Source organism: Heteronotia binoei, chromosome 1, assembly GCF_032191835.1.
Source record: "Heteronotia binoei isolate CCM8104 ecotype False Entrance Well chromosome 1, APGP_CSIRO_Hbin_v1, whole genome shotgun sequence".
NCBI classification, from domain to species: Eukaryota; Metazoa; Chordata; class Lepidosauria; order Squamata; family Gekkonidae; genus Heteronotia; species Heteronotia binoei.
This window is the reverse complement of record NC_083223.1, coordinates 175,288,568-175,432,746: the sequence shown is the minus strand read 5'-3', so window position 1 is coordinate 175,432,746 and position 144,179 is coordinate 175,288,568. Positions and strand designations below refer to the sequence as shown.

At 41.6% G+C, this 144,179-nt stretch overlaps 3 protein-coding genes across 4 annotated transcripts; 2 read left to right on the top strand and 1 right to left on the bottom strand.

Moving 5' to 3' along the window:
* The first annotated feature begins 3,353 nt into the window (after window positions 1-3,353).
* Window positions 3,354-32,758, top strand: ZNF318 (zinc finger protein 318). The gene is made up of 10 exons (XM_060244384.1): window positions 3,354-3,734; window positions 6,636-6,823; window positions 11,394-12,000; window positions 14,857-16,257; window positions 17,829-17,928; window positions 18,227-18,510; window positions 20,526-20,729; window positions 21,929-22,028; window positions 22,667-22,785; window positions 26,787-32,758. The coding sequence occupies exons 1-10, from the start codon at window positions 3,366-3,368 to the stop codon at window positions 31,818-31,820; spliced, it is 8,406 nt and encodes a 2,801-aa protein (XP_060100367.1). The 5' UTR covers window positions 3,354-3,365; the 3' UTR covers window positions 31,821-32,758.
* An 11,671-nt stretch (window positions 32,759-44,429) lies between these two features.
* Window positions 44,430-58,303, top strand: FAM98A (family with sequence similarity 98 member A). The gene is made up of 9 exons (XM_060244380.1): window positions 44,430-44,794; window positions 45,149-45,239; window positions 47,689-47,837; window positions 49,009-49,143; window positions 49,703-49,887; window positions 50,629-50,709; window positions 52,545-52,661; window positions 54,428-54,595; window positions 56,518-58,303. Exons 2-9 carry the CDS (start codon window positions 45,187-45,189, stop codon window positions 57,301-57,303), a joined length of 1,674 nt encoding a protein of 557 aa, XP_060100363.1. The 5' UTR covers window positions 44,430-44,794; window positions 45,149-45,186; the 3' UTR covers window positions 57,304-58,303.
* A 4,569-nt stretch (window positions 58,304-62,872) lies between these two features.
* Window positions 62,873-138,490, bottom strand: RASGRP3 (RAS guanyl releasing protein 3). Of its 2 annotated transcripts, XM_060244376.1 has the most exons (17): window positions 138,224-138,490; window positions 109,438-109,624; window positions 98,137-98,236; window positions 97,770-97,832; window positions 94,067-94,198; window positions 92,057-92,204; window positions 89,845-90,018; window positions 87,417-87,533; window positions 86,633-86,908; window positions 81,781-81,858; window positions 80,086-80,202; window positions 77,058-77,173; window positions 71,621-71,768; window positions 70,618-70,654; window positions 69,566-69,691; window positions 66,580-66,941; window positions 62,873-63,072 (listed from the first exon to the last, which is right to left on the bottom strand). In XM_060244376.1, the coding sequence occupies exons 2-17, from the start codon at window positions 109,508-109,510 to the stop codon at window positions 63,064-63,066; spliced, it is 2,076 nt and encodes a 691-aa protein (XP_060100359.1). In that variant the 5' UTR covers window positions 109,511-109,624; window positions 138,224-138,490; the 3' UTR covers window positions 62,873-63,063. The 2 variants fall into 2 exon arrangements, with proteins under 2 accessions (XP_060100359.1, XP_060100352.1); XM_060244369.1 differs by lacking the exons at window positions 80,086-80,202; window positions 98,137-98,236; window positions 109,438-109,624; window positions 138,224-138,490 and having other exon boundaries at window positions 97,770-97,837.
* Window positions 138,491-144,179: the final 5,689 nt, after the last annotated feature.

Here is a 144,179-nt window from a genome sequence, read left to right as displayed (position 1 = left end):
CCAAGTGTGTCCAGCTTTCCATTGTGTGAAGCACTATGCCTTGTACATCAGAGCTGGATGCATCCTCTGGCTGAGCTGTCCTCAACCTCTTGTTTTTCCAAAGCACCCATACCCATCTCCAGTTAGCTCATCTTACTAGTTTATACAGTATATATCAGTATGATGTTCAGAGACCAATAGGAAGTAGACAAGTTGTTTACCTGTTACAGAGACAGCCTTCCTGATCGTGGCACTAAAACTCTGGAACTCTCTCCCCAGAGACACTCATCTGTCCCCTACTGTTATCTTCTGCCAGTTGGTAAATATTTCTTTGTATCATCTGGCATTCCCTCAGCAATCCTTCCTCCTGCCCCATGTTTTAATATTTAATGCATATTTCAGGGTTTTTTTCATGATATACTTTTGTCTGGTTGTAAAGATGCGTTTTGCGTTTTTATATATATATATATACACACACACATCTTTACAACCAGACAAAAGTATATCATGAAAAATTTATATATATAAAAATTAGCTGCGTTAGTGGCCCTGATGAGAGCAGAGAGAGGAACTGTGGCTCACTGGCAGAGCATCTGCTTGATAGGCAGATAGTCCTAGGTTCAATCCCCAACATCTCCAGTTAAAAGGATCAGGTAGAAGATTCTGTGAAAGACTGCCTGAGATCCTGAAGAGCTGCTGCCAGTCTAAGTAGACAATACTGACTTTGATGGACCAAGGGTCTGCTTCAGTATAACGTAGCTTCATGTGTTCAAAGTAAATTTTGTTAATTGACAACAACAAGCCGCCATAGAGCATGATGCCGATTTAAAATTTTCCTGGAGAATTTGTATTCCCATACTATCATAAAAAACATTTAGATCATCAACAAGCTTCAGTGAACGGGGACGTCTTTTTTGAGATTTCATGGAGCACCCTTTGCTGGAAGAGTGACTATTGAAGCAGGACTTTTAAAGTTGGCAGCCTGCACATCGAGTTTTCATAAATTGTTTTGTATTTTGCACTTTATTACATAGTAATTTGTCACTATAACGATTGAGTTGTATACATTGTTGTAGCCTCCAGGTGGGGCCTGGAGATCTCCTGATTTTACAACATCTCCGGCTGGCAGAGATCAGTTTCCTTGGAGAACATGGCTCTTTTGAAGGGTGGACTCTATGACACTGTATCATGCTGAGGCCCCTCCCTAAGCCCCAACATCTCCTGGATTCACCCCCGAAAGCCTCCTGGTGTTTTCCAACACAGACCTGGCAACCCTAGAACAGGATGTAACTAATGTTGATACCTATTAAAATACTTTTAAAATGTAATGAACTGAAAAAGCAATCTCTATCCAAATCAGTATTTGGCATTGTTGCATTTTTGGTAGCCTTAGATAAGCATTTGTATGAAAATATGGTAATGAAATATTTCAGTTCTACCCCAAAGCAAGTGAATGGCGGCGGGCCGGGGGGCAGCCGGGGGGAGGCGAGCGGGGAGCCGGCACTATGAGGCAAGCAGAAGCAGGGGATGGGCTCTGGGGAGGCGAAAGGTGGTGGGGTGGGGGGCGGATCAATATAATTTGGACTCTTACAACGCTGCCACAAGGCAGACCAAATTCTAATGAATTGGAAATTGGCTGTGAGGCTTTTGCGAATTTTTTTGCGGATAAGATCGTGTCGCTCTGCCGTGACCTCCCTGCCATATTAGAGACAGTTTGCGAACCCAAGGCACCGTGCCTGTCTTCGGATCGTGTTCTGGATGGTTTCAGTGCTCTCAGCCTGGAGGAAGTTGACAGGATCCTCTTATCTGCACGCCCAACAACTTGCAATCTGGACCCATGCCCCTCCTGGCTTACTAAAACCTGCCAGAGGGAGCTTAGATATCCTGTGCGGGGTATCATAAATAGATCCCTGACGGAAGGGCACTTTCCAACACCGCTTAAAGAGGCGGTGGTCCGTCCCCTCTTGAAAAAAACAACGTTAGACCCAGCCGAATTGGCACACTACTGGCTGGTCTCGAATTTGCCCTTTTTGGGCAAACTTATCAAGAGGGCAGTGGCGATGCAGCTACAGAGTTTCCTGGAGGATGCTTCCGTCCTTGATCCCCATCAGTCCGGCTTTCGCCCAAGCCACGGGACGGAGACGGTGCTGGTTGCCCTGGTAGATGACCTTCAACGGCAACTGGATCGAGGCGGCTCGGTGGTGCTGATGTTGTTGGACCTATTGGCAGCGTTCGATACGGTCGACCATCGGTTACTGACCTGCCGCCTCGCCGACGCGGGGATTCAGGGGTTGGCCTTACAATGGCTTTCCTCTTTCCTTGAGGGTCGGGGACAAAGGGTGGCGATTGGGGGTGAACTGTCCCGGAGACACACGCTTGACTGCAGAGTGCTTCAAGGGGCAGTGCTCTCCCCGATGTTATTTAACATCTATATGCGCCCCCTTGCCCAGATTGCCCGAAGGTATGGGTTGGGTTGTCATCAGTACGCTGATGACACCCAGCTCTATCTGCTTATGGACGGCTGGCCTGCCTGCACCCCAGAAAGTTTGGACCGGGCGTTACAGGCCGTGGCTAGGTGGCTCAGGCTGAGTGGGCTAAAGCTAAATCCGGCGAAGACAGAGGTCCTTTGCTTGGGCCGTTGTGGCCCGGGAGGCGAAATCCCCCTGCCAGTTTGTGATGGTGCGCCGCTGTGAACTCCGGGTTGGGAAATACCTTGAGATTTTTGGAGGTGGAGCCTGAGAAGGGCAGGGTTTGGGGAGACTTCAACGGGTATAATACAATAGAATCCACCTTCCGTAGCAGCCATTTTCTCCTGGTGAACGGATATAGTGCCCGGAGATCAGCTGTAATAGAGAGAGATCCAGCCATTGGCGACCCTAATATTACAACAGTGTGCCATCTGTTCACTATGGTCACGGACAGAAGCGAGTACAAGCATCCGCGACTCTAAATCCTGTGAAACAATTTTACAGCCAATCATGTGAGACTTTGGACTGGAAGGACACTACAGACGAGTTTCACTCCCACCTGCGGCACAACTACGCGCACTTAAATCGCCCTCTCAGTGGCTCAAAAAAGCTAAAGGTAGTCCTCTGTGCAAGCATCAGTCGTTTCCGACTCTGGGGTGACGTTGCTTTCACGGCAGATTTTTTACGGGGTGGTTTGCCATTGCTTTCCCCAGTCAGTGCTCAACTGACTATAAATTCCACTGTCCCGTTTACAACTCCTCTGTTTGTTTTTTTTTTAAGCAAGCGCATGCCTGGCTCGTGCTCCTTTTCAGCCCCACCTCTTCCCGGCCACGTGACTCACGGTCCGCCTCCGCCATCTTGTTGGTTTGGCGGTCTCTCCTTCGCCGAGCCTCCTACTGGTGTTTGCGTCGCGCGCGCATGCGTACATACAGCTGTGTTGGGGCGGTCGGTGCTGGGGAGGGATTGAATGCGGCCTCCGGCGCTACGGTAGCCATGTACCGCTCTAGCAGCGGCCGTTCGAGCCTGTCGTCCTCTAGCCGGTCCAAAGAAAGCAGCAGCTCGGGCTCTCGCAGTTCCCGCTCCGGCACCTCCACGTCAGGCTCGACTCGAGGCCGCAGCCCGCGCCGCTCGCGCTCGCCCTCTCCCCGGGGCCGCCGCCACCGCTCGCCCTCCAGCAGCCGCTCGTCTCGCCGCTCGCCGTCTCCGCGCCGCAGTCGGGTGCGCTCTCCGTCCGGGGGCAGCCGGAGCCGCCGCGGATCCGAGCAGCGGGACGGCAGCTTGAGCCGGGTAACGACCTCCGAAGACTCGGCCTTAGTTTCCCTTTCTTTCCTCCGCCTGGCGGTCTGCGAAACGACCGCCTTCTTTCTGGAACGGAGTTTCCGCTGCCCGTTCAGAAGACATCTCCCCCAGCCACTACATGTGTCTGCTGGTTTTGGGAGCCCAAAGCTTCTGGCGGTGTAAACACAGCCTTGGCACTGTAACGCCCCACTCCTACGCTGCTCACCCTTTTGGCCAGTGGTCAGGGAGGCAAGAGAATGCAAACGCCATGGTTACGTGACCTGCGTTTGTGGAGGTGATCCTTCAAAGAGATGCACTTGGTCTAGAGGTGGTACAGCCTGAAGAACAGCATGGAATATTCAACCGTATATGTAGTATGAACGTCAGGAAATCGTATGAACCGGAAACCTTATACTAGCTCTTAGCCGTCGGTAGGAAGATATCTGTCACTGTTGTAATAGCTTTCGTGGCTAGGAATGAGGTCACCTGTATGGAAAGATTTACAGATACTTAAATATTGATACCCCAAACAAATGTTAACGGTACCTGCAAGGCGACAGTGGCCTATCAGCTGAAAACAGTTGAAAATAGAGCCACAAATAAAGTACTTCAGCTGCTCAGCCCCTGAGGCAGGGATGCCTGTGTCCATGAAACTTGTAGCATTCAATCTGGGTTGAAGGTACACATTTGTTTAGCTGTGTACCTGTGGCAGTTAATATGTTATAAACTGCTAGAACTTTGGTTAGGTGGCACTGGTTGTGCCTGTCCAATGTTTTCCACTGTTGCTACCTGCACTCTGAAATTGTAGCTGATGTTTAACTGTTTACAAGGACCTCAGTATTTGGAAGCAGGAAACCAAATTTTTCATTTGTGGGTTTTTTTTTTTGTTCTAAAGCAGTAAAACCCACTCCATGGCTGCAAAACAAATGAACAAAAAACACGCATAATATTTGAGACTAAAGGTTTTTAGCACCTTTCCTCATATATTTATGCATAATTTTTGCAGTTTCTTAAAGCATTGGCACTTATGCACCTACTTGCTACTGTGATTGCAAGATCCAAATTTATATTTTAGAAGATGCAGTTTGCAGAAATGTGTCTATTATACAGATGCACGGCATTTGGAACACAGGAAGCCACTCTCAAGTAAATTGATGTTGGTACACAGTTGTGAATTTCTCTTTAAATCTTAAAAAATTCAGAACTCAGTAGTTTCTGAATCCCACTTAGGCCATCAGTGTTCTTGAGTGTTCAGTTCTGGGATTTCCAATTCTTATTGAATTAAAATAATAAGATAATAAAATAAAGTTTATTTGACCAGAAATTCTGCATCATGGTGCTTTTTCAGTTAGAAGTTCTTTGAAGCAATACCATCATTCTTTGCCAGGTCCAGAATAATAAGAACAAAGTTTCAATCTGGTCCAATATCCTGTTTCCCCCAGTGGCCAGACAAAATGCCAACTGGATGCCCAGAAGTTGGCCAGAAAAGCAATAGGAGTTCCCTGCTGTTATGCCCCAGCAATGGATTTTTAATAGCATGTTGCCCCTGTTTGCATGTTCCTCTGATCCCATGTTCAGCTTTTCTTTATTTCACTGGTTAGAGTATTGGACTAGCATCTAGGAGATCCAGGTTCAGATACCCACTCCACTGGAAGCTTGCTGAGTGCCCTTGTGCCATTCACTCTCTCTCAGCCTAACATGCCTTGTGAGGCTAAAATGTAGGAGGGGAAAATGATGATGTAAGCAGCTTTGGGTCACCACTGGGTATCAAAGCAGTATATAAATATATAAATGTTTAACAGTGGCTTGTAATTTTGATAGATCTGTCTCTTATGTATTTTCTAATGTCTTCTTACAGCCATCACTGACAATCATACATCTTGTGATGATGAATTCCACAATGATGCACTTCTTGAAATATGTTTTTGATCTCTCCTGCCCCTGCTACCAGTTTCATTCTGCATTCTTAGTTATCAGCATGACTTAATAATAAACCTTCTCTCTTAGTTGTGTCTCTTTGGAAATCAGGATTTTTGTTCCAAAGGGCAAAATTTTAAACTTATATTTGTGTTGGCTGCATTCAGACATGATGGGGGCATGCGTATAGCTTCTAGTGCTATCATACTCACTTTCCTTCTCCCCTTGTGCACTTAATAGCCCAAGGAAGTTGTTTGAGAACACTGAATCAAACTAGTTCTTTGGAATATGTGCATTCAGGCACCTGAGAAAGCTGGAGTTTTTCTCTCAGAGGTTAGGATTCTAAACTCTGTTTTAATCTTAGTTTGTGCTGAACAAACAGACCCAGTTGTGCACTAGAGTCTGCATTTGGCCTTCATAGTGAATTGAATGGAAAGCATTCTAAACCAGGAAATCATTTGCACTCCACTTGTAAAGGGAGAGGTGTGTGAATAAGCACAAAAGTAATCTGCATCCTATGTATGCTAGTGGTAGTGGCAAACCTGACTTCTTCACTGCTTGCCCATGACTCCAGATCCATTTATGAAGAAGTTAAATAACACCAGTCTTTACACAGATCCTTGGAAAAAAGCACTGCATGCTTCCTTTCTGAGAGGTTTCTATATCTTGTTTTCTTATTTTTTAACCCATTACTATGCTTATTCTGGACAAGCAGAATTGGGGGGATTTTATTCTTTTAACTAGTACCCCTACGGTTATACTGCTTGTGTATGTCCATTCTAGAAGTGTTCAGTACAGATCATGAATGCCAGATAAGTATTTTATATTTCAATGAAATCTGTAGAGCAAGCCTGTAGTACTGTTGGGTCACTTTGAGTTAGATTTATCATATACATATACAACAAATGTAATTTATTTGACAGTTATGCAGAGACTCTGAATATTCCTGAAAGAATATTTTGTAAGATGGAATTACTTTTTTTCTTGTTACAGAGACGCTCTCCAGGCCGGCAATCTCGTTCTCCAGGTCAACACTCTCCAAGTCGACACTCTGAATCATCAGTAGAACAGAGTTTGCGGATCACCGTTGGCAATGACCACTATGGCATTGACACCCCAGAGCAAAGGAGACTGTCTGATAGACTAGGCTCACCAGTTGATAGCCTAAGTGATGTGGAAAGGTAGGGTTCTCTAGCAGTCTGTCATTCAGAATTACTTCTTGGTCCTCATCTAGTGGTGGTAGTAGAAACTGCTGTTAAGATTGCAGCCAACTTATGGCAACCCCATAGAGTTTTCAAGGCAAGAGATGTTGAGAGGTGGTTTGCCATTGCTTGCTTCTGCACAGCAACCCTGGACTTCCTCAGTGGTCTCCCATCCAAGTATTAACCAAGGCTGACCCTGTTTAGCTTCTGAGATAGAAAACTGGTTTAGCCTGGGCCATCCAGGTTATATAAATAACCATAGGTTTTGCTATTGGAATGGAAATGTTAGAGGACTGGACTTTATTGGACTTGGGCTACATTTCTGGAATATAGACTCCAGATTTTTAACTGTCTTTCATTTCAGGTTCAAACTGATATCCCCAGATAGATATCAAGTATATATTTTATTTTAAGAAACTAAAATTCTAGGTTGAAAAGGATGATAATACAAGTACAGTACTAAAAAAGGTGGAAGGCTTTTTTACTGTAGAGAGAGATTAGATCAAAGGTGTCAAACTCGTTTGTTACAATGGCTGGATCTGACATAAATGTCTGTTTGTATCTAACTTAGTAGATGATAATAATAATAATTTTTAATTTATATCCCGCCCTCCCCGCCGAAGCAGGCGCAATATAATATATTCTTATATTAAAAGACATCTGTTCAGTCTTTATTATTGCTGGTTTTGCTTCAGTTGGAATATTATCTCTGAAGTGCCCTATCTGTGGCACGTTTTGCACAACTGTCCATTTTGAACTAACTTTTGATTTATAACAAGCTTAATTTAACCTATATCTTAGAAGTAAACCCAGAAAATACTTTGCAAAACAGGATTAAAATCCAAAGTGCAAAGCAAACTTCAAATAACCCAGAAGGTAGCAGATTTTAATAAGCTCCAAAGGCTCCCTTTTGTAGCCAATGAGGTCTTATTAGAATCTGAACTACATTTAAAAAATAATTCATTGGGTTGGAGTAATAAATTTGAATAATAAATGTAAAAGTTATGTTGCGCTTCTCAGTACCAGACTGGGTAAGTCATGCAGAAGTGTGTGTTCAAAAGATATATTGCCAGCAGAATTCTCTGGATGTTTCAATCAGTTGTGAAGAGTAGTTTCTTTTTTCGAGCTTGTCTGCATAATCAGTTTTCATATAAACAGCTAATACAAAATGTTTTATTTTTATTTTTGGATCAGAGAAAATATAGTTTAGAGTCAGCTAACTTGGTGTTATGTGTAAGCCCTTGTACAAGGTTGACAAGTGGCAAAAATAAACTATCTGAGATTCCAGGGAGTGTGGCTAAGCATTTCACTGAGAAGGCACTGTTAGAAACCAACCTAGACATCTTGTCTGTCTTTTGTGTCCTCAATGAATCACAGGAGAAGGAACTATTCATGTATGACTGTTATGTGCATAATTACAATATACGTCTGGAAGTTGCTCTTGCTCCTTACTGGGGTATGCAAAGTGGGAAATAAGATGACAGTAAGCAGAGTATTCCTTGAGCTAGTACCAGTGATAGGACAGCTGTTGAAGATATTGTTGAAAAATACATTTGACCAATGGTATGAATATATGCACATTTAAGAATCCCTTGTGTACAAATGCTAGTGTGAGTTGGATGAAAAATTCAGTTATGCATTCCGTAGCTGAATCCATTTTTAATTTTTTTGATATTGTAGTTTTGTGTGTGAGAGTGAGTGTGCATCTGGAAGTCATGGTGACCTCTAGTGACTGACCTTTATGGGGAGTGGGGCTTGAAGGATATTCAGAGAGATGGCTGAATAAAGCCTTGGTTTTCCAAGGAGGTCTCCCATCCAAGTACTTGCTAGAGTCGGACTTCTTAGCTTCTGAGCTTTGATGTGATCAGGCTTTCCTGGGCTGTCCAGGTCATGGCCCTTTTAAAATTTTTAACTACAGTACCGCTGTGTTGAATTCTCCCTCTCATTTTATCTTCAGTGGATGCTGATCTCTAAAGTAAGTAGTGAGAGTGGATGTGAAACCGATACCACTCATTTTGAAAGAATATTCTCAGTGCTTGTTTGAAACAAGGATAGGAAACATCTTTTTTCAAATTTCCTGTTGACCAAAGTTTACCAGCTCTTTAGTGCTTAGATGTATACACAGTTACAGTAAATCAATTTAAGATTTAAATTTAATTTTAGATAATTCAGACATCGTGTTTTTGTGATCTCTTTTTATGGGTGCTTGTTTACAGATCTGCTTAGATGGAAGCCAATTTCTGTTTGTTGGAATGTAAATGTGCATGAAAAACTTACATTTAAGAGAAAGCTGAGTAATATGAACTTGGTAGCATTACTGTATGCTTTCTCCTTGAATTCCCCAGTGGTTCACTTTCACAACAAGGACTGTGGTTACCTGCATTCAGTACAGCTTCAGCTTCTTATCTCACTACATTTCTCAGTTCTCACTTATACTCAGAAATCAAACTTTGTTGGTCTTAAAGGTGCTACCAGACTCAAACTTAGTGCTCACATCTGTTGTTAACTCCTTTATTACCTGAATGCCAATTTGCTGCTTTTGTATGTCTTACCTAATGTGTTATTCTAGTCTTAGATATATTTAATGCTCAAATTACATATACATCTTGACTCTGATTAGCTCTTCCTGGCAACTAACCCCCACATCTATATATAATAACGGTATATGAAGAAATCTGTTTCAGTGAATCCGAAGAGGTGTGCATTTACACATGCTAAGTCACTTATACCCAGAATTGAACTTTATTTGTCCTTAAGGTGCCACTGGACTCAAACTTAATTCTTACATCTGTTTGTTAACTCTTGTATTTGTATTCTAATCTACTGGCATTTACAGATCTTACCAACTGCCTTAATTCAGCTCCACTTAACTGTCTTTTGCTGATACTTTCATTTTTTTTTGCTTGGAACTGCAAAATGAGAAGTTAGAATATGTTCAAAGGAGACAGGAAACACTGCAACAATACTAGGTTAAATTTAAGGGCAGAGTAGATATACCTCTACAGGCTTGTTTTAAAAGTTGTTGCTTTGAGGCTAATTACAATACTGTTGTAAAAGGATTGTAATATACAAAATTTCTAATTGATAACCTGATCTTGAGATGCCTTTTCAGCTGTAGCAGTACAAAGTGTGGTACAAGCTGCTATAGGTAGTTGAACCAAAGACCTTTGTTAATACAGTGGAGATATCCATGCAGTTGAATGCCACTTACTATTACCTTCTTTCCCTCACAGCATCTTATGACTGAAAAAAAGATGCAAGTGCCAAATTTTGAGATTCCCAGTGGCTGTGTAGGCTCCTCTTGAAAAATAGTTATGTTCAGCCTTTTTGCATCATCTACAGGCCTCTTTCCAAATGCTGCCCTCAAAGCTGTTTTTGGTAATCAGGGGACCCTCAGGAACAAACTGGAGCTCAATTATCCATTATCCACAAAAATCACAAGAGTGTGCGATACTGATCTTTTAAGCACATTATAAAAGTAATTGGAAGAAGTTTGAATCAAAATAAGACTGGGGGTGCATTTATAATGCCAATATGTAGGTGCAGTGTGATAATGTAAAAATTACATTTTCACAATTATATGATCCTATCCTTATAAAAAGCTTTTCTAGTTTCAAATGGTTAATACTACTTAGTAAAAATTTGATATTGTGGTGCAATTTTAGAATTTTGGATGATGGAACTCTACTGACTATTAAGTGCTTCTGCAGGCCAGCGTGCCCTTCATGCTACAAGAATCTACTCTTGGATTTGGCAGCTCAGCCTTGTTCACAAAAGTGTCTTGTGCTCACAAATGTTTTTGAGGATGGGAGGGTGGATTATTGCTTAGTATGCTTTAATCAAATAGAATATCCTTCTGCATGTAATCTGATCAAATTCAGTATCTTACATTTTGATAAATGGAGTACTGGTTGCAGAGCTTGAGGGGTATGTTCCCTGTGTTATCTGGGTCTGTCAATTCCAAATACTTTATCTGCCTGTTTGAAGTTCCTAGCGGTCTCCAAATATTGAATATTATTCTCTAAGGCAAGATTAAATGTCTTACGGTTGGGGGAACTAGCAGGCAGGTTCTCAGGAATCCCTTTCTCTGAGCAGCTTTGTGATTGTAAATCTGGGGATTTAGATAACCTCTGGCACTTCTTGTAAAAATATACTTTGGGCTGTGTAAATGGATTACAATTTATATCCAAAAATGGGCTTTTGCTGCAAAACAATAGGTTGTAGCCAAATTACTATCAGACACTGATCCAAATCTTATTCTTGCAGTTGTAAAATTTCTGTATATGCATTTAATGGTATTACCTTTTAATGTGATACTTTGTATTCTGATTATTTGCACTGTATATATTTATGTATTTTGTTGGTTTGCTTATAACCTATTGGTTTACAAGCATTAGTAAATGACATTGATTATTTAGTATGGAAGATCTCCAGAACTAGGCATGCTGGGTTTAAAGCAAGAATTGTAACTGCGTTTAGTCAGCAGGTTGTTCTATGGTAGCCTTAGCTCCACGTTTCTGACTTTGTTTTAACCTGTCTCTCTCATCAGGGATGACCTGGCTGAAGGTCCAATATTTAGCAGAGGCCTTTCACATCCTCAGAGCCTAGAGCAATACTCCTCTCATGAGGACAGTCCTCCTAGTCCTTACAGTATGAGACACGACGAGGACTATCGCAGTAGGGAAGTTTTTCTTCACCAGTCAGAGTATAGCATGAACTATGACCATCTACAGGATATATCGAGAGAACCCGATAGGGATGGTGAATTACTTAGGAAGTCCTTATATCAATCAGAGGAGAGAGGAAGAGAGTCAAAGCGCCTTCGATATGACAGAGAGGACAGACTGCTTGCTGTGAATGTGGAGCATCAAAGTTTCTTGCCGGGAACACGAAATTACCGTAAAAGAAGTCTCAGTAGAAGCCCAAGCCCAGTATATGAAGACTTCAGGGAGCTTGAAAGTGCTAGGAGAAAAAGAGAAGAGGAGGAGCTGAGCAGAAATTCCAGTCAAGATCTTCCTGGCAGTGGCTATGTGATCCCTGGCTTGACTAACCCTGTGCAGTCCTCTGAACCTCGTTACCTTTATAGACCTGATGAAGCACCAGCAATGCCAAAAAAATCAATCCTAAAGAAACGAGTGGATGATTCCTCTGTGCAGGTTTGACCCACCTTCTCTCCCCTTCATGTTAAACTGTCAGTCACATTTTGCTGTTTCTTATATAATCTTTAGTAGTAGTAATCAATTACTCTGCTTTTTTGTACTTTATGATGGAACAAGTACCTTCAAACTACTATTTCATCCAGACTTCCCTTTGTTGTGTAACTGGCTTAGTGTGAGTCTTTGTCTAATTAGCATGTTGGTTCACACTTGGAGTTTACTTGGGAGCAAAAAGAATCTAATTTTTCCTGATGGACCCATGTGTAGTTCAGCTTATGCAACATGCTGCTTCAAGCATGCTAATTCTCGCATGTTAAGGTGTTAGGAAAGCATAGCACATTACTGAATATGAATGGTAGACTTTTGTGTTTTTAAAGTTGATAAAAAGTAGGAGATACTTTCTGTAGGATGACCAGTGTTTATGTTGGAGTTGGATCTCTGGATTTAATGTGTGGTTCAAATAAAAATGAAAACTTTGGCTTGCTGGTATATGAATGAGGCTGGGGAGGGGGCAGTCCTCTAGCTCATGTGCTTTTCCTTCCTTCTGTATGTGGTTTGATAGCTAGACTTACTTTCATGTAAGTCAAACCATTGTTTCTCATTATATTCAAATCTCAGACTGTTGTTCTTGCTCATCCCTATAAACCAGAGCTGCTTCCACACTTAAAATTTTCCCTAGGTAGAACATGGCATGCCCCCACCTTTGGGGGAGCTTCCACAAGAGGTGCTCTTTCTGTGTGCTCTTGGGATTTCCCCCCTAAGCTGGAACAAGGAAAGACATGTAAATGCAATCCCTATGCACCACTATCCTGCTCACTGCTGCTTCCACAGTGGGGAACCTTTTTCCATCCATGTGTGGAAACAGCTCACATTTCCAAACTGTAGTTTAATTCCAATTTATAGAGGAAACTGCAAGCCATAGCAAGCTTGCAGTTCAGATGTATTGGCTGTCATAAAACACTCTCTCAGTCTCTTTCTTCCCTTGCTGTGTGCTGGCTGAAAGTGAATAAGAGGGTTGGGTTTCTAGCTTCTCCAAGCTAAGCGTAGGAACCTAACCCTTTGGTACTCTGCCACCAATCAGAATCCACTCCCCCCCCCCTTCCTTTCCCCTAGTGCTCTGGTCTGCTAGAATTTTGTTACATCAGTGAGATGTAAAGCCAGCTAGTTCATACCAAAAGATCTTTAAGTTGAAGGGATCTTTAAAGATAAATCCTACCAGGTGAAGCACAGATAAATGAGGAATAATCAGAAGATATATTGCAGACCAGTAGATAGTAACGACAAGTGAATGACTAGCTAAATTTAACTTGAAGAGTGAGATCTCATAATTCTTCTCCTAGGAATGGCTGCAGGAATAGACTTCAGTATTTGAATGAAGATTGAATTCCTTGATGCATTGTGTCAGATGAGGCTGACAATTTTATCCCTTTTTCTTCAGTCTGGGAGTGCCTTTTTGGAACCAGTAATACTTTGAAATCGATTTCCCACTAGCCTTATGCCGCTCTCATGCTCCTCTTCTCTGTGGGGCTTCCGTCGGATTTCACACTATCTGCCCCGGGGCTGCAACTAGCTTTGCCTTTTTCACGCAGCAAGCAGAAACTGGTTTTTAGAGGATCTTGTTTGCTGTGCAAAAAACGTGAAGTGAGTTGCAGCCCTGGGGCAGATAGTGTGAAATCCAACAGAAGTCCCGCAGAGAAGAGGAGAGTGAGAGCAGCATAAGGCTAGTGGGAAATCGGTCTGAGGGACAGGCTAAAGGCTTTACCCTAAGCCTGCTTTGGTCACTCACCCCCGATATTTGGATAATTGATTTTAGTGCTCCAAGATGGGAAATTACAATCAATCCATCTTGGCTCCTTGAACAATGTTATCAAATAGAGAGATCTCAGCCCCAGACTTCCTTCAGTTTCTAGTTTATCTGTTAGTGTATGCTTCTCTCTATTTTTCCCGGGCATAACTTAAAGCTTTTTATTGCCCAGCTCATACATGTTTTTCGCAAGTGTATTTCCTTGTCTCATTAGAATGATAAATTGTCTCACCTTATGGAGCAGGAGGAGGAAGTGTGTCTGCCAAAGCAGGTCCTGCCTCAGTCATATAGCTGCAAACCATACATGTTGAACTGCACAGAAATGGATACAATTTCTGCTAAGCCCATTAGCTGGTATCTGTAATTTTCTTTATGCTGTTAGACCTGTGCAGAATGTTTCCTTCTGAACTTTTTAGCGCAAAAATTGTGTATCCATGTATCAGGAGGAAGTGTTTGTCCCCCCCCCCCCCGCTTTAAAAAAATTTGTTGCTTGGATCCAGTGCAGCACTTTGATGGGCAGAAGGTTTTTATGCATGGAGCTTGACTTTCTCACTTCCACAGCTGCTTGAAGATCCCCTGCAGCTGCTTCTGCCCCAGGAAGAACAATTCAGGGAGCATTTTAGGTAGGAGCAGGGGAGGTAAAAAATGCGTCTGCTCACATGGATTCTTAAGCCTTCCCTCTAGCTCCTAGTATCTTTTTTGCAATTTTCATTGCTGCTGATTCAGTTTCTTTGCTGCCATTTACTCTTTTTACCCACATTGCATCATCTCATATAGTCATGTATCTTAGAATGTATGTATCGTGGCACGATGTCACTGAGAGTTGACAGCTGTCATTTTGCTTTTCCTCTTAAAGAGAGAGAGGAAGAGGGGAGGCATGGATGTTGCCAAGGTAACTAACAATTTCCCTTCCACTTCTTCCTGGTTCCTGCAAATTTTCTAAAATACTGGCTGCAATCCCTAAGTATTGCCTTTTATTGAGTATTGTATTGAATGTTTGTTAGCCTCTATATGTAATGTAGAAAGAAATGACTCTCTCTCTCTCTTTTTAGCCTGAAGTGTTTTCTAGCAGATCTGGCTCTGTCAAAGAACTCCCTCTTCATTCACATCCTCCTCCTTTGCCCCAGCGTAGCAACACTACTCCTTTTTCAGCTGAAGTGGAAAATTTCCTCAAACGTTTCAACAAAAATGCGGTTGCAGAGTCTGCAAACAAGGACTCTCAAGCCAGTGTACATGACTGGAGACCGTTTTCTGGCCTACAGCAAACTGCTTTCCCCTCTGAACAGAATTTTGGGAGTTTTTTGAGACAAAAGGACTATCAGGAGTCTGCAGCAGGGTCTGCAGATCGGCAAAGTGACTTCCTGCTTCCTCATGAAAGAGCCAGCCAGGATGGGAGTGGCTTTTCACGCATTCTGGGAATGATGGCAGATTCTACTAGTGCTCAAGAGAAGAGAAGACGCAGCTTTCCTGATATTGAGGATGAAGAGAAATTTCTTTATGGTGATGATGAGGATGACTCTAAAATCAACTCACCTTCTACTGAAAACCTAACATTGAGTGGGAAAGAACCTGTAAGCCAGAAACCAAGTTCCTCATCTTCTCCTACTCAGTCTGTAAAACCAGACACTTCGGAAGAGTCCAGACCAGAGTATGAGAAGATCCATGATTTGCTCAAAACTATTGGTCTTGACATTGGGGTTGCTGAAATTGGCAAGCTGGCTGCCCGAACACAGGAACGACTCCATGGGAAAAAAACATCACGTTCTCCTGATTGTCGTTCAGCAGTTTCCCATAAACCAGACTCTAGGGAGATGCGCCGCAGTCGAAGCAATACTCGTTCTCCAGAATCAAACCAGAAGTGCTCTTTGTCACCCTCTGGTTCTTTTTCTTCATCTAAAGAGCAGTCCTCTGTTTCAGAATTGGAGCACTCTAAATGCAAAACACAAGGGCACAATAATTCTTCTGGCACGCCAGAGCGATCTGTTCCCCCAGTATCTCTAATTCCATCTGCACCACCTCTTCCTAATTTACCACCTACTCCCAACCCCATGTCTCAGTATTCGGTATCACGCTTTTCTCCATTCACCCAAAACTATCCAACTCCCACAATGGCCCCTCCTGGCTATGATGCTTATGGACACTATATGGCATATGCAGCATCTGGCTGGCCCATGTATGCTCCTTCTCAGCAGTCTGATCCTGCAATTTCAGATGTACATGGGCTTGTCTCACTAACAGTGCCCCCAAATCCTACGCGGCCAAACCTCAGAGTTATTGAGACAGTTTCCACTGGCAAGGGGACTCCCGAAATCAAGAGAGATGAGTCTGTGCTTGTGCAAATCCCCACCACTCCTACTTACTCCAGATTACTCCCTCATCTATCTCAGTCTTCTCTCAGAGGTCCTATAGAAAGAATGTCTGATGAAAAAAATCGGGCTTCTCAGAAGCAAAAGGTGGGTTGCTTTTATTTGGATTAATATGTACTGGAAATACTAAATATAGTAACGTAATCTGAAGGGATAGGAGTGCTGAATATCTGTGTGTATTTTTCAATTTAAATCACTTCCTCGTTTCTGAGAAATCAGCTTTTTTGCTTGCATCAGTGTTATTGCTGGTGAGTTGTAGATAGCTGATCTGTCTCCTTATATGTATATATTTTTAAGTACCTGTTGCACATCATTTCCTCAGCTCACATTAATACACACCACGAGTTGAGAAACTCATTTATGGTTTAGGATTATGTACCTTGATGCAGAATTCCACTGTTAATACAGGCATTCATAATTTTGTATGTTCATCTGTATTTAGCATTAGACAATGGCTTGGATTGAAGTCCCTCTTTGGTTAGGTCACACCTTATGTTTGGGAGGGGGGTGCATTTTCACCAGTCCCTTCTTTCCACTGAAGGGTGCTTCACTGCACTGTATTTTGTTCTAAAAGTTCCCTCACTTATTGGATTATTGGATTCTCACTTAGTAGAAAATGTAAGGGGTGGAGGGAAGATACATGAGCAGAGCTGATCCTTTGGATCCAACCTCTAGTTTTGGGGAATGTGATGCATCTCTTATGACCACTATTCACTCTAAGCTAAGTTAGCGTGAGCTAGCTCACAGATTTTCAACCTCTACCTCACACATTTTTGCCTTAGCTCAGGAAAAATGGCCCCAGAGCACAATAATTTATGTAGTAGCTCACAGCTTTAACACCAGTAGCTCACAAAGTAGAATTTTTGCTCACAAGACTCTGCAGCTTAGATGGAACATTACTTATGACTAAGGTTGTTTTGCTCTTTTTGGAGTAATGTGAAATACATGTATGAACAGATTTTAAAGGACATGATATTGAAACATTGTAGAAAGTGGGTGTTTTTTTTATCAAGCAGCATTTAGGCACGGAATGAAACAGGTCACAGTCTTGTAAAATACACTAAGTTAGTGAAGCTTAGTTTGAGAGGCATATGTTTCATTTCCTTCATATATTCTGTTGCATTCTTTCAGGAAATGAAGAGAAACATTTGATGCATAAAGTGGTAAAATTCTAGATTCACTAGGAAAATCAGGAATTGAGTCCAGACTAAAGAATGCTTAAAATTATTTTCTTATGTTACAGTAAATTCTAGCCAGAATTCAGTACAGAATTGTGGTTCCTTAAGTTAAATCCATTGATTTCAGTGGTCTTAGGTATGTTTAATTCTGTAATGGATCATGGCTTGCCTCTGAATAGATGCCTTTTTTTCCTTTTAATTATAAAATATCCCAGGATTCTATATAGTTTGTAAAGATTCAGAGGAAGATCATTTTACATTGAAAGACTTTTTATACTTCTATTTTAATTGAAAAATCAACACAGATACAGCACAGAAGAAATGAGTTATTATCTTGGATCTGAAATTACAGCAGATAAGAGTCCAAGCAATGATTGTTGGGGTGACTGGGAGAAGACATCTTGGGAATTGCAACAGTGGCCTTTATGGAGTAGCATTAGCTGTGGCCAGTGAAATCTTTTTCTTCACACCCTTTTTTAGGTAATAGAAGAAAGAGAGAAACTGAAGGTTGAACAGGAAGCACGACAGAAGAAACTGCACTATCTGAGGACTGAGTTGGATAGACTCTCTAAACAACAAGGTACTGTCTTTTTTCATTGTTTCCTTTTTTTACCTAGGATATTCTCTAGTGGAGATACTAGGTATTGCATAATCTGTTTGAAGGAGTGGGATTATTTTTACACCCTTTCTGTCCTGAACATTCCAGGATAGTATTCTAAACAGTGACTTAATAAGTATAGTTCCTACACAAACATACTACCAGTTCTGTAATCAGTAATACACACACAGGTTCTGGTATTTGGCAGCAGCAAAAATTTATTTGTAATAATTAACATGATTTTCTTGTGATTCCTATTCTGCCATGTTGCTTGGCTCAGGAGAGATGTTACGGAAGAAACGTAGGGAGAAGGATGGTCATAAAGATCCCCTGCTAGTGGAAGTAAATCGACTACAGGAGAACATTGCAAAGGAGATCACACAGCTGCAGATAGTGACTGAAGCAGCAGAGAAGAAACAGTCTGAGCTTGACAAGGTTGCTCAGATACTTGGGATTAACATTTTTGAGAAATCCCGGAAACCATCTGCAGAAAATAAAGATTCCACAGAGAAAAACAAGTCAGAGAATACAAGAAGTCAGGAGAAAACGTCCAGCTCAAACAAGGTAAAATTCTAGGTATTAGTATTAACAGATGTTCTTGCTGTAGAATAAAGGTTCTTTTTGTTAGCATAATAAACCTGTACATTTCTGTCAGCTGTGCTTTATATGCACAGATCATTGTGTGAGCACTTTGTTCTTTAAAGGAGTTCACCATGTTTTAAGGGATAACTGATCTATGAACAGTTTATCTGAAATCTATGGTACCATTTCAGAGCAAGTCTATAGATTAGATGTCATGTAGTTTCTAAGGGACTATGAGTGACTCACTTAGAATTTTGCACGGAGTTTGTGTTTTTTGTGCGTGTCTTTTTTGTGGTTCAGTTTTGGAAATGTCTTATGTGAGATGAGTAGTAGAAGTTACTGAAAACTGGATGCCTGTAATATAAGCTTTGGAATTTTTGTTCCTCATTCCAAAGAAAGTACATAATATATAAATATGTGTTATCAATGAAGTGTAGAATGTGATACATTCCACTGTTGCTGTTTTGTTTGTCTTCTGTATCTCATACAATATTATGGTATCCTTTTCACTTGGAAATCTCTACTTGAAGAATGCAGGTGCTCAATTTTCTTATGCACCTGCAAAAATCTGCGAGTCTAGGATTATTTGACTTTTCAGTAAATAGAAAAAAAATAAAGAGAAGGAGTTGTGGCATTTTCTGGTTTGATTGGAAGATTTTGGTGTAGAGTGAGACAAACTTCATGTCCTTTGTTACTGATTTCTAGTGTCTATGCTGTTTACAGTGCTGTGCTATCTACAGACTATAGAAAAAAGTGCAGCAATGATCTGTATTGCCGAAAAGTAAGGAGCTAAGAGAGCAGCAATTTGCTCACATGTTGTCATATAAATGGTCTGTTATGGTTACTGTTAGCTAGTACTTTCTTGAAGTGAGAGATTATGAAAAAAACTGGAGGTATGAGTTAATATTACCTAGAGAACTTTTACCCTAAATCATGGTTTCTTAAACCATTGCAAATTTAGGAAGACAGCTAAGCTGGCAGAATTCAGTCGTTTCGTTATGGGTCCAGAAAACAAAACAAAAGCAGAGGAAGGATGGCTTTGTCATAGCATTCTTTACAGTTCTCAAAGAAGGAATTTCATAGGGATGTACACTTACAATGTAAATATAGAGGGTTTTTTTACCTGCCTGAGCACTGTTGCCACAAAACTGTCCACTGTATATCAACTGGTATATGTGGTATTTGCATCAAGTGTCCATTGACCCAGTCAAATCTTTACCATGGCTTGGAAGAGGCTAATGAGCACTGAATGATTTGTATGACTGTAAGGAAGCCCACCTTCAACTGTGAAAACGCTTCTAAGGGGATGTGTTCTATTGCAGGTTACTTACTTGCACTGTTTACTTACATTTGTACAGAACAATATAACACAGTCTTGTTTCTCATATATAACACAGTCTTGTTTCTCATATATTCAAAATGTAAAGTTCTAGTACATTTAGCAGTAATTCTAGTAATTCAGGATTTGGTACTTGATTTTTCAGCTACATGTTTTGTTCTGGTCCAATTTGGACCATAGCATACTTCACTTTTGTCAGGACAAATACCATTCTGTGCCATTTACATAATCATTAAACAGTGGATTCTTTTGAATACATCTTTTTATCATATTCTCTGAGGATTTTTCACATTATTGCAAAGTGATGGGAATTCTTTACATATTCCTAGTGCAATGGTTGAAGTTATCTGTGGATACACTTACACATACACATATACACTCTTGCTTTCATGTTCTCCAAGGGATGTACATTCCATGCATTACTTGCCTATCCACCATCTAGCCAACGTACCTGAGCCTGAATGGAAGCTCTTTCCTGCTGTTTGAACAACATCTGAATCGGCAGTGCTAGCTCACTGAAATGGAATTATCCTGGGCATTGACAAGCAGGTGATATATAGTTATATATATATATTTGGTGTGGTCTCTCCTAGAGGCTGGTTCTGAGGCACTGATTGTCATTCTGTGTCTTAGAAGTGTTTCCTTTTGTTCAATTTAGGATTCAAAAGCAACTAATGACAAGCCCAGGGGTAGGAGTCCCAAGCCAACAGAATCATGTTCACAGCCATCCAAACTGCAGTTCCAGTTGGGCAGTATCTATGACTATTATGACACAGGAAACCATTGGTGCAAGGATTGCAATACCATCTGTGGGACCATGTTTGATTTCTTCACACACATGCATAATAAGAAGCATAGGCAGGTATGTGTCCAGCTGTCAATTTCCCATTAAGCAGTTTTTATTTACTGTTTAAAGATGTAAACTTTACTTAGAGAAACCAAGGAGTACTGTGCTAATTCAGTTTTAATGCACAGAGATGTTAAGTTTGCACTGTTGATTATCCAATGAACTTGTTTATTAAAACATTTATATCCAGCATTTCCTCATGGTTGGAGACCACTTGTAATAATAAAAACCTATCCCCAGCTAAAATAGAATTAGAGATTTGTAATAGATTTTTAAACCCAGTTTGACATCCCTTTTAAACCATTGCTTTTGAACATTTTGGACATATTTCTTACTTTTCCAGAAATATGGTATAGTGTTATTCAGAACACAGAATAAGTGGAATAGTTTATGCAGGGCTTTTTTTTTTAGCAGGAATACACAGGAACGCAGCACCTGCTGGCTTGGTGTCAGGGGGTGTGGCCTAATATGCAAATAAGTTCCCACTGGGCCTTTTCTACAAAAGCCCTGTGTGAAACAATGGTGACACCAGGGTGTGTGGCCTAATATGCAAATGAGTTCATGCTGGGCTTTTTCTATGTATCCGGGAACTTTGGATTTTTTTGCTTCTGATCTTATAGTATGATCCATAACTATTTTTCAATTACAACTTCAATTTTGTATGGTGCTGTGAGAGGCAGTGTGCTGTCTGCTTTGTACATTCAGTGGCAGAGACATGTTGCAGCAAAAACAAAGCTTAATCTTTTGTCACTATATTATTGAGCAATATTAGTTTTTCACAAGGTAACATAACATAGGAGTCTGCTGGATCAGATCAGTGGTCCATCTAGTAAAGTGTTCTGTTTCACACTGTGGCCAACTAGTTATTCTGGAGGACCAACAAAAGGACATAGAGGCTGAGGCTGTTCCCTGCTGTTTGCCTCCTAGCACTGGTATTCAGAAGTTTGTTGCCTCTGGATGTGGAAGCTCCTTTCAGTCACTATGGCTAGTAGCCAATGATGGGGGGGGGCAGGTTCCAATTTTGCTTGATAAGTTGTTAGCTTTCTAAAAATATTCCTGTTGGAATATTTTGCAGTTAGAATAGAAATAAAATTATTGTTTATATCCTTGCTGTGTTTTGGTTTCCTGTGTTCTGAGCTGCTCAGGAACATCAGAAGGAAAACTTACCTCTTTTTAATGAACTAGTCTGTATATTTCCGTTACTCTTCAAATAGACCCTGGATCCATACAACAGACCATGGGCTTCAAAGACTCAAAGTGAAACAAAGCAGGACCCCATGAAACGCATTGACAAAATACCTCTTCCTGCAAAAGGTATGTTGTTGTCGTGTTCTTTCCTTTGATTGTTCAGAGCATACTTCACAAAAGTGATCAGCGGTGATACTAAGTGATACCAAATTGTAGGTAGGGAATCATCTCATTTCTACGGAGGGTTTAAACAATCATTTTGCTTCTGTACTCCTGCTGCTGAATTGGGTAGGGATTGAAAAGCAATAATCACTCATATTTGAACTGTGCGGTGTTGTAATAACACTGGCAGGAAACTAAAGTAGGCCTTAATATTGCAAACTATAATTAACAATAGTAAATTTCAGTCTCAAGATTCTCAAATGGAATACACAGCTAAATAGTTCTGTTTCTGTGGAATTATTTAGAACCTATGAGCTGCCAAACCCTTTGTATTGATTCAAAATTACCATGAGTGAAACTATTTAAATAATTGGATTTTCATGCTCACTACTACTGCAGTCTAATGAGCCCCCTGAAATTTCACAAACAGTGTGGTGAGCAGAATGGAGATCTGCAGTGAGAAACAGGAAATTGGCAAAAATCTCCCTCCATCAACAGAAGTGTCATTGTGCTTACAGAAGTACTGCTCCACTGTTGCAAGAACATTTTTGTACCCTTTATCTCTTTTTGTAGTGATCAGTTACCTTTTGGGTGTATTTCAGGTTCTGAATTTCTGATCCCAGTTACTGGCTATTACTGCCAGCTCTGCCATGAATTTTTTGGTGACCAGATATCTGCAGAACAACACGTGAAAAGTCATCCACATAATGAGAAATATAAGGTCAGTATCCAGGCTATGAGTTGTCATGCTTAATAGGTGTACCATAATCTTTTAAAACTTATTTTAAAATTAGTACTGAAATATTTTAATTATATATAACTGTGTTAATGTTGCTAACATCAGCTGTTTTATCATATTGGGATGTTCTCAGTTTGCATTATATTAGAGATGTGATGGTCTGGGGAAAACAAACTTTTTTTCTTTTAAGACTTTATTGGATTGAAAAGTTAGGAAATGTTGGGGAGCACTGAAAAAAAACTCGTTTGAAACATTTTCTCTTTTGGCATGAGTGCAGTGTTCTTTAAAAACAAGATTTTACTTGCACAAGACATATAGTATGAACATTTTAAACTGAGTAAACTACAGCATTAAAGAATGGGGATGTCGATGTATACAGACAACATATAAGACGCTTAGATCTTTTTGGATTTGCATGCTTTGTATGTCTACAGCAGGAGTCTCCCATATGGTGTCTGTGGGTGCCATGGCACTTGCCAACACCCTTTCTGGTGTCCACCAAGCATTTTTAGAAAGAGGGTGGGCCAGGTAGGGTTTTTGTCCAACAGGACTACTGATTGGCTGTTGGAGATCTGATTGGCTGTGGAGATTTTTTAAAAATTGCTTCAGCAGCTGCCACAGCACAAGGATCTTCACATTGTAACTGGAAGTATATATGCAGTTTTAAAAAATAATATGTGCATTTTAAAAGGCATCCTGTTAAATAGAACTTTTGCCTGGAATACATAACCTTCACTCTCTGAGATTTTGTGGTTGGCTTTGCCTCTTGTGGCAGCCAATTTGTGGTTGCACCCACCACCTGGTATTAGAATTACAAAAGTGACTGCAGGTCAAAAAGATTGGGGACCCCTGTCTACAGTATATACTTCCGCACTTAGAAGGTGTTGCCATCTTCATGAGAGGTGGATACAGGGCTTTTTCTCCTTGTGCATTTTTATTTATTAAAACATTTTTTTCCACATTTGTTTCTGTTTATTAAAATATTTGTATACTGTCTTTTCCCATGATTTAAGGCAACCTACAGTAGAAAAAGAACTTACCTTCCTCTAATGTCCTTTACAACTAAGATATATATGCTTTGGTAGCAGTGGGGTACAGCAGTTTGCAACTGTCTCTGTATTACAGTCTTTCTTGTAGAAAACTAATGCTGCAAGCCTAAGCATGCTTACTGGAGACTAGGTTCCATTGAACAATGGGATTGATTTCTGAGTATACAGTCTTAGGATTGCAGTGCATACTATATATATTATAAATCACACAAATATACCAAATAGCATAATGATATATGCTAGTTATAAATTATGCGTTTTATGACATTAAAGCAGTGAAATAAGTTTAGGTTTGATAAGAAAGTATTAGCCATATTTCAGTTTTCCCCAACATTTCTATTTAACCCTCCTAAGGTTAAAAAAAACCCCAGCTATACTATTTTGGTATAGAGGTCAAAGTGACTCCACATTACAGCAAAAAGCAGTGGAAACATAATAGCTCTCTCAGCCATGGCATTAGCTACTAAGAAAAAAAATCAGGCTTCACGAATAACTTTCTTCAGAAGTGCAGGACAAAGGAGAGATCAATTTGGAATTGGGGTCAAAAATACTCCTCATTGAAAACATCAAAAGCTACAAAAACGTAAATGAGGTCACATTGACCCCACCATTTTTAAAGCAGAAGATACAGTTGGGCATCTATAAAACTGTTTATTTTAAAGAAAGCAATCATTGTAACCCTATACACACACAAACAAATATGTAATGTTGAGAAGGTGACTCGGAGATTTGGGAAATTTGAAGATGGAGCAGTTCAGTGCACAGGTGACTATGGGTCATCTAGACTAACTTCCGGCTATAAAGTGAGATGATCAAATCAGAGGTTTGGAAAATTTGATGGACAAAGGGAAACCAGTCAGCTCAGTGGACAGGTGGCTGGGGTCATCTAGAGCAGGGGTCCCCAACCTCTGGGCCATGGACCAGTACCGGTCCATGGCCTGTTAGCAACTGAGCCCTGAGTTGAATAATTATTTCATTATATATTGTAATAATGGAAATAAGGTACACAATTGTATCATAGCAAAACCATCCCCCCCACTGGCCTGTGAAACTGTCTTCCACAAAACCAGTCCCTGGTGCCAAAAAGGTTGGGGATCACTGATCTAGAGTACTTACCCGTCCCTAGATATGTAAAGTTGAGAAGATCACTCTGAGGTTTGTAAAATCTGAAGGGCAAAAGGCAAGCAATTAGCTCAGAAAACAGGTGGCTAGGAGGACACAGTGAAGTGATTAGCTCAGAAAACCAGGGGGTCATCTAGAGTTCCAGGCTTCATGGCTCCTTCAAGTCTGGAAAATGTGAGGTTCAGAGGATGCCTTCAAACATGTCTTGACTTGTCTTGCAATGTGGTATGGAATGACCCCATTTCCAAATGTGCAGTGTGGTTCAATTTGAACTTCTTCATCAGGCTGTGGGCATGAGAAAAGCTTTGACAGAGCACAAACAGAGGGCTTTTACCTCTTCCTACTATATACTCAACAATTCAGGTTGCAAAGACTGCTTTCCTTTGGGGGTCATTGCAGCCCCCAATTCCAAAAGTGTTCTAAAGTTAAAAAAAGCTCTGTAGATATAAATTATGAGAAAAGATTTTGTTTTCTGTGTTTGCTCCACCTTTCTATAAAATGCTAATCGGTGTTGGTCCATCTCTTTAAACATGGATACAGAGCTAAAATCATTTTTTCAATATTTTGGGGTCAATATTACGATTATGCATAGTGCTTTCATTTCCAAGCCAAGTCTGTTGGGGCCAGATTGACCACATTTTCCCTTTTGATGAAACTCAAAATTAAAAAAAGAAAGGTAGTGGTGTTAACCAGTTTTGGGGCCATACTCCTGAAACCCCAAACAATTTACCAGGCAGAGACTTCTTGCTCAAAAGTCCAAAAAGGTTTATTTGTAAAAAACACATTGCAATTGTGAGAGAGAGAAGCTTTCCGGCTGGGAGGCAGTCTCTCTGCCGCTTTAGCCTAAGCTGCTGTTTTTTAAAGCATTCCCGACGCAACCCCCCCCCCTCTCTCTTTCCCTGTGACCAGAGAGAGGTCATCGGCGCAGAGTTTACAATCTAAAAACTGCCCCCGTCCGCAAAGCAGCACCCCCTTCCCTTATATGGAAACACCATACACAGACACGTACTACTGCATCACCTCATCTCTCCTAGTGAGTCAAATTCCACACTAATTGGCTAACTCTAAAGTTTCTCTTCCCACAAATTGGTGGGGCCCCCTCACAACCTGCTTAGCAATAGATACGCATGCTCAAAGGCATCCTAAAACGTCCCATTTCAGCAAACCCTCCCCCTTCCCTGCATTTTGCACTTTTCACCTTAATGGTTTCCAAGGCAACTCCACTCCCCATCCTTGGCTTAAAAAACCCCCCTATGTGCACAGAAAAGCAATATACAAGCAATTCCAATACTTCAACAATTATGAGTAACATACACAGCGGTTTTGCATTTGAGGCTTTCTTCTGAGTGAGCCAGACTTTGGCCTTAATTATTTTCAACAGTGGGGAAGGGAGAGAGGGACTTCAGGGCACAGCACTTCAATAAGGAGAAGGCATAACAGGTGGTTGGTGCCTGTAGAAAGCTTTAAATGGATAAACCATTTTTTCCCCATGACTAGGGGGTCAAAAATACCCTGATTCCTTAGGAGGGTTAATAAATCTACAAAAATGTATTTTCCCCGTATCATCAATTTTTTTGGAACTTTTACATCTTTAAGTGAAGTGAAATATGATCTGAAATACGGGTTTTATGCAAGAGTTTTAATGATTTCTTGGCATTGATATGCTGAATACTAAGCATCTGTGAAAATCCTCCCTATTTCTTGACAGGCAGAAATAATTGGGGGTGGGAAGAAACAGCCATTCCTGTTCCACTAATAATAGTTCCCTATTAAGTAATGGTGCTGAGATTTTTCTTCCTCTTCTTCTCTCAGAAATATGTGGATGAGAATCCGCTCTATGAAGAAAGGAGAAACCTGGACCGTCAAGCAGGATTGTCTGTGATTCAAGAAACAGAACGTAGACTGAAACGGAAACAGTGTGAAAAACAGAAAGAGGATAGAGATGAAAAGAATGCAAAAGTGGCAAGAAAAGAGGAATCAAACCCTACCAAAGAATTAGGAGAAGAAAGTGATGAAAATGAGATTAATAAAAGGAAAGAAGATTCCGATAGCCAGAAATTTGGAATAAAGCTTAAATTGAAGAAGGATAACAAAGAGGTTGAGAAAAAGGAAGGGAAGAAAGAGGAATCCCAAAAGGACTCAAGACAGTCATCTTTTGGAAAGTTTAGCTGGAGGAAAGCTGAAAAAGAGGATAAAAATCCAGGCAAAGATGTAGCTTCCCCTAAAGAGGAATGTACTGAGGAAGGCAAAGATAAAGAAAGCAAGTCTCAATCTGGAAAATCAAATGCAAAGCCTATTGCAATTAAGTTGTCTGGGAAAACTGTTATACCGCACACTAGCCCATGGACACCAGTTGTTTCAACTTCATCACAAGCAAAAATTCGGCCAAATTTACCAGTTCCTGTAATGGTTCTCAGGAAGTCTGCAACTGCAACAGTCAGCAAGCCAGCACCATTAAACACATTCTTATCTATAAAATCCTCAGGTGCCACTACCAAGCCACTCCCTGTTGTAAAAGAGGGTAATCCAGAACTTGTTCTCCCTCCAGATATTATTTCAAAGGCATTTGGAGGAGAAGTAGTCATTTTAAAGGGCTCCCAGGATAATGTAAAATTACCAGAACAGGCAGAGACTCAGGTACAGGAGGCTGAAAGTGTGACAAAAGCTGTGGAACAGGCAAAGGCTTCAGAACATGTAAAGGCAAGTATGGAAAAGGTACAGGAGCAGGCAATGCTGGTGGCAAAGGCACAAGCAAAAGCACGAGAACTTGCAATAATGGCAAAAGAACAAGAGGTTGCAAGACTGCCAAAAATGCCAGAACAACCTCATGTTTTTGAACGACCGCATCGTCGTCCTCCTCTACTCCCACTGCCACCACGACCACCACTATCAATGTTACCACCTCGGCCATCACCACTGCTATTTCCACCTCCACCTCTGCTGCCACCAAAACAGACACCACTCATTCTGGCAGATGACATGGCTCCAGGTGTATCTGAGGATGATAAAAACATACTGGCAATGCCTATGTGCCCACGACCCTTACCTCCACCAACTGTTTTTAAAGACCATGCTAAAAAAATGGAGAAAAAGAATACATGCCTGGCTGCAGGTAATGCTAAAGATCTTTATGACATTTTTTACAACAACAGTGGAAGAAGTCCAGCTGATAAGCCTGTGAGTTCTGTAGTTTCAGATAAAGGAAAATTAAATCCTGTGGAGAAAGAGAGAAGTACAAACTTAGTGGCAGATTCTAAACCAGACATCCATTCTTCCATACAAGAAACTCTGCAGAAGGTAGATAGTTCTTCAGATGTTAACAAAATCTCTGTATCTGAGGGAACCCCAGAAACTGAAGTAGTGAAAGCAGAGGAAGTTTGGGCAGCTTCTGAAGAAAATTTTGAAATTGCAACTAGTGTTGAAAGCGAATCACAGAAAATCTCTTCGCTAGATTTACAAAATACATCAAAACATAGGGAAAAAGTACAATCTAATGATCTTCAATCAAGTGCTTCTGTTTCCCTTCAGAATGAGCTAGGAATGGGAACCACTGCTTCATCAGAATTCAGTAACAGATCATCAGAGGCTGGGAGAGCAGAATCAACAGTACAGATACTGAATAGAAGTGTTCTTCCTTTTGAAGAAGTTAGCAAGAAACCTAAAGAGACTGAATCTGCAGAGGTAGCCATGCAGTTGTCAACTCTTCCTTTGCAAGTTGTTAGCAATAAACTAACACAGTTTGAAATTTCAGAATTCACCTTGTCATTGCCAAAAAGCACTCCTCCTCTGGAAGAAGTTAACAAGAATCTATCAGAGTTTCAGACAGCAGTGTTTATTTCACCTGATAATAAATTAACCTCATCATCATCAGAAGATAAAACTCTTCCTTTGCAAGATGTTAGCAAAACCCCCATAGAGCTTGAGACTACAGTGTTCGCCATGGGTTTTCCAGAAAGCAGTATGCCTCCTGTTCAGGAAGAAGTTAGCAGGAATTCATCAGAACTTCAGACAGCAGTGGTTACGTCTTCTGATAACAAAGCAGCCACACCACCATCAGAAGATAAAGCTTGTTCTTCACAGGATGTTAGCAAGAAACCTGTAGAACTTGAGACTGTGGAGTTCATCATGGAGTTGCCTCTTCTGGAAGAAGTTAGCAGGAATCCATCAGAACTTCAGAAAGTGGTGTCTGAATCTTCAGATAATGAATTAGCCACATTTTCAGAAGATAAAGCTCTTTCTATGCAAGATGTTAGCAAGAAACCAGTAGAACCTGAGACTCCAGAGTTCACCGTGGTGTTGCCAACAAGTGGTACTCCTTTTCTGGAGGAAATTAACAGTTCATCAGGGCTTCAGACAGCAGTGCTTATGTCTTCTGATAATGAAGCAGCCATACCCTTGTCAGAAAATAAAGCTCTTACTTTGCAAGATGTTAGGAAGAAACCTGTAGAGCTTGAGATGCCAGAGTTCACTGTGGTGTTGCCAACAAGCAGTACTCCTCTTCTCGAAGAAATTAACAATTCATCAGGCCTTCAGACAGCAGTGTTTATGTTTTCTGATAATGAAGCAGCCATACCCTTGTCAGAAGATAAAGCTTTTCTTTTGCAAGATGTGGACAAGAAATCTACAGAGTCTGAGACTGCAGCGATAGCTACGATGTCAGAAAGAAAGGTTTCTCCATTTGAAGTAATTAGCAAGACTGCCTTAGAGCTTCAGACATCAGAGTTTAAATTTTCTGACAGTAAGGCATTAGTTGTACAATTGTCAGGAGACAGTGTTCCTCCTTTAGACCATGTTAGCAAGAAGCCATCAGAATTTGAAAAAATAGAACTAGCCATGCAGTTGCCAGAAAGTAATTGTGCTCCTTTAGAAGAAGAAAGCAATGATACATTACAGCTTGAGATAGTTGCACTTAAAACTCTTGATAATAAAGAGTTGGCTACACCTTTCCCAGAAAACGAGGGTGACTGTAGTAGGGAAACTCTGGCAATGATAGATGTTGACATGACAGGTGGTGAGGACAGTAATCAGAAACCACAAGATCAGCAGAAAATGGAGGTTCACTGTGAGATTGAAAACAGTTTGGAGATGGAAACAGATGTGTCTGTTTTAGTAAAGAGAGATGTAGAGAAGAAACATGTAGACTTAACTGGATGCCAGTCTAAAATTAATCAGGGAGATCCAGAGTCTCAGTTATTTGAAATGCAGGTTGAAACCCACAAGGGGAAAAGGCCTGTTCCGACAGAAAAGAAACAAATAAATGATAGTTCTGAATTGACAGTTTCTCCTTGGGTTTCAAACATATGTGCTCAGAGTCAGCTGGCTTGGGAGCCAACAGACACATCTGAAGTAAATGAAGAAAATTCTCAAGTAGCAGTGACTGGTCAGGATAATTCTAAAGAATCATCAGTGGCTTTTAAACTTGAAAATGGGGGATTTGACAGGCTTGAGTCGGCATTCATTGAAGAAAGTCCTCAAGTTTTGGTGGCCCAGAATGTGGATCTAGAATGGAAAACTTTAAATAAAAGTGAATCAGATGCTTTCTGTACTAACAGTAAGGAAGGGGGGTTGTTGACTAACTCCCAACAAAAACCTGGTAAGGACTTTGATGTAGTCCATGTCCCTGAATCAAGAGAGATGCCAGTTGAGTGCCTGGTTAATGTAACAACAAGTAGCATAGGAGAGGAACATGAAATTAGCCAGCAGTCACTGAGTTATGAAACCAAGGATCTCCAAGTACAGGGAACTGAAGATCTGGAAAGCATCTCTTCTTCAAATGATGTAGAACTTGGTTCTGGTGTAGAATTTATATTTGTAAAAGATGGTACACAAGGGCCTTCTAAATCTACTATGGAATTAGGTGGGGAGAAAGGTTCCATAGAAAAAGAGAGCTTCAGCAGGATTCCGCCAGTGACTGTCCAAGAGTCATTAGATGTTCTCCCAACAGAAATCATTGTTGGGCATCTGGGAGAGGAAGCCCTTTCTTTCACAGGCATGAATTCAGAGGTCCTAAATACTTCAGCGGCTGGTGACTTTGACTTGCACACAACTTACTCAGAACTTAGTTTTGATCAATCGGAAACCCTTACTCTGAATTTAAATGTGGAACATGAGAGAGATTCTTCAAAATCTAATGAAATAAAGTCTACTGATCCTTCCAGACTGAAACCGCATCTAGAATTAGAAACCATTGATTTTAGCTTAGGAGAGATTAATGTGGACCGTGATCACCTGGATATCCTGCCCTCTGAAATTCTAACTGAGGATTCCATAGAGAGCCCCAAATTAGAAACTATTGCACCAATTTCTTTAGAGTCTAGCAGAACTATTGAGTTAGGCATGAACCAGCCAGGGGTTGAATCAGAAGTGATTGATTTTGCTGCACTAACCGCTGGTGATCAAGATGATAAAATTCGTTCCTTGGTTTCTGATGTAGCTGACCCACACATGGTATCTTCTACACCAAATGATGGCATTGCAGAAACGGGCCTGCCACTCCTCAAAATGCAGTGCATGCTGCCAGTTTCTGAAGCCCTGCTGAAAACAGATAGTAAAAGCAGCACTTCTGATATGCTGTCACCGAGTTGTGATGGCAAAAGTTTACAGAGCCAAACAGCTCAGTACACGGAACCCTGTCTTCCAGATCCAAAGGAAACATTTCTAGAAGTGGGGGGCTTAGGTGACGGTGAATTGTATGTTGTCAAGAATGAGATGCTGACACTTTCAAAGGGGTTAACAAGGATGGAGGAGGTAGAAAGTAATGATAGCATGTATGGGGTTAACAGTAAGTTGTCTTCAGCAGTAACCAAAAGCCCTGAAGAGGATCTGGTAAGTTCAGGCAAAATTTAATTCCAGTGCTTGAGCAGCTGTTCTTGAAGTTTTGTAAATACTGTTTTAACATGTTGGACATTCTGCACCTCGCAGTAGATATTAGCTAAAGCTTAAACTTTTTTTGCCTCAAGTAAGTAGATTGCATACTGTATTGCATTGTATAAAATATTTTCTTATCAATCTGTTACCATTTAGTTACTATTTCTTGCCACTAAAATTGAATTTTACATTTATAATGTCTATTTGGGCTCTGGTTCATTTGGAGTTTGTTTACTTTGTTTTTTGCTGTTTTGTTTGCACTTTTCTTTGACTTTTAATGGTCTCTGATTTACACAGCTTCTATAAGTAACATTCCAGTGCAACACTGACAAGCGCAAGGACAACACTTGAGGGAAGTGGAGACTCTTGCTGGTACATTAAGCTGAAACTTTGAAATGTTACGCATGCTTTGTTGCACCAAATGTATGAAGAGATTGTTCTGCATTTTTCCATGTCTTTTGACCTGTAATTACATTGTTGAATTGTTCTCTGTAATCAAGACTGTAATGCTATATTGTATAAAATCTTCTGTGGATGCCATCTCACTGAACAAAGGAGGGGGAAAAAAGCTGTCGTCTTTTGGAGAAGAAAACTATTTGGTAAGGTTGTGACCTAACACCTGGACTCTGAATATTGAGGTCACTTACATGATTTGAAATCACATTTGCTTTCATTGTATTGTATACAGTAACTGTTTGTGTTAAATCATTTAGCAGTGCCCAACCCAGAAGAAATAGAAGAACTGAACTTTGGATTCACTTCATGTACATGCCTGAATCATCCCCTGAGCCACAAAATACTGTTGTGTGAAGGTTTCCACATACAGCTTCTCAAGAGAAATGTAGTAAATGTTTGCTTGGATATATGAAAAGGGTTTTTATCTGTAAATCTAAAATAAACCTATGATGATCAAAGCCCTTTAATTTTTTCCTGTGTTTTTCAAATTCGACTCTTCTGTAATCAGTTTTCTAATCCTAAAGGTGAAGATAGAAAACTCAGACCAGTGATAAGTTGTCCTTCAGTTAACTTCCTATACTATGAGTCTGTCACACCTCCATTTCTAAATTCTTCCAGCTGCCCTCGGTTATGCAACTTTATGAGAAAATAGTGGAAATATATGGCTTAGAATTGTAGGATTTATGTCCCTTTCTGTAAAACAACCCTTGGCAATTTTTAAGACTTTTGGCTCCTTTTCTGTTGAGTTTCAAGTACCTAAAGTTCTTAAAGGTGGTTAAAGACTGTGGGTAAGGGAAATGCATTGAGGGTGTAGATATGGGGGAAGAACTTTGTCTGCTTAAAATGAAATATATCTGTCAACTGAGCACATACTTTCATGCATCTGAAGAACTGAGCTCTAATGCTGAATATGGTAGGATAAATCTGTTAGTCTAAATTGCCACAAATTTGTTTAAATTAGAAGTGTCACAGTTGACTCCACTGAACATATATTTTGGTGACAGATGCAAATCATGCCTATCACAATCCAATTGATGCAACTACCGGCTTTAGTGACAGTAGCCACCCAACCAATTACAGTGTAGCATAAAGGCAGAGGTGTGACGAATTTTTTTGACTATAGGACATCCAGGGTTTGTTTGCCGCCATCCAGTAAGTTTTGTTGATACAGATCTATATTCGTACTTGTTAGAAGCTAATGGGATTACACTTGGCAGACAGCATCATAAAACATGTACCCACATTAATCACAGGATACTACTCTGTACAGTGGCACAAACCACTTTGCTTGCAGCTGCATATATCTAGGCTTGCAGTTTTTATTAAAGAACTAGATTTAGTAAATGCCCCTTTTCATCAGTACTCAGAACAAAATTTAGAAGGTGCAGTAAAATTATTCTGCTTTTATCCTGTTTCAAGGTCGAGTATATGGTCTCTTCTTGCTCCCCCATTTTACCTTAGAGTATCCTGAAGAGGTAAATTAGGGTGAAATTTAGTGAGCTTCATGACTGGCTGGGAGGATTGAATTCTGGTTTTCCCAGCATAATTTTGGCATTATATCCATTTTACCACATTACTTCTTTCAGAATTGATTTGTATTTTATTCCCCCACTTAGCTTTTCTCACAAATATAGGCTACGTGACCTACTTCAAACATGAGCATCCTTTGAAAAGAGTAAAGCAATAAACCCATTACTTCTATTTTTACCAGTGTTAGCAATACATCCAAGGCATTTGAAGTGTTTTGTTTGAAGGTGAAGGAAAGTGAACTGAATTCAGATTGAACAAAGTAGGAGTCAAGTAGCACCTTTAAGACCAACAAAGTTTTATTCAGAATGTAAGCTTTCATGTGCTCTAAGCACGCTTCATCAGACAAGGAATCAGGTATAGTGAATCAGGTACAGTGAGCAGAACTACATATAGCTGGTAGGCAGTGATTGGTCTTTATGAGAATCTAGAAGAAAAGATACTGTACATAATTGCATTTGTATTTTTTGTATGCATTTATATATTTGTAATTAGAAGTATGGGTGTAACTGAATAATTGAAATGATAAATCCGGAGGTATGTAATTTGTATTAAGTGTCCTTGGGAGTTCGTTCTGAAAGAAAATGGTTTATTAGTAACTGCAAGAACAAAACAAGTGGGTATTGATGCCTGTTTTAAGTATTATTTTGCAGAAGATTCAGAGTCTAGCTAATTTGCTGCTGTATTTGTGTCGATGACTGGGGAAGGCAATGGCAAACCACCCTGTAAAAAAGTCTGCCATGAAAACTTTGTGAAAGCAACGTCACCCTAGAGTTGAAAACGACTGGTGCTTGCACAGGGGACTACCTTTACCTTTTTATTTGCTTCATAATATAGGCTTTGAGGTTCTTTTAGCCCTTTTGATCTAGTGTACTGCTATATGGTTTGAAGCTGATATCTACGTGTGCAGTTCAAGATGTCATTAATCTAAAAATCATACTGTGGGAATTTGACTACAAGTTAACATTGGTTCATATGATCTTGTTTTGCCCATGGTGTGATCTATCTACAGTAAAATGGCTGAATCCAATCCTGAGGAATTTAGTGTCTGTTGATAGAACTAAGATTGAACCATTTCCAAAAAGCATCAGGATCTGAAGTTTACTTTAGGCATGGCAGAATTCTTAAGTGGTGATTATGTAGAAGGAAAATATGAACATATTATGATGGCATTAAGAAAATTCATAGGGTTAATCTCAAATTTAGAAATAAAGTAGAATTGAAAATATAGACACACATAGAATAAAAATTAGCATGTCCTGACTTGAGACCTTAGATCAAATGAGTTGACCACTAAAGAAAAGGATTTTGAAATTCTTTAACTGGCAAATGCCACCATCATGTATTCTGGTTAGATAAATACTGAGTTGCCATCTCCAGAGAATACTGCAACAAACAGCTGAAGTTATTTTCTTATAGGGAGTGAAGTTAATATCAATAGTTTATACCTTTTGTAATAGGCCATAGCTAATCAGAACCTTCTTAAGCAGGGCTCTGCTTTGCTTGTTTTTCTTGGATTGTTTTTAACATTGTAGGTATTGAATGGAAGACCTTTTATGTCTTTGACATTAACAACACTTCTCTCAGTAATGCAGCTGTTCTGTGTACTCTATCACCCAAATAAAGTTCAATAGGCTGAATTGAAAGAGAATACATTGTAAGGTAGTAGATAGGTGTTGTACAGTTAAACTATCCTTTCTGGTTGTAAAATGGTATTTCATTTCACATTTTTATACCTAGCTAAAAATTTAAACAATGTAAGCAAAGTGATTTTTGTTTTTTCAGAAAAGGTTATTCTGGAGACTTCAACTCTCTAGCTCCTAAATATATTCTTCTGTTGTCATGTTCTCATAAGTCTGCTTTACTGCCAAAACCATAATGAACAAATACATCCAAGAAGAATTTTCCTGAAATACTCTAAAGGAAAAAAAAGTCTTTACTGAAAGAATTTAAATTCATGTTTCAGTTTTCAGAATAATTGTATGCTCTGCTATGTTTGGTTGCTAACTGGAAACTTGCTGTGTGGCTCTAGCTGTCATGCTAGATCTGGGCATAGCATAGTCTCCCCCTATTGAGTTGGATCACCAAAGTCATAGTGAAGTGTACAAATGCAGCTATGTGGGTTAAACAATTAGTGTTCATTCCACATATTGGTATTTAAAGGCTTATATTCAGTTTCACTCTTTTGGTACTAATATTTCTTCTCATCTGGAAAGGACCCATTGATGCTTGCTTGATACTCAGTTTTTAAAGGCAGCAGTTGAAAATTACATAGGTCAAGCAACAGGTTACAAAAATACCAAAACAGTAACACAAAGCTGGTGTGAGAAACCAGTAACTACAGTTCATAACCAGAAGTATTGTGGTGAGACACTCCTGAGGGTACACAGGGTGATGGTATGTGTATCTACGCTGAACAAGCAGAACCTTAAATAGCAGTAGCCTAACATGTTCAAAGGCATTTATTATATAAATGTTAATAAAATTTCAGTTTATGAACTTTTGAGTGTCATAACAGTGGAATTCAATGCAGAGTTACTCCAGTGCAAGTCTGCTAAAGTTAATGGATTGAGAAGTTAACTCTGCATAGGATACCAGTTTGTGTTGGCTTGCTTGCCTCTTCCCCTTCTCCATTCTGGAGAACATTCACCCTGTACTGGCATCTCTGGCAAGGTGGCTGCAAAAGGCAGAGCCACTCAGCAAACTAGTTTGTGAATTTAGGCATCACAACAGGGCAGAATTTGTGCAAACTAGTTAGCGAACTATCTCCAAATGCTAGTTTGAATTGCTGGTTTAGGGCCAGCTAGCAAATTCCAATTTATTCAGGCAACATAACTGTGTTAGTTGATTATGATTGCTTAATGGAAGTACATTTTCCATTTTTCTTAAATATTCCTACAAATAAAAAACAACAGGTTTTTTTTAAAGCTGAAAATGCAGAGAAAGGGCCAAGCAAATACCCCCCCCCCCAAAAAAAAACCCTTCTGCATTGCTATCTGTGAAGAGAATGAATTTGTGACAGTATTTTTTTTGATGTAACAGGTAAGTATTTAAATGTGTGTGACTCCTAGAAACTGTTTTCACACATAAAATCCAATTAATTTGTTAAATATTACTGTGCATTTCAGGTCGCTATATTTTATCCTGTTTCTGCCTGGCATGTAGAAATTAAGAAAAACGTTTCTTGCTACTATATTCCCATGCCTGGAAAAACAACCTACCAATGTTTGTCTCAGCAAAGTAGCCAGCCCGAAAGAAATGGGCATCCCTGTATGCCTCCTAGGCTTCATTCTGTCCGGCCGACTGCCATGTTACATTAACTCCTGGTGTGATGTTTAAAAGCAGAAACAGTAAGTTGTATATTATGACCAGCCGGTATTTGTACAACTGACACACATGGGCAATTGCTTTAGACCAGCCCTTCAAAGGGGATACCTATCGAAAGTTTCTAGCATAGCTAGGAAATAAAGCAAATGTGCCAAGGGGAAGAAAGAAGGTGACTAACATGCAAATTATGTCACTAATACTGTTGTGGTGCTCACTTACTTTACAATCTTAGGCCTACTCATTCCTAGTTTGTTTCCACTACAGCAATTCTGATGCTACCTGGGGCTACTTCAGTGGATGGAGCTTTGTTTTATCAAGGTGGGTACTGATTGGCATGACCTTGGCTTTGGTTTTAAGCAAAGTTACACTCTTCGAAGCCCACTGATTTTGATGGGATTAGGTAGGTGTAACTGCTTACAGCAACACTGATGATGATGTTAAATAGAACTGATAAAGGTAATCCTGAAATTATTTTTCCATAGTGATATATGTTGTATATTATCTGTGTATTTGCATGCTGCTTTAGTCCCTTCATAGAAATGTGAATGAGTTGTCTTATGCACAAACCCCCCCATTAAAATTATCACACAGTTATTCTGGTGTCTTGGCGGTCTGTTAAGAAAATTTGTATTTCCTAGTGTTTAGCTTCAAATTGGCTTGGAATTCTGTTTGATGTTACTCAGTTTTTAAGCATGTGAAATTCAGGAATACAGAAGAGGAATGGGAAAAGAAAAAATGGAAAGAGAAAAGGGAGGTAAAAGAAGAAACCTACAGGTAGAGTAAATAAAATAGAACATTTTGATGGCTGCAGACTTTCGGAGAATGACAACAGAGGGCTTTATTATTTTAGACTCCATGTCATGGTCATTGTTTCCTCAGTGCTGTAAAAGAAATTGACCAAACAGAACTTTTCTCATTTTGGTGTCTATGAGTATGGTGGGTAGCCCAGTGTGATGGGTACATGTAAAAAAAGAAAGTATATTGGTGGATCTTTTCCCCAAAAATTAGAATTTGAAGCCAAGGGCCCAGAATTTTTCTGGGTTTTCTCTGTTCTGAGAATCCTTCAACTGATAGGAAGCTAAATGAAAGTATTCTTACTATATGCCTCAACTACATGGATTTCAAAAGTGGGGTTTACATCATCTTACAGTAAGCATGTAAATTTAGTGAGAGTACCTATGATAAATCTCCAAAAGATCCTGGTTGAGATATACACTTCCCTTTCCACTCATGCTAGTTACTTCTCTTGCAGAAGACGGCAAGGGCCATTTTTTAAATTATTCCTTCTTCTTACTGCAGCCTCCTCCTTTGAGACCCATAGTGTTCCAGGGACATTAAGTGTTCTATAGCAGGGGTGGCCAACAGAGAGCCAGTTTGGTGTAGTGGTTAAGTGTGCAGACTCTTATCTAGGAGAACCGGGTTTGATTCCCCACTCTTCCACTTGCACCTGCTAGCATGGCCTTGGGTCAGTCATAGCTCTGGCAGAGGTTGTCCTTGAAAGGGCAGCTGCTGTGAGAGCCCTCTCCAGCCCCACCCACCTTACAGGGTGTCTGTTGTGGGGGAGGAAGGTAAAGGAGATTGTGAGCCGCTCTGAGACTCTTCTGAGTGGAGGGCGGGATATAAATCCAATATCTTCTCTCCAGATGTTTTTTTGCCTACAACTCCCATCAGCCCCAGCCATTGGCCATGCTGGCTGGGGCTGATGGGAGTTGTAGGCAAAAAACATCTGGAAAGCTACCATTGGCCACCCCTGTTCTATAGAGGCACAATTTTGTGCATCAAAGAAGTTTGCTGTGGACAGGGAGAACATTCTAGTTTTAAGCTGTGCATCATGTACTCCTGCATAGGATCCCAGCCATTGTAATGTATAAATAAGCCGTTAATTTGTGGAGGCTCTGAAATGAATGACGAATGTTTTTTTAAATATAGTTCTATTTAAATCAGTTTGAATATTTGATTTTCTTGTGCTTTCAGTGAATGCAGCCCATTAAAAACATAAGAGCATACAGCTCACATCCAAGGGGCTATTTATTAGGGTTTGATCCCAAATGTATAAATAAAGAGCAGAGTTTGGGAAAGGGAGGGACCTTGGGGTATAATGCTGTAGAGCCTACCCATCATTTTTTCAGGGGAATTGAACTTTGTATTTTATTTAATCTAATTTATATCCCGCCCTCCCCTGGTGCGCTCTGGGCGGCTAACAACAACAGATTAAACCACATAAAAATTAAAACAGATTACACAATAAAATCAACCAGTACAATTTACAATGATTAAAACCAAGATGTGCGTTCTTAGTCACTCTGAATGTTCTCGCTTCAGTTTTGATGATTCAGTGGAATTATTGGTGGTGGTGGGGGGGTAATAGCTATCTCCCTTCAGCCTCTAAAGGCGAGTTTAAATAATTCAGTTTTACAGGCCCTGTGGAACTATGGCAGGTCCCACAGGGCTCTGATGTTTTCAGGGAGGGCATTCCACAAAGGGGCTATTACTGAAAACATTCTGGCTCTGGTGATGGACAGTCGAGCCTCTTTCGGTCCGGGGATCTTAAGGAGGTTTTGGGACCCCGAATGAAGTGCTCTCTGGAGCACATATGGAGAGAGGCGGTCCCGAAGGTAGGCATGTCCCAGGCTATAAAGGGCTTTTGTAGTTTGGAGATCAGTTGTTCTGTAAGATCTGCACACACCTGAGACCGGCAACCCTATTTTGATAGCTGATAATTGTGCCATGAGCTATTAACGCCACTGTATTATCAGTTGTTTCCCCCCCAAAGTAAGTCTCTAGACTTTTTCATGTAGAGAGAAAAGGGGAAAGGGTCCAGGCAGTTTTTGCCTAGATAGCATGGAAAGTAATGGGGAAGGGAAGCTGTAAGACGGCTAGAGTAATGATCTTCCTGTGGTCAAGTACTATAGACACACAATTATGGCAAAAACAGCACAGATAATCATAATATGGATGCAGTTTAATATGGGTACCCCATCTAGAATAAGCGGTTCTGTGTTTGACATATCTTGCCCTCTCTATGCAGCGTGGTTTCCTTTCTTGTCCCTACCTGTTATCAAACTAGGGTTGCCAATCCCCAGGTGGGGGCAGGGGATCCCCTGGTTTGGAGGTCCCCCCCCACTTCAGGGTCATCAGAAAGCTGGGGGGAGGAAGGAAATGTCTGCTGGACACTCAATTATTTCCTTTGGAGCTGTGGTTATCTGGGACTCAAGAGGGGGGCTGTTTTTTGAGGTAGAGGCACCACATTTTCAGCATAGCATCCAATGCCTCTCCCCAAAACACCAAGTTTCAAGAAGATTGAACCAGGGGGTCCAATTCTATGAGCCCTAAAAGAAGGTGCCCCTATCCATTATTTCCAATGGAGGGAAGGCATTTAAAAGGTGTGTGTCCCTTTAAATGTGATGGCCAGAACTCCCTTTGGAGTTCAATTATGCTTGTCACAACCTTGCTCCTGGCTCCACCCTAAAAGCCCCAGATATTTCTTGAATTGGACTTGGCAACCCTATATCAAACATCAGCCCAGGACAAAATTGAAATTTATTTATTTCATTTCATTTAAACCTTGTCTTTCTCTCCAGTGATAACCCAAAGCTACTTATGTCATTCTCATCCCCTTTATCCTCACAATAACCCTTTAAGGTAGATTAGAAGGCCAACCAGCAACCTTCCATGGTAGAATGGGAATTCAAAACTGGTTCCTCCAGTTCCTAGTCTGACACTATTATAATCACTACACCACACTGAGTTCAGTGAGTACAAAATAATATTCACAATTAAAAAGTTAGTCCAATACTTTAAAGTTTAGTAAAAATAAGTAGGTTTTTAGGTGCTTCCTGAGATGAAAAGGAATGTGAAGTGAAAAATAGTGCTGACCCTTTAAAAAGTTATTTGCTGCCTTTGTGCAGAGTGGCAGAGCTTTTTATTTGGGGAAGGGACAAGCAGGTTGGCATAAATGAATTTAGAAAACAGCAGTGAAATGATGGTATGGAGAGATGGTGGGTTAAAAAGAGTATGGATTACAATGGTTTAAGACCAATACTCCTAAGCTGTGGAGTCTTTTGAGCAAAAATTCTACTTTGTGAGCTACTGCATAAATTAGTTTGCTCCATCCTTCCTGAGCTAGGACAAAAATGTGTGAGCTGGAGGCTAAAACACTGAGCTAGCTCACAGCAATTCAGCTTAGAGGAAACACAAGACCCATGTGGAACAAAAGAAAAACAGAGTTGTTGAAAATATATTTGCTTTTACTATTTTTCCTAAGAGCATTCCACCAGAATGCTTGTACAACCTGTCAGTGTAAAGCAGCATTTTGGTTCAGAATTACGACCAGCATAAAAAAATAAGTAAAATACTGCCATCCTTAGCACTGAACCCCTACGCTTGGACAAAATCAGTAAATAAAAATGAAAGCCAATGCAGATGTGTTGTGGCACCTTGCATCTCCACCATCCACAGCATGCAGAAATATCCCTGCTATCATTTACTGACTAGGAAAGCTAAAATGGAGACATCAATAAAATCTTGTTGTAGCAGCCATTTTAGTCTATTATATTAAAACTAAAGTGGAGTCTGAAAGGCACTTTAAAGATTAATGAAGAGTCTTTTTAATCTTCAAGGTGCTGGTGCCCCAAAGGGCTCCTGTTTGCATACACAAAATATTGCTACACTTCTTTCACTTCTCTAAGCAAGGGGTCTTGCACATATTGACTTGTTAAAATCTGTAGGCAAACAAGAAGAAATTAAAAGCTATACTCCCACCTATAGCCAGAAATCAACAAATAGTTTATATCCTTGTGAAAATCAGAAAAGAAACCCCTCATAAGATCCTGTGGGTTGTGTGGATAGATGGGAAGAGAATAAATGGAGCAAGTTCGGCAAGGCTGCCAGGGGAGGGGGGGGGAGTTGTAGGGACAAAATTAAGGGCCCCTTCAGTCAGCTGCATGGCCCCCGAAGCCAGCTTCATGATACATTCATGATACATTTTTTTCTAGTGCAGTTCTGATGGCAGCACTAAGGATGCAGGGAAGGCAGAGCACAGGAAAAAAAACCCTCAGCCTGTCTGCAAAGCTTACTAACAAAGTTTGAGTCCAGTGGCACCCTTAAACCAACAAAGTTTAATTCTGGGTATAAACTATCATGTGCATGCACACTTCTTTAGCTACATTGAAACATTCTTCCTCAAGTCTTACATATAGGTGGGGGTCTTTAGTTGCTAGGAAGGGCTAGATAACGTCAAGATGCTCCCTTTAAGCTGTGGAGTCTTGTGAGCTAAAATTATACTTTATGAGCTACTGGCATTAAAGTTGTGAACTACTGCAAAAATTAGTTTGCTCTGGAGCTATCCTTCCTGAGCTAAGACAAAAATGTGTGAGCTGGAGGCTAAAAAACTGAGCTAGCTCACATTAGTAGCTTTGAGGGAACACTGGCCCCAAGCAATAAGTATAGACAGAGGAAAACTGCTGCTAACAGAGAGGGGAGATATTTCCCAGTCTCTATCAAAGTAGTAACAAAGTAGTTACATATGTGATAACAGAATCTTAATCTGCCTTGACTGATAAACAAAAGTTAGAATTCTAGTTTAGTTTCCATTACATATAGAGCCTGGGGCAGGGGGTGGGTCTGGAGATAACTTGGGCCAGGATATTTTGATTCCTTTCATATTTGGTCTTGGAACTCCCACAGTCATATTTTGAGATTCCTAGTTTTATTTTCTGATGAGTTATTTTATTCCTAGTTTTATTTTCTGATGACTGCCACAAATGAACAGATTCTTTTATTATTATATATGCATGTAAACAACCAGCCAAGTGATTTGTTTGGTTTAGAACAGGTTTTATTGGGGAGGGGGGGAATGGAATCCTTGTCCAGGGGCCCATGTTTGCACTCAGCTGTCCTGGAGATGGAAGTAGAGACACTGGGAATCTCAATGGCAAATGTGGGTTTCCTTCTGCATAATATGCAAAATGGTTATTGTTAGAGACAATTTGTTCATTATTTCACTCCTCTCAGTTATGAAATACTGCTCTGTATTGCTCTGCAATGATATGTAAGTGGTAACCAAGGAAAGCTCTGACTTGGATGCCACAGACTAGTCCAATCTCATCAGATATTAGAAGCTAAGCAGGGTCAATCCTGGTTAGTGTTTGGATGAGTGATCCCCAAGGAATGCCAGGGTCACTATGCAGAAGCAGGAAGTAGCAAACCACCTTTAAACATCTTTTGCCTTGAAAACCCTACTGGATCACCATAAGCCAGCTGCAATTTGAGGGCACTTTCCACCACATCCAACCATGAAAAATACAATTCAGTGTTACCTATGTGAGATTCCTGTGTTTTATGAGGAAAGTAACAAGGGAGTGCCACTGTAAATGGGCCCTAAACAGTAAAGTATATTTAAAAGATAACTCTCTAAAATATCACATATGCCTATCTCTAGTGCTCTGAGGCTGAAATAATGTCGTTGCTCACTTTAGACTAGTGACTATTGGCCATGCTGGCTGGGGCTGATGGGAGTTTTAGGCAAAAAACATCTGGAGAGCTACCGTCGGCCACCCCTCTAGTCGCATCAAGCCTCAGAATATTGGGTGCCTGATATATGTGCATAAAAACGAAGTCCTGTTATGGAAACTTAAGAGAGTAACACACTTCGTCAGATACAGTGTGCTTGTTTTAAGAAAAAAAGGTAAAGTAGTCCCCCTGTGCAAGCAGCAGTCGTTTTTGACTCTTTTCCACGTCAGGCTTTTTACGGGGTGCTTGTTAAGTGCCATCAAATCGCTTCCCTATGAATTAATAACGTCCAAAACATCCTGCTGTTGGCAACCTTGCTCAAATGTTGCAAACTGAGGGCTGCCTTCCTTGATGGAGTCAATCGATCTCAGGCTGGGTCGTCGTCTTTTCCTGCCTCCTGCCTTTCCTAGCATTATTGTCTTTCCCTGTGAATCTTGGCTTCTCATAATGTGACCAAAGTCCTCCTTTGGTTATATTAGCTTCAAGGGACAGTTAGTGCTTGACTTGATCTGGAATCCACTTGTCTTTTTGGCAGTTTAACCGCAATATATCGTTGGTTTTTAAGAAGTCCAACGAATCTGGTCTTTTGGCTACTGTGGTGGGATTACCGTTCTGGAATTTATCAGTCCGTTTCCGCAAATTCAACCAACCAACGCTAGAGGTAGCTTTGCCGGTGAGAGAGTAGAACCGCGGCATGCTGGAACATGTAGTTTCATCAAAGAAATGACCGCCTTCTGAGGTAGTTTGCCCCTTGCCCCGCTCTGTCTATTCTTCTCCTTCTAGGTTCCTCATAGAGAAAACGACATGCGACTTTCCAAAAGCAAATAGGTCCTTCACTTGTGGATTGTCTAACGATATGCCTGAGAAAAATATTTATTTTTCATGCAGATGTTGCTTCTTGGTTTAAATAAAAAAGTGAAATGTATTTAGCTCGGTAATGCCAATTAAAAAGAGCAAAGAAGCAGACAGATTCAAAATTCCCAAAGGAGATAATTCAGTCCGGCTTGGTTAAAGCTGCCTCCCCAAGCCAGGGTGAGAGGTCAGGAAAAGGGGGCCTTTTTCTCTTTCTTCGCCCTTCCGCCGCTTTCTGACATGCCAACCCAGCAGTCGGCGGCGTAGCAGCTGCGCAAAAGGTAGGAGGTAGAGCGGGGGGGGGGAGAGCTGGGGGGAGGAGGAGGCAAGGAAAGAATAAGACGCTTCACCGCGCCAGGAGAGAGGCTGCGGGCTCCATGCGGTGTGGGGCGTTGAGTCGTATAAATGGGTTATTGACTGTGGGTCAGTATAGAGAAGCTGGTGGTGGAAATTCAGTGAGGGCAATGCCTCCGGTCTTCATGCTAAGACGAGAGATGTGTGTGAGGGCAGACTGATTCTTCTTCATACGTATCCTTCAACGCAGCGAGGCAAGTAGGCAGCAGCAAACCTTGCTGGAAACATAAAGCATTCCGCTTTTCTCTGTGTGATGCATACTTGTTTCTTTTTATTTTCAGGCCCTGGTCTCGTTTTCTGCTCATTCTGAAACCTCAGGATGGAGTTTGAGCTCATGGAGAATGACATCCTCGAATCGCTGGAAGACCTAGGGTGTGTAACAAAACAAACATGTATCACCCTTGTGGTTTGTAACGTTTACAGCTGTCATTCTTTAAAAGCTCTGTTCTCTTGGCCTCTCTTCTCTGTTTCTCCTGATGAAAGCTTGTTGCTAAGACTCGGTGGGGATTACGTCTCTGAAACCTGTTTTTAGTTGAGGTGGGATTTTTTCTAATTTTAGAGAAAATACTTTAAAAGAGAGTATCTGTTAGATTTGTTAAAAATAATAGTTTTTAAACACAAAATTTACTTTGTTAGATCCATTAATTTTCTGGAAGTACTTATTATTATTATTGTATTATTGAAGTGAAGGAGTTGATTTCTAGATAATCTCATGTAGGAGAGGGCTAGGCGTAATACTTGGATTTTTAATGCATCATCATTCTCTCTTCCCCCCCACTTCCGCCCCTTTCAATCATAGCACTGGAAGAGTAGTGTTATTGTCCAGTGCTCTTTCTCTCTCTTTGCATTCATATATTAGGGTTACCAGAGAACATGTCTTCTTGTGTGTGTGTGTTAGGGGATCTCCTGGTTTAGGGCCCCTCCCCCTGCTTCAGTGCTAACAGAAAGCAGGGGGAGGATATAGCTGCTGGGTGCTCCATGATACCCCATGGAGACAGGTCCCCACAAGATATAATGGAGAATAGATCTATGGAGCTCTTGTGGGGGGGCTGTTTTTTGAGGTAGAGGCAGAAAGCTTTCAGCATAGCTGCTGCTGCCTTTCTTCAAACCTCTCCCCCCAAAAAAGTTTCAAAAAGATTGAACTAAGAGGTCCATTTCTATGGGCCCCAGAAGGAGGTGCCTCCATCCTTTTCCAGTGGAAGGAAAGCATTCAAAAGGAATGTGGCCCCTTTAAATGTGACAGCAGCTCACCTGGAACTTGCTTTGGAGTTCCCTCAACTGGAGCCTCCTGGTAAGTCCCCTGTCTGCTTGGCAGCCTCCCCTGGCAGTCCTGGTGTCCATCCTCTTCTGGGGTCTTTTTGAAAATGTCCTCTTTCTGGGTTGGAAGATTAGCAGTATTCCTGGTTAGGGGTATTTAAAATCAGATTTGTCATAGTGATCACCTTCTGAATGAAAAAGAGGTGAAGTGAAGCCAGGTGGCTGCTGCGCAACTAAGGCATTTGCCTAGCGTAGGGGTGGCCAACGGTAGCTCTCCAGATGTTTTTTGCCTACAACTTCCATCAGCCCCAGACAGCATGGCCAATGGTTGGGGCTGATGGGAGTTGTAGGCAAAAAACATCTGGTGAGCTACCGTTGGCCACCCCTGGCCTAGAGCACTGGGAGGGGGGAAGAAAGACCAAATTTGGGGGCACCCTGGTCCAGCGCTCTAGGGAAATGCCAAATTTGCCTAATGGAAGGGCTGGCCCTGGTAGTTTTGCTGATATTCACTTGTTCTTGCAGAAAGGGAAAAGGTCATCCTTCCCACAGAGATGTCTTATTGCAGGGCTCACACAGCCTCCTAACATTTTAAAAAAGAAAATATTAAAATGTTCTTAAAACAGAAATGTTGGCTCTGTCCTTTTTTTTGTCTATGTTACAAATGGTGTTTTACAAGGGCTTTGTGGTATTTATGCAACTTTGGTGGTCACAGCCATCATGATGAAAATTAAAGTGGAAGAGTTTTTTGTAGATACCAATTTATTGTGGCTTGAATAATGGGTGGAATGTGGTATTGTGGGAAAGTATGCTAGGCACAAAAATTTGCTTCATTTTTTTAAAAGACATGCTGTACAAAAGAGTCTTGGTGCAGTTTCTTTTGTGGATCAGTGCAATTCTTATACTGTTTATGTTGAAACGTGAGTGGAGCTAGTGAGCATTTGTGCTGGTCAACTTTATTGTTGCAGAACTTCTGTAATTTCTGCATCTAACAGTAGTCAGTAATATGTTGTAAACAGTGAGAAATGTTGCCAGACAGAGTAAGCAACATAAGATCCTAGAATTAGGATCTGGGGGATCCAGGTTCAGATCTCTGCTGTGCTGTGGAAACTTTCTGGGTGAACTTGGACAAGTCATACTGTCTCAACCTGCCTCACAAAGAGAATGATATAAGTTGCTTTGGTTCTCCACTGTTGAGAAAAGCAAGGTATAAATGAAGTAAGTAAATTGAATTTTGTCCTGGGATAATGCTTGCTAATAGAAGTTAGGACGGGCAAGGAATTCAAATGTCATAGAGAGGGTGGAATGGGAGCGACAACAGGTTTTTTTTTAAACCATGTTTTTTGGGGGGGTTTTCCCACTCTGCCCTTTCTTTTCTTGGTTTTCGATGGATGGCTACTATCCTAAGCTTATTTGGAAGTAAAGTCCTTTGACATATTAGTGTTTACTTCCAAGTAAATGTGTTTAGAATTGAAGTTTGCATGGGGTTATCACTGTATATGCATAGATTGTGTACCCAGTTAGAGGCACAAGGATCTAACACAGCATTCTTATTTTTGTTTGCCAGTTACAAAGGCCCATTGTTAGAAGATGGAGCTCTAACTCAGGCAGTTTCTGGTGGAGCCAGTTCCCCTGAATTTACCAAACTCTGTGCTTGGATAGTGTCAGAACTAAGATTATTTTGCAAACTAGAAGAAAATGTACAAGCAACTAACAGTGAGTAGATATCATTTTGATCAAATGTACACATTTCTGTGAGTTTAAAAATGTATATGTATTTACAACATTGATGTAATATGGAGGGTTTTTTACATGTTATTAAAGCAGATAATTATTTGATGATTTATTGGCTTTGGCCTTGTAGGGTTCTAACCTATTTATGCGCTGTAGAGCTTGATCCTCCTCCAGCTTTAAACATTACTATATTGTGAAGAAATAACTGCACAATAGCAAGTTTGGATAACTTTCAGCTGGAGTATAAAAATCAGTTTTGCATGTGGACACCCGGATTTCATGCCATGAAGTGTCTCCCAATTATCAGAAAATGTATATTTGCATAATTTGTTTTCCTTAATGCTGTATCTGTTAGACATGAGAACAGGCAAGGAGATATGCAGTGTTCTGAATCTCTACCCACTACCAGAGGGCACTGAAGCCTCACCAACTGAGTAATATTGATATATTCTTCTGTTTTCTGAGGCTGCCCATGCATTTTCAAGCATATTTCAAGTCAGAAACGTGCTCTTTTTAAAAATGGAAGTTGAGTTTCTCAAGAAGGTGAATTCCTTATTCAACACTTTTTCTGCACTCCCGCAGAATTGTTACATATACTCTTCCTTAGGTATTTTCTACTACATTTTTAATAGTGAGAAAAGAGGAGAAAACAGTTACCAACAGAAAATTGCTAATCTTAACTGCTTTTTTAAACTTTGAATTGTATTGGTAATCTTATTTACAGTTTTTTTTTAAACAAAAGCAATCAAAATCCACATTTTAGTCTTCAGCCTTGCATTTTGAAATCTACCATGAAATTTGAAAGCAGTTTCTTCTGACTTTACATTTTAGCTGGATCCTTCCCATGTTTTCTGTTGATGGGGAAAATGTGTTTGCTAGTGAAAAATGGGAAGGAGGCGTGAGCTAGCAAGGTTCATTGTTTCTCCCTTTCCACTGCAGACTCTTTCACTCTCCCCCATGCTTTTCCTGTGGGTTAATTGATCTCACAAAACATTATTTCGAGGGCACAGCAAATTGCAGTGCAATGGAAGAGGCAGAAAAATTAGCTTCCATAAGTATTGCTTCAATCACACTAGGTAGGATTTGTCCTTTAGAGGGAAATCAAGGCCTGTAAAAACTGAAGAGTTTTAACTTGAATAATCTGTGTTTTGAGGTCCCAGTGAAGCAGATGAGTTCCAGCTTGAAATGAGTGGACTGCTTGGTGAAATGAATTGCCCGTACACAACACTAACATCAGGAGACGTTACAAAGCGCCTTCTCAATCAGAAGAACTGCCTTTTGCTGCTCAGTAAGTTGAAGAAAACGTTTAGTGGAAATAAGGATAATAAAATACTTGTTTCTGGGTTTTTTAATATTGTGAGAGGTAGAAGAGCAAAAATATCTCTATTACTGATTTTTCTTGACCTCCAGTAACAGGAGAGCTGCAGATTCAGAATTCCCTAAGGATATTAGCATCATTTACTTCCCAGTGAAGGGAATTAGTATTTGACAATAAAAATGATCAATGTGTTGATAATGCAAGAAGTATCAATAAAGCTGTTCCTGCTAGCCATAGAAATCTCTTGACATCCTCACATGTCTGTGAGAAATACTTCTGGTGAGTTGTCAAGTTCATCTCTCTGGTCCTTAGACTTCTGACATTTGGTTTTGATCTCAGAAGCCTCTCTTTGTACTTCATCCTGACTGTATTCTGTGGTTCAGTTTTTATCAACAAGAGCATACTGTAGAATGTAAATTTTTGTTCCTGTATTCCTTGGCCAGGTAGCTGTGGTAAATATGCCAGTTTTCTAAAACTTTAAAAGTGAATACAGTTGTATTGTGCTGAATTGTTACTTTTCTTCTTTCAGCGTACCTCATTTCAGAATTAGAAGCTGCTCGAATGCTGTGTGTGAATACTCCTCCAAAAAAAGCCCAGGAAGGTGGTGGTAGTGAAGTCTTTCAGGAGCTTAAAGGCATATGCATTGCTTTAGGCATGTCCAAGCCTCCAGCTAACATAACTATGTTCCAGTTCTTCAGTGGAATAGAAAAAAAAGTGAGAACTGAGGGTCAATATTACAGTGGCTTGAATCCAGATGCAGTTCTGTTTGCACATAGTGTGTTTTGGGTGGGGGGAGTGCCAACTACACTTTAATCCCTTCCGTGAGCTCCATGTTTTGCCACTCTTGAGGGCTCCCCAGTTTTTAGGAGTGGGTTTAGGGTGAGGGACTGCATGGGATGTGAGCAGGAAAGTTCTAGTGCATGCACAATGCATATATATGTGGTTCTTGGGATCCATCATTTGCCTGTGGCTTCATGCTTGTACTTGACCATTCATGAAGGAAACAGTTTTAGATGTTATGGGATCTACTCACATGCTTGAGAGGAAAAGAGCCTAAGGCCCTCTCTTGCCTTTAGAAATACTTTTAATAAGATGTCAAAAGATTTACTTCTTGAATTTGGATTTTTGAAAGAGTCTTTTAAGAATATAAGAAGCTACCTTAAACTGAATCAGAACATTGGTTCCTCTAGGTCAGTTTTATCTACTCAGATTGAAGAGGTCTCAAGCAGAGATCTTTTACGTCATCTACTACCTGAATTTTTTTAACTGGAGATGCCAGGGATTGAACCTGGAACCTTCTGTTTGCCAAGCAGATACTCTGCCACTCGGCTATGTATGTGTATTAGGCATAGACACTCATACTTTTTTTCTGAATCTGAGTGCTTTGGTGGGGGTAAGTGGAGAGCAGGATCTCATTCTTAAGACCGTACTTTAACACTGTGTATTTTGTTACAGTTAAAAGAAACATTAGCAAAGGTTCCTCCAAATCATGTAGGAAAACCTTTACTGTCAAAACCACTGGGTCCAGTTCATTGGGTGAGTCATTTGTCATTAGACCTTTAGCTTCTGACATCAATTTTCAGTGTAACATGTAAACATTCAGTCTTATAATTTGTAAAGCATAAAACAAACAATATAAAGTAAGCTGCAATCAGATATATAAGGGCCCTCTTTTTGAAGTTAATCTAGGCCATATTCCATGAATGTCAGTTCTTTAAAAAATTAAACTGTGCTAGCCAGATTATAGCATGTCACAGACAGAGAGCAGCTGGTGAAAGTGTCCTTTGCTGCAGTTATTTAGATAACTCAAGTAAATAAGCCCAAGGCCTGCAAAACAGGAAAATGAAACTATTCTCATTTTCTCTAGCCAATGTGATTAGAGGGAAGGATCTGGTCAGTACTGAACATATTCCATTTTACTGTGCATTTACAGAAAAAATATTCTTGGCTCTGTGATAAGCACAGAATCTCTGATTAGAATTGCCTGATGCCCCTGAGCAAGGCAGGATAGCAGAACGTTAATCTTATTAAATTGTCATAATCTTTGTGGGATCTTCTGCAACATTTAAATCTTGAATGGCTTCCAAAGCAGTGCAAGATGTATGTTCAAAACCATACTCAGTCAAATTTACACATGGTCTTTTGGGCTCTAAATGAAAGGTAGCATGACCATTGTGAGTTGTTGGGAATCATGACACACTGCCAGGGAAGATGACAAAGGGATTCTTTGGCTGTTACGTCTGCTGTGCCTTATGATAAGGCTTCAGGGCACTTTGTAAATGTGAGTTTATAGCTGATGATTCAGTTATGCTTCTTATAATTTGTGGGCATTGACTGTATGAGGACTGATGAGATTCATTTACTCAGGGAAACTGGGCTTGCTTAGATGCCAAAGATATGGGCTTGGATCTACTGAACACTAACACTGATAGAAGGGTTTTTAGGGATCCCCCCCCCGTAGTATTTAAGAGGAGATGGAGTCTGCAATAAGAGTGAGGAATCACACACACACCTTCCAATAAACAAAGCCCTCTATGGGGTGCACGCCACGGATCCCTGCTAGGGAAAGGTTGAGAGCCATTGCTTTGTGGGGATCTGCTAGAAGAAGAAGAAGATGATGATATTGGATTTATATCCCGCCCTCCATTCCGAAGAGTCTCAGAGCGGCTCACAATTCCTTTACCTTCCTCCCCCACAACAGTCACCCTGTGAGGTGGGTGGGGCTGGAGAGGGCTCTCACAGCAGCTGCCCTTTCAAGGACAACCTCTGTCAGAGCTATGGCTGACCCAAGGCCATGCTAGCAGGTGCAAGTGGAGGAGTGGGGAATCAAACCCTGTTCTCCCAGATAAGAGTCCGCACACTTAACCACTACACCAAACTGCTACCATCTGCTGTATCTGCAGTCATGTTTCAATTGATAGAAAGTCACAGAGGCTTGTTTCAACTGATAATTCTGTTGCTGGCATTGTTCTTTATAGGCTTGCCTGTGTGATAACATAAAGAGAGCTTGGGACGTTTCTCTTGTTCTTCTGGGTATCAGTCTTTTATGTCTGTCAAGTTTTCTTATGTGTTTACAGTCTTTTTGACATCCCTGTGCTCTAACTTATCAAGGCAACGGCCAGCCCCAAGCTTCATTGCCCATTGCTGCTATTTCAGCTGTTGGGACTGTGTCATCTAATGGAATTCAGCAGATCTCTTGGAGATTTTTTTCACAGTCATGAAGTTCGACTTACTAAGAGAATGTTAAACTTCACAGTTAGTTTTATTTTGATTTTCATCTGTTGTGAAACACTCAGTGTTGCTCTGATGTGTTAGAGAAGTGTGTTTAAAATAGTATTTCAGAGGTAATGAAACTCATATTTTCATTTTAGGAAAAAATTGAAGCCATCAATCAAGCCATAGCTAATGAGTATGAAGTCCGGAGGAAATTGTTAGTTAAACGTCTGGATGTGACTGTCCAGTCATTTGGCTGGTCAGACAGAGCAAAGGTATAATTGGTTTCCTGCATATGTGATTTGTCCCTGTAAAAAAGCAACTCTTACTATTATTAGAAAATTGCCTTTTCTAGTTAATGTGAGTAGGGAAGCCCTAGTTTAGAAAGAAACTTGACCTGAAATGGAACATACTATAAACTCATTGTAAAAAACTGTCACTAGTGTTTTGATGGCAGCTTCATGACACTTAGAATATGTTACACTTGTCCTGGAAGAAATCTGTTTCATTTGACTAGCACACAGTTCACATTTAACCAGTTCTTTACTACAGTTCAGGAGAATTTCATGCTGTTTTAATTCTGGGAGAGAAATATCAGTTATTCCTTTGCAGCTGAATAGCATACTGGTACAGTTTTCTAGCTAAATATCATTCATGTTGTTCTAATGGATGAGTTTTAGTGTGGCTAGTTCATACATCCCTTGGTGCTTGAGATGCTATGAGAGTACCAGAGAAGCTTTAATTAAATATGTATGAAACAGTATTTTCTCCCCGTTTTCAGGAAAGTTGTAAATGGGGGAAAATAAAGTTGTAAAGCACAAGTTAAAAAAAGGTAAAGGTAGTCCCTTGTGTAAGCACCAGTTGTTTCTGACCCTGGGGTGAAGTCACATCACAATGTTTTCACGGCAGACTTTTTACAGGGTAGTTTGCCATTGCCTTCCCCAGTTTTCTACACCTTACCCCCAGGAATCTGGCTACTCAGTTTACCAATCTCGGAAGGATGGAAGGCTGAGTCAACCTTGAGCCGGAACACAAGTAGCTGACATTAAAATTTTGACCAAGTTCCTGCATGTCAGGGCCATCAGGCTTATGGTCTGTATTATATCTCTCCATTTTTGACAGTACTCTGGCTTCCTTGCTGTACAACTCTCAGCTACCATTCCTTCTGGAGCAGGAGCCACTGTTCAGTTGGTACAGAAATGCTTGAGATTGCCGGGCAGTGAAAGATTTATGAGGTCTTTGAGTAGACTGCTTGGCTAGATGGGTCAATGGTCTGATTTAGTATAGTGCAGTTTTAAATAAATATAAAGCAGTATTTGAATTTGATTTTCTTTCTGAATTAAATTTTAATTAAACCAAGGTTTGTTGGCTTTGTGTATGAGCACAGCTGTGCTTGTTCTCTGCCCTTGTGCCTTTCTCTTCTTAGTGCAGCAGTTTAGATCAAGCTCCAGTTTACTTTGATATCCAGGTGTTGGTGCTTGTTTCCCTTCACGAACTAATGATATTTAGAGAAACTTCTCTTGACAAACAGAAATTAATAGAGTTGAATAATATGCATGTCTGAATTTTTCACCTTTCTAAAGAATCCACTGTTTGATGGAATTTGCATAATACATAGACATACGTTCTGTTCAGGTGCTCTCCAAATGCTGCTCGCAGCAACTGGATTTAGCAAGTGTCATTGGAGCAAAAGCATTAGTTGTCTAACATGGTATTTTCATATTGTAAGATTTGAAAATACTGAATAAGTTCCAGGCTTTGACAGTTCTTTTGGGACAGAGATGAACCACAAAACAGTATTAGAGAAGTGTCTGCAAACCTGTATTTCATTTGCATAGGATGAGAGAGAGAGAGGTACATTGTTGCTTGGGACCACTTTCTCTCTTTCCTGAGGATTTATATTATAACTTTCACTTATGTGTAAAGTGGACTCTAATGTTTTTGTTGGTTGTCTTGCTGTTAAAATGCTAGGGAATTGGATGTTTGGATTCCACTCACTGTCTTCTGTTGAGTTTTTTCCCTTTCTCTTTCTGTATAATAGAGTCAAACAGAAAAATTGGCTAAAGTCTATCAGCCGAAACGTGCCATCTTGGCAACCAAAAGTAGTGTTTCCGTTGCTCACCTTCTAGCAGCTCGGCAAGACCTGTCAAAGATTATGAGGACTAGCAGTGGGTCTATTAGAGAGAAGACTGCCTGTGCCATCAATAAGGTATCTGTTGGATTTGAAGGTGTATAATGGTAAAAGTACTGTGAATATTAAGTAACTCTGTAGAAAGCATTGACACTCTTGTGTTGGAGTAACATTCTTTCCAATACTTACATGTACACAATTTATACATGGTAGTCATCCTCTCATTTGTCCTAGCAGTTATTTTTATGTAAATTAAAAACAGATTTTTCAGTACTAAGCCACAGTTACTATCTGGGCACAACAGGTCCTATGCTGTCCTGTGTCATCATAATACGTCACCTTTTCCACAACAGCCACCATTGCTGTATGTTCTAGTGCTGCCTAGTATTATTACAGTGTTGTACAAACCACATGCCACTGCTTTTGTCTTAGAAAGGAATATCAGCTTTGTTAGGTACATAATTGACCGTGTAATTTAGGCCTCTGCCTGGATTCAGTACAGTAATCTGATTAAATGTTTTACCCCTAGAGGAGTTAGTAGGCAAGTTCCTAGAGATTCCCTTTTCTGAATGATGTCATAACTGTAAATAAAGGAATCTATATACTATTTGGCACCTTTTCATTGACTGTAAGAAGCTTGAATTTGCCAGAGGCAAATGAATCACAGGATACATTCAGAAATGGGGACATGTCTCGGAACGAGAAGTAGTTGCAAAACTTTTGGCTGATATTGATCAAAGTGTAACTCTTGCTGTGCCAAAATTTTTATCTGTGGTTTTTAATGACCTTTTTTCCTTAATGTCATATTTTATATTTTTATTTAATATCTCTGGTTATTTGGTTAAGAACATAAGAGAAGCCATGTTGGATCAGGCCAACGGCCCATCCAGCCCAACACTCTGTGTCACACAGTGGCAAAAAAAAAATTATATATATATATACACACACACTTGGCTAATAGCCACTGATGGACCTCTGCTCCATATTTTTATCTAAACCCCTCTTGAAGGTGGCTGTACTTGTGGCCGCCACCACCTCTTGTGGCAGTGAATTCCACATGTTAATCACCCTTTGGGTGAAGAAGTACTTCCTTTTATCCGTTTTAACGGATTATCTTTTATATTACCAGATTGTATTATTCTGTGCCTTTGAGTTACTGAATTTGTCTGCTTATGACTTGTTGGTCTGTGAGCATGAAGTATAGAATAAAGGAAAAAGCATAGTAATCTCTGAAAGTGCGATCAGCATTTGCATGCAGTGTATCAAGGTGACAGAAGTTGTAGCTGTGCAGGGTGGCTTGCAGTTGCATTTTCACAGCTCCATGTAGCTGTAGGAACATGTTGTCAGGGTGTCATTGTCCTACCAGGTGAAACCTTTAGGATTGGAGAGATATCACTGCAAATTGCATCTGAGCCATGGATCCACCCTCTGGCCATCAGGAGACCTGCTTGCTGTTTGTTCCATGTTTATGAATAGTGACCACTACAAGGTTAAGTTTTTTTAGAAGCAGGAAGGAAAGTTCCATTTTAGATGTAATAACTCATTACTATGTTTTTCTTCTGTTTTAAATAGCTTTGTGTGGGGGTGGGGTGTGTGTCTTTTCTAAAAAAAAGAAGAAATGTATGAGCAAAATGTTCTGGGTAAGATTCCTAACTCTGATCACCCACTTACCTAAATTTTAGTATAAGTTGTTATGGAATGACCTACTGAAGCTTCTTCTCCTGTTGACAATGTACTTCTGTGAATCTCTTATTAGTCTGCATTTTAGCATTCTACAAAAGCTGTTCCTTTTGTTGTTGTTGTTCAGTCGCACAGTCGAGTCTGACTCTTTGCGACCCCATGGACAAAGTCACGCCAGGCCCTCCTGTCTTCCACCATCCTCCGAAGTCTGCTCAAAAGTTGTTCCTACAGTGTTTATAAATGGTGTCATTTTCCAGATTATTAAATACAACAGCTGCTCTTTTGGGCTTGTTTCTAAAATTGTTTTCTTATACTTACAGGTGTTAATGGGCCGGGTACCTGACCGAGGTGGAAGACCAAATGAAATTGAGCCACCGCCTCCTGAGATGCCACCATGGCAAAAAAGACAAGATGGTCCCCAGCAGCAAAGTGGAGGAGGCAGAGGTGGAAGAGGTAGCTATGAGTCATCATATGGTGGCCGTGGAGGTTATGAACAAGGGAGTCATGACAGGGGAAGTCGAGGAGGCTATGACCAAGGAGGCTATGACAGAGGAAGCCGAGGAGGGTATGACTCACCCTATGGAAGCCGTGGAGGTCATGAACATGGAAGTCACGAACGTGGAGGGCGAGGACGTGGTGGTTATGACCATGGAGGCAGAGGGGGGGGAGGAAGAGGAGGCAAGCCTCAGGGAGGCTGGACTGATGGTGGAGGAAGTGGCTATCAAGATGTCAGTTACAGAGATAGTAATTACAGAGACACAGGCTTTCAAACTGGAGGTTATCACAGTGGTGGCAGCAGTTACCAAGGAGGTGGCTATGGTGGCTATCAATCTTCATATTCTGGAAGTGGATATCAAGGTGGTGGCAGCAACTACCAACAAGACAACAGATACCAAGATGGGCACCCTAGTGACCGAGGTGGAGGCCGTGGAGGAGGGCGAGGTGGCCGTGGAGGTCGGGGTGGCCGTGGCGGGCAAGGAGGTAGCTGGGGAGGAAGAGGTGCACAGAACTTTAATCAAGGGGGGCAATTTGAGCAGCACTTCCAGCATGGAGGTTATCAGTACAATCAATCTGGATTTGGACAAGGAAGACACTTCACTAGCTGAGGCTTTTCTTGACAGAGCTCATGTAATAGAAATCTGTTACAATTTTTCTTTTCAAATTAGTGTGTGGAAGGCTGCTTTCAGAAAACAATCTTTGCTTTTGAGCACATGTGAAGGTTCACATAACGATTGGCTGCTGCCTGACGTCTAACTGCAGCTTTTCCTCTCTAGGATTCTCAGAACAGTAGAGCGACAGCTATGTTTTTTGTTTTAAGGCAATCTGGAGATCAAGAGGATCTGTCTGTTTACACCTGTAATGTGCAACCAGAAAACTGTTTTTTCACAGGCTCTTTTTCTCTCTCAGAATCTTACACTGTTCAAGCCATTTTGAATAACTTTTCATTCTATGACTTTTGCTTCAAACCTGTATTGTAAAGGTAGATAAGTGAATAGTTACTCGTGCATAAGCCCCACTGGTGTCAGTTGGACTTAGGCATTTGTAACTTGTGCAGAACTGCAGCCTACTTCAGCAGGCCTGCTCCTGTCTATTATATGAGCTCTATTGCCGATGACTTGTTCAGTAGCCTTATCTCCCAATGATCAAAAATACTATCTCCTAGTCAGCTCCAGAAACCCCAACCACTGCCATACCATGCATATCCAACTAAGCTAAGATGTGAGCAGATAGTATATGTAGCTACCATGCTTCGGCATCATTCAAACTGACTTTCATCAGTTGGTCTCCCAACCAGCCTAATTTTTTTACTTGAACTTAGCTAGCAGTAATGGCAATCTGAAATTTGTTTTCTGCACGAGTTAATACCACTGATCAGCAAATGCAGGACTGACTTCATTTTGGCATTTTCTTTACAACAAAATGCCTTCAACTGGATTTGTCACACTTTTCTTTACTAAAAACCACATCAGTGCGCCTTGCCAGGTTTGTTTGGTTTTTTTTTTTTTGCGAGTGTGTGTACAGAAGCATTGTCAAGCTGTGAAAGAAAATGGCTGAAGGTCTGCTATTGTATAAAAGGTGAGCAATAAAAGTATGTGTTCTCCTGTTTGTCAGTTTCTCTTTAACACTGCGTGCAGCTTTATTTTTGCAGATCTTCTCTGATTTGTGTATTTAAATGTAGTCAACAAAATGCTATAAGCAGTGAGAAATGTTCCCATATTTTTCTAGAGGAGAGTTGAAGAACAGCTTTGAATGTTTTGGGGCCATTTTACAAAATTTGTATCAACTCTGGTTCCTGATTTCAGCATACATATACAGAAGTTGGTCTAATTTACAAGATGTACCCCAGGCTAGTTTTACTGGGCATGGATGGTATTGGTTTCAAAGTTTGGCATCCAGAATATCCTTTACACATATTTTTAAAAGTTTCTACTTTAATAGATGTAGAAAATGTGGGCAGTTATTACAATGATTTCTCAAAAAGTATGATGGGATCTGTCTGATTTGCCAGAGTTGCAGCTTTAGTTTTGTACTGATTATTCTCCCTCCCTTGTGTAATCTTTCCCATTTCCAGTTTACTCCCCGTGCCCTCCAGTACAGAATATACAATTCTAGATTACACTGTTGTCAGTTTGTATCATTTACAGGTATGTTACAAAACAGGAGTCTTGTCATATCCACTCAAAGCATCTGAAGTGGGTTTATGTGGGAGTAAAAGTTATTGGTCTTTAAAGTACCACAGTACTCCTGTTAATTTTAACAACATATTAGCAAGTCTACAACTGTGATGTCTTCTAATGTAGCCATGGTAGATCTGCAGGTTGAAGTACCTCTTGTTAGTCCCTGAAGCGTCAAAATTATAGTGACAAGGTTGCCAGTGTTTGTTTTACCACTAGGTGCTGCTCCTGGTACACAACTTGCGTATTAACTAAGTAACAAGGTTCTTAGTTTCTACTAATCCATGCAGAGCACATGCTTTACATACCAAATGTACCAGATTCAATTCTTAGCATCTCCAACAACTCGGGGTGGGGGGGGAGGAAGGGTAGTAGTTACAGAGAGAGTCCTGGAGAGCTGTGAAGTAACTGCTGAGCTAGATGGTCTGACTCTGCCTGAGACAGCTTTATATGATCAGGCTTCTTTTATAGTTGCAGCACAAGGATGTATGTGGCCATCGCTCAATAGCCAATTATTTGGTGGTTGTCAGTTTTGCAACAGCTGTTTTTATATTATAGACTTGTTCTGATTTGGAAACTACATCCTGGGATGATGGGTAGTAACTTGAGAACACTTGGCTGGATTCCATTGCTATGCAACTATTAAAACTACTTTTAAATAATACAAAATTTATATTCTATTCCTGTTTGTTTCTTAGCCTTCTCTTCAGTAGTATATCTTAAAGATCAGGGAAGTGCCTGAAAGGAGGCTTGGGTACCTTAATTATTATGACAGAAGCTGCCATGCTTGGGAGTCCCCTTCATCAGATGCAGGAAGTCTGTCTTCACTTGCAGATTATATTTCTATTATAGTAATTCATCCACATCATTCCTATACAAGTGTATTTAAAGTATAATTGTATTTCATGTACACACACATACTGTATTTACTTGGGGAAAAAACATGACCTAGAATGTAAGAATCTCCCTGTATGTTAACACTGAAAATGTTTTTTGCTGGATGCAACTGCACCTTGTATGTGAAAATATAATGAGCTGCACCTCTTGTTTTGAGGGGAGAAGTCCTAATGTTGCAACAGAGTAAACACTGTATACACACATATATGAGTATATAAGGATGGGGTGTGACCCTACTGTTATGCCTTGCATCTGAGGATAGCCTGCTATGCCCCCATCTACAGGCACCCCCCATCTTTGAACTATCCCAGGGTCCCCCAAAGCATTGCTCTTGAGTGTGAATAGTCTTGAAAGGGTCACGCATATGATCATGGGAACTTGCACAAAACATGGACTCTGGAGGTTGCAGAAACAACATCTGTCTCTTCAACATGCAATCTGCCTCCCCCTCACCCCGTAAGTATCAATGTTCTCAACATTCCAGCAGGTTCTAGTATGGAAATCTTTCCTTGAAAGTTCCTTTGTCTCTTTGAAGTGTAAATCTCATTTAGCAACATTTCTCTGCAAAATACCTACATCTCTTCTATGGCTCCTTCCTGGGCCAAATTTCCTTTAAAGGGTAAACATTTCTCTAGGATTCCTCTGTGAGCTATTCTCTGAGTTATAAAAAGAAATTAACTTTGAAGTATTGGATAGTATCAGCCATCAATACTACATGTATCCTTCAGGGTATCCCCCCAGGTGCCATCACACCTTTTTGATCAGAATTTGGGAAACCTCTTGGTCCTTTGATGAGACCCGTAATCCTACCCATCAGGACACCTCTAGTTTATAAAAATGCCTGCCCGGCCACACTTCTCTGTGTGTGTTTTCCTGGATTCAAACTGCACACCCAAGAAACGATGTCCCACGCTTCTGGTAAGGTAGCTGTAATTCCTCCAAGCCCTTGCTATATTCCATCTAACACCTGTATATCTGCTGAGCTTGGATGTTTGTCTCCAGTGTGCATTTATTTGTGTTATTTTAGTTTTTTGTTGTTTTTAAATAAAACAACCCTTCCTGGTTAAGCATTAGACTGGTTCATTTTGAGAATTATCAGAGAATTAGTACTGGTATACAAAGGTGAAAACAGTCCCAAGTTACACAGTCTTGCTCAATGCTAAATTCCCCAATTAATTAATTAGGCCAGTTTGGGTATGGTATAGTGCATGTATGGCAAAATAATATTTGCCAAATGAAGATACACAGTGCATTTGAAATGGGTTCTGGTTCACAAAACAATGAATCTGCTTTGTTAAAACATGGCATTTCTTAAATTTGGCAAAGGTAAGTAAATATAAAATATGCGCTGTCTAATTATCTCTCAGAGGACATCCAGCACCTCTGAAGGAAGCAATGCCACAATCTATTGAAAAAGTCTCATCATCAAAGAAGTATCCAGTTTGCTAGTTTTGGGTAAGGTGCTTGAGTGAGTGGTGGCAGTATATCCCCAGGTATATCTGAATAAAATTTCTTCTCTTTACCCACTTCATTCCAGTTTCAGACCTGATTATGAAAGGAAGATGGTGTGGACATTTTGGTGAATAAAGGTTTGTCTTCCCTGTTGATATTACAGCACCTTTCTGGAGATTTCAGTATGGTGGACCAAGTGAAGTGTAGTGGTTTCTGTCATGAATGTTGTTTAGTTAGCTATATTAGACCCTTTTGTAGGATTATCCAGGACTTTTGGGTTGGGTTTTATGCTCATGATACCCAAGTAGATTTGAGTGTATTGTAACAACTTTAAAACCAATGCTCGCTTGCTGCTAATTTCCTTTAAGATTCAATTCAAGGTGGTTATGATCTTTAAAATTTTATAGGGACCACACACCTGAGGGACTGCATCACATGGTGTAGTTCAGTCTGCACTTTAAGATCAGCCCTGTAGTTTTTATTGTTGGCTGCTTCCCACTGCAAAGTGCAGTTGAGGGGCAGTGAAGAGGTGGCATTTTCAGCTATAGCTTGACAACTGTAGAATGGAAACCAGTGCTTTCAACTATACTGACTTTCAGAAAAGACTGTAAGACATGGATAACTTTAAGACGACTATCAGAGTTATGTTTGATGAAGAAATATTTTGAGGGAGAAGAGGGTTTTTTTAGGGGTAGAGGGTTTTAATCTTTGAAGGCTTTGACTCTTATTGTTAATCTTGTATTGATGGTGACTTGTATAGTGTTTTGGGACACCCTGAGCTGTGGAAGAGCTGGATATAATTCCCCTCTTCAAAAATAATGTCTAAAAAAAACGTTAAGCATCTGAGTTACAGCATACTGAATACTCTGTTGCAAGCTGCCAAACTGTAACAGGCAATGGCTTCATACATTACATGGCAAATGACCAGTGAGTTGGACAAAACGTTAGCTTATGCTAGTCTGTCTCTGTCAGAGGATGTGTTGCTCCTATCCAGCTCTGATTTTCATTAAACATTCTCCAGTAAAGCTTTTATGGTGACATTTACTGTTAATAAAATCTAGTATTGCTTTATTTAGATTACATTGTTTGTTGAACTTTTTTTTAAGTGAAAACTAAATTTTAAAATGTAGTACATTATTACTACATCATAATTAAAATATAGTAGACAGATCTTTTCTATGAATTCCTTAAACAGCCATAAGCATAACAAAATCACCATAATTTCATAAGTCTTTCCACCCCTAGTTGATAATTGAAATGGCTTCATCTAATTACCCTGTGCTTGGAATGTCTTGCACACACATCAGTAGCTTATCACATATTTAACGGGAAAATGTAGATGGTTTCCAATTTTCCTTGGAAGAATGTGGGGTGGGGTGGCTAAAGATGGAATTAAAATGGGGCTGCAGAAGGCACTGTGGGAGAAACTCTTGAGCTTGTGTCAGTTTTCAAAGGATTTTGGTGTTGCTGCAAGTTTCAGGCAAAGAATGTGCACATCAGAACATGTAGTATTAAGAAACATTTGTCTCAGACATTGAGCATGATCGTTGCAGTAATTCTAGAAAGCACTGTGTCCTTGGTAGCAATGAAATAGTCTACAGCCAGTTTTCACACACCCACCCACAGCAACAAAGAATCTGAAAGGTCTCAGAGTTATAACACTCTTTGTTTTTTATCTGTGCAGGACTTACCAAATTATTTCAACTGTATGAGAAAATAAATATAGCATTAATTAGTTATTAAAAGTTCTGGCACAGGCAATAGAAGAAAAATCTGCTGAATTCCAGCAAGTCTAAGCTGTGGTGCCTTCTTGAATAGTCTTCCATCTTTTGCAGAAGCAGATCAGCTATCCTGTAATAAATCAAAAGGCAAGCATATTTATTTGATATCTGGGGCTACATGCTGCCATAAAAACAAGCTGTAACCAGAGATTTGCTACAAAGGGCACCAACACATTTGTTTTGATATGTCTGCTTGCTCGCCTTGGCCCTTTCCACATTCCCCTCCCACGAGTGGAGCACACGATTAAGGCTTAGGGCTCCCTGCGATGCTTGAACGCAGCTCTGCAGAGTTTATTTCCCACTTCCCCACAGCCCCTTCCCAAATTCTCAGAAGCCTTAATTGTGCTTTAGGCACAATGAAAAGAGGGAGAGGGGAGGAGTGACAGAGCATACTGAGCACTGCACACAAATAATGCTTGTGCCCACTGCAGCGAATCTCAGTTGGATGGTGATGTCTGAATGCAGTCTTTGTATTCCACTGATAGAGATGGGCCACATGATCCAAGAGTCTATCTACTGAACCAATACTTAATACAGCTGATTCAAAATGCAAGGACTGCATGCTTGATTGCTTTGCTGGTGGGTTTTTTTTCTGAACAGAGGACATTTTTTTACTAAAACAAGCTTGCTGGGGAGAGGGCAAGGCTAGAATTCACCAACATGATAGGTCTTTGTGTGTAGGAAGGTTTATTTTTTATTTTTTTTAACTTTCTGAGAATAGGGAAATGTAGTCTGAAACTGAACAGTGAGAACTAAACAAAGTGATTCTGCTGAGTATATAAGCCCCTGCGCCCTATTTGGCTTAATCTCAAGATAGGCGTTTGTCCAGAACATGTACATAAGAACATAAGAGAAGACATGTTGGATCAGGCCAATGGCCCATCCAGTCCAACACTCTGTGTCACACAGTGGCCAAAAAATTTATATATATATATACATACATATATACACACATACACATATATACTGTGGTTAATAGCCACTGATGGACCTCAGCTCCATATTTTTATCCAATCAGCTCTTAAAGCTGGCTATGCTTGTAGCCACCTCCTGTGGCTAGGGTTGCCAAATCTAATTCAAGAAATATCTGGGGACTTTGGGGGCGCAGCCAGGAGACTTTGGGGGTGGAGCCAAGAACAAGGGTGTGACAAGCATAACTGAACTCCAAGGGAGTTCTGGCCATCACATTTAAAGGGGCAGCACACCTTTTTAAATGCCTTTCTTCCATAGGAAATAATGAAGGATAGGGGCACCATCTTTTGGGGCTCATAGAATTGGACCCCCTGGTCCAATCATTTTGAAACTTGGGGTGTATTTTGGGCAGAGGCACTAGATGCTATACTAAAAATTTGGTGCTTCTACCTCAAAAAATAGCCCCCCCCCAGAGCCCCCAATACCCGTGGATCAATTCCCCATTATTCCCTATGGGAATCGTTCTCCACAGGGAATAATAGAGTGCCCAGTAGACGTTTCCCTAACCCCCCTCATGCTTTCTAAAGCAGGGGGAGGGCCTCCAAACCAGGGAATCCCCTGCCTCCTCCCTCTCTCTCACACACAAATACTTACTGGGTCTTGTTCCTGCAGAACTTTACTTGCTATGAAAATTGAAAGCAAAACAAAGGGAGAGGCCGTTCTCCGATGAAACTGCTACTGACCCTTTCCCATGAAGCCCTTCCTGTTTCCTTCTCAGCCTTAAAGGCACACTTTTTAAAAACGGACCTGTTTGCAGGTTTCTAAACCTGCAGGAGCTCTAAAACTTCATGGTGACTGTGGGGGCGGGGCTTCCCCTGGCAGCCATCTGGCTGGGGCGGGGGGGGGGGAAGCCTGTAAAAACAGGGGATCCACCGCTGGGACCTGGGGATTGGGAAGCCTACCTGTGGCAGTGAATTCCACATGTTAATCACACTTTGGGTGAAGAAGTACTTCCTTTTATCTGTTTTACCCTGACTGCTCAGCAATTTCATTGAATGCCCATGAGTTCTTGTATTGTGAGAAAGAGAGAAAAGTATTTCTTTCTCTCCTTTCTTCATCCCATGCATAATCTTGTAAACCTCTATCATGTCACCCCATAGTCGGTATTTTAACCTTCTTCATAGGGAAAGTGTTCCAAACCTTTAATCATTCTAGTTGCCCTTTTCTGCACTTTTTCCAATGCTATAATATTCTTTTTGAGGTGCGGTGACCAGAATTGTACACAGTATTCCAAATGAGACCGCACCATTGATTTATACAGGGGCATTATGATGCTGGCTGATTTGTTTTCAATTCCCTTCCTAATAATTCCCAGCATGGCATTGGCCTTTTTTATTGCAATCGCACACTGTCTTGACATTTTCAGTGAGTTATCTACCATGACCCCAAGATCTCTCTCTTGGTCAGTCTCTGTCAGTTCATAACCCATCAACTTGTATTTGTAGCTGAGATTCTTGGCCCAAGTGTGCATTACTTTGCACTTGGCCACATTGAACATCATCTGCCATGTTGATGCCCACTCATCCAGCCTCGACAGATCCCTTTGGAGTGCCTCACAATCCTCTGTGGTTTTCACCACCCTGAACAATTTAGTGTCATCTGCAAATTTGGCCACTTCACTGCTTACTCCCAACTCCAGATCATTAATGAACAAGTTAAAGAGCATGGGACCCAGTACTGAGCCCTGCGGCACCCCACTGCTTACCGTCCTCCATTGCGAAGACGCCCATTTATACTCACTCTCTGCTTCCTATTAATTAGCCAGTTTTTGATCCACAAGAGGACCTGTCCTTTTACTTCATGACTCTCAAGCTAACTAAGGAGCCTCTGATGAGGAACTTTATCAAAAGCTTTCTGGAAGTCAAAGCAAACAATATCTATCGGGTCTCCTTTGTCCACATGTTTGTTCACCCTCTCAAAGAAATGTAACAGGTTGTTGGTCTTTATGTTTTTTGCAATATATTCCTCATAGTCCCTTTTTGCCTGCCTGATCACAATCTTGTATTTGATTTGCTACAGCCTGTGTTCCCTTTTATTAATCTCACTTGGACTAGCTTTCCACCACTTAAAGGAGTCCTTCTTACCTTTCACAGCTTCCATTACCTTGTTTGTTAACCATGCAGGCCTTTTCTTATACCTGTTTGTGCCTTTCCTAACTTGTGGTATATATTTTATCTTAGCTTCTAGGATTGTAGTTTTAAATAGCCTCCAAGCTTCCCCAAGGGTTTTGACTGTATTTACCTTTCCTTTCAGTTTCCTCTTCACATGCCTCATCATCTCAGAGAATTTATCCCTTTTAAAGTTAAACGTGGTTGTGCTGGTCTTTTGGGGCAACTCCCTATTCATACAAATGGTGAAATGAATAACGTTATGGTCACTGCTCCCAAGTGGTGCATGAAGCACTAGGTGGTTGTTGCATACATGTTAAATATGAAGGTAATAAATTCAGCCTTCAAAACAAATGAAGCTTCCTAAGACCTATAATGGATCTGACCAGTGAATGCTTGTCATGCTAAGTCTGTTAAACTTGGATGGAAAACAATATTGTAAAATTTTAGTGGGGAAGAGAGATTCCCAGCCATGGATAAACAATGATATAGCATACCTCCATATCCTGTCTTTTTAGAAAGGCATCTGTTCCATTCTGTTTCAATACATGTGCAGTAGAGGCGACTTCTGTGTCTATATTGGGCTCAACATTGGGCTTTTCATTCTCCCATTTAGCAAACCCTTTATTCTTTCCAGATTTTCCATGCAGCCTGGACTTCATCTTGGGGAAGGTATGTGATCCTGAATCACCCCAGCCTGGTTCATGCCACAGAGGCTCTGTCTGGGTTGCTTGACTGGTGGTCCCCCGCTGCAGGCGTACAGAAATCTTGCGAGAAGAGCCAGTAACCAGTGTGATTGCTCTGCTGTCTAGATACTGATTTTGTGGAGCAACGTTAGGAAAACTGAAGACTTCTTGCACTAAAAAAAGAGTAAAGATACACAAGTATCTTTAATAACTTCAAAATTGGAACCTTCTAACAGGGAAGCAGCACATAGATCTTGTGACTGCTGGTCTTAATCATGGCCAAAGAGAATAAACAAGCAACAATTGCTTAAAGCATCCAAGAGTCTGCAAATGCAACAATAACGTTGTAGGTGCCACTGGCTTCAAATGTTTTGCTGCTTCATACCAACACAGCTACCCACCTGAATCTATCATCATGGTGATTTGTGAAGCAGTTCAGTGTCCACTAGACCTCAGAGACATGGTTGCTAACTGGAGCTGTGGAGCACTGGACTATTTGGGAAGATCAACTTAGTGCCAATAAAGGCTGACTTGACTTGAACTTAGTACCAATAAAGGTCAATTTGGCTGATGTAACTGCTTGAGTTATGTCCCCAATTAGTACCGTGTGTACAGGGCTTTTTTGTAGCAAGAACTTGTTTGCATATTAGGCCACACACCCCGATGTAGCCAGTCCTCCTGGGTCTTACAGTAGGCCCTGTACTAAGAGCCCTGTAAACTCTTGGAAGATTGGCTACATCAGGGGGTAGTGGTCTAATATGTAAAAGAGTTCCTACTACCAAAAAAAAGCCCTGCTTGTGTATATCAGTGTACTGTTTTCACTTGCTTCTCTTTGCTTGTGAAATGCTGCAATCTGAGTCATATAGGCTGTATCATCTTTGGGGGGATGGATATGGAGGATCTTACCTAGAAGGAATAATTAAAATAGGTGAACTTCAAGTTCCCTCTAGTCAAATAATGATGTAGAGAGGCTCGCCTCATAGGCTGCTGTACGTGGCCAGTTTTGCCCTCATGATAAACAACAGCTTTCAACAGAATTCTAAATTTGTCTTTATTTGAGAATAACTTCAAGGGTAACCCTTTGAAAAAGTGGTTGAGAAAATTGAGAAATCTTGCCAGAATCTCTTCCCAGGTAGACAGTTGGAATTTGTATGTATGAGGAATCTATGTATGAGGAACTAAATACACAGGAAGAGGGCACATCCATTTCTTTAAACTTAGTGGTGCTCTTAATAGTCTATAAAGCAGGAGGCAAAGGCTAATCTGTAGAGCAAAAGTGGTGTGCAGTTAACCCTCTCCTAACCCATAGCTGACCTCCCACAAGCTCTCTGCAGAACCATCTGAGCTTTGAGTTCTGAACTGAGCCCTGCTGGGGGGAAAGCAACTGAAAGGAAATGCCATATGAAGAAAAGGGGAGGGCAGCATGATCAGGAATGATTCACCTTATCTGTGTGCCCGTTTTGCTCTAAAAAAATAAATTTCAATTTGTCCCCCTCCTTTGCTATATAATTGGGGCAGATCTGGGTTTAAACAAATGCTTTTGCCTCAGTTACATGTAATCTGTTGCCTGAGTTTCTCTGCGCCATACTTAATAGCCAGCATTTATTATTTGACTTGTGCAATAGCGATAGAGATGGAAGTGACAATGGGATGAAATGTCATAGCTGTAATATACATTGTTACTTACTAAGCGTAATCACAAACAAAGAGCAACCAAGTGGAAAGAATGGCATTAGCTTTTCAAATGATGGGTGCCTATACACCAGGCAACTGTCTTTAACTGCAGATTATAAAGTAATGGGTAGACATTGGGGGGGGGGGGGACTCTTGTTGTTTCAGTAACATCTGCAATATGCAAGAGTAATTTATGAGTAACCCAGATTGTATACTTCCCACACTAGTGCCTGTAATCCCTGATGGAGACGGAGCAGTGAGGTGGGGAGTTATCAAGTGACCTACACAAGTCATGTGTGAGTTAACAATCTAGTCCATTCCCCGCCAGTCATGCAGACATGTAATTATTAAAACGTTTATACCCTGCCTTTCCTCATGGTTCAAGGCAGCTTGAAATGGATCTTCATGGCATTCCAAGTTTCCATGGTTACACAAAAATTGGGACTTATGCATCTCACTGTGGAGGGTATTCCATCATAATCTTTTCAGGGACTTACTGTGGGCTAGAGTCAATAGTGCAGCCTTGGACACCCAAGACACTTTCTTCTTCTGGAGAGCCAGTTTGGTGTAGTGGTTAAGTGTGCGGACTTTTATCTGGGAGAACCGGGTTTGATTCCCCACTCCTCCACTTGCACCTGCTAGCATGGCCTTGGGTCAGCCATAGCTCTGGCAGAAGTTGTCCTTGAAAAGGCAGCTGCTGTGAGAGCCCTCTCCAGCCCCACCCACCTCACAGGGTGTCTGTTGTGGGGGAGGAAGGTAAAGGAGATTGTGAGCCACTCTGAGACTCTTAGAGGGCGGGATATAAATCCAATATCTTCTTCTTCTTCTTCTTCTTCTTCTTCTTCTTCTTCTTCTTCTTCTTCTTCTTCTTCTTCTTCTTCTTCTTCTTCTTCTTCTTCTTCTTCTTCTTCTTCTTCTTCTTCTTCTTCTTCTTCTTCTTCTTCTTCTTCTTCTTCTTCTTCTTCTTCTTCTTCTTCTTCTTCTTCTTCTTCTTCTTCTTCTTCTTCTTCTTCTTCTTGTCAACCCAGTGGCTAACTACTGCTCTTCTAGATAACTGATAAATTGTTAACAGCCACCAATATTGTTCAACAAACCATCAGTGGGACACACAAGTTTCTTTTACCTGCTGGCAATGATGGACTATTAGGTAGAGAACCATGGTTGCTTCTCAGTGATGTCCCTCTGACAAACTTCCTGCAGGCCAGAACAAGCAGATCTCTGCATTGTTTATGGCAATTGGCACCACAGTCTGAAATAAATTGAATAAAATTAATTCTAAACAGATACAAAATCTGACATCTGCAAAAGTTTTAATATGTCCATAAGAGCCATTTTGGAATAACTGATGCAGATACTGCCAGAAGCATGAAATGTTATATCGAAAGAGTCCCTAGAGCAGATATTTATTTATCAGGAGCATAGAGTTTCCCAGCTTCTTACTACAATCACAGCAGTAGCCATGATCAGTGCCTGAAGATGATGATAGGTACAAACATAACAGAGGAGAAAGATAAGCCTTACTGGGGAAGACCTCCATGACTGGAACACCACAGTGGAATGTCACATGTGGGCATGATTTGGAGCAAGGGAAGGGTTAAACATTTCCTTTCCTCTTACTGCTTCTCTGCTCCAAACCAGCTTCCAGGAATGGATTTCCCTTTGAACCTTTGTTTTTTTAGTGTGTATGTGTAATGTATCGTTCCCTCCATTACTACTTAACAATATCACACAAAAGCAACCCAGAGCATTGATCTTTCAGATTTGGCAGAATTAGTCTCTCTAGTTTAACAATTTAAACAAAAATTTAGACTAATGCTCTGAGAAAGAAAATCAGGATATGGTTCAGACAAAAATTATTGTAAGATCCCAAGCTATTCAATCATAGGCTTAACTCCAGTTTCATAAACAAGCCCTAGAAATGCTTAGCTTCAACAAGAGCATACCATTGCTTGCTAAAAGTGCACAGCCATAGGAAGTTTTATATTTTAAAGGAAGCTAAAGGTGAAAAAAGTACTGAGGAATTAAAACAGTTTAGGGGTGGTAAAATAACACCCCATTTTAATCAAAAATGGCAAAAGTGGAAAGAAAGCATTGTCCCTTTGCCAATAATTAACTGTGCTAAACAGCAGGAATATTGATATCTTAGAATCAAAACCCATGTATGATTTACAGTACCTTTACATTTGTAGCCTTGCTTGATTATGCCCCATAGCTGTAATTAAAGACAAAGGGAATGAAAAAGAAAGCCGGAAGGAAATCACCCTCATGATGAAGATAGACACAATGGCTACAAAAGCGCAAACAGGATACAGTGGCTCAACACCCTTCCTGTAAGACAGAGCCATCCATTCAGCTGTGAGGCTCAAGGCAGCTAATTTGTGCTGCTGTTTCCATGACCTACAAATGAGGCAGCACATAACAAGTGGAGAATATTGATTCCAAATAGTACCATTTTTTCCAATTGGTTGGAATGAGCAATCTTGGCTAGCTTAATGCAATCTATTTATGCCATTTTCACAGTTCCTGGATACAACATGGAATTTTGGCTTCTAAAGTTACAATTAGATTCAAGAGAGACCCCATTTTGATTCCATTTCATTCATTTATAGCACTGTATGTTGTTTTTGTCCTCTTGTTTGATATTATTTTCATACTATCAGGCATATTATTTAGAAGCAGAGTGTTAAAGCTGCAGTGCTGAAGTCCTAAGCTCTGCTCATGACCTGAGTTCAATCCCCAGTGGAAGCTGGGTTTTCAGGTAGCCGGCTTGAGGTTGACTCAGTCTTCCTTCCTTCTGAGGTCGGTAAAATGAGTACCCAGCTTGCTGGGGGGAAAGTGTAGATAACTGGGGAAGGCAATGGCAAACCACCTTGTAAAAAGTCTGCCATGAAAATGTGAAAGCAACGTCACCCCAGAGTTAGAAACGACTGGTGCTTGCACAGGGGACCTTTCCTTTTTCCTTTCCCATTACAAATTCTATCAAAATAAGAAAAATAAACAAGTGTGTCTTTAAAGCACAGCCCAGTCTGTCTCCACAGTTTTAAATTAGTCTCCATTAAGTAAATTAATCAAAAGATTTAGTTTGTTAACCTACCCTTTATTTAAACTATTTTTCTATGTCACAATTAAACACATCATAGCCCATATGTACCCTAGAATTGTCCTGACATATACTTACAAATCCAGCACAATGCTCACAGAAAGTTGGCTTGAGATAGGTCATTTCCTGAAAGTTATGAATGAAACCTGGTCCCATTTTACATTGTAGTTGAGATTTGGCCCTCAGAAAATAAGCCATCATTTCTTCTTTGCTGATAAGACCATCCCTGTTAAAAATATGGAGAATAAAGGGGGCAAAATCTATTATTACCACTGAGAAAGGAAAAAGAGCATGCAGACTCTTTGACTGGGTCTATCATAGCTCCTGCTTCAGAAACTGGTATATGGTAATTCAAAAAACACTGAAAATTTAATACTTTGACCTACACAATGTGAATCAGAATAACTAACTTTTGAGGGTATAATCCTTTAGTACAGAATTAGAACTCTGTTTGGTGCAATTCTAATACTCTTCCAGAACAAATACAGGCTGAGACCTGGGTTCAAATAATAACTCAGCCATGAAGGTCACTGGAAGACCTTGGGCCATTTACCTTCTCTGAATCTAACCTCCCTCACAGGGATGTTATGAGAATGATATGGGAACCACTGAGCTCCCTGGGAGAAGAATGGGATAAAATGAACAGACATTGATGTCATTTCATAAATTCATAGTTTCAGATCCTGGGGACAGTTTTGACAGTTTGCAGAGGATAATCATCAGCAGGGAAAAGGAATTACCCTCCTTCTTACTGTCAATTATCTTTTACAAAGGCCCCTCATCAGCACTTCCGCTAATCATTACAAGGGAAGAACATATGGATCCATTGCATCTCGCATAATATCTAGCCCTACATGCTGACACCAGACATATGCATACAAAATTAAATAGAAATTGTACATAGAACTATCCCAGGCCTTTTTTCTGGAAAAAGAGGTGCCAGAGCTCTCAAGAAGGAAATGGAGAAACCCACGAGTACCCCTCATGAACTTTTAATCATTTCTTTGAGAATTTTATTACCACAAAAAGGTTCCACTACATTCTCCCCCTCCCCCAAAAAAGCGCTCTGGAACCATCCAGATAATTGCATCCTTTTCCAATTTATTAATATCCTAACACCTTTGAAAAACTGTGAGTTTAAACAAAATTTTAAAAAATCCTAAGTTTCTCCCAACCATTCTCCCTGCTCATAATTTTAGGTTTGTTTCCAAACCTTTCCAAATACAAGTTTAGCAGCAGTTACCATGTATAAAACAATAACTTGCTTATCTCATGGTAATGAGACTATATAGGTAACAAGGATAAAGAAAAACTCTAGAATATGTCCTCATACCTAGCCTAATCCTGCCAGAAATACAACAGCAACCATGCCCCAAAATTCTTGCATGTGGGGGGCAGGCCTACCAAATATGGAAGAGTTTGAAATCATCCTTCCCATCAGCTTTGCCTGGCATTCCCTCAATGACCCTCTACTTCCTACCCTATACTTAATTGTTGGGTCTGTGTTTTTAAGTAGGTTTAAAGTTGGTTTTATGATAGTTTTATAATGTTCTGCTCTTAATTGTTAGCTGCTTTCTGCTGACCCAGATCAGGCAGAAAGGGGAACATGAATTTTATAGAAAGACAGAGAGATAGATACACAGCCCTCTCTGCCTAGAAGTTGTACCATTTTAGAATGAAAATGGTTGCATCCCTGTCTGAACAACATCCTGTGTTAGAAACTGCTTGCCCATGTAAAGTTTGCAGGGCATGGAAAAGACCTGGGAAAAGACCTAGCCCAGTGATGTCGAACTCATTTGTTATGAGGGCCGGACCTGACGTTAATGAGACCTTGTTGGGCCAGGCCATGTTGGGTTGGACCAAGCCATGCCAGGCCATGTGTGCACTTATTTAAGATTAGGTAGCAGAGATATAAACTTTATAAAGAACACAGAGAAACTCAAACATATATTTTTAAAAATTTAAACATGCTTAAAATGTTAGTACTCATTGGTTTTAAAGATGCTTTCTTCATATTTCTCCCCTGGGATCCAGAGAACTGGGTAAAGGAAGCTGTGGCTCTTTCCTTCCTTCCCCAGGGGACTGATGTGTGTGTGTGTGTGGGGGGGGGGGGTTAGGAGCCTCAGCTAATAGAAGGAAGAGAGGCTGGGCTCAGGAGCAATTGAGAGAGCCTGGCAAAGCAAGCTATTCCTCCCCCCTTCCTCCTCAAGGGAGGAGCCTCAGCCAAGGAGAAAATAGAGGTTTTGCTCTGTAGCACCTGTGCAACTGAGCAAGCCTTGCAAAGCAAGCTGTGGTGCAGAAGGAAGCAAGATATAGGGAGAAAGAAGCAGATGACAGCAAGTTGCTTGGGGGCCTGATAGGAGCCCTTTGGGGGCCTGATTCGGCCCCCAAACTGCATGTTCAACACCCCTGACCTAGCCAGTTTTCTCCCTTACATACTCATTTTCAATCTATATGCATGCAGACCAGAGCTATTTTTGGGGGGGAACACAGCAGAACAGAGTTCTGGAACCTCTTCATGGAAATAAAATTTTCAAAAAATGTTTAAAAGTTTGTATGGGGCACCTGTGTATTTTTCCTTCATTTCCCTCTTGAGAGTTCTGGCACCTCTTTTTTCCAGAAAAAAAGCCCTGATGTAGAGTATTTTTTACATATCAGCAGGGCTTTTATTTGTAGGAGGAACTCCTTTGCATATTAGGCTATACCCGCCTATTGTAGCTAATCCTCCAAAAGGATTAGGCCCTGTAAGAAGAGGCCCTGTAAGAAGAGCCCTGTAAGCTCTTGGAGGATTGGGGTGTGTGGCCTAATTAGGCTTCCCAAATCCCCCGCCTGGGCGGGGGACCCCCGATTTGGAGCCTCCTCCCCCCACTCGGCAAAAATCCAGAAAGCGGGGGGAATGGCGGCCCTTCCCACGCAGCCTAGATCCCAGCAGCTTCTCCTCTCCCCTTCCCACCGATCCCTGATGCTTCTCCTCCTCCCTTCCCTTCCCTTCTCACCTCGGATCGCAGCAGCTTCTCCTTGCCCCTCCCCTTCCCACCCAGCTCCATTGCAGCAGCCAGAGCTTTCCCAGGCTGCTTCCTGCCCTGCCCCAAAGGACCATGTGCCTTTGCACCTCCAGAGATGGTGAAAGGCTTCAACTTTCTGTGTCTGTGTCTTTGTTACTGTGAAGAAGCTGGCTGGTGAGTAGAGAGCCAATCCCCTACATCAGATTTGCGAGAAGGGGTGTGTGTGGAGGAGAGGGAAACGTTGTCATTATTCCCCATGTGAAATATTTCTCATAGGGTATAATGGGGAATTGATCTGGAGGTTTCGGGGGCTCTGGGGGAGCTATTTTTTGAGGTAGAGGCACCAAATTTTCAGTATAGTATCTAGTGCCTCTTCCCAAAAGACCCTCCAAGTTTCAAAATGATTGGACCAGGGGGTCCAGTTCTATGAGCCCCAAAAGAAGGTGCCCATATCCTTCATTATTTCCTATGGAAGAAAGACATTTTAAAAGGTGTGCTGTCCCTTTAAATGTGATGACCAGCACTCCCTTGGAGTTCAATTATGCTTGTCACACCCTTGTTCCTGGCTCCGCCCCCAATGTCTCCTGGCTCCACCCCCAAAGTCTCCTGGCTGCACCCCCGAAGTCCCCAGATATTTCTTGAATTGGACTTGGCAACCTTAGGCCTAATATGCAAAGGAGTTTCTCCTACAAAAAAGCCCTGCATATCAAGAAGGACTAAAACATAAAGTCATATACTTGCATTTCTAAGAAGTATGATTAGACAGCCCAGATTATATTTCTGGACACAAAACTGAGTTCCAAGTTAACAGTTTTAAACAACAAATAACTTTATAATTTAAATTGTTTATTATTGAATGCTCTCTAGTCTTTCTGGCTTGGATGCAGGTTTAATTCTCCACCTTCCACCCTCAGTATTCCAAAAAATCCCACAAAAATATTAAATATATTTTTCCTTTCTTTGTAGAATGTTAATTTGACATCCCAAGTTTTCCTTTCCATATACTTCCAAAATGTTTTAAACTAGTCAATAATATTAAGGGGCTGATTTAGCTTCTTCTTTCTGCCGTAGTTAATCTATACTATTAGCCATGTGTGGCCTCCATCTGTGGATACTTAAATCTGCAGATCAGGGCCATACTGAGGCGAAACCATTTTTTCTTCAAACTGGATGACTTCCTAGGCTTATACAAAAATCTGAAAAATATAAAATGGGAGGGGGTTTGGAATATCCTGCCAAATACATTTGCACTGTCTGTGCACACACAGAAAATGCTCTTACCTGATGAGAGCAGAGCCAATACAGCTTGGCTTGGCAGCAGCTGGGCCTAGCAAGGCCTGGCCTCAGCATCAGAGCAATCCAACAGCTGCTCTGGGTTCAGTTATGGTGGTGCAGGATTGTTAATTTTTGCACCCTGGTCACAGTGGAGGAGGACTTCTGGCAGCCACTTAGTCCTGGCTGCAATAGCAGAGGACACCCAGCAGCCGTGCTGGGCTTGGTGGTGGTGGTGGAGGATGCCAAGGATTGCTGCAACCCAGCCACAGTGGAGGAAGGCTCCTGGCAGCTGTTGCAGCCTAGCTGCAATGGCAGAGGACACCCAGCCGCTGCACTGGGCTTAGCAGTGGAAGTGAAAGATGCGGCCATTGCACCAAGCTGAGGATGTCAGTAGCTGGGCTGAGCAGTGGCATAAGAGGATGCTGAGTTTATCCACTGGCAAGTCTCCTGAGCCATAAGGGGAATCGGCAGTGATGCGGGAGGGATCCCCCCATGAGTATTGCAGGTCCTCACTTGTCTACTACTGTTAATCAAGGAGTTTCTTTTTTTTTTTGCCATTTTTTAAAAAAGGTCCCAGGGATTGATATTGGAATATTTTGAAATCTAAAAAGGAATTTAGGAAACAGAAAGGATTTAATCAGATCAATTTTTTCCATCAAGGAAAAAGAAAGTTTGGCCTAGTCTATAATAGTGGAATGCATTTCTTCTGTTAAGGGGTTGAAGTTGCAGCTAAATAATTTTTGAAGGTTAGTAGGGATAAGTATTCCCAGATGTCGCAATTTCTCTTTTACCCATTTGAATGGGAAAGATTTAGAAATATTGTCCTTAGTATTATCCCCTTTATCTTCAAGATAAATGGGATATAACTCTGACTTATTGTAATTGATTACAAACCCTGAATATGTGTTAAAAAGTAGTTTCTTTTGACATATGATGCAGAGTGGAAGATTCAGGTTATGGAAAATTCAGTAAACACATTGCAGCTTTCTGTGATAACTAGCACTCTGTAAATGCTACACAAACCCTAGGAGATTTAAGTTCAGATACTGAGTCATCCACACACTTAGGTCCACCTAGGAAAAGCTGATCTCCAGGTTTATGTAAAATGTGCATATTAGTCACATATCACATGGGGTTGTTCAGAAGATAACAGAGAAACTGGCTTCAGCTTGAAGCAAGAGAAGAGTTTGTTTTCTGCATTTATAAATTTTAATCATGGGAATACAATTACTTACTGATCTTTATCTAATACGCAGAATGAGTCCAGAAAAGGAAAATTGGCTGCTATGCTTTCAAAGTCTTCTTGAGAAATGTAACCATCATGGTCATGGTCATAGTTTCTAAAAACAGACTGAAAAAAGGAAAGGAATTAATACACTGGAAAGAAAAAGGCAAACAACCAAACCATTTCCTCAGAAATCAAGTAGGAACACAGATAACTGCTGAATAAAGAATGTTCCACAAGATGAGCTTCTCCAATTTCTTAGGTCCATGCTGTAGATGCATGTTGTGAATGGATGCCAGCTTTGCAATATGTAGAAAGAATTTACTTTGCTGTAATTGCAAGATCCGTCCAGCTCTATCCTTCCAGCTCTATGATTCTAAGGTCGTTTTCGCCAAACTGCTTTTTGGTGATTTATGTTTGAGCGGCTTTTGCGACGGGAGTTTCCGGCGCAAAAGGCTGCTCCGCGGCATTTAGTGCGAAATCCGCGCAGATCCTGCGCGGTGAAGAGGGGGGTCGCGCCGGCTGGAGGTGAGTGCGAAAACGACCTAAGAGTTATATTGGGAAGGTCCAAAGACAGCATAATTTCACATGAGCTGTCTGCCTGTCACTGAATCATAGAGTTGAAAGTGGTTATACAGGCCATCTAGTCCAACCCCCTGATCAATGCAAGATCAACCTAGAGCATTCCTGACAAGTATTTGTCCAGCCACTGCTTAAAGATTGCCAGTGAGGGGGAAACTCACCGACTCCCTCAGTAGCTGATTCCACTGTTGAATAACTCTTACTGTAAAAAGGTTTTTTCCTAATATCCAGCTGGTACCTTCCCACCCTTACTTTAAACCCATTACTGTGTCCTATCCTCTGCTGCCAACAGGAATATCTCCCTGCCTTCCTCTAAGCAACAGCTCTTCAGATACTTCAAGAGAGCAATCATGTCCCCCCTCAACCTCCTCTTCTCCAGACTGAACATTCCCAAGTCCCTCAGCCTTTCTTCATAGGGCTTGGTCTACAGGCCCCTGATCATCCCTGTTGCTCTCTTCTATACCTGCTCCATACTGTCCACATCCTTTGGGAAGTGAGGCCTCCAGAACTGCACACAATACTCCAGGTGTGGCTGACCAATACTGTGTACAGCAGGACTATGGCATCTTGCAATTCAGATGTTACACCTCTGCTGATACAGCCCAAGATTGCATTAGCCTTTTTTGTCACTGCATCACACTTGCTGCTCATATTTAACTTATGATCCACTCATACCCCCAAATCTTGTTCACACATACTGCTACTAAGCATGTTTCAGTCTAGATCATGCTAAGGCAAACAGGCAATTTGGATCATTCACATGAAGTAAAAGCTGAAATACTCTTGAAGGCATGGTCAGCATACCAGCCTTGAAAATGGCTGTCATGCACTTCATACCTGGTGTCCCTTAAAGGGACCCACCTTTTAGGGTAATGCAGGAAGCCCATTCCTGCACATCCTGCACTGTGTTCCCAGCCAATACCTAAATAAGGAACTCAATAGAAATTATCTGAATAACGACTATGTAAAACAACATTGAAAAAAGCAAGCTACTTGATACTGAAAATACTTCAAATATTTGACTTCAAACTACAAGACACCCACCCCTCATTGTCTTGTTCTATGGATAGTATTACACTTTAGAAAGTTTGAATGAGTAGAAAATTTGTAACCTCAAGAATTATTGGACAATTCTATTACACACTAAGAGCTTCCATTTATGTGCTTGAAATTTTTGGATTTATTGTATTATTGTAACTGAGATTTTGCAAAAAAATACTTTACACAGTATTACTTGCTATGTTCTTTAGTATGGTCAATGAATACATAAAAAAAAAGTAAGACACTGAAATATTCATCTTGTAGACAGTGTTATAGCTTTTTGAGGTTAATGCCTAAATAAGGGCAACCAGACTCCAGATGACACCTAGAGATCTCCCATTATTACAACTGATTCCAGATGACCACGATCATTTTCCCTGGAGAAAATGGCTGTTTTGATATTATATGCTGTAGAGGACCCTCCCCTCCTTGAACCCCACTCTCCCCAGGCTCCACCCCCACAAATCTCCAGGCATTTCCCAACCCAGAACTGGTAACCCGGCTAGCAGCTGGCTGTGACAATTATGCTCATTCAGCAGTACACAGAACATGCTCTTTGTCCCAAAGGGAAGGCAAACGCCTACGGTCTATTACCAAGTCAGAACCAAGAGTAAAATTCCTTCCAGGCCATGTCAACCAGAGAACCTCTGGGGACATAAAAAGGTGACTTGTAACACCAGAATTAAAATATGACTACATGGGGATGGGAGGGTATGTTTGCTGACAGACAGTTACAAATGCTTAACCTGTCTCCAATGCCCCCTTTTTAAAAGCATCTAGTGTGCACCAAACTGGAATCACTGGCCATCTGGTTTGCTGGTCCCACCCCCATGTCATAAAGCTGGCCAAATGGGGGCAAGTTGCAAAACACAGGGTGAGAGATGCCTGGCTGAGACCATGCTGGGTAGAATCACCAAGCGTCTCCTGCCCCCACCTTTCTCTATTGGAACACAATAGGTTCTCCAACATAAGGCTGTGAGCAGTATGGATTCCAACTGGTGGAAGGCACTACATGCAAATCACGATGGCCATACATGACTATTTTGTCATGTGTACACACATAGAGGGAAGGTGCATATGTTGAAAAAGACTTATGTGTACCTGGTGACATGACAGTGTAGGGCTATCATACACAGGGTACACTGCATGGCACCTATTCCTCTGTAGGATAGTGCCAAATGTGAAGCTTCCCATGAACATCTACACCCCCTATCCTGATTCATAATCGTAAATCACATTGATTTGTTTAGGATTACTGTTTAGTAACATGTTTTCCAAGTAAGTCTCATATTCACAACACGTAGGTCTACAGTTTTGCCCATTACCCTCATTTCTCTCTCTCCATATAGATCTCTCAACAAGAAAGGGGAGGAAACAAAAATGCCACCTTTTGGAGCACTCTCTCAGATACTTACATCAACTAATTTTCTGATGTGCTTGTTAATGATATTTGGATCTGGCTTTGGTATTACCCCAGATGCCCACTCGAGTGGAACCACTGCCTTATTCGGGGTGGTCGGAGAGGTAGGCTGCTAACAAATCAGAAATAATTTTCAGGATTGTTCATAACTGACTTCTCAGAGTATTAGGCTCAGAAGTCCCTAAACAAAACTACATGATGCCCCCCACCTGCTGCCCCAGGCATGGCAATGTTGCAAACTATAGTGTTGGGTCCCATCTAGGATTTCCATGCACAGAAGCGTGACTTCCCTGTATCCATACTTCCACTGCAGCCTGAAATGGACACCAAAATGCTGCTCCTGTGAGATAGAGGAGCAGAATGAGGAGTACTTGAAAGACTGTTGAGGGATGGGGGAACCTGTGAAAATTGCCCTCCAACATGTATGAATCCAGATCTTTACTTTATTAGAAGACTTGTTACAGTATATGAAATCTTAACTGCATGTTTTTGACACACATGAACTGTCTGGATAAGGTGCAAGCAAGATTACTCTCCTCTCAAATAATTCCTAGTACAATTGGTACAAGTGTCTTGTTGGGCATCACACTTTTGGCATACCACAGGAGTCCAAGCACGCTGGATCTCTTTGCGCAATCCCGCTTTCAAGTGAGAAAATGGAAAGGAAGTTATAACTGAAGTAGGAAACTAGCAGCAGTAGAATTAACATTATTTTCATGCTTACATGGTTGTCCCTTAAACTGGTCTCTAATGCAAATGTAAAAGATATATTTGATTTTTCTGTTCTGCATTTTATTGAAAGAGTTATAGCACAATTGTCCTTGTGGAAAGTCATTATATCAATCTTTTTTATTCTATTTTACTGAAAGATTGATATAATGACTTTCCTTGTGGTACAAAGCTTCTATTTTCCCAAAGGTTTCCGCACTGGCAGTTCCATCACTACACTGTAAAAAAAAAAAATCACAGCTATGGATGTGAGGATCTTTGAGTGCCTTATAACCACTGGATTCTCAGCAATGGCTAATGCCACATGCAGGCAAACTATCCAGACATGGATGAATATGCACATGTAAGTTTTCATAAGAACAGTAGTTCTACAGTCTTCTGCATCCAACAAATTCTGTAAAAAGTTTGCTCCACTAACAAAAGAGGGGTCTTAGAATTGTGTGACTTGTCCTTGGAGTTTTTATATATCAAAACATTCAGCACCATACTGTCCTTGTCTAGTTTTTCCTGTTAGAGCTCCTGGACTTTTAAAAACTGGCAGCAGGATGGAGCTTTTTGAATCATCACATCTCCTCACTAGGGAAAGTTTCACCTGTTGAATTTCTGCCAGTCATAAAGCTGTTGAATTTCTGCAAGTCATAAAGAGGCACAAGAATAATAGCACAAAAAGGTGGTAAATAAATATGCAACCATAGGTCACATTCAAAAAGCCACTGAGTACTGTATGGCTGTGAGGCCTGATTGTAGTATATGAGGCCATTTTTGGGCTTCTGTGTTTATGAATCGCAAGCACAGAATCATGTTACCATTTACAGGTCAAAACCACTTTGAGTAAATGACAGAAAAATGGTATATAACTATTTTAAATAAATAAATAAAATCACAAGGTATTAGCTTATTGTCAAGACCAGCCATGCAGTGAAGTTGTACTGTCATTCATACAATATGAAAAGTGACATACTGATTTAGAAGTCCTTGGTTCCAGCACCAGAGAGAGCTTGTAAATGTCATCTTCTGTATGGTAGAGGTCGAGGGAAAGCTAGGAATCAACCAAGAAGGAAAACAGCATTTCTTAGAGCCTAGCAAAACATTACATGCAAATTACTGTAACAAAACTAATAGTCACTTTTGTATCAGAGCAGCTTTTAAATGTTCAGCCAAGAAGCGGAAGAAGATCTGGGGTTCTTCACTATTTCCCCTTACCCACAATTTTTCTGTTGAAATACATCCCACCCCAGTCCACTTCATTCCTTGTGGAGTTCCAGTTGCGGGTTTGCAAAAGTATAAGCAGTAGTCACAAGGAGGTAGCTCTACAAAACTTTGAGTCTGTTTTATCTAGCAACTACGGTTAAAAGAAAGTGCCAGGAAATATGATGGAGATTTGGAGCCCCACTTCCTGACTGTAGCCAAAATCAGCTACACTGCTGCAGTGTTCATGATGCACAGAGCAGGGAATCTTGTGAACAAACAATATGGCTGGGTGGGTGCAAGAGAGGGATGTCCCACTAATGTTTAATAGTCACATAGGGGTGAGAAAAGAAGCACCTGAGCGGTAACTTTGTCACATAACTATGCAAGATGGAACAGGAGGAACCCATCCTCCTGACATAGATCTTACAAACATTCCCTGAAGTAACTGAAACAATAAAAATGTAAGACGAGCCCACTGGACCAGGCCAAAGATCTAGCTAGGTCAGCATCCCATTTCTAAACACCACCAGCCAGATACATTCAGGATGATCACAAGCGTGGCATGAAGGCAACTCTCCCTCGACTCTGGTATTCAGGGGTATACTGCCGTTTCCATTTAACCATCATGACTAATAGCAATTGATAAATGTTTGTAAAGAAAAAAAAAGAACATTTATAAGCCAATAGCAATTACCACATAATGTGGACAACAAATCCATACATTAATACAGAGATTTTTTTTGTAGCAGGAACTCATTTGCATATTAGGCCATACACCCCTGATGTAGAGCTTACATTAGGCAGTGTACTAAGAGCCTTGTAAACTCTTGGAGGATTGGCTACATCAGGGAGGTGTGGCCTAATATGCAAAGGAGTTCCTGCTACAAAAAAAAGCCCTGTTTATGCATTGTATGGACTAAGTTCTAGTAGTTCCTCAGGTAACCCTCGAGTTCTAGTGTTATGACAGAAGTAGAAACAAATGTCTCTATCCATCTTTCTAAACCTTTCATCATTTTGTAAATCTCTATCTCAGCATCATTTAGTAATTCCGCCCTCCACCAGATTAAAAAGCCTCCATTGCCTTTCTATGCAAGGGAAGCATCAATTTATCAATTTGATTGTCCTTTTCCAAACCTTTTCCATATCCATGATATTCCTTTTGAAATGGATATGATCTTCTATTTTAGTGACTTTTGAATAATATTTTGGACTTCCCCACTGAACATCTTCATTTTAAGAAAAGCTTTCCTTTTAAATTTTTTTGATCTTTTAAAGTTGCTTCCCATTTACTTGCATGTTGTGTGTTGAATTAGGGAGCACTGTGAACTGGATCCAGACTAAATTTTCCATCAACAGAATGTTACTTTCTTTCCTTCCCCCTCACACTGGAAATTCCTGATCTCTGTAAAATGCTTCTGAAGAACAACATGACTGGAGTCTATAGCAGGAAGGGGGAATCAGTAGAAAAGACCAATTTAGTCTGCAGTCATCCCTGCGATTATTGTTCCAAAACCATTTAATCTCATGTCAGGTCATGGGCACCACTCTAGTCAGTTTCATGACTGAATGAATTTGAATGTACGTTTGTCTAGTCAGTGAGGGTAACAGAAATCATTCATAATTATATTTTATTTTTTGGCTTTCTCGCCGATTCCTTTTCCCATATCAAGTTTAACTTCAGAATTTTGTTGCTGGTGGGGGGAATAGTAGATCCTTAGTATTTAATTTTGGGAGAGGAGTTTCAAAGTGGTCCAAGCTTCGACACATAGTGGAAAGGAGATAAGGAGTGTGTTTTATATCCTTGACATACTGACCTTGCCTCCAACTCCTGCAGGCAGCTACAACACCTGTTCCACATAAACTCTGTAGGAATAGGTTAAATCCTACCTGTATTTACCTGCATTATGGAGTCTATTTATGTCAAACCAGAAGGTCTATCATCATGTGGGCATCTACAGGCACTGGAGGCAGTGAGGTAAAGAAGCTTTCCCTTCTGCCTGGTTTCCCCAATGAAGCAGGGCCACTGTATCAGCTGAACTAGCCCTGTGAGTCTGTGGAGAACTGGGCCATCCATGACATATACAACGCCCTTCCAAACATACACACCTGCTTTTTCTATATATTTTATACCTGGGGATGCTCATACTCTATTAATTCTCATTGTTCTGTCAGGTCTAGACTTACACAAATCTGCATGACCATCTGAATTTTGGATTGTGGCAGTTATCTCCACCATGTGCTTTCTAAACTTATTTAAAAAGCAACTTCTCTGATCTACTTCCAGTCCAATTTTTTTAGAAGACTGTTTGTCATACTTTTCACTAGACTAAAAATGTCTGGGACTTTCCAGACATTTGCATAGTCTCAGAGCAGGTTAGTTAAGAGTTACAAGCTGCAGCACCAAGCTGTTGTTCAGTCCTTTGGCCTTCTTCACCCACAAAGCTTCTTCCTGTCACTTCTCTCATTAGAATTACTATGATTACTATGTCTGTTGTTTAACAAATGGTATCCATGCTGATGACACCTCCCAGCATAAGCACAAAAGCTGAGACTCCTGTCTGAAAGAGCTTACAATCTATGATTTGACCGTGGGTAGAGAAAGGAACAGAAAGGAAGGAGAGGACAGGCAAGGTGAACAAGGGATGACTTTGAATTAAACCATAGTTACTTCAGTCCAAAGACTCCACTACTGAAGCTATTTACTCTAGAGTAATCCTACCATTATCAAATCACTGCACAATATAGTACTCATCATAATTTTAAAAACTGTATCTACTGAGCAACACAGGTTTAATGGTCAGTTGCTACTAGATGAAAATACGTTCTTCTTCAGACTATGTACCACCATTTCCTCCTGGTATTATAGGGAATTATAAGTACATATCAGAGAAATGGCAAATTTGCACACTTTACAAAAATAGCATTAAGTCAGAATAGGAGCAATGTTCTTTTTGCACTGTGATCTTGGGTGCTCTATCAATTTCTGTTACATTGTCAAATTAAAAAACAACAACACCTTTCCTCTTAGCTATGGAACTAACATATAGGGGAAAGTGGACTGAAAAAAAGACTGCAAGCAATTCAGGTCACTGCAGCTGTATGAATGTTTGCACCAGTTGTAAGCCCACGCCCCCTCCTCCATCTTTAATGGACTGTACTCACTCTGGCCAATAGCCAAAACTATAGGACTTTAGCCTTTGTGGGCTTATGTTATGGACTTATGCCATCAAATAACACTAACACATTGCTTCTATGGACATTCAGTGGCAAGAAGAAAGCAGTGTGTATAATAATAGCCCAAATAAGGACCTTGTACTAGTGTGCACCCAGATAGCAAGCTTTCCAGCCAAGCCCCGCAGAAGTTCAATGGCGTTCCTGTCACTAAGCAAAGACAGTGCATAGAGCAGCCACCCTTCAGAAGCCATATTCCTGGAAGATCCTTCAACAACAACTCTTATTCCTGCCCACCTCCATGAAGGCTAAGTGAGACCATCACGTACTCCTGCCGCACCCACGGAAATGCAAATGGATGAAGCAACAGGCAAGAAGGTTGCTACCACACCCACACCCTTAACAATGGACTGGTCCTGTTGGCTATTCAGGAAAGTGCTGAACACAATGAAGAAGCTCCAGAGAGACAACATTGCCCAAGACTTAATCCTGTCATGCAGATCATCCCCATTGTGTTTGCTCTGGTGTTACAATGAGGTAGCAATCTGACTCTAAATTCCGCATTTATGTTTCTGTTTAGGCTAGGTAGTCCCATTATGTCCCATTAATCTGGTCAACCTCCTGGGAGCCTGCCCCTTTTGGTGATGTCAAGGAGGCGTGTAAGAAGTGTCATACAGCATCACAGGTCATCTGACCTACATGTTACAGACCACCTGACATCTCCTGAGGGCAAAGATTTTGCTATATCAAGGCTAGCACATGACCATTCAAGTGTGTCTTGTCTTACCCTACCACAGACTTGCACCCCCAAACTCTGTTTTGGGCCCTTTCCATACTCCCCCCTCCCCTTATTGTTTTCACTACTGGACCATTGTAAGCTGCTCAGAAACTCCGAGTGAAGGGTGGGGTATAAATTAACTTCTTCTTTTTCGTCTTCTTCTCCTCCTCCTCCTCCTCCATCAGCAGCTCTTTAGTTAATTATCTCCATTTGAATGTAGACAAGGGCTCGAACTAAATTTCTCTGTAGTTTTTGATACCATGAAACATGCCATATCATTGAGGTATTTGGAGATAGAGGTATCAGGGGGTCATGCTTCATACCACTCCTTATGGATTGGACTCAGAGGGTTGCCGTTGGAGACTAGTTGTGAAAGCATCCCTGGCATTCCCCAGCAATGAGCTGACATTACTTCTGGGTGCCTAGGGAGAGAGGTTGATGTGCTAGGATGCTGCTGACACTCCCCCTGATTTCCTGTCATTTTGGTCAGCTCAGAATTGGCAGGGAAGTTCCTGCTGGCAGCAGGGGATCCCCCGCCCCCAGTGGGGACCTGGTAATCATAAGTTGCAGTCCAGCTGAATTACTTCAATCTCCCATACCACCTTCTTGATTTGAATGGAGAAGACAATAGAATGAGAAAATATATTTCCAAGCCCAATTTTTCTTAACTTACTGTTAGCAGGTTAATTAAATCCATGTTTGGTTCAAGATGATGAGATGCTGTCTGCAGAGAAACCAGCTCACTCAGTGTAACTGAAAGCTGCTGCATTTTCACAATGTTGACTTTATTCTCATCAGTCCAGTCTGGAAAGACGACATGAACTGCAATCAAGTCCTTCAAGTGGACTCCCAAGATTGGGATTTTGAAGCCAACACAATCAGCAAAAGCTTTGCGATAGCTGCAGTAGTTTCCATTGGAGGAGACCAGTTCAGTCATTTCATTCCAATTCTGCAAACAAGGAACAGAGGAAACTACTAAACCATTCCTAGCATTGATCTGTTCAATAGTAAATGCATGGAACCTAGGGAGATCATATTGGATGCCTAGAAACATCATTTGTTGGCCATGATCCAATACTAAAAGCAACATAGATGCCCATGACCTTGGAAAGAGTGGGAAAACAACTTCAGGGGCAATATTTCAAAGGCCCTGGTCACCCGGGGGTGGGGGATGTCATGAAACTGGGCAAGTAATGAAAGTAGATTCCTTCCTTCCTTCTTAAAATGTTGAGTCCACATGGTATGAGGCCAGGTAAAGTGATTCAGTATGTGACAGCCCTTGGAAGTTCAGGAGAGCAGGAAAGTAGACAGTGGTAGATTAGATAAAGCAATGGCCTGACTCCATATGAGGCAACTTTATATTCAGAGTTTGTATTCAAGTTCCCTTGCTTTTTTTTTTTAAATTACATTACTCTTTAAACAAACAGAAGTTCGTTTTCATATTGTTATTTCCATACCTTTGTAACTTCTGAGGAAAGGTGGGAATGAGTTTCTTTGAGACGGGAAATAGAGCTGTGGCTTAGTCCTCCTACAACTGCCATTAGTGTATTGAAATTTTGAAGATGCAGAAGTTTCTGTAAGGAAGTCAGATGTAAGAATGTTTCTTAAAAGTTAGAGTTACATGCTCTGTGATCAATGCAGGGCAAGAGCTAGTTTTGGAACAGTCACTTACAGGAGGCTGGTACATTTCTCAGTTGATAAGCAAAGGCCAAGTCACTATCCCCAAGGCCTGTAATGATAAGTGCTGGCTATTGAGCTTGAGGCTGATGGGACTAAAGACTGAAGAGCTGAGAGTTTTAAAGTTCATGGAACTGATAAAAGGTATTTCAAAGCATATGTATGCTATATGAAATTCAAATAATCTTAGTAGAAGAATCAGTAGACAATTTTTTTTAAAAAAGATGTCTACAAAAAAAAACACGCAAAAGCTACTATCTTACAACTTGATTTTAAACTTTTTTAAAAAATAAGTTAATTAGATTTTTTCCTCAAGTAATATACTTAGCAATGTAACCTCAGGGTGAAAAATGAGAAAGAGGCGTTAGGGCCTCCAAGCAGCCCCGTGGCACAGAGTGGTAAAGCAGCAGTACTGTGGTCTGAACTCTCTTCTCACAACCTGAGTTCGATTCCAGCAGAAGCTGGATTCAGATAGCCGGCCCAAGGTTGACTCAACCTTCCATCCTTCCGAGGTCGGTAAAATGAGCACCCAGCTTGCTGGGGGGAAAGTGTAAAAGATTGGGGAAGGCAATGGCAAACTACCCCGTAAAAAGTCTGCCGTGAAAACGTTGTGAAAGCAACGTCACCCCAGAGTGTGAAACGACTGGTGCTTGCACAGGGGACCTTTCCTTTCCTTTCCTTTCCTTTCCTTTCCTTTCCTTTCCTTTCCTTTCCTTTCCTTTCCTTTCCTTTCCTTTCCTTTAGCCTCCATCTGCTATTTTAGGCTATTTGAATATTTAATTATAAACCTGAGGTGATAATCATACATGTAAAAGCCAATGTATTGATTCTACCTCCTCACCACATTCTGCTGTGGTTAATAACTGAAATCCAATACATATGAAATGAATCAGTGTAGCAGTAGTGGACAACCCATGTAGTTGTAGCCATCAGGAGAAAAATCTGTTAACTCAAGCTTTTTGCTTGAAGTCTGTTCCATTGTTTGTGATTTCAATTGTTAGTTCCAGTTTCCATTATTGGTGATTATTATTAAGAACATAAGAACATAAGAGAAGCCATGTTGGATCAGGCCAACGGCCCATCAAGTCCAACACTCTGTGTCACACAGTGGCAAAAAATGTTATATACACACATACACTGTGGCTAATAGCCACTGGTGGACCTGTGCTCCATACACTGTGGCTAATAGCCACTGATGGACCTGTGCTCCATATTTTTATCTAAACCCCTCTTGAAGGTGGCTATACTTGTGGCCGCCACCACCTCCTGTGGCAGTGAATTCCACATGTTAATCACCCTTTGGGTGAAGAAGTACTTCCTTTTATCCGTCTTAACCTGTCTGCTCAGCAATTTCATCGAATGCCCACGAGTTCTTGTATTGTGAGAAAGGGAGAAAAGTACTTCTTTCTCTACTTTCTCCATTCCATGCATTATCTTGTAAACCTCTATCATGTCACCCCGCAGTCGACGTTTCTCCAAGCTAAAGAGTCCCAAGCGTTTCAACCTTTCTTCATAGGGAAAGTGCTCCAGCCCTTTAATCATTCTAGTTGCCCTTCTCTGCACCTTCTCTAAAGCTATAATATCCTTTTTGAGGTGCGGCGACCAGAACTGCACACAGTACTCCAAATGAGACCGCACCATCGATTTATACAGGGGCATTATGATACTGGCTGATTTGTTTTCAATTCCCTTCCTAATAATTCCCAGCATGGCATTGGCCTTTTTTATTGCAAACGCACACTGTCTTGACACTTTCAGTGAGTTATCTATCATGACCCCAAGATCTCTCTCTTGATCAGTCTCTGCCAGTTCACACCCCATCAACTTGTATTTGTAGCTGGGATTCTTAGCCCCAATGTGCATTACTTTGCACTTGGCCACATTGAACCGCATCTGCCACGTTGACGCCCACTCACCCAGCCTCAACAGATCCCTTTGGAGTTCCTCACAATCCTCTCTGGTTCTCACCACCCTGAACAATTTAGTGTCATCCGCAAACTTGGCCACTTCACTGCTCAATAATTTGAAATTATTGTTTGCTGATTAGAAATTGGGCTGATTGTTTTTAAAACTATTTTTTTCAGAAAAAATAATTCAAGTAAATATGTTTGCAACTCTGTATTATTATCTTTTTACACCATGTCTGTGGCCAGCATTTCAATGTATTTCATTCCACTGGACAAAAACTAGCTGCAAGGTCAGAATTACCTGTGCAACATTGATGAACTTGGTGATTACTTCTGCCCTTTGCTGTGGGGTGGGTTTGCTAAGGACCATCAACTGGACCCACTTAGAGATGCCATTAAACAAAGCAATGGATCTTTCCAGAGTTGGGTTGTTCTCCAGGTAACCATGGATCACATAGCTCTGATAATCTGTAAACTACACAAATGAAATAATTTTGTTAGGGTTTACCCAGATCACATAAATGTACCAGACCATCACCTTTTGACAACATCCATCTTCTTAGAAAATCTGACAGAAAAGTTCTCACAGGACTCCATCTTTGCGAATATTCAGTTGATTTAATTTAAATCTGCTACTGTGCATAACGCTCAAATAGCACTGAAGATGTTTTATGGATTGCATTATAATGCCTGGGATTCAAAGGGCTTCCCATATCAATGGAAACACTTTTGCTCATATGAAGGTGGAGATCTTTTTGCCAATTTCCACAAATTACGACATCTGTCAGTAGCCTACTGTTCTACTTCCTATGCCTTTGAGGAGGAACAGACCTAGTATCTGATGAAGGGGAGTTTTGACTCTTGAAAGCTCATGCCCTGAAAATTTTGTTGGTCTTTAAGGTGATACTGGACTCAAAACTACCTACTGCAGTTCAATGTGGTTGTCCTCTGAAACAGACTTTAGAAGTGGCTTCTTGGAGTGTGCAGGGAGTGTACAGAAGGAAGAAGGAAAACAAAACCCTAAATGTGTGAGCAGAAGTCTGCTTGCACTATTTTAAATCTAACCTGACATTTTGTATATTAAAAGTACAAAGCATTTTACAGTTTTTGTCTCACAAAAACTCAGCTTCAACAACTGTGTATCTTTATAGGTACGGTGGTCCACTGTGCTTGTCAGCAATCTCATGAGGACTGTGGACAATGCTGAGTGATTCTGTGCATCTGTTCTTGGATCCTCCTTTCACAAACCTCACTGTACTTCTTGACTTTTATTATATCCCATCCTCATCAATAGTTACACATTACTATGTAGACCACCTTCTGCTTGGGCAAGAAAACAGTGGTCAGAGAGCTGGTTCCTCAACGAGTGTACTGTAGCAGCATGTTGACCATATCATGATTTTTCTTGATGACCATGCATGTTGCCCTGCAGTTCTGAACTCATACCAGTTTCATCTATAGTTCACTCTGATTGCGTAAAGCTTTTCTTTTATCTTTGACAGCTAATTAAAACAGTTATTGAAACGTTATATTTATTATTTGACCTTTTAATCTTGCTTTAGAAAAGATAATGAGCACACATCAGATGTATTTTAGATGCATTTGTTTGATTATCTTATCAACAGTGAAAAGCGAATAATTTATCTAGATAGTGATCACATGTTTAAGTTTGAAAAGATCTGGTGTACAGTAAGATTGCCATTTTTCCATATAAATGCATTGAAAAGCAAATCATATTTCTCTGGAAGGAACTCTCAGAAGATACTGGATGAGATTTCTCTGTTTGTGAGAGAGACTTGGGTTTACAGAAAAATTCCTAAAAGCAGTTTAAGACAATAACCTGAAATCTAGTTTGCTTTAAATTTTATTTACTTTATATATATGGTTGAGAAATGGTAGGAGCTTTGATAATTTTGGCACTTGTCTTTGCAGTAGCTATAGGGCCAATTTTCACTTGCTTGTATGACTAATAAAAAGAACTATTTCTTTTTCCTCCAATAAAATATTAAAAACTCTCTGAAGGTTTCCTGCATGATTTGCTGATATTAATTCAAAGAACAGAACTTGCATTTAATTCATTTGTAATATCAAAGCATTAATGGCTGCAGTCATTTTTCAATCTGATAAATCCTTGAAATTTCTGGAGCTGTTTTAAAGGAGTGATTCTTAGAAAGCTAACTAGTTCAGATTCCCTATTTGGATGTTGATGTAAATCATCTTGTTACAGTACATTACATACTCTCCAATTACTTCATTACTCAAAACCTGAACACTCTCAGCTGAATGCGTGAAATGTCTCCATTTTGATGTTAAATGATGCACAATTCAATCTGTTGTGATTAATCTGTGATTGACATGTGAAAATAAGCAAGTCAATAAGTGCGTGTGTGAATCTCTCCTGAGGCTCCCAGTAACGGTTAATGGAACCGTTCATGAATCGGAAAATCAGCAAAGCCGGATATAAGCAGTGCTGGTCACATAACTTAAGTGACATGGCATTGTGGATTCCTTACAGATATCCTTCTAAAAGATTTATGCTCCAAAAAAGTGAGGTGCTCAGCAAGCTCGATGGGTTCCAGATGATCAAACAGGAGGCAAGCTTTTCCCTTCTTGGAAGTTTTTTTCCTTTGTGTGACTCTTCTCATCCAGTCATAAGAAGGACTGTAAAAGAGAATGGAGGGGCCATTTTCAGCACTTGGTGCCCAGGAATATAACAGTAGAAGTAGAGCTAGAACCCACCTAAAACATTGCCAGGGCACATAATATAAAAGCCAGTCAGCCAAGATGAGGTTAAGGTGAAGAATCTGAAGTAAATTATTTCTAGGTCAGCCTGTTGTACCTGGTACAGGTAATAGGGCTACACTATAATAGAATAGTTCAGGAATGTGCTTTATAAAGGGAAAGGGACACTCTCTAGAAGTTTCCTGCACTTATCACCATGTTGTTTCATTATTTTCTACAGATGTAATACCACTTTTTCCTTATTATATCCATGTTATGCCTAATATGCTATGTTCACTCAGATTTTGGTACATTGCTTATTGGATGTCTAGTATTGTTTTTAGCAGCCTAAAAAGGTAAAGGTAGTCCTCTGTGCAAGCACCAGTCGTTTCCGATTCTGGGGTGACGTTGCTTTCACAACGTTTTAATGGCAGACTTTTAATGGGGTGGTTTGCCATTGCCTTCCCCAGTCATCTACACTCCCCCCCCCAGCAAGCTGGGTACTCATTTTACCGACCTTGGAAGGATGGAAGGCTGAGTCAACCTGGAGCCGGCTACCTGAACCAGCTTCCGCTGGGATCGAACTCAGGTCGTGAACAGAGGGCTCCGACTACAGTACTGCAGCTTTACCACTCTGCGCCACGGGGCTCTTGATATTTATCAGCCTACACTATGCTAATTAAAGGTTTCTTTGTATAGACTGTTACCAATTTATACTGTATGCTTTACGCTTCAGTGAGAAAAGTGGACAATAAATACGGTAACTCAATTTTCTGATGTGTAAAATGACCAAGGTACCGCAAAAAGGCCCACTGAATGCTGCAGAAATAGCCATATTGATCCATCCATGATTATGAAGTGTGGGAAAATCCTAAAATGTTTGACTGAACTTGTAAGTCAAGCCATACACGCCTGTACTGAACTCCCACCTATGTCATGCTGAAGAATGGTTTCACCATTGTTTTCTTTGTTTTGCTTACATTTGAAAGAAAGGGAATGAGAGATAGTCTCATGATGCAGCTTGCAGTTATATGAACATACGAAACTGCCTTATACTAAGGCTGTTTCTATACTTGACAGAAGATCCTCTCTTGGTGCATTTAAAATGTTCATCTACATCTACATGCAAAGCAAGACACTTCTGTCTTGCTTTGCATTATTTTAAGGTATCTACACTCATTTTCTTGGATTGGCACTGAAATCCATTTTTTGGGATTTGTTGTCTACACTCATTTTCTTGGATTGGCACCAAAAGTGGCTTCACCCTGGAGTTGCTCCTCACTTTACAAGAGGACTTTTGAACAGGAGTTTTCTGTAGGCGGATTCAATGCTCATAAAATCAGAATCAACCCTGAGTGTAGAAACAGCCTAAGTCAAACAGTTGGTCCACCTAGCTTATACTTGAATCAGCTCTGCAGTGTGTCTGGCAAGGAAAGAACAACAATCAGATCTATAGGCATAACCAGCAGAGGAAGGCCATTCTCAGCATCTGCTGCTTGAGACCCTTTCAACTGGAGATGCCATGGGTTGTATGCAAAGCATGCTCTCCACCACTGTGTCATGGCCCCTCCCCACTTAAAGGGGAAACTTAAGGTGGGTTCATAGGGGAAAGATAGATGCTTCCTACCTGTGGTCTACACACTTTCTCCTGCTTTGAAATGTGGGACGGTCCAGACTGAGAAAGCAATTAAACACCTTTTTGTTGCTTGACAATTACTGTCAATATTATTAAATATTATTTTAGTGTTGCCAGTCCCAGTTAAATAATCAGTCTTTGGCACCTCACAGATTATGAACCTTACATGCTAGAGATGTCGATAAGATGACTGTGTTCTTCATAACCCAGATGGCAGGCTAATTCTTGAAACTCCTCAGTCAGACGAACCAAGCCAAGGTCCAGATTAAATTCTGCAGGAAATTCCAAAATCCAATATCTGAAAACCATGAGAGGAAAGTACATTCAGATATCAACCCACAGCCTTTTAAAAAACTACATACCTATGTGCTATAGTCTAATTTACTAAAATACATTGAAAAATTGGTCTTTATTAAACCAAATTCACCAAATATTGACTTAAAGAGTGCTTTGTATCATTAATTAGTTATATAGTAGAAGGCATCCCAAAGGTATGGCTTCTCCCATCACTTAGTGCCATGGTGGGAAAAACCCCAGCAAGTGAACTTTTCACTGCCTCACAGAGGATGGGCACTCTCGAAAAGCATGGTTTACTTTTGAGTCCCCTAAAACACAGACTATGGGGCTGCATTCAGATGTCACAATATACTGTGATTTGTTTAAGCTCAACTTGTTGTTCAAGTCTTAGTAAGTCTATCAAGAAGACACAAAAAAACACAGTTTGTAAATTCCAGCTTATCTTCTGTTTGCTTCATTTCAGGCTTCCAGGCAGAATATCCTAATGCTATGCTTGTGTTGCTAGACTGCTATTAAAATCCCACCCATATGCAACCTGGAAGAAGAATGGAAGGTGAATTTGGGGGGCGGGGGGAGAGCTTATAGCAAGTCTTCCTCTCTCTCCTTCCCATTCCTCATTCTTGTCCAGCTATTTCACTAAATTTCTGAACATTTAAACTTGGGAGGGGGGGGGACATTTTACAGCCCTTTCACTCTTTTGTCTCTTGCCAACCATCAGCTATTCTTCCCTTTCTGTTCAACCATTTTAATTTATCTGGAGAACTGAAATAAAAATAGACCTTTGACAACCCTTTCCCCCTTTCTTCCTTGTGGTTTTGTTGCTGAGCAGGGAAGAGGGACAAGGCAGGAAAGTAGAAGGGAAATTTCTGTGGTTCTCTGCTTTCTTCCCTGTAGGCACCACATATAAAGCTGACAGGGGAGGATGTGACACTAACAAACAGAGATTTTGATATTCAAATATTATGACAAGCTACAATTAGTGTCAATCGCAATTACATAATTGTGTTTAATTAATTAGTTAAAAAATATTCTATGCACAATTAACAAGCCAGCTACAAACCACTTTTTAGAATCCTTGTTTAGCACCTACCCACCCCATCACAGTTTGTTGAACAGCCTGCATTCAGACATGACATTTACACTATTAAATCGTTTCAAGACAAGGGAGGGGCAGGCAGCCTTCCCAAATTCTCACTGTATCCTTTTGCTTTACAAGGATTATGGTGAGATTTGGGAATTAGATTTGTTCATGAACTAGAGGTTCTGCTTTGGCCTTCTCAAAGAGCCAGGGGAAGCATTGCCAAGCAAGCAGGCTGCCTTCACTTAACTGCTATTGAGTACACACCTCCTACTCTCGTCTCTCAGGATGGATTTGTAACTCACTGTTATGGCTTCCTCATAGTTTGATCCCAAGTTGCAGTGGTCAAGAGAAAGAGATTGAGTTTCTAGATGCTCTCAATGACTGTGCTATGGAGCAGATGGTCTCTGAACCTACCAGGGGGGGGGGGGCGATCCTGGATTTGGTCCTAAGTAATGCCCAAGATTTGGTGAGAGATGTAAAAGTGATCGCACCACTTGGGAGCAGTGACCATAACGTTATTGATTTCACTGTTTGTATAGAGAGTTGCACAAAAGACCAGCACAACCACGTTTAACTTTAAAAGGGGTAAATTCTCTGAGATGAGGAGGCATGTGAAGAGGAAACTGAAAGGAAAGGTAAATACAGTCAAAACCCTTGGGGAAGCTTGGAGGCTATTTAAAACTACAATCCTAGAAGCTCAAATAAAATATATACCACAAGTTAAGAAAGGCACAAACAGGTATAAGAGAAGGCCTGCATGGTTAACAAACAAAGTAATGGAAGCTGTAAAAGGTAAGAAGGACTCTTTTAAGCGGTGGAAAGCTAGTCCAAGTGAAATTAATAAAAGGAAACACAGGCAGTGGCAAATCAAATGCAAGACTGTGATCAGGCAGGCAAAAAGGGACTATGAGGAGCATATTGCAAAAAACATAAAGACCAACAATAAAAATTTCTTCAAATATATTAGAAGCAGGAAAGCAGCCAGGGAGGCAGTGGGGCCCTTGGATGACCAAGGGGTCAAAGGATTACTGAAGGAGGATAGGGAAATGGCTGAGAAGCTGAATGCATTTTTTTCCTCCATCTTCACTGTGGAAGATGATGTGTTTGCCTGCTCCAGAACCACTTATCTTGGAAGGGGTATTGAAAGACCGGAGTCAGATTGAGGTGACAAGAGAGGAGGTCCTACAACTGACAGACGAATTAAAAACCAATAAGTCACCAGGTCTGGATGGCATACATCCAAGAGTTCTGAAAGAACTCAAAGTTGAACTTGTGGATCTTTTGACAAAAATCTGTAATCTTTCATTGAAATCTGCCTCCGTTCCTGAGGACTGGAAGGTAGCAAATGTCACCCCCATCTTTAAAAAGGGTTCCAGAGGAGATCCGGGTAACTACAGGCCAGTCAGTCTGACTTCAATAACATCCTTTTGAAGCTGGCTATGCTTGTAGCCACCGCTACCTCCTGTGGCAGTGAATTCCACATGTTAATCACCCTTTGGGTGAAGAAGTACTTCCTTTTATTTGTTTTAACCCGACTGCTCAGCAATTTAATTGAATGCCCTTCCTCCAGTATGTTCAGCTTTATGGGGAAAATGATGGGTAGCAAAGATCCTGCTCTGTATTTCATCATTCAATAAAATAGTTCATCATCTCCTGATCTCATTTCCTCTTTGCAGTACCAACATTTGTTCATTTTTCTTTCTTAGATCTTTTTGTTCTGCACCCTCCCGACTGAAGGGAAGAGAAAGACAAGGCATACTATTCCCCTTTCCAAGGCACAGTACTGCTGGGATTCGTAATCAAACACATTGATTCCCCACTAGCCTTATGACGCTCTCACACTCCTCTTCTCCACGGGGCTGCAACTAGTTTCACCTTTTTCACGCAGCAAACAGAAACTGGTTTTTAGAGAAGAGGAGAGTGAGAGTGGCATAAGGCTAGTGGGGAATCAGTCCCAGTCTTCACAGCAATAGCAGCACAGCCTTCCCCATTCTCCCACTGCAAGTCAAGCAGGAGAAAAGACACCAGTTGCTTGCAGAGGATGCTACAGAGAATCCAGGTGCTGGGCTAGAAGGGGAGAGAATAAGGAGGCCATCCTTCCTCCTTGTTCCAGAACATCCACCCACCCGTTTCTCCTGCCCTACTGATGCCGTTTCTCCTGAGGAGTGCAAGAAATGGGAGTGCACCTCTGCAGGATAAAAATGTTGGAGTGGTGAAACTGACAAGAGCTCCTCTTCATCTTGTTAGTTTCTCCCAGAAAATAGTGAAGGCATACTGAAATTGGTGCAGGAAGGAGAGGTTAAAAATGTTTTTAAATCCAAGTGTATTCTGCTGTATGGAAAAATTGTGGATATAATATAGAACCTCTATTCACAGGTGACACACAACCACAGCAGGATTCAAATAAGAATATAAACCAAGGTCCTGCTTGGTCATCAATTAACACAAAGTGAGAACACAAACCCTTCCAATGGAATAAAAGTTCACTTACCTCATAAAGTAACAGATTTCTAAGCGGATTTCATCAGTGTTTTCTCTACTGGCATCTCTATATGTAAATCAGTTAAAGAAATCTTTGTGTCCGTGGTTTTCTATAACATTTGCAAGGTACTGTTTTCTTAATTGAATAAGCAGAAATCATCTGGACAGGCGATATGTTTTTAACATGTCTATTCATGACAAAAATAAGAAACTAATTTTAAAACTGTACAAGGCCTAATTCCTTCCAATGACCAATTCTAAGTTAAAGGGCAAAATGCCACAATATTTCAATTTGTTGTTCAAAAATTTCTACATTGAGAGTATTTGAATGATAAACAAATTATTTCTTCCACTAATGACGATCTCTTGAAGGATATAGGGAGAGAAGTTTGCCAGCCAGTTCTGTGGATGGTAGATACCATCGATGCATTAACAGGAAGGTTCTTGGCAAATTATTATTCAGTTCCTCTTTGTGATCTGTAAAACCACAGACAAGCAGATTCAAAGCAGGATAACATGCATTATAGCTTGTATGTGTAAACACACAAACATACATATATTCAAATCAATGTATATTAAAGTAATACAGGGCAAGGTGAAAAAAAATACAGCCTACAATTATCAACAATGAAATCAGAAGATAAAAAAAGAAAGGGTGCTACGCCAGTCCTATCAATGCACCGAGATACATTCATATCACCTGTTTTTCCTGGGACGGTATAAGGCAGGGGTGGCCAAGGGTAGTTCTCCAGATGTTTTTTGCCTACAACTCCCATCAGCCCCAGCCATTGGCCATGCTGGCTGGGGCTGATAGGAGTTGTAGGCAAAAAACATCTGGAGAACTACCATTGGCCAACCCTGGTATAAGGCCATGCCATTTTACCTTGTGGAGGATCTTTGGCCACAATCGGTTCCTAATTGACCCTGGCTAGTGTAGCTTTTTTCCAGAGCTGCTTTGCACATACATTTTTCTTTCATACTAGCCTGCTTAATGCAGTGTTCAGAATGTCAGACTATGCAGAAAAGACCCAGGTTCAAATTGCCACTCCATGCAGCAAACGGGGTGACCTTGAATCAGTCACTCACTCTCTCAGCCTTACCTATCTACAGGAATGTTGTGAGGATAAAATAAGGGAGGAGGAAACTCTGCACATTATCTTGAGCACCACAGAGGAAGTATGGGATTAAAATTAAATAAATAAATATATGTATATATGTCTGTGTCTCTGTGTGTGTGTATATATATATATGGCAGTAATCTCTATGTAGAAGAGACCTAATTCAAGTAAGGTGTGAGTTTTGTTCTCGAATGGGCATACGGTTATAGCCTTCTTCATGTATAGGCAGCAAAGGGAATACTTCTAGTGAACGTAAGAGAAGCTATGTTGGATCAGGCCAATGAACCATCCAGTCCAACACCTTGTGTCACACAGTGGCCAAAACCAGGTGCCTTCAGGAAGTCCACCAGTGGGGCCAGAACTTCAGAAGTCTCCCACTATTGCCCCCCAAACACTAAGAATACAGAGCATCACTGCCCCCAGACACAGTGTTCCATCTATACCAGGGGTTGCCAAGCTTGCTTAATACAAGAGTCACATAGAATAAACATCAGATGTTTGAGACCCACAAGGCATGAATGTCAGATCTTTGAGAGAAGGAAGGAAGGAAGGAAGGAAGGAAGGAAGGAAGGAAGGAAGGAAGGAAGGAAGGAAGGAAGGAAGGAAGGAAGGAAGGAAGGAAGGAAGGAAGGGAGGGAGGGAGGGAGGGAGGGAGGGAGGGAGGGAGGGAGGGAAACTGCCCCATTTGGTCAGGCCCTATTGGTCTCTCCAGGATCCTATATTTTGCATATTACAATTGCATGCCTGGAACAGCCAATCGGAACATAGGCATCAGGATCTTGGAGGGCAGAAGCATACTTCGTAGAAGCACACTTCGTTACAAGAACTATGTACAATACATAACACCCCTCCCCCCTAAGTAAGACACACAAAACGATAACTATACACATGAGTTTAGGGAACATAGTCTTTAAGGTATCCTGTAGGTGCTCAACTCCGCTGTGAGCGCCTCAGAGTTGGAGTAGCTGCTGGTTCCGAAACTGATGTTGGTTCGTTTGTGGGAACAGGGGGTGTCTCAGTCCCATTGTCTGATTGCTGGCCCTGTTCTGCAGTGTCAGATGTGGGTGCAGGCGCCACAGGAGAAGAAGTCTGTGACATTGGTGTAACTAGAGGTTCAGGAGCAGGAATGTTTGGTTCCAATGGAGCCACTGGAGACTCTTCATTCAAGGCAGGGGTGCAGTCCCATTCTGGCTGCCAGAGCTGGTCTATATGCCAACGCCATATGACCCCAGTCTCTGTGGCCATGTGGTAAGACAGTGGCCCATCAAAAGTTCAGCGGGACTCCACCCTGTGGCCATGTGTGGAATTATGTGCTGATGAAGCAAGAAGTCAGCAAGCTTCAAGTGCCAGTCCCCATACACCATCCATTTTAATGAGTCCTTGGTTGTTCTGACCATTTGTTCAGCTTGCCCATTGGTAGAGGGGTGGAACAGAGAAGATGTCACCAACCAGATACTGTTTGTGGCTGCAAAATGATGAAATTTGGCCGAGGTGAATGCTGTTCCGTTGTCAGACACAATGGTGTCGGGCAAACCGTGGGGGGCAAACAGTCTTCTTAGGGCCCTGATGACGATGGCCAAAGTCATGGCTGAAACCAGCACTACCTCCAGCCATTTGGAATATGAGTCCACAATGATTAGGAAGACTTGACCTTGGAATGGCCCTGCAAAGTCTATGTGGAGTCGACACTGTGGTGAGCGGGTAGACTCCCATGGGTGTACTGAAGCTTGAGGCATCGCTGGTCGTGACTCTTGGCATGGGTGGCAGGCTCGGACCCATGCTTCTATCTCCGAGTCCAAACCCGGCCATCAAAGGTAGCTTCCGGCCAGTGCCTTCATTTTTACAATGCCAGGGTGCCCCTTGTGAAGTGCCTCTAGGACTTTCTTTCATAGTTTGGGAAGGATGACGACTTGGTTCCCCCAGAGGAGACATCCTTTATGGATGGAGAGTTCGTGTTGGCGTGCTTGGTATGCCTGGGACTCTCTGCTGATTGAGCCAGACAAACAGTCCTTCCAAACCCCGTTGAGTACACGGGCCATGGTGTGGCAGGAAAGGCTGCGATATCAGATGCATGCAGGGGCAGTTCAAGCAGGGCCTCCATCAGCATGATGTCTAAATCATGTGCAATGATGGTGAGTTGGTCTGGTAACAGAAGGTGACTGAGTGAGTCGGCATGTCACAGCCTTCCCAAGGTGGCAGAGTGCGTAATTGTAGGCTCTGAGGGATACAGCCCAATGCAGCATTCGGGGTGACAGGATTTGTGGGGTCTGCCGGTCTGCTGCAAACAGTCCCAGGAGCGGCTTGTGGTCTGTGATGATTTCAAAGTGATGACCACAGACATAGTTGTGGAACTTTCTGATGCCTGCGATGATTGCCAGAGCTTCCTTATCAATTTGGGCGTAATTCCGCTCTGCCAGTAATAGAGTCCAGGATGTAGCGACGTGGCGACGTGGCTCAGGTTGAGTGGGCTGAAGTTGAATCCAGCGAAGACAGAGGTCCTTTGCGTGGATCGCGGCGCTCTAGGAGGGGAAATAGCTCTCCCAACCTTCGACGGCGCGCTATTGAAACCCGCGCGCCAGGTAAAGAGTTTGGGCATTTTACTGGAGCCTTCATTGTCAATGGAGGCCCAGATAGCAGCCACTGCCAAGTCAGCATTCTTCCATCTGAAGCGGGCAAGGCAGTTGGCCCCCTTCCTGGAGCGTCGCGACCTCGCAACAGTGATCCATGCAACGGTCACCTCAAGACTGGACTACTGTAATGCCCTCTACTTGGGGCTACCTCTGTGCCGGACTCGGAAGCTGCAGCTGGTGCAGAACGCGTCGGCCAGGCTATTATTGGGGCTCCCAAAATGGGAGCACATACGGCCGGGACTGCGCGAACTGCACTGGCTGCCAATTACCTACCGAGTCCAGTACAAAGTGTTGGTTATTACCTTTAAAGCCCTATATGGCCGAGGACCAGCCTACCTAAGGGACCGTCTCTCCCCGTATGAACCCCAGAGGGCACTGAGGTCGATGGGCAAAAATAAATTGACTATCCCTGGGCCGAGAGAGGTCAAACTTCAAAATATCAGAACTCGGGCCTTCTCAGCCGCGGCTCCTGTACTGTGGAATCAGCTCCCGGAGGAAGTGCGGGCCCTGCGGAACCTTGACCAGTTCCGCGGGGCCTGCAAGACTGTTCTTTTTAGGCAAGCCTATGCTGATATCTGCTGAGTTGCTAAGAATAAGGAGCCGCCATCTACTATACGATTATGGAACCATCTAAACTGGCAGAACCAGCGCCAAACAAGTTTACTGCTGCCAGATTTATTCTATGTAATGAATTATGTATTTTAAATATTTTAACTTAATTAACTGGTTTTTATTTTTAATTTCTTTAATTGTTAAATTTTAAAGTTTTATCCTTGTTAAATATGTGAAATGTTGTTAGCCGCCCTGAGCCGCCTAGGCGGGGAGGGCGGGATATAAATGTAAATATAAATAAAATAAAATAAATAAATAATATGCTACAAGAGCTTCCTGCCTGTCATATAGTCTGTGGCTGAGGACAGTCCTGATTCCGTAGGGTGACGTGTCACAAGCCAAAACTAGTGGTTTTTTCTTGACATAGTGGACGAGGATACTTGATGATGATAGTAGCTCTTTAACAGCTGCAAAAACTTTGTTTTCCTTAGTGCCCCATGACCATAAATGTTTGGTCTCTAGGAAGCGGTGCAGTGGCTCAGCCTGTGATGCCTTCTGGGGGAGGAAGCTGTGGTAAAAATGTAAAAGTATGAATGACTGGAACTCCTTTTTGGAGGTGGGCGCTGGTGCATTTCGGATTTCTTGGATCTTGGACACCATGGGGTGGATGCTGTCCACATTGATGAGGTATCCAAGGAATTCAACTTGCGGAACCCCAAAATAGCACTTCTCACATTGCACTCTTAGTCCAGCTTCTTGCAGCTTTTGAAGTACTTTGTGGAGGCGGTCACCCAGTTCCTGAATGGTGCTTCCTGCTATGGGGATATCATTAAAGTATCGAATGATGCCAGGTATTCCCCGAATGAGGCCCTCCATAAGTTCCTGGAAAATGCCTGGAGCCACATTTACTCCAAATTGGAGACGCTTCTCTGAATGCACCACGGTATGTTACAACTGTTTGGGCCTCTGTGTCGTAGTCTACTGGCAGCTGTTGGTATGCTTGCGCCAAGTCTATTTTTGCAAAAACCTTACCTCCCTCTAGTGATGCAAGGAAGTAGCTTACCACTGGCACCAGTTATGAGTGTTGCTGTAAAGCTTTGTTTATCGTGCATTTATAGTCTGCACAGATTTGCACAGTTCCGTTAGGTTTGATTGGTGTGACGATGGGGGTTTCCTATCTTGTGTTGGCCACTGGTTCCAGAACTCCTTGATTGAGGAGTCATGGTTCAAGGTGGTGACATCATTGCTTAGTGCAGATCATCCTGTAGGCATCCAGTTTAAAAGTTTTTATTAATTTTCAAAGTAAGGGAAAAAGGGAATAGAGATAACAAAAGGTGGGAATACAAAAGGAAAAAACAAAGAGAAGATGACAGTTTAGCAATACACTTATTGTACAGTCTTCATGAGGTTATATTGTCTCTATAAAGTTACAGTAACACATTTTCATTCATTTTACACTTCTCTACATAATCTGTGTAGATTCTTGTACAGATTGTAAGAAAACTCTAAATATGCCTATTCAACTAAAAAAAATCACCTTCCATATTTAATAGATATCTTAGAGGATAAAATAAGAATATGAGTTCACACCACAGTGTCCTGCATGTCTAGCCAGACATACAGTTACTCCCAACATTTTCTTGCATCTTCCTTCGACTTCCCCGCCAACAGCTGAGATAAATAGTTTAATTCTGCCACATCCAGGATTTTACTCATCAGTTCGGATCTAGATGGAGTTTCCTGTAACTTCCATTTTTGTGCTAAAAGTATTCTAGCTGCTGTAGTAAAATGAGCAATTAAATGTCTCATCTCTTTTGTGTACGTATCGGGAAAATGTTCAAAAAAAGGGTTCTGGTTTAAACTGAATCTGTGTCTTCAAGATTTTCTGTAATAACTCATGGGCCATCTTCTAAAAGTCTTTCACCACATATGGTAAAATGACCCCACCTGCTTTGCACATTTCCAACACTTATTTGACATATTGAGATACATCTTTGAAAGTTTCTGTGGAGTTACATACCACTGGTAAAACATCTTATACAAATTTTCTTTAAAAGCCACTGACCTAGTCATTTTAATATTAGATTTCCATAACATTTCCCACTCTTCTAATGTGATGCTACGACCCGGATTCTTGGCCCACTGAACCATACAGTCCTTCACAATCTCATCCTGCATACTCATTTGTAGAAGATATGAATATATTTTCAAGATAAATTTCTCTTGAGGGCCCAGGAATATTTTATCAAATACATACTGTTCTTTTTTAAAGCCCAATGTTTTATCCTTAACATGTCTAGATTCTATTTGCAGTATCATCCACCAACTCATTCTGATGCCAGTATCTTCTTGTTCTTCTCTTGATTTCAATTGATTATCTTTTTTCAACAGTTCTTCATATTTATATAACTGATTCGGTTTTATAAGATTTGGTGGGGTAAATGCTTCTACTGGAGAGACCCATATTGGAATTTCTTGATAAATTCTAGGTTTCAACCATGACCAGGTATGATACAAAGATTTCCTAAACCAATGGTTTTAAAAGTATGAGTGACCTTCTAGTCTTTGGTACCAAAGATACACATGCCAGCCCATAGTGAGATCGTGTCCCTCTAACAACAATTGTCTTCTGTCGTTCAGTAACACCCAGTCTCTTACCCACGATAAGACTGAGGCTCTGTAATATAATTGCCAATCTGGAAGAGCCAGACCTGCTCTTGTTTTGGAATCTTGAAGTGTTTTTAATTTAATTCTTGGCTTTTTCTTTTTCCATATGAATCCAGAAATCAATTTATTCACTTCTTGGAAGAACACATTAGTTAAAAGCACCGGAATAGTCTGAAATAAGAATAGCAATCTTGGTAAAATATTCATTTTTATCGAGGCTATTCTTCCCATCAGTGATATATTCAAATCTTGCTATTTATCCAAGCCTTTTTTAATCTCTATAAGAAGTTTGTCTTAGTTATCTGTCTTTAAACTACTACATTTGTTGGATATAATAATGCCCAAGTATTTCACTTTTTTCTCAAACAAGAATCCTGATTTTTGCTGAAAGAGCTGAATTAATTCCGTTGTCATATTTTTGGCCAAAATTTTTGTTTTATTATAATTTATCTTCAGGCCTTCCCATACTCCAACTTGTTTAATCTTGCCCATCAAGTGGTCAATTGAATCTAATGGCTGTTCCAGTATAAAAACCAAGTCATCTGCAAAGGCCCTCAATTTAAATTGTTCACCCTTAATTACGGCCCCCTTAATATTTGGGTCTTCTCTAATCTGATTGTTCAATATTTCCAAACTTAAAATAAAAAGAAGGGGTGACAATGGACAGCCTTGTCGAATACCTTTCTGGATAGGAATTGATTCTGATAACTCCCCGTTGACTCTTACCTTCACCGTTTGGTATGAATATATTGACTGTACTGCCCTCAGAAAATTCTCGCCACATTCCATTCCCTTCAGTTGCAATATCATAAATTGCCAATGCACATTATCAAAGGCCTTCTCTGCATCCAAAGTTATTAATACAACTTGTAGGATGGGCTTCATAATATTCCATTAGATTACAAATTGTTCTCACATTGTCTTTCAAATATCCTGCCTGGTCTTGATGTATAACCACTGATAAAACTTTTTTAAAGTGTTGTGTAAGAATTGAGGCAAAAATTTTATAGTCCACATTCAGCAATGAGATTGGTCTAAAATTTCTTATATCTTTCAAGTTCGCACTCTCTTTTGGAATTAAGGATATTGTTGCTTCTTGCCACGATTTTGGAACTTCAGCTTCTTTTTGGACCGCTTCTATTAAATGTTTAAATGGTATCAATAAGCAATGTTTTATAAAACTCTGCAGGTAGCCCATCTGGTCCAGGTGATTTAGTATTCTTTTAATTCGCTAGGGCTTCCATCCTGTAGGTATCTGTAGATATTATTGAGAGTGTGAAACCAGAGTCCACCTCCATTTCGCAGGGAATGCCTTCAATGTTGACGGTCACCTTAATTTTTTTTTTGGGCTGAGCTGGATTTTTTGCACTGCTGAGCAGGAGCATAGTGAAACTGCATTGCACCCTTCAAACTCGTAGTGACCAGAGTGGGTTTCTGGTTGGCGAGGTGATGACAGCCATGCATTAGTCCTGGAGCTGTGACAGCAGTGAGCAATGTGTCCATATCTCCCACAATCTCGGCAGTGAGCATCACGGAATTTGCAGTTCTTTCAAAGATGTGAGCCCCCGCAGCTGGCACATGGGTTTTCAAGTTTCGCCGTATGCTGCCTTTGCTTGGGTGCCTCTGCTTTGGTACAGTGGACGTTGTTGTCCTCATAATCAGAGTTCTTGCTCAAGCTCTCTCTGCACAGTTTTTGGTTTGGTAGCTAGAGCAGGATTTTGTGCCTTCCGAACCTCATGTGTTGACTGGTCGGGAGCTTCAGCAGCGATGGCTTCCTCATAGGCTGTTTTGAAACCTAAGTCCTTTTTGCAAACAGCCAACATTGAAGTTTCTCATCTTTGAGACCACAGACTAGCCTATCACACAGTGCTTCTTTGAGATTAGTGAATTCACACTGGCATGCTGCCTTCCTTAAAACGGTGATGTAGTCGATGATCATTTCAGAAGGCGCCTGGTTGCATTTGTAGAAAGTGTGGTAGCATACTATTCTCAACAGCCGTGGTGTGAAATGGTTGCATAGTTTAGTTTTGATGGTCTCGAACGACGCAGTGTCAAGCTTGGCTGATGCAATGAGAGCCCTTGCTGTGTCAAATGTGGAGCGGCCACACACACTCAGGAACATAGCTTTCATCTTTGCTGTGTTGGTAATGTCAGGTAGTACTGGAAATGTGCTATATAGGAGTCCCAGGAGTCACTGGATGCATTGAACAGATCAAACTGGATCTTCGTGGCCGTGCTGCGTCTCACTCTGGAACAGTGATAGCTGAGGTTTGGAGGCATCACATCCAGGTCCTGACTGACCACCGGAACCTGGTCCAGGTCTAGGTCCTGACTGACCACTGGAACCTGGAACATCTACAGACTGCTCAATGCCTCATCCAGCATCAGATCCGGTGGTCCCTCTTCTTTTCCCAGTTTGACTTCCGGATCACTTACATCCCACAGAACCAGAACTGGAAAGCAGAAGCCCTCTCCTGAAAACAGGAGTATGCTGCGCCTCTCATGGAGGAGACCCCAACTGGGCTCATCCTTGCACCCTCAGTCTTCGCTGCTACCACGACTTGCCTGACCTTGGTGGCAGACCAGGTCAGCCAGGCCCAAGATCCCTGGGCTCAGCAACGCCTCCTGAAAGTGCAAGATGGTCTGGCCGGGGACCTCTCTACCCGCCAAGGTCTCCTCCTGCACTGTGGGTGCCTATACATGCCTCTGGGGCCCATTTGGGCTGACGTGCTCCATGACTCTCCTCCTGCGGGGCACTTCAGCCAACACAAGACCCTACACCTGCTCACACAATAGTTCCTTGCTGGCAGCGTTTCAGCTCTGTGATTTCAGCAGTGATTCAGCTAGCACGGACCTCGGGGTTGCCTACCCAAGTGACCGGCTTAGTGTTCAGCTCCATTCCTGGGGTTGCATACCCAGACAAGAGAGCTCCATGGCGCAGAGTGGTAAAGCTGCAGTCCTGCAGTCGAGCTCTCTGCTCACAACCTGAGTTCAATCCCAGTGGAAGCTGGGTTCAGGTAGCCAGCTCAATGTTGACTCAGTCTTCCATCCTTCTGAGATCGGTAAAATGAGTACCCAGCTTGCTGGGGGTGAGGTGTAGATGACTGGGGAAGGCAGTGGCAAACTACCCCGTAAAAGTCTGCCATGAAAACGTTGTGAAAGCAAATCACCTCAGAGTCGGAAACGACTGGTGCTTGCACAGGGGACTACCTTTACCAATACCCGGACAAATCCCATCCTCATCGCCAGTGTAAAATAGTGAGTTTAGCCGTGGGTAAGATGCAGCTCGATTTTATTTCAAACCAGGACTGGGGAAAACAGGCAAACAAACAAGGAATATATACACAAAACCCCACCCAAAACACACCCATTCGGTTGGTGGGAAACTGCTCTATTGGTCTTTCCAGAATCATATATTTTGCATATTACAGTTACATGCCCGGAGCTCTGATTGGCCGGTTCACAGGGAATGGCCAATCAGAACATAGGCATTAAGATCCTGGAGGGCAGAAGCAAGGACTATGTACAATACATAATAGAAAGCAACTTTAAATGCATTATCTAAGCCACCAGCTGGCTTGGAGAAGAGACTAATGCCTTCTCCAAGCCAGCCAACAGGGTGGTGGGGGCTTTGACCACCACACAATGTGTGTGAAAGAGCCACATGTGGCTCCTGAGCTGCAGTTTGGCCACCCCTGATCTATATCTTATGGCTAATAACCACTGATGGACCTCTGCCCCATATGTTTATTCAATTCCTTCTTGAAGCTTATGCTTGTTGTTGCCACTACTTCCTATGGCAGTGAATTCCATGTGTTAATTACTATTTGGGTGAAGAAGTACTTCCGTTTATCTGTTTTAAGCCTAGTGCTCATTAATTTCATTGAGTTCCCATGAGTTCTTGTATTCTGAGAAAGGGAGAAAAGTACTTCTTTCTATATGTTCATCCCTTACATAATTTTGTAAACCTCTGTCATGTCACCCTTCAGTTGTCACTCCATGCTAAAAAGTCCTAACCTCTTTAACCTTCCTTCATAAAGAAGGTGTTCCATCTCCTTAATCATTTTAGTTGTCCTTTTCTGCACCTTTCCCAATGTTATAATATCTTTTTTGAGGTACAATGTCCAGAACTGTACACAGTATTCCAAATGAATTCCAAAGAGATATGGAGTGCATGCTTTTTTGAGTGTGAGAAGGTCCTAAATACTTCTTCACAGTTACAGAATCCTTCCTCACTTAGTCTTGGCAAATGACTTAGAATGTCTGGCTACCCATCCATTGTTCACAGCCTTCTGCTTTGTTATTTGAAGACTTTTCTTTAAGAATGTTTTAGCTGCTTTTCTGCATCTACATCTGTTTATACCCAGTTACAAGAACACCACGTCAATTTATTCTGATTTCTTGTTTGGAAGTGGTTCAGTGTAGCCTTGCATATTCTCAATGACTTTAACAATTGCTTCTCAGGAATTTCCCTTTCTTTTTCTATACCAGTCACATCAAAGACATTATGGGTATACTAGCATACATTCATAACCATTTTAAGGAGGGAACCCCAAACATAAGCCCAATAACCTGAGTCCAAACATATATTTATACTTCAAAAATCAACCCAAAAGGACAAGACACAATAAAATTAAATATCATTTTTCAGAATAGTATTATGTCATGCATTTAATACATGCATTTAATATGTATTCTTGAGGACTCATACCAAACATTTGAATGCAGGTGCTTAATAGTTCATCCAGCGTTGCAGCCTTCCCCAGTGTACTCGACCCCATCATCCTCTAACTGTCATCAAAAGAGAGAATGTGCTTCCACCACACTAAAGGAGAACGGCAGCAGGGGCCCCATCAGATAACTGTCAATTGCCTTCTCTGCTACACTTCACCAGAAATCTGGGAGAAAGAAAGAAAAGGAATGGATTTCAGCTTCATATCTGGGCCAAACTTTTACAGTTCTGCTAATCTTTTTTAAAAATGAAATTTCCATTCACTATACCCCCAACACTATATAAGAAAGTGTATACATGCCTATTCCAGTAAACATTAATGACATTGTTCATTCCTTCTGTTCAAGGAAGGGATGTACATAGCTTGGAGGGAAAAATACTTGCCCAACTCATTTTATTAGGCTAAGAATGTGGAACTGTTTATCCTTGCCTCTGGCTTCCCTTGCTCACTTTGCTTTGACCCTTGTCTTAAATTTTAGACAGTAAGGAAGCTGTCCTCTTGTATTCTGCAAAGCACCATACTCATTGATGGCAGCACATAAATAAATATCTATATAAAATAAAAGCATGGACATACTATTCACTTTGAAAGAACAACTGGTGCTTGGACAATGTTTTCATCCCTTACATTTAAGTAAATATTTAATTTAAAATACGTATATCCCTCCTTTTCATTCAAAAGGATTTGCAACGTAGCTTAATATCAGCATTAAACATTATATACAGCACAATGAAGTAACAATATAATTACGAAGTTAATTAAGGATGTAGAGGCAATAACAAGTACTCTGCTATGTTGAATGACCTCTGAAATAGCAAGATCTTAATGTGCTAACTGAAATCCATTGAGAACCCCAAGCGAGCTTCCCTCAGGAGGGCAATCTATAAACCAGGTATGACCACCAAGAAGGCCCCATGTAACCACTAACCACCCACCCACCCAAATGTGGGGGAATGCAGCACAGCAGGACTTCTGAAATGGATTTTAAAAAGCAGGTCACACACATAATATTTTACATCTTTCACTGTGTACCAAAATTCATTGTACAGGTAGAACTGCAAATTAATATTTTCATTAACTTGCTGTTCAGATTCGTCAGTAAGAAATGTAGTTCTTCTCCATAGCATCCATACAATGTACTACAAGTTTACAGAAGGTATCTTTACAAATCCCCATCTTGTCTCTGTAGTCCTTGCTTCCCCTGAAAAGGTACTCCTGATTCCTTCCCCCCTCATACTGCTAAATTAAAAATATGGTGGTGATAAGGCAATGAAGCCAGGAGGTTGGTGGAAGGTGGTTGAAAGAACAATTTTGATGTGGGTGGGGGAGTAGGTGTCAAGGGGTGGCAAACAAGCAGCAAGCGGCTGCAGGGAAATCCGATGAAGTCATTATGCTCTTGGATTTTCTTCAACTTTGAACTGGGGGGAAAAACTTGCCATAAAAGTGCTCTCAGAAAACACAGGGGGAAAAACAAACAGAAAGCATAGTGACAATGAAAAGGGAGGAAAATGCGTGCAGAAAGGAAAAAAAACCTGATGGACAAGTAAGCTGAAAGCAATGGAAAACACATCGGTGAGGCCTTACTCACGTGGGTGTAATAAGGATTAAACAGAAGATAATTTTATATGCTACTCTCGGCTCCTTGGAGCAAGAGTAGGATAAATGTGTTAGATTCTTGAGGAGAGACCACAGATCACTGCTAGAGAATGGATTTTGCACATAAAATGTCTTGGGCTCAGTTCTGGCCACCTGTGCAATTAAAAGCATCTCCAAAAACAAAAGGAAAAAACCCCTTCCCTTCTGAAGCCTTGGAGAGTTGCTAACAAATGGAGTAGACGATAGTATGTTGGATGCCTCAGTTTCTAGTTGTTGGTAGTGAATAAAGCTTCTTATGAACCTGATATGGCTTACAAGGATGCTGCTATTCTTTCCAAACCCTTGTAGAATTGTTTTTGGGCAGCAGTTCTACTTCTGCAAAAGAGTAGAGGCAGGAGGAATTTTTTCATTATTTCATTGATGCAAAACACTCATATAGATGGAATCAGAACACAAATTCTTCTCATGCATTCCAAAATTACAGGACAGTAAAGTTTGTTTTCTACAAGTAACCTTTTACAAATCTGCAGGTGTCAAGTGATTGCTGAAGAAAATTATATTACAAGACTTCCTGCAGATGCTCTGATTTTGGTGAAGGGAAAGAGTTCAGAACTGGACATTCATTTAGAGATTTCTATGGAAAATTCAACTGTTAATTCATTTATAATTATTTTCTGCTGTTTTTCTTAGGAGGAACATGGAAAATATGTCCTTGAAAGATATGGTGTGTGCAGGGCTTTGTTTTTTTGTAACAGAAACTCCTTTGCATATTAGGCCACACACCGCTGATGTAGCCAATCCTCCTGGAGCTTACAGTAAGCCCTGTGTTTAGAGCCCTGTAAACTCTTGGAGGATTGGCTACATCAGGGGTGTGTGGCCTAATATGCATAGGTGTTCCTGCTATAAAAAAAGCCCTGCAAAGGAATTTAGAGTGGGAAACTGGCAGGTGGAAAGAGGATTAAATAAAAACTTGTTTTCTCTTAGCAGGAACACGGGAGAAATCTTTGGGGAGAAAAGCAGAATATAAATAAATGAATAAAGTAAAGAATTATGCTTGTCCAGATGAGGTGTCCATAATCCCCTATCCCATAACTGAACAATGGACTGGACACAGTATTTTGAAATACAGGCTTAATGTGTTGAAGCTTTTCATGGCATGGAAGTAGGTGCCTGTGTGAACTATGGCGTCATAGTGTAAATAGCAATGTTACTAAGAACAATGGAAGCTCTTGTGTGGCTTTGCCATACGTACTGTAGCTTGAATAATGGACAAATGTGATTTCCTTGCAATCAATGATCTAGCAGGGAATGGGGAAATGTTGCCTTGCCTGTGCACAACTGCCACCACTGCGCATTACTACTGCAGACAAAAGGCTTTGTGTAGAAAGAAAGGCCCTGAGAAAGGCATATCTGAGGTATACAGCAGTCTACTATAATATGAAATCTTTGCTCTCCACTCTCCATTTTCACCTTTCTGTGATCTGAGTTGTCATAGATGTGGCACTGTAATAAAAGTGAAAGGCCCTTAGGGTGGTTCTTTTTTTAAATAGTGGACAGAGTTGTATATCCCTTGTCACAGCCACTAGTAGGGCCACCAAAGTGCAAACACCTGAATGTACTGGGGAAAAAATCTGAACGGAAAACTAATTACCTTTTCATCCACTACTCAAATAGAACCAGGGTGAAGGGGTAATGATAGTAAGAAGTTGAAAAAGATAAGCATCTAAATACGTAAGCAAATTCCAAGGGTTGGTAATCATTGGAAACTTGGTGACTATTACAAGATAGCTCCCCCCACACACACTCTAGCTTTCCCTTGCTTATGCACAGTAGAATGCACAGTTCACAAAATATGGCATTTGTCTCTTTCCTTTTTATTCATCAAAAATCAGCACCCTTCATCTTCCTGTCAAAAATAACAGCTCTTGAAACTGGTCATGCTGTTTCAAGTGAATTCTTTTCTGAAGTACAGTGCTAACGGTTAAGCTGAAATACTATAAAGGCGTTACACTTTAACCTACTTCATAATAGAACAGAGAAAGAAAAACACCTGGGGGGCTCAGATTCAAGACAAAACACAATTCCTGTACCTTTGACCATTCTGTAGATAGAAAAACTTCATTGGGTGCCCCTTCTCCTGCTTAGCAATCTTATAAATGAAAGCAGATGCACCTACCAAAAATCTTGTTTCTGCACACCTCTTAAAGACAAGGAATTCCTGTTCTGGACTGAACCTGGAAAATTGCATCAGAGGATCAGGCAAGCCAGTTCTCTTTTTGATTGTTTTTCTATCTTAAAGCCAGAATGCCAAAAAAAAAAAAAGGGTCCTTGTTTTATTTCTATCAGTAAACCACACTAATAATGGGTCCTGTAAAAGATTGCTGTTTCAGGCATTGCATCAGGAGGGGAGTAAACAACGTTTCAATCATAAGGTCTTTTATAAAGAGAAACCAGGAAAGCATTTGTGACTTTAAGGGGAAAACCCCCCACAAACACATACCCAGCCCAACAACAACAGGGAAAATAACTTACTGTACTTGATTCTGCCGAGGTATTGGACACAAACATCTCCCTTCTTTGTCCAGCTGCCAAGTGCTAAAGCATAAACGAGCAGCTGTTTCCTTTGAGCTGGGGTTGTGTGTCTTAACTAGTCACATGCCCCTTCTGATAAATTTCTCTGTTGTGCCAGGAGGTCAGACTCTGAAGATCATTATTCCCCCTTATTTAAAAAGAAAACAGAATTCTTTTCTTAGCATCAGCCTGAGCAGAGGCATTTGACTGGAGCAGGGTTGACGGTCCACAATTGTGACAATCACTGTTATTTTAAATCATCTGTGGTAGTAATAAAACAAAATGCAACAGCCTTGTCAGAGGGCAGGGCTACAAAAGATGGAAAGTTAAATATTCTACTGTAGTTTAACTTGCATGTTTTGTTTTTACTAGTATTACAGTACTCTTGCACCATTGGCTGGGCAGCAGTCAAATTCAGGAGGACCATGCTGGGTGATCTCCACTCTTAGGATCAGTTGCACCACAACATGTTTTATGTGGATTTTTTTGGCTGCCTTTGCTGTGAAATTGGGTTGAGTATGTCCTCAGTGCCATGGAATGGGAACCTGGGGTTCTCTATGCATACCTGCACACTTTCAATGGAATGAGACATTCACACATCTTTTTCCACTGGGAGACACATAAACCATGTCAACATAGAAGAGTTCTGTATTTCCTGTTCCTCAGTTTAGGGCAAAACTGGAAGTTCAGGGAATGCTTATCCTTAAATCTCAGAATTAACCAAGTGGAAATAACTAGCATTATAGCATTGGAGAAAGTCCAGAAAAGGGCATCTAGAATGATTAAAGGGCTGGAACACTTTCCCTATGAAGAAAGATCGAAACGCTTGGGGCTCTTTAGCTTGGAGAAATGTTGCCTGCAGGGTGACATGATAGAGGTTTACAAGATAATGCATGGGATGGAGAAAGTAGAGAAAGAAGTACTTTTCTCCCTTTCTCACAATACAAGAACTCGTGGGCATTCGATGAAATTGCTGAGCAGACAGGTTAAAACGGATAAAAGGAAGTACTTCTTCACCCAAAGGATGATTAACATGTGGAATTCACTGCCACAGGAGGTCGTGGCGGCCACAAGCATAGCCACCTTCAAGAGGGGGTTAGATAAAAATATGGAGCAGAGGTCCATCAGTGGCTATTAGCCACAGTGTGTATATGTATATGTATATATATATAATTTTTTTTGGCCACTGTGTGACACAGAGTATTGGACTGGATGGGCCATTGGCCTGATCTAACATGGCTTCTCTTATGTTCTTAACTGTAAGATTGAATTGGTTTATTAGGGTTTGTAGAATCTTTCGGGATCAAGTGCCGTGTTCTACTGGAGAAAGTTTTCCTTCCAGACGTTTCATTCTCAGCTGCGGAGAACATCCTCAGTGGCGTTGCAGCCGGAGCAGGCGCTCAGACCTTCTTGGCTGCTGTGCATTGAGTGGGGCCAGGGCTGCTGGAGAGCTGCTATTTCTAGGCTGGAGGGGGTGTGATGAAAGGGCAATTAGTTTGTGGATGTGCCCATTGTTTGGTGGGGCTTCCTGGAAGGGTAGTGATAAGGAAACTGGCTGTTGAATGTGACCATTGTTCCATGTTAATTGCTGGGAGGGTTGGAAGGGGTTGGAAGATAAGGAAGATGGTTGTTGACTGTGCTGATTGTTCTGTGGAATTTGCTGGTTGTTCTGAGACTTTCTGCAATTTATAGTCTGTAGGATGTTTTGCAGAGCTGGGTACCAAGATTGGTGGATGAAAATGCCTTCGTCCTTTCTGTTAAAATTGTGCTGGTGTTTGTAAATCTCAATAGCTTCTCTGTTCAGGCGGGTATGATAATGTGAGACCGTAGAAAGGACTTCAGTTTTTTCAAAGTGGATGACGTGGTCTCCTTCTTGAAGTGCATGTTCAGCTACAGCTGATTTTTCTGGCTGAAACAAGCGACAGTGTCTCTTATGTTTGGTGAGATGGGTGTTGATACTGCGTTGGGTAGTGCCAATGTAGACTGCACCACAGGAGCAGGGTATTTTGTAGACTCCAGGGGTTGAAAGTGGATCTCTCATATCTTTGGCCGAGCGCAGCATGTGGCGGATCTGTTGTGTGGCTCTCCAGCCTAGAAATAGCAGCTCTCCAGAAGCCCTGGCCCCACTCAATGCACAGCAGCCAAGAAGGTCTGAGCGCCTGCTCCGGCTGCAACGCCACTGAGGATGTTCTCCGCAGCTGAGAACGAAACGTCTGGAAGGAAAACTTTCTCCAGTAGAACACGGCACTTAATCCCGAAAGATTCTACAAACCCTAATGATGTTACCAGCCGTGAAAACCTGAAATCTTTGAATTGGTTTACTTGGCAAATTAATCAATAGGGCTTATAACTGAGGGCAAAATGTTGGTTTCAGTGTGTTACTGTAATAGGGAGTGAAGCTATTGGTCTAAAGTACATAACAGAATGAAAAGCAAATGGCAAAAGAGATTTACCTCTTCATACAATGAGAGGTAGCTTTTCTTTATTGAACTGACACCAGTTTCTTAATAGGCATTTATACTGAGGGCTTGATAATACAAAATATATATTTAAACTGATCAGTAAGATGATCAATCAATCAGTAAGATGATCAATCTGTCCAGGATTTCCTTTTGCCTTATTTTTTTCACTGCCATTGATGAGCCATTGGTTTGCTTACACCACTTTTACACCATTCATACAATTTTATGCTATTTATATGCAAATAATGCAAAAATAACACTGGAAAATGCATTGATTTTACTAGGAAATATTCAATATGGTGAAGAGAATCTGGTGTGAAAATAGACTCAAATATTTGTTTCTCGCACACGAAAAACAAAATTGGAATAGGAATATCTGACCCAAACCACCAAATTTTGGAATTCAGTTTCATGCTTTGTTTGGGGTGGATTTGATGCTTTTTGGCATATGAACAGACATTCCACTGAAGAATTAGAGTAGCTAAAAACAACAGAAAGAAGAGATGAATGAGCACAGGGAGTACAACATGGGATAAATCTGAGAGCATGCAATTATACATCAACTTAATTTTTGTTGGAAAGGCACATTTAATTAAAATTAAAACCTTGTCTATCCCCCATAAATCTGGGACAGCATAGAACTAAAACAATTGAAATTAAATGCAGTTTATTCTCAGTAGAACAGTCCATAAAGCTCAGAGGCTTGTTAGACTTTCTCAGCTGTGTTCATTCAATACAAGTGTTGAGTAAACTACAATGCAGATATAACACAACCAAAAAAACCTCAATAAAATAAAATTGAAACATGCCAGAAGCCAGTCATAGAATTCATAAAACAGTTTTCCATCTAAAAATCCCTATATGTCCACACACAAAAAAATGTCTCATATTAATTCAGACCATTGGTCCATATAACCCAACTAGGGTTGCCAACTCTGCATTGAGAAATTCCTGGAAATTTTTGGGTTGTTTCCAGTATTAGTATGTTTTTACTAATATTCTATGACTACTAGCCTTGTTCAGTGCTATTAGTTTGGGTATGGAGCCCGAGGAGGGTGGAGTTTGGGGCTTAGCAGGTATGTGACAGCCACAGAATCCACACTATGAAGCTGCCTTCTTCACCAAAGGAACTAGAGAAAACCTCTGTAGTCTAGAGATCAGTTGCAATTCAGGTAGAACTTCAGGCCCCAGGGTCTTAGCAGGGTCTCAGCAAAAAAAGTCTTTCCCAATCCCCAGAGATATTTAAACTAGAGTTGTCAAGGATTAAACTGGAACCTTCTGTACACCAAGCCATGTGCTCTACTGCTGTACAATTCTCCTCCTATGTGGACTAAGGAGTTATGCCAAAGACGTCACTGAAAGAGTTTGGGATTTAGGAAGAGAGATGGGATCATCACAGGTATTCTGGGTAGTTCCAGGCTCAAGGGACTGTGAGGAAACTGGGCAGAAACACTTAATAGAGCAGAAGATATTAGCAAAGAGTTGTAGAGCTGATGACAGAGATATAACAGAGCTGAAAGAGAGCCGAAAGATACATTTGTGCAAAAATTGGTGTAGGATGCAGAAGGGAAGAAAACCTGTGCAGGAATTTGAAGAAAGGTGTCCCATGTACTAAAGGAGGAGCAATATAAACAATTTGACAGGGAAATTTTGGGTAGATCATAGAAGCAAGACAACTGAGGCACAACAAGGGCTGGCTAGAAAGATGAAGGCATAATAATGAACACAGAACATAACCAGAGCATGAACCATTAACTTTTAGCTAAAGGGACAGTGAAAAAGGAAGGGATATTTCCAGAAGCAGCATGATTTGATGACTGAATATGAGGAGCAAAGGAGGAATCTAAGAAAAAGGAATAGCTTCATGATGACTTTCAACAGGGCAAGTGACAATGGTGTTAATACAGATGGGGATAATTTGAGAAGAACGTTTTGGAGAATAGATATTTAAACATGCTGATATATTTTAATAATGTGATATATTTATAATAAACTAGGAATCAGGTCTTTTGTGAGAAAAAATACAATGGGTTCTAGAAAGAGGCTCTGAGTGCTGTCCACCCTTGCTGCCTTCCCACCCACCCAAGTGAAGGCATTTACTCCCCCCCCCCACACACACCTCAAGGAGAGTCAATCACTGCCGTCTGGAGACCAGTTGTAATTCTGAGTGATCTCCAGCTCTCACCTGGAGATTGGCAACAATGGTTCTACAGGAGGAAATGGCTGGTTTGGAGGGAAGACTGGCATCTATGACATTGCACTTGTCTGAGGTCCCTCCTCTCCTCGAACTCATCCTTTCCAGGATCCACCCCTCAAACCTCCAGGAACTTGCCAGCCTGGAGTTGGCAACTGCTAAGTCACACTGGCTGCCATAGGGGGCTGCTGCTGAATAGGAACAAGCAGCCAGGCCTAGTTAAGTTATGCCAGTCAGGTGGCATCAAGTCACCCTGAGGGTGCTGCCAGGCCTAGGGTAGTCAACCTCCAGGTAGAGCCTGAAGATCTCCTAGTATCATTTCAGACAACGGATCTCTCTTCCCCTGGAGAAAATAACTGCTTTGGAGGGCGGACTCTATAGCATTCTATTTAGTGAGGCCTCTCCCTTTACAGACAGAAGCAACATTGGTTGCCTAGCAGCAGCCTCTGGCTAGCACTTTCCCTAGTGGGCCATTCCTTGTATGTCCTGGGATGAGGCTGAGGGGAGGAGGGAGGGAGTGACAGGAAAGTGGTGGCCACCATGGCCTCTGAGGAAATGCTTCTGGCGGGGCCAGACCTTGCTGCCTAGTTGTATTACCTCCTCCAGTCCCTGTCTCTTCTTCATCATTTTCTCAACGCTGCTGTCTGCTTTCTCTTTTGAATGCCACAGAGAATGGGTAAGCAACAGCAAGCAGGAGAGAGGAGTGGGCCCAACCAATGGCATGCAAGTTCTCTTGAGTGTCGGTTGATGGGCCAATTGCTGATGGAGTGCACACCACAGTCAATGGGAACACTGGATTTGGCCAATTCCATTAGGGAATTAGTATCTATGATGAAGATGCTACTAGATAAAGAACTGTTCAGAGGCATAATGGAGGGATGAATTGATGGATGGCAGGAGAGAAAATGACTGAAGCATTTATCATATTTTTATCACCATATGTCTCCAGTGAGTTCAGTTCAGCAGCAATGGGCTATTTCATTTTGTTCCCTCAGCAGCCTTCTGAAGCAAATTAAGCTGAGGTTTCATGGCTAAAGCAGGAATTTTAACCTAGGTTACCCCCACATCCCTAATGTGGCTCTATTCTACAGAGTAGTCTGCAGTGTGTTATCATTTATATCCAACTCCTCAGTGAGGCTGCTGTGCCAGAATTGCAACATATTATATAAGTCCTCATACATGCTGACTGTTATGAAACCACATAACATCAGGTGCCAATACCTCAGCACAGGTCAAGGATGAAGAGTCCTAGAATCTGCTCTGATCATCTTTATTGCTGGTGCTAGGAGAGAAAAGCATTCATCTTCTTAACTGTCCAATGAAATTTGAAGAAATCCTCCCGGAGTCCATATTATTTTGGATGAAATGAGTATCCCAAGAAGCTATGCTGGGCTGGATTCATTTTTTTTAAAAAATGGAAATCACTAATTGATTAACAGTCCTATAAACTGATCTATTGGCATAGCATATAAAAGACATTGCTGTATTGTGGAGTATGCAGATTAGGCCTGGGCTCCCCACCCTGTGTTATAGGGTGTTTTAGAGACTTCAAATCACCTGCCACTGTTCCGCTTTAATTATTTTTGTTTTACATTTAACCATTTCAATTTGGGGGGGAGGGGGGTGTCTCTGATCAGAGGGCAGCCGGAATACCAGTGCTTAGTTAAATGTATACAATTGCTTGGAAATCGTGTCAACACTGCAAAAACGATACAAATTTAAATTGCTAGATGAGGCAAGCAATGATATGTAAAAATTTCAAGTGCTGCTAGTTCTCATGCAAATTACTGCACCTTGTGGTGGCTTTTGGAGGAGTCTTTGAAAACGCATGAAAACTTCTACAATACCAGTTTGAAATGCCTGTAGAGAAAAGACCAGATCAAAACTAGTGTGGAGAAAAACGTTGCAGCAGCAGCTCGGAAACTCATCTCACCGAAACAAATGTAGATGCTTCAGGCAGCAACGATGCAAAACAGTTGTGAGAACATTAGGTAATGTAAAAGGTGAGTTTCTAAAGCGGTGATAGAGAGTCAGTGTAAAAACACCCATAGTCACAGTTGGGCTGTTCAGTTCCCATGCATGCAGTGACTGATTCAGACAGTGACTGAGGAGTGCATGGAGTCATACCACTACAACCACTTTTCTGACCTGATATTTGGCCCAAGGACAGTATGCTATTTGCTGATGGAAGGAGCACCCTGTGGAAATACAGTATATGACTCTCCAGTGCTCCTTTTAGTCCTTTTGGCACCAAGTGGTCTAAGATTAGCTCAAGAGCCTCTCCCAGGCCCCCTTTCCACATCACAGCCTCTCCCAGGCCCCCCTTCCACTGGGGAATGAATGAGAAATAATCCAATCAGGCACAATCACCCATTTTTTGACAGGAAGGAAAAATGCAAAAACCACAATTTTGTCCTTAATCCCTGCAGCACTCCTCATTCAGGGAAATCTCCAGAGGACCAGGTGATGTGGCAGGGATGCCTGGGGTGCACTCTCATTTCTTGATTGGGGGGTGGGGGCTGGAGGATGCAACTGAGTGTGGCTCTGTTTCCTCCACTGCTGTAAGATCCTTTTCTCACTGGGATCTGGGCAAGTACTGGCAGAGATCCTGTGCCAGGATGTGGGCCACAGCAGATGCACAATCAAGCCAGTGCTGGTGATGTGCATTAGGGAAATGGCACAAGGAGAAACAGTTGCCTCCTCCAGCAATATTGTCTCAATCTGATCTGGGGGTAGCACAGCTGCTTTAAGATTAAAAAAAAATCCTAGAGTCTGGGCCTGTTTTTCATATATCATGTAAAATCAGATGTCAGAACAATACCCGAAGCTTCCATTGCCAAGTTGCCACCTTCCTCTGCCCTCAACAATTCTATCAGCTGCTCAACAGAACTGGAGGGGGGGAGCTGTAGAAGAAGCTATACATGGACTCTGTAATTTCTCATGCAGCAATGTGTGAGAAAAAGACCCCTAATTTCAGAACATTGTGGTCACCCGTTTGGTTGCCAGGTTGCCTGGAGACTCAGCTTGCACACATCTGCCAGGAGAGTGTGGGTTTTGTCTACCAGAATGAAGGGACTTATGTGTGAGTACTAACAGCCACAACGTTGCAGCAACACTCCACGTCTCTGGAGGAGTGCTAACCAGGAGAACAGATGGGTTTCCAGTTGCTCCGTGTGCTCACCATCTCGGCCGTTGCAGCAGAAGTTGTGCTGCCAGGAACTGTCCAGGCAAGCGGTTTCCAGCCTTGACTATAGAACCCATATAGGAAGGCTAACATCACCAGCAGCTATCTTCCTGCAGTGCCAGACTCCATTACAGCGAAGCGAGAGGCTCACGTACTCAACAGATGGCACCTATGCATAAGGCCATCAAGCTTATCTTAGGTGTGGATCCTGCCAGACTAAGCCTTTGTCCAACGGAACCCAAGACAAAGACTGGTGCCAGCAGAGGGATGAAGAAGAGGAAGAACATCTTCACCTAGATTAGTGCAGAAAATCATTTCTAGAACATGCCACAGAAGGAACTGCTCTTCACTGCTCTTCACTCCCCACTTCCATGAACAGTGAGAAATTTCAGAGGAAGCACTACCAGATTTGGTTTCCTTTGGATGAGAAAGAATGCTCTGAATACTTATGATGTGTTGGTAATATTTGTTTTATACATAACTGTTTAGGTAGACCACAGATGGAAATTAAGAGGCAAGGCAGCAGATTTGCTACCACACACCAGATCCCCAGAAATTAACGAAGATGCCATAACCTTCACCCCACTAAAAGATATGCTAATGCTCTCTGTGTTGTTCCAATCTTCATATCACAACATCCTTGTATTTGTTAGGGAATGGAACAAGGATTTTGAGTTCAGATGCACAAAGGCCCTTTTTTGCTTGTGACAACAGCACACAGGAAGAAGCAGTTTCATCTTCTCCATGCATGCATGCACGTGCACACACGCATACACAGAGACAAAGTTTCACTTCCCCAAACCATCCTGCGGAACTGCTACTGGTTCCATTGTGAAAATAATGTGTAGTCAGTCACATAAGTAAAGTGACTTGCAACAGAACCAATAGCAGATGTGAGGATGTGAAAACAGAGCAGGAGGAAGGCTGAAGCTGCTTCTTCCTGTATGCCATGGTGACAAACAGAAAAAGAATGGGAGTCTGCTGTCCTATGTGGATCCACATGAAATCACATTAAGCTGCCTTATGCTAACTCAGACTATTGGCCATCAAGACTGGCTTCTATGACTAGCAGCTATTCTCCAGGGCTTCAGGAAGAAGCATTCAATGCCACCTCTCACCCAATCTTTTTATCTGGAGATGCTGGAGGCTGAACCTGGGACTTTCTGCAGGCAAAGCAGATGCTCCACCACTAAGCCACAGCCCCTGAATAATTAGTTATTATGATGAGGCACAGTGACTCATAACTCACTGTTTTCTTGCTATGTAACATTGAATTCACCCAAGAGATGGCCTTTGAACCTTGTTGTAACGACCTTCCTGATAGTCATCTTCTTCTTTCCAGAATCTGTAACGGCATCCTTTTAAAGTGCCTGAATCAGACTCACTAGACTTTTAGCACTTTTAGTTGGTGCGCTTTGTGCTAAAATACCTCAGGAGGTTCCCAGAATAAATATCTTCATCTGACTTTTTTTTTAAAAGTCCCACATACAGGCTTCAGTTATAATAGCACACTTAATTTAGACAGCTGTAATGGTGCTACTCTGAATTCACAGCTAGACTGCACATTGCCTTTTTATCTCAGGGATCTGTGTGCTTATGAAGCTATTGAGTAAATGGATCTCCCATATAGCTAAACAGAGGGGACAATTCTGGGCATGCATCCCTTTGTTTGACATCATGTATGTTTTAAAGCAGGGGTCCCCAACATGGTGCCTGCAACAGCTTTCCTGGTGCCCTTCAAATGTTTTTAGAAAGTGGGTGCAGCTTTTGACCAGCACTGGAGGTTGAATTGGCTGTGCAGATTTTAAAAATGTTGCTTTGGCAGCAGCTGACACTACAACACAAGGATTTTCACTGTGCCAGCCATTTTGTGGCTGGCTCTGCTTCCTGTAGCAACTGTTTTGTGCCAGTCATTTTGTGGCTGGACCTACCACACTATGTCAGAATTTCAAAGATGTTCCCAGGCCTAAGCAAAATAATTTTCATGCAAATTGCTTATCCAAGAGATTTAAACAATTCTCTCAAACTTTTAACCCGATTCCATTTTAAAAAGATCAAACAGGTTATTTTTAAAATTTAAAAGTACTAAATCAACAGCGATGACATGCAGGACCAGATCTACATGTTTTTTGAGGGGGGGGGGCAAAATTAAGAAATGACGCCCTCTTAAGGGTCCATTCTATCTTATGGCCCATAGAATAGAATGGACTCCATACCCAATTTGGAGGGTCCCCCCTCTGGTGGCGCCCGGGGCAACTGCCCCCCTGCTCCCCCCTAGATCCGACTTAGATGACATGTTTATTCATGTGTATGAATGACTGGGGAAACAGTCCCCAGGAGTTTCTCTTGCACAAATCTATTTTCAGTGAATGAGAATTGCTGAAGAGCATGGCTCCTGGACAGATGAAGAAGAAGAAGATATTGGATTTATATCCGAAGAGTCTCAGAGTGGCTCACAATCTCCTTTACCTTCCTCCCCCACAACAGACACCCTGTGAGATGGGTGGGGCTGAGAGGGCTCTCACAGCAGCTGCCCTTTCAAGGACAACTTCTGCCAGAGCTATGGCTAACCGAAGGCCATTCCAGCAGGTGCAAGTGGAGAAGTGGGGAATCAAACCCGGTTCTCCCAAATAAGAGTCTGCACACTTAGCCAACTACACCACACTGGCTCTCAATAAGAGGAACTGGTCCAAAAACATTATTGTGAGTTTACACAACTTCCATTCCATTCAATAAGGTTTATATTGAGGGTGTGTCTGATATGTTGTCTTTAAGAGATTCTTATTTACTGACTTCTTTTTTAAACTGTGGAACGAGGCCAAGCAAACACCAACTGTTCATTCAGTCTCCATGTGACTTGCAGAGGAAAAGATCTTGACGATTTTTAAAATAATAGTCCCTCAAATACTCAAGTTTCACCAGGTTTTTGCTGCTGTATGCTTTTTCAAATATAAGGGCAGTTGTCATTTGTGTTGATCTCCCTCACTGGAGCACAGCTGAGGTATAGCTGGGCAAGCGGCAGCTCATCATGTAAGGGAGTGAATAAAAGCCACTCCAGTATCACCAGGCAGGTCATTTTAAAAATATCCAAATGTGATTAAGATGCCAGCTATAAATAAACCAGTTGCTCTCACATTAAGTGGCTGTGCTTAAAGGCATCTGAAGAACATGATGAAAAGTAGAACTTTCTGTAGATATGGCTGCCTGGAACAGTAAATTCATGAAAAATCTGCAAGCATTGTGTGCGGTGTGTCTGGTGACCAAGCCCGAATTCTACATAAGGATGGAGACTTTAACTTGAGGGGATGTTGTTTTGCCAACTTAGACATCTCAATTCATTTATCTGCCATTTCTTAACTGAAACCCCAATCCACACGATTAAAAACATACAGGTGATATATTGTATTAATTGCTTTCCTTTGGTGAAGGAGTATGCAGATTATGGATTAAACATAGACATTTTAACCAGAGTCCTTGTACATTCGCTGTCTAATGAAGATTCCTATATTCAAAATCTTGCCCAGATATTTAGCAATGGGATTCCCATGAAATATATGATTTTATAAGGCTCCTGTTATCAGCACAGTCATATTTTCATTGTTTCATCATAAATCACTCTACAGTGTGAAAAGAGCCAGTGCCTTCAGTTGGCACCTGAAATGCCAAAGATCCTTTCAGTCCATCAATGTAAGAGCCCATTCTGTTAGGGTTCTATGGGGATCCCCTTTAAAGGAAGGTAAATGAGGATATGTTATCTTACTTGGTCCTAGTCATTAAAAGTTCAAGCTTTCCTGTCATTCTTCCTTCTTGTTTGATTAATTCACTAGTTAATTAGAGATGACACCTCTTTAATCCATTATTTGCTTGAGTTTAATTTTAGAAGAAGAAGAAGACTGCAGATTTATACCCTGCCTTTCTCTCTGAATAAGTCTCAAAATGGTTTACAATCTCCTTTATCTTCTTCCCCCACAACAGACACCTTATGAGGTGGGTGGGACTGAGAGAGCTCTCACAGCAGCTGCCCTTTCAAGGACGACCTCTATGAGAGCTATGGCTGACCCAACACCATTCCAGCAGGAGCAAGTGGAGAAGTGGGGAATCAAACATGGTTCTCCCAGATAAGAGTCCACACACTTAACCACTACACCAAACTGGTAATAATTAGTAATATTACAGCGTACCTGACAGTTACCTCTAGTTTTATGTTTTAAAGTTGCACAACTTGGTTTGTAATTAGACCTCACTGTATAAGGGTAGCAGGGAAGGATTAAACTTCACACACCACAGTGCTTGATCTAGATCACACGCCTCATGGCTGCAGTTCACCTTAAAAATGCTGGACAGATGCAATCATAGATCTCCAAGCAGAAAAGAATAGAAGAAACTCACGGCTATAATTACTGACAAAATTAATATGAATATATTGAATAGTAAAATTGCAAGCCTTAAATGGTGTACAAAACAGCAATATACACAATCAAAAATTCACAAAGTGCAATGCACACACTAATTAATCACACATTCCCATCAAAACTTGACTTGTGAAAATACTGCAAAAGCGGTCCAACAATATATTCAATATAGCACCAAAGTCCACTGTAAATTCATATAAAGGGCATAACCCTCTTTCATGAGTTGATGGAAACTGGTGTAGAGCAAACACCCCTCTATTTCTGATAATGGGGCCGCAGGCTGGAGTTGGCTGTTTCACTGTGTGAGCTTCGTTTGATGTTCAGATTGGGGTATGGAAGCTATAATTCAAATACATTTCAACACAGGCTCAACAAGTCAAGATATGCTGGCTCCTTCCGGGCATCCTTTTTTCCTTCCCCCATCCCTCCATCATAGATCTCCCAACATCTCATGATCAGACTTAAGCAAAGCTTAAAGGAAGCTGCTGAGTCCTGAAAGCTCGATCAGTCAGGTCATGGCCAAAGCCTCCTTTGTTATCATCTGCTGTCCCCCTCCCCCAACCTGCAATGGCATAGGCTGAGCAGAGCAATCCTAAGTGCTAGAAACCAGCAGAGACAATAAATAGTTTTTAAAAATAGAAACCTACCAAAACCCAAACTAATTTTTAAAAAGCTGAGAACATATCAGTTATACTAAAATCCCTAGTGGTACCCATCAATCAGAAGGCAGCAAGCTGATAACACTCCTGTCTCAGACATACATGGAAGCAGCTATTCAATACACGTTTATGTCAGGCGTTTCTTTAATGTCACCCAGCCCTGAAAGAACACAAAATGGGACACAACATAGGAAACAAAGTGCCTACCACAATTGGGGGGGGGGGGAGAGGGGAGAATATGGCTTGCTCCCTAGGAGTTCTGCAACTACTACCCTCCTAGGGTCTTCACAGTTGGGGGCGGGTTAATTCCCTCTTGCACTCATTCCCTTTTGACAGGTGGACATACAAGGAAAGAAGTCTGACCACTCCAAACATAAACAGCCTTACTTACTAACTTGGCAGAGGAAAACCCATGGACTTTCACAGATGAAGGTTTAAATCCCAGGAAAAAGGGAATTCCCTGAGGAGCAGCTTTTTTCAAGGCAATGAGGGTTAAGACTCTAGGACAGCAACAACAGATTCAACAACTGTACCTATACAGAATGTGTTCCTATCTAAGGGGAAGCTAGGAGTAAACGAAACTCACTTTTTTCCCATTGAGCATTAAGGACTAGTTGTTCTGAAAGAACATAAGCCATAGACACCTTCCCCTTTGCAAGTCACTGATTGACTATGAATGAATAGTTGAACTTGCACAGTTCGTATTCATTTCAGTGGGGGTTGCAAAAGAGGATATCCTGGTGGATATTTGCTTGGCCTCCTTCCCCAGATTTTTTTTTAAAAAAACAAATAAACAAGAAACTCTTGATCACAACCAACAGATTCTCCAGCTTGCCGAATTTCAGACAGGTAGCAGAAAGCACCCCCTTTGCATTTGGGGAATGGAGGGACATGTTGGTATTGTGTGAGTTAGGCATGTGCAAAAGCAATCAACATTCTCACTTGCAGAGTGGGCATAGGGAGGTGTTAACAACATTGATATTTGTCTTCTGAGACAAACAATTTTTAATTGCTGTTGTTTACAACTAGATATACCCATCCTTCACTTTCTTTACAAGTGGATGTGTGGACTCACATGTGTTTGTGTGTGCACCAGGGCTTTTTTTGTAGCAGGAACTCCATTGCATATGAAGCTACACCCCCTGATGCAGCCAATCTTCCTGGAGCTTACAGTAGGCCCTGCACCAAGAGCCCTGTAAGCTCTTGGAGAACTGGCTACATCAGAGGTGTGTGGCCTAATATGCAAAGGAATTCCCGCTACAAAAAAAGCCTTGGTGTGCACAGATATGTTTGATGTTATCTACCAGACTGATTTAATCCTCATTTTGAGGGATTTTCTAAGCAAACAACATAGTGTAAGTGCACAGCATTCTGTGGAAAAGAAGTTTAATCTATTACTACCCTGCATAGTTAATATGGAAAAAGAACTTAAGTTTTTTTTCTAAGTCAGGTGGGCCCCACGGTTTGTCTGGAATAGCATGGTTAAAATTCCACAGAAACAAGACAAAGCCTTTATTCCTCCATCACTCTCATTCCCATTCTGATCCACAGCTTCACATCATAAGACATTGATGACTGAGAATTCCTTCCTAGTAGCACTTTTTAAGACAAAGATGGTTGTTACTTTTCCTGTTAAAACACTTTTGCCATTATGACACTTTTGCCACCTCTGAGGTATGGATCAGCAGCAGGTCCTTGCAGCACTTTAGCCATAGCATGATTCCCGAGGGTTGGAAGCTGCAGCAGGCAACCCTCCAGGAAGAACTGCAAGGCAGGACACAGACATAGAGATCTAGATGAATTCTAGAGCATCTCCCACAATATCATGATGTCATGAAGTTACCTTGCTCACTCACACAATGTCAGCATGGCCCTCCATTCCCCCAGTTTTTCTCCCTCCAGCCTTGGAAGTGTTGGCAGGCAACGGGGGTAAGTCTAATGCTACTTATGCTACAACAACAACAACAACAATTTTTATTTGTATCCTGCCCTCCCCACCGGAGCAGGCTCAGGGCGGCTAACAACATGATTCATACATTAATTATCCAAAATTGAATAAAACTACGTTTAACAGTTTAATTACAATTCTGATTAAATTTTTAAAATTAATAAAATGTACTAGTGCTATGTTTACTTTTATGATGGCGGTTTTTTTGACAATTTCCTTCTTCGTTAGCGAAAGCCAATTGGAAGAGGATGGTCTTGCAGGCCCTGCGGAACTGTTCAAGGTCCCGCAGGGCCCGCATTTCCTCTGGAAGTTGGTTCCATAGGCTTGGAGCCATAGAAGAGAAAGCCGGGTTACGGGTGCTTTGCAGCGTAATGCTAATGCTATACTCAGGGCTTTTTTTGTAGCAGGAACTCCTTTGCATATTAGGCCACACAGCCCAAGAACTTACAGTAGGCCTTGTAAGAAGACCCCTGTAAGCTCTTGGAGGATTGGCTACATCAGGGGTGTGTGGCCTAATAATCAAAGGAATTCCTGCTATGAAAAAAGCCCTGGTATGCTTGAGTTCTTTCTGTTGGTTCCAGACCTCTAAAATTCTAATGGGTTGGTTGCTGAATGTCTCATTTTATTGACTGTATTAGGGGTGTGCATTCAGCTCTGTTCAAGCCAAAAAATAGTTGGAAAATACTTTATTGGTATCTATTTGCTATTCTTTCAGCCAGATATAGAAGGGCTATCAATCATAGCCAATCCTGGATAATCCCGAAAAAAATTGGGAGGGTAACTGGATAGCCGCATCCCCTTTAAATGTCATTCTGGGGGAAGCTACAGCTTCATGGATGCATAAAGGGACCATTTTAAATGTCTTTGACTTCATTACAGCTATGGGGACCATTATAGTTAATTATCCTCATAGGCTACAATGGGAAATCTATCTGGGATAATGTGGTGGTCTGGGAGGCGCTTATTTTTAGGTAGAGGCACCAAATTTTCAGTGTAGCCTCTTTACTCGAAAGACCTCCCCAAGTTTCAAATAGATTGGACCAGGGATTCCAATTCTATGGACCCCCAAAGAAGGTATCAGGGGCAATCCTGGATTTGGTCCTAAGTAATGCCCAAGACCTGGTGAGAGATGTAAAAGTGATTGCACTGCTTGGGAGCAGTGACCATAATGTTATTGATTTCACCATTTGTATAAATAGAGAGTTGCCCCAAAAGACCAACACAACCACTTTTAATTTTAAAAGGGGTAAATTCTCTGAGATTAGGAGACATGTGAAGAGGAAACTGAAAGCAAAGGTAAATATGGTCAAAACCCTTGGGGAAGCTTGGAGGCTATTTAAAACTACAATTCTAGAAGCTTAGATAAAATATATACCACAAGTCAGGAAAGGCGCAAATAGGTATATAAAAAAGCCTGCATGGTTAACAAACAAAGTAATGGAAGCTGTAAAAGGTAAGAAGGATTCCTTTAAGCAGTGGAAAGCTAGTCCAAGTGAAGTTAATAAAAGGGAACACAGGCTGTGGCAAATCAAATGCAAGACTGTGATCAGGCAGGCAAAAAACATAATGATCAATAATAAAAATTACTTTAAATACATTAGAAGCAGGAAACCAGCCAGAGAGGCAGTGGGGCCCTTGGATGACCAAGGGGTAAAAGGATTACTAAAGGAGGATAGGGAAATGGCTGAGAAGCTGAATGCATTTTTTTTGCCTCCATCTTCACTGTGAAAGATGAGAAGTGTTTGCCCACCCCAGAACTGCTAATTTTGGGATGGGTGTTGAAGGACCTGAGTCAGATTGAGGTGATTAGAGAGGAGGTCCTACAACTGATAGACAATTTAAAAACTAATAAGTTACCAGGCCCGAATGGCATACATCCAAGAGTTCTGAAAGAACTCAAAGGTGAAATTGTGGATCTCCTGAAAAAATATGTAATCTTTCATTGAAATCTGCCTCTGTTCCTGAGGACTGGAAGGTAGCAAATGTCACCCCCATCTTTAAAAAGGGTTCCAGAGGAGATCCGGGAAATTACAGGTCAGTCAGTCCGATTTCAATACCGGGAATGTTGGTGGAAACCATTATCAAAGAGAGAATGAGTAGGCACATTGATGAACACAAGTTATTGAGGAAGACTCAGCATGGGTTCTGTAAGGGAAGATCTTGTCTCACTAACCTGCTAGAGTTCTTTGAGGGGGTGAACAAAGGGGACCCAATAGATGTTTTTTACCTTGACTTCCAGAAAACTTTTGATAAAGTTCCTCATCAAAGGCTCCTTAGCAAGCTCAAGAGTCATGGAGTAAAAGGACAAGTCCTCTTGTGGATCAAAAATAGGCTAATTAATAGGAAACAGAGAGTGAGTATAAATGGGCAATTTTCGCAGTGGAGGACGGTAAGCAGTGGGATGCTGGAGGGCTCAGTACTGGGTCCCATGCTCTTTAACGTGTTCATTAATGATTTGGAGTTGGGAGTAAGCAGTGAAGTGTCTAAGTTTGCAGATGACACTAAATTGTTCAGGGTGGTGAGAATCAGAGAGGATTGTTAGGCACTCCAAAGGGATCTGTTGAGGCTGGGTGAGTGGGCGTCAACGTGGCAGATGAGGTTCAGTGTGGCCAAGTGCAAAGTAATGTACATTGGGGCCAAAAATCCTAACTATAAATACAACTTGATGGGGTGTGAACTGGCGGAGACTGACGAAGAGAGAGATCTTGGGGTCGTGGTAGATAACGCACTGAAAATGTTGAGACAATGTTCGACTGCAATAAAAAAGGCCGACGCCATGCTGGAAATTATTAGGAAGGGAATTGAAAACAAATCAGCTAGTATCATAATGCCCCTGTATAAATCGATTGTGCGGCCTCATTTGGAGAACTGTATTGGTACACAGTGCTGGAAACGGAGAAGCAGGACTGACCTTCTATAGTCCGTCCAGCTGGATTTGTATTGCAACCTTGTGTGCTTGTAATATTTATATTGTTTATTATATAAGATTATACGCTGTTACAATTTATTACACACTTAACTTGCAACATAGTATTGGGTGATGTTTCAACCTTACTCCTTGTGTAATTTTTTTTGTACTTTATGGTCTAGAGGCTGGCAACCCTACCCTACAGGATAACAAGAGCAAAACCCACATTTTCTTTCTCTGTCTTTTAAAATCAGGTGTACATTATGAACAAGGCATGGGTGAGCCATTAAAAATTAATAATATCTGGCTAAAGGGCACCATTCAGTACATGTTAGTCTCATGATTCAGTCAAGAATGGCAAAAACCATGCCTTGGTTGGGAATGGTATTGAATCTTTTTATTGTTCATCTGCCTGTGAAATTCCATCTTTCAAGTCATGAGACTATCTCCTAGTTAGGCACAAGACAAAACATACACTTGAAATGAAGAAACCAGAATGGCTCTGTTATCTATCAGCTGAAACTCATCAGCTGGGATACAAAGAGCTGTCTAAGGTGCAGCCAAGGGCTTGCACATGCCCAGAGGTATTTTGTGACTTTTCCCATGTGAACAGCAGAACTGTGCGACAAAATCTGCTTTTGAAACCACTTGACACAATGCTCAGAAAGCTGCTGTTTTAGAAACACAAATACAAATAAGACACCTCAAACATGCAGAAATATTTAGATCACACCTAATATTTATATGTTGGCTTCTATTAAAAAGCACCTTTTTCTTCAACTTGCCTAAGAAGACAGGATGCAGACATACTAGTCACGTATTTATTTTGTTCTAAAAAAATAAAAATTGCACAACAATGCAAGAAGCTATAGATGAGGGGTGTCAAATGTCCAGCCCACAGGCTACAACTGGCCCTCCCAGGACTTTAATCAGGCATGTGGGGCTCTTTTCTCCCCTTTCTCCCCCTCCTGTCCTCCCCCTTTGAAGCTCCAAGGCTGATGAAGTTCCCTGCTCTTTCTGCCTTGTTTTTTCCAGCTGCAGCAAGAAGCAAAGCTGCAAAGAAATTGCAGAGTGGATTTTCCATTAAGGTCTCTGTGCTCAGATAGATAGGGCCTATAGACCTTAATGGAAAACCCATCCCACATTTTCCTTGAAATTCTGTCTGTGCTGCAATGTGTTTCAATGGAATGCAGATCAGCCTTCCTAAAGCCAGCTGAAGCCTATGCTTCCTGGAGTTGTGTCCTTGCAAATAAAGGGTTTATACTTTGAGCCAGCATGTGTCTGCTGAATTAATAGGGTTGCCAAGTCCAATTCAAGAAATATCTGGGGACTTTGGGGGTGGAGCCAGGAGGCTTTGGGGGTGGAACCAGGAGACATTGGAGGCGGAGCCAGGAGCAAGGGTGTGACAAGCATAATTGAACTTCAAGAGAGTTCTGGCCATCACATTTAAAGGGACCACACATCTTTTAAATCCCTTCCCTCCATAGGAAATAATGAAGGATAGGGGCACCTTCTTTTGGGGCTCATAGAATTTGACCCCCTGGTCCAATATTTTTGAAACTTGGGGGGTATTTTGGGGAGAGATACTGGATGCTATGCTGCAAATCTGGTGCCTCTACCTAAAACAAACAGCCCCCCCAGAGCCTCAGATACCCACAGATCAATTCTCCATTATTTCCTATGAGAATAACTCTCCATAGGGAATAATAGAGTTCCCTCCCCTCCCCCCACTTTCTGTCTCTCACTCTCACACACGCTTAACTGTCTCTGGTGCAAGTGGGCAGCCCTGTTGGTCTGAAGCAGTAGAACAAAGCAGGAGTCTCTGGTGCCTCCACAACCAGGTCTGGAAAGTAAAGGGGCTACGCTGCTCTTTTACGCACACACTCACTTGTCCAAAACGAAAGCAAAACAAACAGAGGGGCTGCACTCGGAGGTCTGCTGTTGCTAACCCTTCCCCATGAAGTACTTCCTGCTCCAATCTAAAGGCACACACACATTTTAAAACCGGACCTGTTTGTAGGTCCTGCCCAAGATCTAGAGGTACATGGTGGGTGTGGGGGAGGGACTTTCCCCGCCGGCCAGCTGGCTGAGGGCAGGGGGAAGCTTGTAAAACCTGGGAATCCCCCGCTGGGACCTGGGGATTGGGAAGCTTATGAATGAACCTTAGAACTGGTGCCTAGTGGGTACTCTAACCTGGGAATCTACAGTCAAAGGTGGATATTATGCTGGAGAGACATTGCCAATCTGAATAGAGCTGGGGGGGCGGGAAGGAGAAGCTTGAAATGCCATTTCATTGTTTTCCCAGGCTCAGAGTATTTTATATTTTTAGTTTCTGCTGTGATCCTTGTTTGTTATCTTGATGTCATTTTAAAAACTGCCAAATCCCGCTATTCCTCTACCTTTCCATTTGAAACAGAGGCTGATTCCACACTAACCTTGCTCCGTGCCAGGCTTCCGTTTCTCTCTGGAATCCCCCGCTGGGACCTGGGGATTGGGAAGCCTATGAATGAACCTTAGAACTGGTGCCTAGTGGGTACTCTAACCTGGGAACCCACAATCAAAGGGGGATATTATGCTGGAGAGACATTGCCAATCTGAGTAGAGCTGGGGGGGGGGGCAGGAAGGAGAAGCTTGAAATGCCATTTCATTGTTTTCCCAGGCTCAGAGTATTTTATATTTTTAGTTTCTGCTGTGAACTTTATAAAGGACACAGACTAACACAATTAAAATATTATTTTTAACTTAAAATACAAACATGCTTAAAACTCTTGCAATATTTTGGTCGTTTTCGCACTCACCTCCAGCCGGCGCGACCCCCCTCTTCACCGCGCAGGATCTGCGCGGATTTCGCACTAAATGCCGTGGAGCAGCCTTTTGTGCCGGAAACTCCCGGCGCAAAAGCCGCTCAAACGTAAATCGCCAAAAAGCAGTTTGGCGTTTGCGCGGCTTTTGCGAAGGGAGTTTCTGGCGCAAAAGGCTGCTCCGCTGCATTTAGTGCGAAATTCGCGCAGATCCTGCGCCGTGAAGAGGGGGGTCGCGCCGGCTGGAGGTGAGTGCGAAAACGACCTTTGACTGATTCCGCACTAACCTTGCTCCATGCCAGGCTTCCATTTTTCTCTGGAGCAAGCTAGTGATTTTGCACCAGCTGTTCCACAACGTCATTTTGCACGGGAAAAACCTATGATTTGCTGTGCTGCAGTGTAAACTGAAAAAACAGGTTTAAGTTGTGGCATGGCAAATTGTGGGGTTTTCCTGTGCAAAATGGCTGTGTGGAGCAGCTGGTGCGAAATCACTAGCTTGCTCCAGAGAAAAACAGAAGCCTGGCATGGAGCAAGGTTAGTGCGGAATCAGCCAAAATATTGCAAGAGTTTTAAGCATGTTTGTATTTTAAGTTTAAAATAATATTTTTAATTGTGTTTGTCTGTGTCCTTTATAAAGTTCATATCTCCACTATCTCACATTACATTTTATGACATGCATGGCCCACACCCAAAAAGTCCCATTTGAGTCGGATCTGACCCTCCTAACAAATAAGTTTGACACCCCTGCATAGATCTAATAACAATTATTGGCCATGATAGATAAATGAAGCCTTCGTGTTCAGATGAATTTCAGCAGCAAGGGAAATATTTTGTCTTCACTCTTTGTGCATGTGAGTTTCCCTGAAGGGTCTGGGTGGCTACTTTTTGAAACAGAATGGTAGACAAGACAAACCTTTTGTCCATTCCAGAAGGGATTGTTTTGACTGTATAAATTATTCAGTCTTTTAATTCTGCTATCAGACACTGGGAAAGCTGTCATGCATATGTAACAATATTTGGAAAAAAGCCTTTCAATTTTAATGTACCATCAATAATGTCCAGTCTCTGTGGATCTTCTCCTTAAATATGTACTGAATAATAAAAAGCTTTCCTACCTTTAGCTTTAAGAGAGATTTTCAGTAAGCCTTCAACAAAAAGCTTTTCATGATTAAACCAATAAAGCAAACTCTGATAAAGAAAAAATAGAATTGAGAGGATGTATTTCTGCAAAAACAGTAGGGATCTAACAGAAGCAGAAGAGATCAGGAAGATGTGGCAAGAATACACAGAAGAATTATACAAGAAGGATCTCAATGTCCTTGACAACCATGACAGTGAAATCGCTGACTCACTTGAGCCAAACATTCTGGAGTGTGAAGTCAAATGGGGCTTAGAAAGCATTACTAACAACAAAGCGAGCGGAGATGACGGTATCCCAATTGAGCTTTTCAAAGTCCTAAAAGATGATGCTGTTAAAGTGATGCACACATTATGTCAACAAATTTGGAAAATGTAATAGTAGCCATGGGATTGGAAAAGATCAGTTTATATTCCAATCCCAAAGAAGAGTAATGCCAAGGAATGTTCAAACTATCGCACCATTGCACTCATCTCACATGCCAGCAACGTCATGTTAAAGATCCTACAAGCTAGGCTTCAGCAGTATCTAGATCGGGAACTATCAGAAGTTCAAGCTGGATTTTGGAGAGGTAGAGGAACTAGAGATAAAATTGTCAACATTCAATGGATTATGGAGAAAGCACAGGAGTATCAGAAAAATGTCTATTTCTGTTTCATTGACTATGCTAAAGTCTTTGATTGTGTGGGTCACAACAAATTGTGGCAAGTCCTTAAAGAGATGGGAGTACCAGACCACCTCACATGTCTCCTGAGAAACTGTCAGAACGCGATATGGAACAACTGATTGGTTTAGAATAGGAAAAGGAGTTCGACAAGGATGTCACCCTGCTTATTTAATTTATATGCAGAGTATATCATGCAGAATGCTGGCCTGAATGAAGCACAATCCAGAATTAAGATTGCTGGGAAAAACATCAACATCCTCAGATATGCAGATGACACCACTCTAATGGCAGAAAGTGAGGAGGACCTAAAGAACCTCTTGTTGAGGGTGAAAGAGGAAAGCACAAAAGTAGGCTTGAAACTCAACATCAAAATAACTAAGATCATGGCATCTGGCCCCATCACACCTTGGCAAATAGAAGGGGGAAGATATGGAAGTAGTGACAGACTTCACATTACTGAGATCCAAGATCACTGTAGATGGTGACTGTAGCCAGGAAATTAAAAGACGCTTGCTCCTTGGGAGGACAGCTATGGCGAACCTGGGCAGTATAATAAAAAGTAGAGACATCACCCTGCCAACAAAAGTCTGTATAGTCAAAGCAATGGTATTCCCAGCAGTAATGTATGGCTGTGAGAGCTGGACCATAAGGAAGGCCAAGCGCAGAAGAATAGATGCTTTTGAGCTGTGGTGCTGGAGAAGGATCTTGAGAGTCCTTTGGCCTGCAAAAAGATCAAATCAGTCAGTCCTAAGGGAAATCAACCCAGACTGTTCCCTGGAAGGTCAGATGCTGAAGCTGAAGCTCAAATACTTTGGCCACCAAATGAGAAGGGAGCACTCACTGGAGAAGACCCTGATGCTGGGAAAGACAGAAGGCAAAAGAAGAAGGGGATGGCAAAAGATGAGATGGCTGGACAGCGTTACTGATGTAACAAACATGAATTTGAGCAGACTTCAGAGGATGGTGGAAGACAGGAGGGCCTGGCACGACTTTGTCCATGGGGTCGCAAAGAGTCAGACTCGACTGTGCAACTGAACAACAACAATTTCTACAGTTGACGAAGAATTTTTAAGGATTATTTTATAGGGAAAAGACAATAATCCTTAAACAAGTTTAAAAAACAACGTATAGGCTTATTACCTGCAGTCCATCCAGCATGAGAAATATGGACACATCTATGTGCTTGTAATGTTCTGGACCTGGACAATAGGCCATGCTTGTGAGGCAGAATTTGTCATTTTAGCCTCCATTGTTTACTCTGTAATTTTAGATCTCACATATTTTATTGGTTTTAACTGTTGATTGTCTTCTTTTATGATGTAACCTGCCCTGAGCCTGTTCTACGGAAAGGGCGAGCTAAAAATTGAATAAAATAAAATAAATAAAATAAAGAATCACTGCCTGGATGTGCCCTCTCACCACCATCACATGCGAGTAAAAATTCTTTCACACTTGCTGAGTTAATGTCTAACTATAACTACTTTTTGGAATGAACAAAAGGTAATAGAATATTTTGATACACTTACAGCATATCAGCAACTTAAACATATCCAGCAGCACCTATATGGATTATGGAGGGATAAAAGCAACACAGTGCCCTGATGTGTTGTACCCGTTCACATGTATTTACATCTGTATGCAGTACAATCGAGACACATTCTGTCTCACAGAAAGCTATGGGAGCAGAACAGAATGTGAGAGCTGTCATGCAGAGATGTGCAGAGGTTATTGTGGATAAGTTTTAGCAGACAACCTAACACCTGCTGGGTAGTAGAATTCTTGCAAAGAACTCTGGGCTATGGACCCTGGTCATTTCCATTGTATGTCCTTAATGAAGTGTATATACTTAAAGTAGTTGCCCATGAAATGATTCAATGGGGGATAAGCTTTAGTGAGCCAGAGGGGATTTCATCAGGTGAATACTTGGGATGATTTAACAAAGATTAGTTAGCTATTGAGTGATTCTGAACTTGCACAGTATATATATCAGTGGACCATTGGAATATATTTAAAACAGGTAATCTGTTTGCAGAACACTATGTCCTCCACTTTGCTACAATCTGTTCCTCCCTCTTCTGAAATCTAAAATGCCCTGATTGATACCTTGTTTTCCAGAACTCAGGTTTAAGAGCTGTATCTACTTATTTATGTTACAGTTCAGCAATAAATAAATAAAGTAATAAATAATAAGGAAATAAAATAAAAATGCACAAAGAACACTTACCTCATCATGTACCTATGTGATCTCCCTTTTCCCATCCAGTTGGTCTCTGCTGAGGGGCTCCTTCATTCCATCACTCTTCACATTCAAGGCCTACTTTTGATAATTTCTGAAGGGAAAAAAACAGGGCATTGTGCTTAGTTCACAATCTTGGCAACAATGGCAGGGCTTGTGAGGTTTGAAGCTCAATTCTTTCCAAATTGTTTGGTGAAATGGCAGCCCCACTTCCACCTATTCTTTCCTGACTTGTCTTCCTGCCTCCAGAAGAGCTTTTTCCGTTTCTTATGCTATAAATAGGGCTTCCACAATACAACCTAGAGCAGCAAAGGCATCAGGAAATGCAAGGAAAGCAATGAGGTGACCTTCCCCATGTTTGTCATGATACAAAATGAAACATTCAGACAACTCATGTAACATTCTTACCACAAGAAGTACAATTTCATTGGTGCCATATGGAATTTCTTCTTCCTGGATCTTCCAGTCAAGTTTCATTAACAGCACTGTGAGTGCCTCAGTGTAAAGAAACTAAAAGTCTACTTTAATTGCCTGATTTCCCGTCACAAGATTTGGGATTTCTGTATATGAATTTAACAGTTTACAGTGCAGATTTCCAGAGGAGCCTTGGGTTTTTTGAGAACTCAATTTTTATACTGAAAATGTAAAATTTCTGGAAATTTTGAAGCCATGGAAAAGAAACAGGGTTTCCTGATTTTTCTTATGGAAATTTTGGGGAACATTTAAGTATATGTAATACTTAGTGACAGACCTCACATTTCTGGGATCCAAGATCACTGCAGATGGTGACTGTAGCCATAAAATTAAAAGATGTTTGCTCCTTGGAAGGACAGCTACGGCAAACCTGGGCAGTATAATAAAAAGTAGAGACATCACCCTGCCAACAAAAGTTTGTATAGTCAAAGCGATGGTATTCCCAGTAGTAATGTATGGCTGTGAGAGCTGGACCATGAGGAAGGCAGAGCACAGAAGAATAGATGCTTTTGAGATGTGGTGCTGGAGAAGAATCTTGAGAGTCCCTTGGACTGCAAGAAGATCAAATCTGTCAGTCCTAAGGGAAATTAACCCTGACTGTTCCCTGGAAGGTCAGATGCTGAAGCTGAAGCTCAAATACTTTGGCCACCAAATGAGAAGGGAACACTCACTGGAGAAGATCCTGATGCTGGAAAAGACAGAAGGCAAAAGAAGAAGGGGATGGCAAAAGACGAGATGGCTGGACAGCGTTACTGATATAACCAATATGAATTCGAGCAGACTTCGGAGGATGGTGGAAGAAAGGAGGGCCTGGCATGACTTTGTCCATGGGGTCGCAAAGAGTCAGACTCGACTGTGCGACTGAACAACAACAAAAACATTTAGTGTCCTATCAAACATAACAAATATTACTGCTTCAGCCATATAAATGCATTGTTTATAATTTACGAAGCATATCAAATTACAATATTTGTCATATTTATGGAATTTAAGTTATGAATGCCTTAGATTTGTACAAGCAAAATTGCAAATATACCTGATACTTGAGAGAAAACTGCAAGCTGATGCTCCCCATGTTATTTTAGTACATCTTTCGTTTTTTAAACGTAAGTATTGCCATCCCTCACAGAGATATGCTTTTTTCCTTATAGCTCCACAAGGAATGAAGCTAGAGACTTTTTGTTGTGTTGTTTAAGTGAAAGCTAGGAATTCAGAATTCAGAAAGCCTACTGTTACAACACTCTAGTTATATATCAATATTTTAGTTTTTAAAAAAACAACACCACTTGTCTTGGGTGGGGGAAGACCATGACAGTCCTACTGTTGAAATGTGGGGCTGGAGGCCCTGACCTGGATAGCCCAGAAAAGTCTGATCTCATCAGATCTTGTAAGCTAAGCAGGGTTGACTCTGGCAAGTACTTGGATGGGAGACCTCCTTGAAATACCAGAGCCAGGAAGTGAGGGTAGGCTTTATTCAGCCACCTCTCTGAATATCCTCTATGTTCTCAGTAGGGGTCAGTCACCAGAGGTCACCATGACTTCCAGGTGCATACATACACTCACACACACATACACTCACACACTCATGAGTATACACACATACACTCACACACACATGCACATAAAAATTCAAAAATATCAAAAGAAAAAAGAAACATGGGCTAGAGGTAGGGTTGCCAGGTCCAATTCAAGAAATATCTGGGGACTTTGTGGGTGGAGCCAGGAGACTTTGGGAGTGGAGCTGGGAGCAAGGGTGTGACAAGCACAACTGAACTCCAAAGGGAGTTCTGGCCATCACATTTAAAGGGACCACACTCCTTTTAAACACCTTCCATCCATTTGGAAATAATGCATAGGGGCACCTCCTTTGGGGGCTTATAGAATTGGTCCCCCTAATCCAGGGGTGTCAAACCTGTAGCCTAGGGGCCAAATCAGGCCCCTGTAGGGCTCCTATCAGGCCCACGAGCAACTCACTGTCGTCTGCTTCCTTCTCCCTCTCTTGCTTCCTTCTGTGTCACAATATGCTTTGCCAGGCTTGCTCAGTCGCACAGGAGCTACAGAACAAAGATCCTCCCTTGGGGAGGAAGTGGGGGAAGGAGAGCTTGCTTTGCCAGGCTCTCTCAATTGTACAGAAGAGCTACTGAGTGAAGCCTCTCTTCCTTCTGTTGGCTGAGGCTCAGCAAGCCAGTGAGGTGGATGAGGCTGAGCAGGGCTTTTTTGTAGAAATAACCCAGCAGGAACTCATTTGCATATTAGGCCACACCCCTGACACCAAGCCAGTTGGAACCGCGTTCCTGTGCGCTCCTGCTCCAAAAAAGCCCTGAGGCTGAGTGTGTATTTCTGTATCCTTTATAAATTTGTATCTCCTTGACCTGGCATTACATTTTATGGCATACGTGGCCCGGCCTGACATGGTCAAGATCTGGCCCTTATAGCAAATGACTTTGACACCCCTGCCTTAATCCAATCTTTTTGAAAGTTTGTTTTGAGGAGAGGTGCCAGATGCTAAGCTGAAAATTTGGTGCATCGACCTAAAAAAACACCCTCCAGAGCTCCAGATACCCATGGATCAATTCTCAGTTATACCCTATGGGAATCAGTCTCTATAGGGCACAATGGAGTGCCCATCAGACATCCCCCTCCCTAGCTTTCTGAGAACCCTGAGGACATCCCAGGAGGAGCCAGCTTCATGATTCATCAGGTTTAGAGAAGTTCTGTGAAATGCACAAGCACTGAATGATACCCCGACTTATATGTCCGACGAAGCTCTACAGTGAAACGGTCAGTTCCAGCCTGCAACCCTGTCAACAGAGTTCCAATTAGCAGGGTTCTTACCTTTGCTCCACTGGTGTAAGGAGAAGGGATTTATTTCCCATTGAAAATCTGCAAGAACACAGTGGATTTTGGATATTTAGAAATGGACTATAGTTTCCAATTTTAGCGGCTTTTTTGACGGGTCTAGTATTTATATATGAATAGCATTTTTGCACAATTTGAATGTATGAAATTTTTGTCTTAAAGATGTAATTCAGCTATTTATAAATTTATCTTTATCTATGTTCATTTGCCAGTAATATAGGTGTGTTGTTTCTCAGTATTGTTCTCTTGTTCTGCACACAGCTTCCTCTTAGTGGGTTTGTGTGCCAACTGGGGATTGGCAACCTTAGCTGGAGGTGGGTGGGTGTGGGCAGGACAAAGGAAGCCAACTGAAACATTACACATGAGGAAAAAGGCAACTCAAAATCAGCTTCTAGCAAAAGATTGGGAAGAAAGTGGTCAAAAACCCAGGGGGGAAACAAAACAAAAAAGAAGTGAAAACTAAAGGCACAAGACGGCTTCCGGGATTAGGGAAATGGCGAGCTGACCTCTCTCTTTAACGCGGACAGACTGAAGCCTCTGTTCGGGGTAGGAAAAGGCTCCTTCTGGCCTTCTACCTACATCTCTCAGCTAAAGATTTATCCAAGATACGCACAAGACCTCAGAGGGGGTTTACTTTGGCTGATAGACAGCTGCGTTGGGGGCTCTTCTGAGGCTTTGAGGGGCCCCTGGAGAAGAGTGGCGTTTTTATCATCTACAGAGGCTTTCAGAGCCATTCAATTGGAATAAGCTTGGAAAGATCCTAATCTTCTTTGGGACTGGTGAACATCTGATAGCTGGAAAGATCGATGTTAAGCTGGATATCTGTGGAGAGGTACTGATTACAGTCTTTCACTCCAGAACTTTTTTAAAGCAAACAAAATAAATTTGGAAGGTGGGAAGGAGTGATTTAGAGAGAGGGGAAGAAGAAAAGAAAGATTAAATTTTGGACTTTGTTAAAATAAGGATAATGCTAAAAACTGGGAAAGAAGTTATTGTTTGGATTACTTGCAGTTATTGAAGAATGTACCATCGTCACAGCTTTGCATTCCCTACAAGCAAAATAGGAAGTACGTCAAAGATTGTGTGATTTGGATAGGCTTCCCAACCAGGGGCGTAGCTAGGGCTTTGGGGGCCTGGGGCCCAAGATTTATGTGGGTCCCCCTATGTGTGTGCATGCCGCCAGAAAAAGGATATGATGTCACTTCCAGTGATGTCACTTCCGCAGGATGGCCACCACTTGCGAGGGAGCCCTGCTGGAAACAGGAAGTGATGGAGGTGGAGGTGGAAAGAAAGCAACTTCAACTTTAAATGTGTTCTCCGAGCTGGCCGATGGGGGGGGGCTTTAAGAGCCACGCAATGTGTGCGAAAGAGCCAACATATCGTATATATGTTTTAAACACCTGCAACGATGAAGGTTCCAGACCAAAATCCCGGCAGACTTGCACAATGGCAGATCTACCGGCTGGCTGCGCCGGCGGGGCCAGAGAGACTGGCTCCACGGTCGGGAGGCACCGGCGCCATGGCCACCCCCGCCCCGGCTCCCGCTCTATGACCTTGGCGGCCGGCAGCAGCGCAGGCCCCTTGCGCGCTGCGTGGAGTGCAGCAGCGCGCTCCCCGGGCTGCCTCGCCAGAGGCAAGGACCAGCTCGCCCTAGCAACTGGAGGCGCCTCCTCGTGGCGCGCAGGGCAGGGAGGCCCTTGGGCTCGCAGGTGGGCGGAGAGAGCCCCCCTGTTGGAGTGGCGCAGCATGGCCCCGGTAGCCACCCGCCTCGGCCCTGGCTGCCTCCGGCGCTAGGCAGCGGCGGCGCCCAGCTCCTCTCCTCGCCTATGATCGCCAGCATGAACGTGGCACTCCAGTGCATTACACAATGTCCCATTATCTATCTATCTGTCTCTCTCACTCTCTCTATCACTCACTCTCTCACTCACACGCACACATCTAAACTGAAAAGACCAAAATGGTGCAGTCTTTTCTAGTAGGGAAAACTCTTTGGCTTAGGTGGGAAAAATGGACCTAGTACTGGGTTCTTTTTGAAAGGGAAACAATCTTCCTTTTTTGCAATGGCCAGGACTTCCTTCCGTCCAGAACATTTGATGTGGCTAGGGAAAGCTGACCCTCCCTTCCCTCTAACTCCATTCCAGCCTCTCTTTGGCTTCCTCTTCCCCCATTTTTTCCGTCCGGGGTGAAGGGGGAATTGACCCTGTCACTGCCGGGTAGGCATGAATCAAAGAGATTCAAAGAGCCGGTGGGAAGGGTAGCCTGACCCTTCCTACTGGGCGGCGTGCCCTGCCCCCCACTCGGTTGCCCCTGCTAAAGCTCAGCCATGTAATAGGCTTCTAATGAAGCGGGAGAGAGGGGGGGGAGGAGGGCTAGAAGCGCGATCTGTTTGGTTTAAAGTCACACCTCCGGGAGGTTTCCTTCACTACCGGGTTGGGAGAGGGAAAGGGAGAATACGAGCATACGGTTTGTGTGTGTGTGTGTGCAGGGGACTAATGTTTCGATCGGTTCACAGGGAGAGAGGAGTCACAGATCATCTCGGTAGCAACGTGAGTGCGGCGGCGGGGACGCCAGGCAGCCGGCTTCTGAGGGGCCCCTTGACATTGCCAAGGGG

What these genes read in the sequence shown, in the direction of transcription:
- ZNF318 (XM_060244384.1), top strand. Translation starts at nt 3,366, where the DNA reads ATGCGTACATACAGCTGTGTTGGGGCGGTCGGTGCTGGGGAGGGATTG. An exon ending in GGGACGGCAGCTTGAGCCGG is followed by an intron (nt 3,735 to 6,635) that starts GTAACGACCTCC and finishes TTCTTGTTACAG; the next exon opens with AGACGCTCTCCAGGCCGGCA. An exon ending in GGGCTTCTCAGAAGCAAAAG is followed by an intron (nt 16,258 to 17,828) that starts GTGGGTTGCTTT and finishes ACCCTTTTTTAG; the next exon opens with GTAATAGAAGAAAGAGAGAA.
- FAM98A (XM_060244380.1), top strand. Translation starts at nt 45,187, where the DNA reads ATGGAGTTTGAGCTCATGGAGAATGACATCCTCGAATCGCTGGAAGAC. An exon ending in GAATCGCTGGAAGACCTAGG is followed by an intron (nt 45,240 to 47,688) that starts GTGTGTAACAAA and finishes TTTGTTTGCCAG; the next exon opens with TTACAAAGGCCCATTGTTAG. An exon ending in TCAGTGGAATAGAAAAAAAA is followed by an intron (nt 49,888 to 50,628) that starts GTGAGAACTGAG and finishes ATTTTGTTACAG; the next exon opens with TTAAAAGAAACATTAGCAAA.
- RASGRP3 (XM_060244376.1), bottom strand. Translation starts at nt 109,510, where the DNA reads ATGATGGGGTCGAGTACACTGGGGAAGGCTGCAACGCTGGATGAACTA. An exon ending in ATTTAATTAACCTGCTAACA is followed by an intron (nt 81,859 to 86,632) that starts GTAAGTTAAGAA and finishes GTTGATTCCTAG; the next exon opens with CTTTCCCTCGACCTCTACCA. An exon ending in GTGAGCATTGTGCTGGATTT is followed by an intron (nt 70,655 to 71,620) that starts GTAAGTATATGT and finishes CTTTAATTACAG; the next exon opens with CTATGGGGCATAATCAAGCA.